The following is a 144,179-nucleotide window of genomic DNA, read 5'->3' on the forward strand; positions in this document are numbered from 1 at the left end:
TACAGTACAGCTAATATGGGAGATGTACACTGACCGGCCACCGTTCAATTGCTTGTTAACACAAATAGCTAATCAGCCAATCACATGGCAGCAACTCAATGCATTTAGGCATCTAGACGTGGTGAAGACGACTTGCTGAAGTTCAAACCGAGCATCAGAATGGGGAAGAAAGGGGATTTAAGTGACTTTGAACGTGGAACATGGTTGTTGGTGCCAGACGGGCTGGTCTGAGTATTTCAAAAACTGCTGATCTACTGGGATTTTCACGCACAACCATCTCTAGGGTTTACAGAGAATGGTCCGAAAAAGAGAAAATATCCAGTGAGCGGCAGTTGTGTGGACGAAAATGCCTTGTTGAGGTCAGAGGAGAATGGGCAGAGTGGTTCGAGATGTCAGTAACTCAAATAACCACTCGTTACAACCAAGGTATGCAGAATACCATCTCTGAACGCACAACACGTCGAACCTTGAAGCAGATGGGCTACAGCAGCAGAAGACCACACCAGGTGCCACTCCTGTCAGCTGAGAACAGGAAACTGAGGCTACAATTCGCACAGGCTCACCAAAATTGGACAATAGAAGATTGGAAAAAACGTTGCCTGGTCTGATGAGTCTCGATTTCAGCTGCGACATTCAGATGGTAGGGTCAGAATTTGGCGTAAACAACGTGAAAGCATGGATCCATCCTGCCTTGTATCAACGGTTCAGCTGGTGGTGGTGGTGTAATGGTGTGGGGGATATTTTCTTGGCACACTTTGGGCCCCTTAGTACCAATTGAGCATTGTTTAAACGCCACCCCTGTTGAATCTATGCTACGAAGAATTAAGGCAGTTCTGAAGGCAAAAGGGGGTCCAACCCGGTACTAGCAAGGTGTACCTAATAAAGTGGCCGGTGAGTGTATGTCTGTTACATTTGTGCAACAGTCTGATAACTTTTGATTCAATCAGTGCACATGACAACATTCAGCACAATGACAAACTTTGCTGATAAGATTGTTTCAACATTTGTGTTTAATTCCCAAACATCACATGATGGAAAAGAGCATGATCAAAGACACATGGAATGTAATTTCATACACAGCATGAAAACATGAACAAGATAAGAATGACACAGTACCAGAATGAAATGCACACACCTGTTATTTGTCTTTAGAATAACCCTACGGCCTTTAAACCTACACACTAACACTAATATTCTCAACATGTCTGTTCCCCTGTGGGTGAACTGAGTCTGTTGTACCAAATGTAAGTGTCACCATTTTAAATATCTGTCACCATATTTAAACAATTGGCGGCTGGGTCCTGTCACTGCTATCTCATTACAAATTAGTTTTTATAGCAGACAGAGCAACATGGCAACACATTAAATCAATACCACAAAATATGTAGTTACAAACACTGGACATCTTTTGTTCCCATTTGTGGTTTCACACATTAAACACACCACAGTTCAGACATTTCCAGATGTTTGCTGGAATCCAGTATTACATTAGAAACTTCAGTAAAACATTTAAAAAGGAGCATTACAAGTCATCGACAAGGCAGTTTCTAGCTTGCACTGTAACAAAACCCAACTGCAGCAAGAAAAATCATGAGAAATAATATTAAATGCTAATAAATATCCAAGTGTTAAGAGGCTTTGCGTACAAAGGCGTTCCCCGTATTGTGTTGTTCAGGGCTACTTCGTTACCATTATCTCAGCTGCGGAAACAAGAGATGGAACATTACAGTAAACGTTTAGCAGAGTTTTGGCGTAGCAGCAAAGTTCTTTGTGCGCTCAGCACCTTGATGCAGTACTCACAGTTATATAGGCTATGGCACTGTCTGACCCCACTGCTCCATACTGTGCAGAGCTGCTTTCCGAACCTTGCTAGAAAATCGAAGATTTAGGCAACTCATTCTTATATTCTGACATACAAAAATATATTAAAAAAAAATGTAAAAACACACCTTTTTGGTTCATAAAGTGCAAACTCTCACACTGTGTATACACCATTAGCAACCACCAATCACCTGATTCAGTCACACCAGCAAAGCTTTACATCAGCACATAATTGTGTTTGGAAATAGTTCTGCAATTATAGAAATGATAGGTACGCCAGCAAATCATCTAATTTGGTCTGAATGAAATAATTGGTTGTGTTTCTCACAGTCCTGTGAGGAACAAGGACTTTTTTCTTTTTAGACAACTTTATTAATCAATGGTTATCGGAATATGAAGAGGATTTCAACAAATAAGATATAAAGTGTTTCAGAAGGTATAATATTTTATGAATCTAAAACTACAGATTATGAGGCTGGTATTCATCATTGCTGGTATGCTGGTGCTTTCAAAAGACGGATGATCTGACTGAAATCATGTAAAGTGTTCTTCATCTGGAAGTTAGATTGTCTTGACATAAGGAAAGGCTGAGGAAAAGGTGAGTCAGCAACCAGGTCATTTGGTTTCTGAACAGACTGAAGAAAAGAAAATGCTACTTGCTGGAAAAACTAAAATCATTCTCCAAATTCTTAAACACAAATCCAGACTTAAGTATTTGGACAGTTACATATTTTTGTTGTTCAGCCTTTGTGCTTCAGGACATTCAGAATCAAAATGTGAATAATGAATAGGTCTGTGTGCTCGTATTCAAACAAATGCATTAAATCTCTGTGTCCAAATCCTATAGTCTGAATTGTAACTGTAACTTTCCTGGGATAATAATTATCTCATATGAACCTTACTTCAGTTTTACTCTTAATGATGACAGAGGAGACGATGGGAAATGAGGAGAATGAACCACAGAAAAACTCTGAAAGAAACAACAGAGGCAACTTATGAGTCTCCAGAGAAAAGAAAAGTACCAGATATGGTCATCCATTTGAGAGTTCAAGCCTTTGTTCTGGCTTAGGGTTGATTGCAGCCACCAGAGAGCAAAGTTACCTTTCCTCCCATCCCCACATGAGCAGTCTTTCCAAGACAGGAACACCCAAAGCCAGAGAGGACAGTCTTCCCAGTCTACTCTACATCTGAGACATCATTGTCAGAGAGGACGTTGCTGCCTTTTACCCGGATGTACTGGACGTCGCGACTGCCGCTGTGTGAGGAGGCTCCACAGGAGCAGAGCGGACCGGTGAATAGGTTCTCGATGTCCTCCAGCTGCCGGCCCTGGGTCTCCGGGAGGCAGCCCTGGACGAAGAGGAGCCCCAGCACCACCAGGCCTGCGTACAGAAAGAATGCCCCTGGAGGAGAGATTCAAAAGCACATGTTTACTGTTCTGAGCAATGGTTGCCATAGTGAAAATAAAACAGTTTGATATTTGTATGCGTTTAAAAAACAACAAATAAAGATAAAAGTGGTAGAAATACAATGGCTTCAAAAAGGTATTTAGACAGTTTAATCTCAGCTACTCTTAACTCTTAAGTGCAATTGTTTTTATGCTTCCATGATAAATTAAAGGGGAGGGCATTAGTGAGCTCAGAGAAAAGGTCAAGTGTTGTTTGTTTGCATAGAGATGGCCACAGTATACGTCACAGCCTTCCTCCCACACAGTGTCAAAAGGTTAAAAGACGGAGGCTTCAAAGATCAACGGGTGGTGAGTGTGCTTGTGTTATCTGGCTTTAAAATCGTTTGCAATGACGTTTAATGATGTAATATAATGAAATTCATTCACTTTAAAGTCAGGTTTATGTGACAACATACTGTTTGGGGTGCTAACTAAACTTGAAAATGCAGACTTGATCTCATGTCACCATGGTAAATCATAAATGAAAAAGTCAATGGCAGCATTCTAGGCAGCTTGTTTACCAGCGACTGCACAATAGAAGGAGATTAAGGGCACTTTATTACCACCCCTTGTTTTCACCCCTGTCCCATTGTTTGTTTTGTTTGTTTGTCAGCAGGATTAACTAAATCTACTTAAAAAGATTAAACATTAAATTTTGTCGTGGATCTGAACAAATGGACACATAGAGGAATGTTTTTTTTTTGGTGAGGTCATTTTTTTTACATTTTTACAGATTTCCAAGAGAATAATTCATAGATCCTACTAAAAAAGATCAAGCACATTTAGGGAACTGATATCTATGAGTGTGTCCGATTTGTTGCAGCTTGATTAAATATAAGGAGAACACACTCCAGTTTTTAACCTGCTGTGTTTTCTATGGGTGAACCAATATGTGGGCTTGTGAAGATTCTAGTCCTTCTCAGAAATAATCTAAACTTGTAAACAGTTGAAGTTCATCTCACGTCCCCTGCCACTGTTGCTATAAACAAGATGGTGTTTACAGTGACCACGCCTGGTTACATAAGGAGTTAAAATAAAATACTATATTTTAGGCTCAGGCTGAAGCAAAATCTCCCTCTGAAGTTGCAGGAAGTTCTTCACAGACAACCTATACTTACATTTCTACTTTTAAAAACATAGATATTAGATAACAGAGCTAAATAAAGGGAAAATATAAACCAGGAAAATCGTGAAACTTAATACCAAGGGTCTGTATTTATGTTGTGCTTTTCTAGATGAGCATCACTGCAATTCACACAGTGCATCTATGTGCAGCACTTTCTCTATTGTATCACTCAGGCACTGCTGGCACAGCCTTCAGGGGCAATATCCTGCCCAAGGACACAGAGGATGCAGAAAGGGGACACCTATCTATACGCTGATCACAAGGGAAAGCTGAGCTGGCAACAACTTAAAGTTGAGTTTAAATGGAAACTGGACACCGAAACCCTTTAGAGACAATATTTAAAAACAGCCAATTACTCCATGTAACTACAGACGATGATCCAACACATCCAACATCCCCTGACCTTCTGATAATCTTACCATAATAGGTTAGAAACTGAGCGACATGAAGGAAGGTCAGAGACACCAGTACGTTAAAGATCCAGTTGACCCCGGCTGAACAGGCATTCCCGGTGCTGCGGGCCCACAGTGGGTAGATCTCAGAGTTCACTGTCCAAGGCATCGGGCCCATACCTGACACACAGACACACACAGAGGAGAGAGCCTGATTTATATTCACATGGATAATATGCATTGCATGTATCGCTCTTGATATCAGCGACCTAGCAGTACATTAGGTATTTGTTGTGCTTTGTTTATTTGTGTGCAGGCAGATATTTGTGTTGTTAAAAGGGGCAGAAAACCATTTCTCCGTTTGTGAATCAGAAACCCCTTACAGACCTAGTATTAACATCCATCCTGAGTGATCCGATCACATGTGGTCACCGCTAAGTACTGGTCCTCAGTCCTCTTGAGATCTGACCACTCAGACCACATTCAGAGGTGGTCTGGAACATCTGTGGCTACGTTCTTTTCACTGTGTGAACGCAAATGTGTCCTGGGTCACATGAAGGACCACCTAGCTGACGTCCTCTGACCCGCGACAGTTAATTAAACATATATTATACATTTTGAATTATCGGTGTCCATACGTTGCTTTGTTTGTAGCCACAATAACAACACTGATCATTAAACAATTAAAATCAACATAATTTGTTGTTTGCAAACACGTGTTTATGTGCATATAGAGCAGGAAGTGTGATCTGATCACAAGTGGTAACAGGAGACACAGGCAGGACACTTTTAATACCAGGTGTGAACATACAAACTTGACATCAACTTATGATCAGATCTCCCATGATGGATGATAATACAAGGTCTGAACAGGGCCAGAGATTTGAGCTTTTTAAGTTTTAATAAAGTTGGGAAAGAATTTCAAACTTTGTCATGATGGATTATATAATGGTTTATACATTTAAAATTAAATCTACAGCTACGGCTGTGAGATGCTTGTAAGATTTGTCAAACCTGGTGCAAAGAACGCAAGGTAGAGAATGAGCCCCAACAGGACGATCCAGGAGTAGGATGTGGGACAGTAGTTGTACGCCCATACTGAGCTGTCATTTGCCCCCGTCTGGTTGGAACACCTAGATGATAAAACAAAAGCAAGAAATTCAAACCAACTTGACTCTGCAGGTTTTGCCAATTGCTGTGTCTTAATTAAATCTTAATCATCCAGCACAAGGATGTGACTCATTTAGCTTTAACTTTAAAGATGCTGAAAGTGATTTATGGGTCTATTTCATGTAGAAAACGATCCAACTGCAATAATGATATTCACTTAAATGGGATTGGGATCTCAAGTTTGTACTGTGACACTCATGTCTCCCTCTTACCTTCCCCACGCTGCATGATCTGTGGATGCTTGGTTGACAGGAATGCAGGAGGAGTTGTACACGCCGGTTCCATTTTCACGGTAACAAAATCCACAGTTGGGATCCAACATGCAGAATTCACAGAACCTGGAGGACAGAGCTGATTGTAAAACTTCTCACAGAGCCCATCACTCTGTTAACTGAGCATGAGCAAAAAATGCCATTATCAATGACTATCTGTTGAATATGTCACATTCAATATTTGCAACACTTCCTGTGCCTGTTTCACAGTAAAAGCACTCTAGAGTGACTGTTGACTGAATCCATTCATTTGTTTAAAGGGGACATATTATGAAAATTCCACTTTGTTAGTGCTTCTACAGGTTAATGTGGGTATCTGGCATGTCTACCAACCCAAAAACTCTGGGAAAAAACCACTCGCGTGTTTTGTTATGGTTCCTCTAAGTCAGAAACGTCATGCTTGAGTGACTGGAATGAGCTTCCTATGTACTGTGTCGTCACAATACAGTGGGAGTCTCCCTACATGGCCTTGTAAAAATATTTGTATTATTCAAGGAAATTTAGTTTTTATACCAGAAACCTCACATAGCAGAACCAGGCATTACACCCACAGAGGCAGGAAGAATATTGACATCACATAATAGAATACTGGTAAAATTCCAGAAGTATCTTTTTGCAGAAGTTACGCACTTTTATTTTATGTGTTTTGATCATTGGGGCAGCTTGAAAAGGTCTTTGGATATTCCCATATTTAATTGTGTTATAAAACTATTCTTTAGACTCATAAAAGTATAAAGCTGCTGTCATTGATATTATAAATTCTGACTTTTGACAGCTATTTAAAGTCTTTTTCATGAAAAAAAAAAACATCCATAAAAGAATCTTCTCATCAGCCTCCAGAGGTCAGTGTGATAGTTCACTCTTCCTAAACATCCCTTTGTAATTTTCTACATTTGCTTTCATCAGCTCCTTTGAAAGATGCCTGGCTGTGTATATGTTATGTGTGGGCACAGAAAGTAATGGTGACAGCCAGGTGAGAAATGTTCTTGTGGAGAAAAATTGACTCTTGTCCAGTATTTAAAAAGTAACATGTGCCTTCTCACATTGCCTACGTACGCTATCTGAGTGAATGAGACGATACACTAATGCATCACACAATGGACTGAAGCTACTGAAATGTAGCTGCTTGATGATTTCTTACCCATATTGTCTGCAGGTGGAGTTCTGAGCTTCAGCTGGGTGCAAGGTGACGGGCGGGGAGTTCTGGGCAGATAGCAAGAACCCAGCTGCCAACACAGTGAGACTCAGACAAGTACCTGCATTAGAGAAAATAAGTCAAGTCAAATTGTTTTATATACTGTAAGACACAGTGCTGTAAGATGAAATAAGACACAATCCAAAATCTTCAGTCTAGTCTTAAATATGTTGACAGAATAAGAACAGTAAATACATTTCTGATAATAATTATGATGTCAGCCTGTAACAAATAGAGTCACTGTAGCATTATTCAAATGACCAACCTAAAAGACTGCCCAGGGTCAGCTTCCGGCGTCCCACTCGCTCTACAAGCCAGACTCCAAGCAGTGTGAACACGAAGTTGGTAGCAGACGTTGCAGCAGCTAACCAGATCGCCTGTTTATCGTCCCGCACCCCCCCCATCTGCAGAATGGTTGCACTATAGTACCTGGATGTGGGCAGAGAGGGTCACAGAACAGTCAAACCAATTTTACAGCCAAGTGAGTTATGCATCTACAGACCTAGGTCTCTGATGGGTGTGGTTTCCAGGTCAGCACCCAGCCTCAACAACTCTGTCATTTCAAGGTTTTACATTTATACTGTTCATGTCAAGACATAGTAAAAACACACAGGCTCTTATTAATAATTTGAGCTTTTACAGTGGCGGCCCATGGTATCAGGCAGGAGGGAGATAATTACTGTGTGAGGGAGCTCAAACGAGATAAATAGACGACCTACATGACAGTGTTAATCCCAGACAGCTGCTGAAACATCTGGAGGCCACAGCCAACGAAGAGAGCCCTGCGAGTCGGACCGTGGCTAAGGATCCGCAAAATAACAAGACCTCCTAAAAACAACCAAACAAACCACCAAAAGTCTTTATGACATATTGCAAATTCAACTCCTGGAACTGTATTTGATTTTAATGTTTAGTTTTTACTTTTCTGTTTGTCAGAATTCAAGGTTAGGTGTTTTCAGAATTTGTTTTCACCTCCACCCGCCTCTTTCTCCTCTTCCTCGATGCTGCTTCTGATGGTGTTGTACTCTTCCTCAACGTCCTGGCCTCCTCTTATCTTACTCAGAGCTTGAAGAGCCTCCTGGCTCCGGCCCTTTTGGAGAAGCCATCGAGGGCTCTCTGGGAGGAAGAAGAAGCCGACGAACTGCAGCACTGCTGGAACAATGGACAGACCCAACATGTACCTGCAGAATGGGGTTTAAAAAGTTTTAAACAACAGGCTTGCTTTATAGGTTGTGTGTGACAATACACAGCATCAAATGCAGTCAATTAAAGAAGAGCGCAAGTGTGAGTGCTTGATGCAGGTACCTCATCAAGGCAAAGCATGCATGGTGAACTTTCACAGCCAAATGTGGCAATATATTAACTAGGCAACACTGTCTGTGGGTTTCTCTTAAAGCAAAATGGGGAGAGCCATGACAGACAAAACCGAAGTGAAAAGCTATGACAACGTGGAGCAAATACCTCCAGCCATCATGGCTCAGGTAGCTGAAAGCTCCATCCACCACACTGGCAATGAACTGGCCACCAGTGATGAAGAGGGAGTTGATGGTGACGAGCTGACCCCTCAGGTGTGGAGGGGAAACTTCAGCTATGTACACAGGAACTGTCATTGAAGCAATACCTGAGGCAAAGAAAAAGATCAGGTTTCATTAAGACAAGCACAGTAAGACTTCAACCTGCACACTTTGTGTCTCTAAAGTTTGGTTAATCTCAAAGTTCTTATTTGATTCTGTAACATGATGACGGTGTTAACCTCACAGTGGAACAGGAGCAGCAGGTCAGATTGGTTGAGATGAGAGATAGTTTGTGAACTTTGTATCTGCTCATGAGCATTGTGAAAGCAGGTTTAAATACTAGGGGGTGTTCCATAACTTACTTAAAAGCACTTTGTGACGCCTATTCTGAAAAGTAATTTAAACATAAAATATTTATATATAAAACTTCTCTAAAATGTGAAATATCTTTATGCCCTTCGAAACTGTCCAAAGAGCTGATGCCTAATTTTGGATTCCAAACACAGCCCATAGTGCTCTTGAAGAACACCATTGACTGCAGTGGGGGATTCTTTGAATTAAGGATTTAAAGAGTCAAACATACATGTAAAATTTCTGATTTTCAGATCAATAAGGTGCAGATTTAAGTCATTCACGTTGGCTACATAACTTTGAGCAAAGCTACATAACATTGAATATATTGTGAAAATTGTTGCTTGTTCAATCACATTGTGAACTTCAAAAAGCTCGGAAAATAATAATGCTTAACAAATTGTTATTTTTATTGTTAGAATTGGTAGTAAATTACTATTTTTGGTTTGTTTAAAGACTACTGACAGGACAGGGGCACTTCAGGGCCCAAACAGATTTCAGCAGGGGCCACTACACCCCCCAATGATTGATTCCCACAGGTAAATACTGTGTATTGACAAATTACTCCTTTTCACAATTTGCAAACACCTACTCACCTATGCCCAAACCAACAGTGATTCTGCCCACAAGCAGGACCACCTTGTCTGGGGCCAAGCTCAAGATGAGGCCGCCGATGGTGAAGATGAAACTGGACACCAGGATGCAAACCTTGCGCCCCAGCCAGCCGTTCAGGGAGCCACCGCATAGGGCGGACACTGCTGCGGCCCCCACGGTACTGGAAATCAGCAACTCCTGCCAGAGGGCGCTCAGGTTCATCTCCTTCTTCAGGAGCAGCATGGCCCCAGAAACCACCCCGGTGTCGTACCCAAAGAGGAATCCTCCCAGGGCAGAGAAGAAGGCCAACACGTAGACGAACCCCGGTGTGGATGCATGTTGGTCCAAGAGATGATCCCCACTGGTGGCTGAGTCCATAATGAGACTCCGCTCTCCATCGTTCTCTGATTTCGGCCTCCTGCTGACAACAAGGCTGCTCATGTGCTCGCGGCTGTTCCTGTCAGAGCTGCTGGACATAGAGGAAACAAGCAGGGCTCAGATCAGCAGAGGTTCATTTAGCAACAGCAGCTTCCTCTTACACCAGGATGAGGGGGCTGGGAGGTCTGCATGGATGCTGTCCTTTAATAACAGAGTTTAAAACGTCCATAACACACAGCTGAGCTGAGGGAAGGCATCCACACACAAGGTAGATCATGTGACTTTGATATTACATACCACGTTATCTTATTATAAGATAAGATAAGATAAGATAAAACGTTATTGATTCAGTATACAGAGGTCCAGCTCGACAGAGATAGCCAGTAGCTCTGTTTCTGATATCTTTAACCTGACTCCAGGAGTTTCCCGCTGAGCTCAGCGCCACTCCTCCCCCACCATGTTTACGCAACGTCCTCACCTGACTTCGGCGATCCATAAGAAAAGAAAGTTGTTTATCAACTTCTAATATAATGAACTGTACCACAACCAGTCTTATACAATGAAAGATATTACAGCTTAGTTATTTTACGGGCACTCTGTCATCTCTCAGGGACGCAGCGCCAAACTCCGGTCAACAATCTACTAATTGTCTGAGTCTTTGTTTATCCTGGGATCCTGGGAAGATAATGGATACATATATATGGTGATATAGAAATAAGGCTTTATCTCATAGTCATTGTTAGTAATTCAATATGTACTGCTTATCAAAACGTAGGTACTAGTACTAACACGCGTATTGTTATATAAAAGTGATGGTTTAGTTAAGATGTGTTTGCAGGATGTGATGGGTAATGCTGCAGCTGCTGGGAGCCGCTGAGAATACACCTCGACACATTCCGAGGTGTATTCCGTGGATTTGTGAATGAAGTCAATGTGCAGCTATGTGCAGCATGTTAAGAGGCTGAATCTGAAAAAGACAATTCAAATGAAGTCATAAAATCCGGCCCACACATTTGGCCAACGAACATGTCGTCACAGATCAGCTGACAGACACAGGGGGAATACACGCTGGCACATAAAAGAAAAGTGAGACTCACGGCAGATGCAATGAAACCCACACACACAATCCAACCCTGTTCGTAAACAGTCAACATATGTGTGTGCAGAATAAGAAGAAGTACCTGAGACGGGCTTGTGTCTGCAGCTGGAGTCCGGAACGAACAGGAAGTGAGTGGTTGTCCCAGATCACATGATACGGGGACATAAACACGCCCGCGTGTGGTGACGTGCCTCTGCCGGGTTTACCTTCTCACGTGGCACCAGGGGCCGGAAGTCTATGGAAGCCCATGTCCGCCACTGTGATGAAGACAATACGAATCCTGTATCTCATTATTATGACTTAGTATCTCATAATTATGAGTTAGATATGGATCTCATTGTTATGAGATAGTGACTGTGGGCGGGGCGCCGCAGAGCAGGGAAGCCGCGGTTGAGAGGCTGCGGTCAGGACAGCCGCCTGTCTCGCGGAAGTGAGCGACTATGCATCGATGCAGAGCCATAACATAATCGATTCATGTTTTCTGCTCCGTTCATTGTCTTAGCGATGTGCTGCCGCTACATCATTAGAACCAGCGCTGCTCCAGGATCAGAACAGACGCTCGTTAAAGGTCCGGTCGACCTGTACGTGTTGGAGTCTGTTTCCGCCTCACTTCCCCTCTGACCTGCGCTCACTTTGCACTTTAACAATAAACACCAGCACTGATCACAGGTTATTCGGACACGTACAGGACTGACGTTTACTTTGTATTTGTTTGAGTTCATGAGACACATGTTTAAACACCGTGTGCAGGCATTCCCCTGCTTCACACACAGGGCCGGCCCTGGCAATGTTGGAGCCCTAGGCGAGATTTCAGATTGCCCCCCCCTCACTCCAGAGGTTACACTCATTAGTTAATAAAAACAAGTTAACTAAAAAGAAGAATCCATTTGGTGTCTGCATTTTAATGCAATATGAACAAGGTTTGAGATATGGATATGTAAAATGTGAGGAAATTCTATACATTATTTATTTCACATGCTCTCAAATAGCCTGCCAAATTGTCATGCATCCCCAAGAACTTTTGGACTGTGTACAGATGCACACACAGGCAGACAAAAATGTATAATAAAAAAATATAAAAAGAGTCTGAAATCTGCTGGGAACAGCAGGGAAATCAAAAGTATGGGATGCATATTTAATAATTTATTATTTTTAGTGTGTTTTCTGGCCCAATTTGCTCGGGGCGAGAGGAACCATACCTGCAGATCGCTTCACGGCGCTTCCCGGTGCTACCCGGAACTTCCGGGCGCTTCACGGAACTTCGCTGCCGGTGTGAACAGCCCGATTGATTAACATGGGCGCGGAAAGGAGGTGCACAGCTTTTTGTGGTGTGTTCCCGGGGTTAGAGGATGATGGTGTGACGTTACTGCATTGGTTAACATTACATGTATCACGTCATGATAAATCAGCCTCTTGTGGCGCCCTCTCGGCATTTTGCGCCCTAGGCAACCGCCTATGTCGCCTATGCCAGGAGCCGCCCCTGTTCACACAACACCGAACAGAGTATTCAAAAGTACACATTTTGAGCACTTCATAGTATTTGTAGCAGCAGTCTGACTAGTACTCCAACAATATCAGTTTCATGAAGAACTTTTTGATGAACTCCTTCATCAAATATAGCAGAAGAAGCTCGTTCTTGTTTTGTGGAGGGGACTTTGACACAGGATTACTCAAAAACTACACAGAGTCAGTACAAAAAACAGCTCCTCTAAACCTCAGAACCGCTTCTTGCGTAAAATAAAATTGAAATAAAATATCAAATAAAAGAAGACTCCCCAAATATTATCCTAGAAGTTGTTTTATTGACATGTTTGGTAAGCTTGTTTTGCTCTTTGTTACAGGTCCTTGCCGATAGGGAAATAAAAGTGTATACAAATAAATAAATAATATAGAATCATATAAAAAAAAACTATTAATATTAACTTGTAGAAATTACAAAGGTTAATACATTTATAAATAAAGAAAAATATAGAAATATAGAAAAAAATAACCAAATAGCCCCTTGATTATATATTTTGTGTGTGTGAATATTATTGCACATGTGTATGTATAGTTATTGCACATGTTTTTGAATAGTTGTTGTACATGTGTATGTATAGTTATTGAACATGTGTATGTATAGTTATTGCACATGTTTTTGTATAGTTGTTGCACATGTGTTTGTATAGTAATTGCACATGTTTTTGTATTGTTGTTGTACATGTGTATGTATAGTTACTTCACATGTTTGTGTATAGTTGTTGTACAGTCTGTGTGATGATAAAGTTAGTAACAATCTCTCTGTGCAATAGTTTCCATACTCCCTGTGGTGGTGACTGTTTGGTGTGCTCTCTCTCTCTCTCTCTCTCTCTCTCTCTCTCTCTCTCTCTCTCTCTCTCCCCCTCTCTCAGTCATGTGACTGCGGAGGAGGGAACAGAAACTTTGTCAGTAACACAACTCTGAGGTCTGGAGGCGCCGACCAGCTTCACGTCAGATAGCCGAGCACCGCGATGTCAACGTCGGACCACAGACTGCGGGACACCCCGACACCTTCGAAGTCACCAGGGCCACTTTCGAGCTGTACCCATAGTCTGTAGAGCTGTACCCATAGTCTGTAGAGCTGTACCCATAGTCTGTAGAGCTGTACCCATAGTCTGTAGAGCTGTACCCATAGTCTGTAGAGCTGTACCCATAGTCTGTAGAGCTGTACCCATGGCTGTACCCCAGCTAATGTAATATCCCACTGCGCCATATCCGCCACCGCGAAGTCATGGTGTGAGCGCCCACTTCAGCTCGTCTCCTCCCAGCTCGGTTCGGAGGCAGCGCACTGATTCGCCGTCAATGTCCGCCAGGTCGTCCGGCGGAGGACCGAGAGCATGGTGGACCAGGAGGAGCTGCAGGAGAGGCTGAAGAAGCTCGTGGTGAGGCTGAAGAGTCCACAGGAGGACAGGCAGCTGTGCACCCTGATCCAGATCATCCAGGATCTGCTCCTCCTGGCGCACGCAGACCACGGTGAGGAAGCCCGCTCTGACGCTGATGGTGTTTCCTTTGGCCATGTTTGACTCACAGGAGCCTGTTTTTACAATTATACATCACAACAAAACATGTGTTTCTCATACCAGCCTTAACTGTACACAACACAAAATATAACAACACAACTGGGAGGAGTATTATGCACCTCTCATCGCTCATCTCCACCTCAACCGGGGAATGTATCTCTGTGCATTCTGAGGGAATATGACAACTTCTTAATTTTATACATATGATGATCTGTGCAGTCCACACACCAGTCGGAATTCTGTCCTGACTTGTCAAAACTCCCGGGTAATGTAGTCACAACATTTTTTAATAGTAAGATTCAATCTTCTTTTCTAGTTCAAGTTCAATATTCTTTTTTATTTGCCTCAATACAAGATACCTTCAATTAAGTTTGGACTTGTCAGAATGGTGTTGATGGTTTGTCAGATACCTGAAACTGGAATTAGAGATAGCAATAATTCATCATAACTGAGTTGTAGATATCTATAATGAGAAACCACACACGCATGAATGGCAAAAGTCGCTTTAATCTTACTAGTCAAGATGTGAGTACAGGTTTTGATAATTGGAGTTTTGACACATCAAAACAGAATTTAAGATGTTGTTTTTACTAGTCACAATGACTTTATAGCCATCTTGCATTAAACATATTACTAGTCTTAGTATTAGTTAGTTGGAGATAGTTTAAGATCTGTATGTTTTCTGATCAGTGTGTTTTTATCACTGTCTTCATGGAGCACTACTCATTTCTTTGCAAAGGAACAAACAGCTATACCTGCACCTTTTACTTCTTTTTATCCAATGGGTTTATAAACCAACATCTGCATTACAGCCATCTACTCTGTCTTCTTCTTCCTCTTCTTCTGATTCATGAATTATTTTTATTGCTTGACATTCTTCTTCTTCTTTGTCGCAGCAGCGGACCTGTTTGAAGACAAAGATGTCCACGTCCCTCTCATGGCAGTGCTGTCGTCCTACAGGAGCAGCAGAGGAGTGCAGCAGGTACTGCGAGGCACCAGAAACCCCACATACATTTGATTGAGCTCTTTATTTTTGCTTTGTCCGTCAGAAGTGCGTGATTCCTACACAACAAACTGGGCCATCTTCAACTTTGACTTCCATAATGGCACTTGAAGGCTTTTTTTCAATGACAAATGTGTAGAGCTGGTCCAATCAATATTTGCACCATTGATTTATTCTTCAAATTATTTTGTAAATGAATCATGTGGTTTATTGTGTCAGAAAACAGTGAAAATATGAAAAGATGTGAAAAATGTAAATTATCCTGAACCCAAAGTCCAGCATCAATATATTTCAATATTCTTCGATGTGTGAAAAGGCATTCGTCATAAAAGTTGTCAATTAATTGCCTGTTGATTGAGTCATTCATTAATTGACTTATAGTTACAGCTCTACCAATAAGCATCAGTTTTTCCTATGTTAACATGTTTCCTATGGAAACAGAAACCATTTAGCATTTTCCTTTAACTAGACTCAGAGACGTATTTAGAGGTTTACAACAGCATCACCTGCTAAGACAGTTTCAGCTCTGTGTAGCTGACCCAGCATGTTTACAGCATCTCGTGACTGCTCGGTACTGCAGCTTATCAGAGGTGAGGCTGCAGTAAAACACATAACCCAAAGTCAGATTGCGAGACTCATATGCCTGTTTAGTTATACCAGACCCATTTCAAGGATAAAATAATACGATCGTGAGTGTTCTGACGTTTTGCCTTTTTCAGGCTGAGCAGGACGCAGGACCTGCGATGTAGCTCCTCAGATACTTTGAATACTTTAAAGTCCACACTTGTAGGATTTAGTCTTAAACATATTTTTATTGTTTGCTTCACATGCAGGTCACATTGATTCAGTTGTTGCTCATATAACACTCCAGACTGCAACAACAACTCTTTGCTAGGTGTGTTTATTGCTTTTGGTTCTGCTACAAGGAAGTCAAACAAATTTTGGAAATTCCAAGAGATTGATAGATGAATATTTCCCTTTTGTCTGCGCGTGTTTTCTCTGGGTACTTCGAAATCCTCCCACATTCCAAAGACATGCAGATTGGGGTGGTTAAATCAATTGTCTGTAGGTGTGAATGGGGGCGCGGCTGGCCGTTTGTCTCTGTATCTTGGTCCTGCGATACGCTGGCGACCTGTCCAGGGTGTACCCCACTTGCCACTGAATGTCAGATGGATCGGCTCCAGCTCCCCTCCGACCCTCAAAGGATAAGAGGTTTAAAGAATTGATGAAAGAATGGATGGTGTCCTACATGAAAAATAGACACTGGCTCTTCCTCCCACATTTGCAAATCATTTGCAGGATGTAGGAAGTGCACGTCCACCAGGGGCTGGTTTGACTTTCTATCTAAGAGTTATCACTTTCACTTTGTTGAATTGTTGTTTGGCATGTTCACCTATAGCTTTAAAATGAAGGTTGCAATGGTGTAATCTCTTTGTACAGGTGGGCTGGTCGTTACTGTGTCGGCTGATTGAAGTATGCCCCGCTACGCTGGACCAGCTGACTCCACCGCTGCAGGCAGCCAATGAGTGGGAGGTACTGGGAGTGCACCAGTAAGTAAAAACATACTTGATGGGAGTTAATTCTTGTCACATCAATATCCAGTTGACACAACATTCATGTCTAAAAGAAGCTGTGTTTTTCTCACTAAGAACATATTAATGTAATTCTCAACACTGTCCAAACAAAACCACATATTGTGTCTTTGAAAAGGGTTTGATGTTATATCCAAACCAATGAAAAGACCACAAAGATGTAAGATCTCGGCAGTTTTATGAACAATATAACATTTGATATTTCAGTCATATGGATTGTAAGCATAATGGTAGAATTTCCTCTGTAGTATTTTACTGTTTTATGAGTCGGGTTTCTCTTGAATATGCATCATATCTTTGGCTGGAGTGGACATGAATACAGCAAAGTTTCACTTGTGATCATTAGTGCCAGCATGAGTTTTCAGACTCAAATGCATTCTTCCCCTCTTGAAGGTAGATTGTATATATGTTGTATACACCTCTAATCATGAACCAGATTAAATGTTCTCCTTTCAGTTTTCACTTCCTGATTATTGTAAGTCACCACCTCTGGGTTTTACTACTGTGTCAGTTTTACCTGCAATTTTTTGTGCCCAATTAGTTCCTTTATATTTGCTGTTTTTTGCGTCTTGCATGCAGACAGTAGAATGAATGAATGGTTAAGTTCCTGCCTTTGTTGATGTGTTTTTTTCAGGCAGATCCTGAAGGTGCTGTGTCACTTCAGCGCAGACTGCAGAGTGACCGTGGTGGGACTACGAGCCCTGGCGCTGCTGCTCCGCTCAGGTACACGACTACACAGGAGATATGCCACAGCACATCAGAGCGTTACTTCTACTACTGCGTTCTGTGTGACGCCACCACAAGCATTATATTATTGAAAGTAAATGTTACACCCTCTCCTGTGACCTATCCCTAATGTCCATGTTAAAGTTACTGATTTTAATGGTGATTTTACATCTGATTGGAAAGTTTATCAGCGCCATAGAAGGTTTATTTTATGATTTTATTGATGTCATCAAGCCAATACAAAAGAATATTGAGAATGAGCTTGTCATGAAGCTTTTTAGGAAGTATAAAGTGTACAAATATATATGAGATTTAAAACGTTTATTTAACCCCTAAGAACTGCAGGACACATATGTAAATGTGGCAGTATCTTTACACATGTGCCCTGTGGGGTTCCCCTCTAAAATTCCACTCCAAACAAAAAACGTTGTCCCTTTTTGTGTTATTTCACGGCAACAACTTATCATTGTTCCTTAAAAATCTTTGTGGTTATGCCCTAATCTAATGTGCGCTGCCATATATTACAATGTGTCACATGGTCTGAAAACCTCTTTGTGAAAGTACAATGTTAATGGCTGTACTGCCAAACATAGTAATCAAGCACTTCCTGCCACTGAGGAACATTCTTTTAAAGACATATTTACATAATCCCCCAAAGAAAAACTCATATGTGCAGTTGCTAAGGGATATTCAGCACAAATCGCATTGCAAACCCTAACCCTAAATCTATTTAGATTTAAAACGTCATTGAAGTTTAATGATTCTCTGCACATCCTCCGGCAAAATGTTCCCCTAACGGACAAATCTATCACTTACTGATGAAAAACATTTTGCCATCCCTAATTGTCATTTATAATGGTCAGAACACTGCCTCATTCAGTTTTGTTGTATTTTTAAGCCTGTTTTTTTCATGGCCATGTAGATATAATTGCCCTGCTGGTGCTGGAGGAGGAAGAGGATGTGTTCGGCCTGGTGGTGCAGGCGATGAAGATGTTTCCTACCATTGAAGAAGTGCAGCTCCAAGGCTGCAGAGCTCTGCAAGTCCTCCTGCAGAGAGGTGGGCAAACGCACACGCTGTTACATCTCGTATACTGTTGTACAAAGTAATATGCTCCCTCTTTGTCTGAATGTTCTCTCTCATGCATCCTGCAGCAAAGCTTGTGTATCAGAACAGACCGTGAAGCTTGTTAATGCATTTTGTGACAGTGACTCATTTCCATATTACTTATACAACCTTTCTTCTAGTAAATGAGTTCAAGTAGTAAAAAAACTAGCCTGACAATTTATAGCAGTGCCTGGAGTCCTGTGAGGCTGTAATGCTTATTACATGAAGCATACCAGTATTAGCATTTCCATTAGTGGGGGAAAATATGGAAAGTGTTTTGGGGCTTGTGCTAGGGGAATTCCATGCTGTTACATAATTAAAGAGTTTATCTATGTTTTATTATCTGTGAGTTCAAGACATGATGTCATGTTTAGCATCACATCATCAGAATTTTATTAATCCAAGGTGAAATCTTTTTATGTATCATACCCATGTGTTGTGTCTGTTTCCAGTGAGTGATGACCACCTGGTGGAGTTTGTGGAGATCCAGGACCACTTTGTGATCTTGGCAGCTCTACAGATGTTCCCTGACAGTCCCGAGCTGCTGCTGCAGGCCATGAAAGTGCTGCTCCCACTGGCTCGTCCTGGTAGGACCTGATTTCACCCAAATAATGTTCATGAAGTCTTAGAGGTTAAAAGAATAACTGGAGAACTTTGATATTTGATTAGTAAGAAGGGCAAAACGGATTTCTGACTTCTGTCATGCATTGATCTCAGGTTGATTGAGCTCTCAACATATTTAATTCAAATATAGTAAAGGTTTGGTTTGGAACCATAAGCTGCTTTCAGACATGCACTGAACTCCAGATAATCTCCAGACGTATGTGTTAATGATGTTTCTTACATGGATGCAAAAATGAAAATAAACAAGCAAACAAATATCTCAGATTGAAAATGAGGAGCGATCCACGTAGAAGACACCAACAAAGATTTCAAGAGAGTTTGTATTGATTTGATGTTAATAAAAACATGTGATCTCTGCAGTGGAATTAATACGTACCACCTCTAACCTGAGTCCTTTTGAGGTTTTTCTGTTGTTGGGAACGTGTCTGAGCCAAGAATTGCCTGCAGCGTTTGTAATAATGTGAAAGGGAAACTCTGGTGAATGTCCGGAAACAGATGTTTCGAGTTTAATTCCCTACTCATCTAAAGAATAGTGTGAGCACTTCAAAGGTTCCTAATGATCATGAAAGAAGCACATACCACATCAACTCCTCTGACAAACTTCTTCTCAGTTGTTTTGATTCAGCAACATTCATTTTAATGATCATTATGCAACAGAAGATTGTGTAAATACACTTTCTGCTACTGACAAAAAACAAATCTAATTTAAATAATGGATGAGTAAATAATCTGATAATAAAAGCAAAACTTTTCGTGGTGGAGTGTGAAGTCTGGCTTGTGTTCAGGAGAATTGTGAGAGTATTTGATGGTCATATTGGTGGGCGAGGCTGTGCGTGGTTCAGGATACCTCTCCTCTGCTGGTGGTGCTGGTGGTGGGGGGATGTAGAGGATGCTGAAGATCAGGATGTGATTGAGCAGTGGACTCTGATGAACTTGACCAGGGCTCTGGGTACAGAGACTGAAGGGGAATGGGGTGGAGAAGGGGCTGGGGTGAGTATTGTCTTTATCCCCTGGGCTCGAGCAGACACCTCACCTCACCAGTATCACTGATGCTTGGCAGATGGGTAACAATGATGGTCTTGGTAGTTTTAAATATGCGTTTCCAGTTAAAGTGCTTTCTTTTGCTCCTCAGAAAAAGTTAAAGCTAGGGTTGGTAATCCTGGAAAAACTAGCGAGAGCCGTTTACACTTTGAAATTATGTAACAAATACATCCCACCCCCTCAGATCGGCCATCTTGTAAAAGCTACGGCCCCAAAACACAAAGAACAGTATGTACAGTATGTGGTTTCAATAGCTTAATGTGATCTAACAAAAGTGTTGGGAGTATTGTCTTTATCACTTGTTTTAAAAGTGTGTCATGAATAGGGTTGCAAAATTCCGGGAATATTCAAAGTTGGAAACTTTTCATGGGAATTAACGGGAATATACGGGAAATTTTGTGGGTAATTTATACTAACTGTATTTACCTTGTCATATACAGACATAAATATAAACATTTTGTGTTGTCATAAGCTGATTTGAGCCCTGAGGAAACTTTGGGCACTTGACTATATACTTCTGCATCTTTGTGGCATTCTTAACATAGGTCTTTGCACAGTATTTGCAAATGTACACAGCCTTTCCTTCTACATTGGCTGGGGTGAAATGTCTCCACACATGAGATAGTGCACGTGGCATTGTTCTGTAGAATAAGATGAGAAAAAAGCTTGTAAAAAACACTAATGCAATGCCAGAGATATAAATAGTTAGCTAAACAATTGGAATCGTTTTTAAAATATTTTACAATTGATGGATAAATGAATAGAAATAGGCTAGATGAACAATCCTCAATCAGCATGCTAATATATTTTCCCCAGTAATATCATCAAAACTTCCCTGACTAGTCCTTGGGCTAATGCAGTAGTGTGGCCTCAATAGCCCTGCTGTAGTGTGCAGGATGCTGGGAATTATCTGTGCATGTGATGGAAGAATGCACTGCGCATGTGATGGAGAAATGCACAGTGCAGGGTTGAAATTCAACGTGCAGCGTGTGCTGCATTCCATACATCTTTAAAATAGAGTTTTGAATGATGTTTTTATTGCTCAGCGTTTAATTTGCGGTAAAAAAAAAATTTCAAAATTCCCGAGCTTAACTTCCCATGGAAAGTTTCCGGAAAGTTTCTGAAAATTTACCTGAAATTGTCCGCCCCTTTGCAACCCTAGTCATGAAACACACGTTTCATATAAACTGCCTGAAATATTATTTTCACTTACAACAATAAAACAACTACCCAACAAGATGAAGATAAAAGAAAAGAAAAGAATAAAAAAAGGCATTGCCCTATAACAAAATTTGAATCATCTGGATGGTTTCCACATGAAAAATGGAGCAATGCCATGACCTTGTTCCATTGTTTTCTACAATAATCTCAGAAGTAACATTTCTCACGTCATGGGGGGTGGGGGAATTCCAGGCTATTTCAAGACATCACTCTCATTATTTGTGATGCCCTATTTCTGACCTCTTGTTTTGTTTCCTTCTATGAGCTATTTTTAGATTTTCTAACACACTTTATCTGCAAATCAAATCCTATTAAATTACTCCTGCTATTCCCACTATGCATTTTCACATATCTATTGTGTAATACAACAGTGCAGACCAGCGTGTACTTTTATTGGAGACTAAAATTAAGTTATCTCCCCAAGCAGAAAAATTAAGATGAAAATCAGAAATGCTAAGAAGCAGAATGAATCCCACCATTTAGAGTTAATGAGCTTTTCTTCTCCAGCCAGTAACGTGGAGATGTTGATGTCGGGAGGCGCTCGGTGCTACAGCGTGATCATCGATGCCATGGACGCCTTCCCTGAGGTGGAGGAGCTGCAGGAGACGGCCTGCTGCCTCTTCAGGAAGTTTACATCAGGTCAGGTCCAGATTTTAACAGTCAACAATAATATTTCGGTAACATTTTAATAACCTGATACCTCCTCCAATATCTAATACAGATTAAAAATGCATTAGTGATCATATAATATGAAGGATAACATTGTGACATCACTAAGACAGAAAAATGACATCATATAGTGTAGTAATTCAGTTTTGTAACCAATAACATTATCTACAGCCTTTTTAAATTAACCAATCACTAGTCATCGTATAAATGATTTCATGATGACATCATTATGAAAGGGCATTATTAAAGTATAAAAAAGTTACCATTGCCTGATTGAGGTAAATACAGAGCATACAGGGAATTTATTGCCCCTCTAATGCAATTTCAAATCTAGAAAGTCACACATTAGAGGGCATACTTCCGCAAAGGAGCAACAGTCCCCTTAAATTTAAGCAAGCTTTATAGGTAAGGCCACATTATGTTTCTCAGCTACACATTGTTGGTAGTTACAGGTTACTAGCCCTATTTGTTAGCATACAGCAACTGAAAGAATCCCATATACTCGTATGAAGCCACATTTTAATCCAGATTTTTACACACACTCATCGATGGTAGCCCCAGGAATATGTTTGAATGTTTTCATCAAGATTCACACATAAAACTTTGAGAAAGCAACAAAAATGTTGAAAACCGCCCTATCTCGCAATGTTAAACCAACACCACATCCTTCCACCGGGTTCCAAGGTAATCTGTCCAGTAGATTTTAGGTGGTGCTGCTACCAATCAAACAATCCTTCCAAAAATGAACACAAATGAAAAAAAGAGGTAATGAGGTACAAATTCAATTGATGAGTAACTGTCCAAATATTAACAATCTGGACGTCACTTTATACTTGTTTGCATATTTTCGCAAGCCAGTGAATAACTCTGGAGCATCGCGTCACATGTTGACATTAGATCCTGATAACACTGTTTGTGAAATCAATGAATCCTCACTATCGGTGCGGCAGTGTTTAGATTTCACTTGTCCTGATAAGCCGACGTGTTTGCAGGCTGACGGTTGGCAAACAGAGACACTTGATTCACGGTCGACTTGTTGTGTGTGTTCCATCTTGCAGAGAGTTACTACAACATCCTGGTGCTGAACGGCGTCCAGAGGGTGTCAGTGAGAGCCTGTCAGACTTTCCCCAACAACGCCACACTGCAAGCGGCCGCTCTCTCCTGCCTGGCTGACCTCAGTGAGGACACACCCACCCCACATATTAAATATAACTTAACCTATCTATGTGTATGCAGCTGTAGTAGTGTTGGAGACACAGAATTATATTATAGTAGAAAAACAATGCATTCTCTATATGTAGTAAAAAAGAGACTTTATTGCCCTCTATAACCAAATGATATTTTGAGCCTGTTTCTACATCCCAACATTTTGTGGGTCAGTCAATGTGTACACAGCAGAAATGATGACCTACAGACCTCATATAGCCTATATTGCCTGAAATGCAGCGTAGGTACTCACTACACGTGTCTTTTCGCATCAGCTGCGACCATCGTGCAGAACAAAGCGGTGGCCGAGCAGGGTCTGGAGAAAGGAGAGGAGGAGGAGAACAGGGGTAAAGAGGAGGTAGAGGACATGGGCCTGGGCTGGATGGAGGTCTGCTGTATGGCACTGGAGCTCCACGCCGCCGAGCCGGCAGTTCAGGTCAGTCCAACTTCTTCCTGCCCACGACCGCATTATCAAATATTTAAAGAGGTATACGATATTTAATCTAACTTGTGTGACTCCCTTCCGCTGTGTCAGGAAGCTGCAAGCTGGGCCATTCACAATCTGTTACTGCACGGTGCCGGAGTGAGCCACTCAGAGGAGGACCAGGAAGAGAGGTGAAACGAGGAGATATCACACACTTTCTCTTTTTCTATATTCAACTGTTTAAAGCTGGCGTTGGCAATCCTGGAAAATCCAGCAAGAGTGGCTACAATTTGAAAAAATGCCACTGATGCATCCCACCCCCTCCCGTCAGCCCTCTCGTCAAAGCTACGTCAAACCTGACTTTACTTATTGATGGCTATTGGGACGTCAAGAGGATTTCAACAAATAAGATTAGAAGTGTTTCCGAGACAAATTACCAACCCTACGTTTAACCAAGGAGAGAATGTAATGACTGTTGTATTGTGTGTTTGTCTGCAGGACTCCTGTTCACAGACAGTTGATGGTGGCCATGCTGCTCCACTCCTCCTCTCCCAGCGTGTTTAAAGCTGCTACTAGTGCCATTGCCATGCTCATTACTCACAACAGTGAGTGTTGAACTGCACTTAATAACAGCTTGTGTGCAGGGATGTGGTGTGCTTTGCATGTTGGATAACCAGTCCACATGTTATCTCCTGCGTATTTTCAACAGCCTTTAATTAAGTAGACAATAGAGAGTGCCAGAAGGGTTTTTATTTTGCCGGAGGTAATTCAGTTTACTGTTTATAATTGGACGTTTCCTCTGAGCTTTTTTTAAAGACTCTAATGAAGACCTCACTTCTCCTATAATCCCAATGGCATCATCAGTTTATACATACACCACTGTTTAGTTGGCTTGTACAGTCAACGTCTGCTCTGGTTGCAGGTAGAATGCGTTCTCTGCTGCTGTCCAGTGGTCTCCATGTCAACCTGGTAGAGATGATGAAGAGACATTTAACCTCAGAGGAGGTTTCCATCAGCGCCTGCAAGCTGCTCAATCTGCTCTTCCAGGGAAGGTGGGTACAAATACATTATTTTCACTCTTTATTGGTTTTATGGATAGATGAGGAGAACATTTTACATCAAGATAACAAAAACAAGTTTGCTAGGGTGGTAGTGTGTTGTTTCTCTCAGATCATTCATCTTTTTACACTGAGGTATGAAAATCTGTCATAGAACAATAGGCAGGTGCCCATATGAATATCCTTCTTGTTCATGCTGGTTGGTGAAATACACTTCTTAATATGCTTTCAATGTAAGTGAAGGGGAGAAGAAAATCCCATCTTGGTTCTGAGTTCTACATGCTCAAGTTTTTGTTTGAAACAAAATGATAAAATCTTACTGAAAATACTATTTATATATTAATATAATAAAAATATTTTTAAATACTTCCACAAACTCAGTTACAGGACTCAGCTATTTTGTTAAGATGAACAAGCCGCAGCTAAAGCATGGTTTCGTTTTCTCAGAATGTACAGATACAGTAACACTGATTTGTCCTCCCTGCATCTGTAGGATAGCCAGTCTGGATGAGTTGAACATGGCCATGAGTCAGATCCTCATCACCATGAAGGTCCACAACTTCCAGCCGGAGGTTCAGCTGGAGGCTCTGCAGGCCAGCCTGGTCTTCCTCTGCCCAGGTACAACTCAAGGCCCTGTACATTTGTATTAGTATGTCTCCCCACATGTGTCTCCAGTGATCACTTTTGATCTGATCTCACTTCCCTACTCTATACCCAGATTAACACGTTGTTCTTAACTAATCTGACCATTCAGTCTGTGTGTCCATGTGAGAAGAAGGGGGGGCTGAGCTCTACCATGAAATAAGATTTTACTCATTTGGGAAAAAAAAGAAAGTCTACTTGTATGGATCAATCTAAATACTATGGAGGTGGCTATAAATAAATCGATGTATATAGGAAACACAAGTGTCAAAATACTACATCACCTGAGTATGTGGTCCTTCAATCGTGGCCCAGGACTCATTTGCGTTCACGCAGCTAAAAGAATGTGGCCACATGTGTCAGGGACCATCTCTTAATGAGGTCTGAGTGCATGACATGTGTCTTCAATGTGCCTTTGGGTGGATTCACACCTGTACTTAGGGCTGTCTACATGTGATCGCAGAGAGACGCGTGTTAACACCAGATCTGAACATCTGAATCTGTCAGTCTCTTTTCTTATTCCCTTTAGTCAACATCTAGGTGCTCGTACTGTGATGTTTATGTTTGACCCAGAGAGAAACCTCCAAATCTAATCAATGCTCCTTCCCTTCTTTCTGTTGATAAAGTTTAAGTTATTTATGTCTCTTTGTTTCTCCATGGTTGTTATTTCTGCCCATGCTCATGTTCTATGTTGACAATTGATTAAATGACTGTGTAATGTGCGATGAGTTGCTTGTAGTGATCACTACTGAGCTTTGTATTTGGTTTTATGGCACATTTGCTGTATGGTTCCGTCCTTGTCTCTAGCAGCTGCTTTTAGCAGAAAAGCTCCTCTACACAGACAAAGACCCTGTCTCGCCATTTACCTGTCTACAAGTTCCATGGTAATCTGTTGAGTAGTATTTTTTCATCCTACTATCTAACAAACATACAAACTAGAATGACACTCAGTAGAGAATATTCACTAGATGCGTACTTGTTTTGGCTCTGCACAAATTTCATCAACATCCATGACTTATTCTCAGAGAAATAAAGCCAAATGTAAATTGCCCTATCTCACAATGTTAAAGAAAACGAAAAAATCCCGATCTGCTCCAAAAGTGAAATGGTTTATTCCGTGACCCATTACACATCCATCCACCAAGTTTCACGGAAATCGGTTCAGTAGTTTTTGTGTATTCCTACTTTTCATGCAGGCATGTGCCTACATACAGTGTGAAATGTTGTGTGAATACAAATACATACATTTTTTTGGTGTGCAAATAGACAAACCTCCTATACATAAGTTGATATTCTTCATTTTAACTATAGCAGCTATTTGTTTCCGTTGTCCAGCCGTTGACTGCAAAGCTGGTTAAGTGGAGCAGCTTGTTTGTAATAAGGTTACAGTGTACTCGGCTTCTGCTCCCAGCGCTGCACTTGTAACAGTCGTAATTAGATTAGTGATCAGCAACAGATCGTTTGTGTGTACATTGTATGTTCACATGTCCCTTTGCTGTGTTTGATTTCCCAGAGAGGAGTCTACGGGAGCACGGCACCTCTGTCGCAGACCCGGACATGGCCGACGTGTCGCTGAAAGTCCTGAAGAACCAGTGTGTGGTGGAAGGAGCTCACACGCTCTACCTGGAGGTTCTGAACAGGGTACGAGCACAATGACTGCGCAAATGTTTGGTTTTTATTTCTTTTGTTCTTAAATCCTTAAATCTGGCTTGTTGTGTTATATATATGAGGACAACAATACCATAAAGACCCTAAAGATGGTAGAGGCTGAAAACAACCCAGTGTAATTTGTTTTCCACAAAAACAGAAGCAGTGCACACACATAAACAGCACATATAGTTTTCAGTCATTACACAAATTAAACAACAGTTCATCCATTCATTGTGGAAATGATACAGTAAGGCTGTCTGCAACCAGAACATTGGAGGGATGTAATTACTATATTTCTAAAAAGAATTTGCAATACTTACTGGTATGAATGAATGGTGTGCATGCTTTTTCTCCCCCCAGTGGTTGTTGGTGCCCTCAGGAATGGTCAATGCTATGCTTTCTGAAAAGGAGAGGGAAAAAAAGACGTGACATGTCAGTGGGAAATCCAAAAAGCATTCAATTAACCATATTTCAACTTTTAACCATCTTTCATGGCCATTTTGTTCTAAAATAAGGCATAAATCAGATGTGATATAAACATTTTGATGATGACTGATAGCAACACAGTTTTTTTTGTTACATTTAATCTTTATTTGACATGTTTTATGCCACCGTACTGTTGATGGTCAGTCCGGAGTACAGTACTCAGAGAGATCTCAGGGATTTTTCTATAATTTGGTACCAATGTTCAGTTTCAGATGACCCGATTAGATTTTGTCAAAGGTCAAGGTAGCTGGGACCCCACAAAGCACATTTCTTGCCTTGTGCACATGAGATCTAAGGAACACTTCAACGGAAACCTTTCAAATTTGGCACAGTTGTTCATTTAGACTTGCTGATTACTTGATTAGATTGGAGGGGTTTAAGGTCAAGTTGGCCTAACAACATGTTTTTACATCTTGAATAGGATATCTCAAGTCTGCCTTCAGGGAATTTCCCCAAATTTTGACCAGTTCTCACTTGGACTAAAAAATGAACTGATTAGATTTCAGTAGTCAAAGCTTAAAGGTCACAGTGACCTTCTATGAGCCTGGAAAGAGAAATGGAAGTGGACTGAAATTAGCTGAGGCGTACAACCACAGGGTGGTTATTCTAGGTCAAAAACCTGCCTAAGCTGTTGCTGGGCTCCATGGTAGTACATCTCAAACATAGTAACTTATGGACAGCAAATCATCTTGCATATTGTTATCCAGGAATGGAATAGCTGTTTTAAGTTTAAGGAATTCATTTTACGAATGACTGAAGGCGAGAGTCAATGTACACATAAATATCGTATAACCAAATAGTTTGTGTTACGATGTATAAGGAGTCAGTAGATCCTAAAAGTCCACCTTTCTCTCTCATTCATTTCTCTGATGATTTCAGTACAACTATCTACTGTAGGCGGGTCAGAACAATTACTTGATTTACAGTGAATGTTTGAATGACACAGTGTAGGCTGAATCTTGAACTTCAGAAATGTTTTACCATCAATTCATACAAAATGAAAAGCATGGGAGTGATGATGCATAACTTTTTTTTATTGTAATAATGCCCTTTATACCCTATTATGACAAATGATTGGTGAATCTAAATAAGCTCTAGATCATGTCTCTAATTTTATTGGTTTAAAAAAATAATGCATAATTTCGCAATGATGTACTTAATGGTGAATTCATAATGACATAATTCCGACCCATATGGACCAAAATTATTTTCCGATCTATACAAGATATTAAGGTAATGTCGGTAGTCCCATAGCAGGGGTATTCAACTAAAATTTAAAGAGGTCCAGTTAGAGAAAATTTCTTGAAGCAAAGGTCCGGAAGATCATAATGTCTAACTATTTAGTGTGATATATATTGAAGTAGCCTCGTAGTTGTATCAACATCTGCATGTACTAAATACCTGACTGTCAAATCAAATGAATTCAGTATGATTCAAAAACTTTTTGACAATATTTATTGTTACGTAACATAGAACTGAACATATATGTATGATTGCAGATATGTATAATGTTCTCTCATTAACTAAATAAAAGTAGGGCTGCATTTCAAAATAAGAGAAAATAAATAAAATGTGAAAATTGTGCATGTTCAAATAAAGGGCTTAACTTCAGAAAAATAAAATAAAGGGAGCAAAAGCTTGAATTTCCCTTTTTCTGTTTCACATCTTGACTCAAAAGTCTCAACCAATTTTACAGCTAATAAATCTCAACACATCTTAACAATTGAACAGTTTTAGAATCACTTTCTTCCCCTCTTATACCCCACTCCCCCACTTTGTTTGTCTGTTTCTCTCCCTTTCTCCGTCTCACTCCTGTTTCTCAACTTTCTCCGTCTCACTCCTGTTTCTCCACTTTCTCCCTCACCCTGTTTCTCCACTTTCTCCGTCTCACTCCTGTTTCTCCTTCTCCGTCTCACTCTGTTTCTCCACTTTCTCCCTCACTCCTGTTCCCGTCTCCCTGTTCTCCCTTTCTCCGTCTCACTCCTGTTTCTCCACTTTCTCCGTCTCCTCCTGTTTTCCACTTTCTCCGTCTCACTCCTGTTTCTCCACTTTCTCCGTCTCACTCCTGTTCTCCGTCTCACTCCTGTTTCTCCACTTCTCCATCTCCTCCTGTTTCTCCACTTTCTCCGTCTCACTCCTGTTTCTCCGTCTCCTCCTGTTTCCACTTTCTCCGTCCTCCTGTTTCTCCTTCTCCGTCTCCCTGTTTCTCCACTTTCCGTCTCAACTTCTCCGTCTCTCCTGTTTTCCATTCCGTCTCACTCCTGTTTCATCTCGTCTCCCTGTTTCTCCCTTTCTCGTCTCCTCTGTTTCCATTCTCCGTCTCACTCTGTTTCTCCGTCTCACTCCTGTTTCTCCCTTTCTCCATCTCCTCTGTTTCTCCACTTTCTCTGTCTCACTCCTGTTTCTCCGTCTCCTGTTTCCACTTTCTCCATCTCCTGTTCTCACTCTGTCTCCTCTGTTCTCGTCTCCCTGTTCCTTCTCATCTCCTCTGTTTCTTCTGTCTCACCTGTTTCTCCGCTCTCCTGTTTCCACTTCCGTCCCTGTTTCTCCACTTTCTCCGTCTCACTCTGTCTACTCGTCCTCGTTTCTCCCTCCTGTTTCTCTCTCCGTCTCCTCCTGTTTCTCCACTTTCCGTCTCACTCTGTTTTCAACTTTTCCATCTCACTCCTGTTTCTCCACTTTCTCCGTCTCACTCCTGTTTCTCCACTTTCTCCGTCTCACTCCTGTTTCTCCACTTTCTCCGTCTCACTCCTGTTTCTCTCCCTTTCTCCGTCTCACTCCTGTTTCTCCGTCTCACTCCTGTTTCTCCACTTTCTCTCCCTGTTTCTCCACTTTCTCCGTCTCCTCCTGTTTCTCCCTTTCTCCGTCTCACTCCTGTTTCTCCCTTCCTCCGTCTCACTCCTGTTTCTCCACTTCCTCCGTCTCACTCCTGTTTCTCTCCCTTTCTCCGTCTCACTCCTGTTTCTCCGTCTCACCCTGTTTCTCCACCTCTCTCACTCCTGTTTCTCCACTTTCTCCGTCTCACTCCTGTTTCTCCACTTTCTCCGTCTCACTCCTGTTTCTCCGTCTCACTCCTGTTTCTCCACTTCTCCGTCTCCTCCTGTTTCTCCACTTCCTCCGTCTCACTCCTGTTTCTCTCCCTTTCTCCGTCTCACTCCTGTTTCTCTCCCTTTCTCCGTCTCACTCCTCTGTATCTCTACCTGTATCTCTATCTTTCTTTTTCTTTCTACCGTCTTTTCATGTGTAACTTGCCTCTAACTCTCTCATCTGTCTGCACTGTAGAGTCGCAATGTTTACTGCCTGGAATGCACAGACTTGATTGGCTGAGTAGTATCACGTGGGATGGCTTAACTCGCAGGCAATTGGTCTGTGCGTTTCCTCAGCCGCTAAACCACTACCGTAAAGATTACAAAAGCTGCGCCGGTTACAAATAGAAGCGCCCCGTCAGGTTTTAAATCATAACCTTCTGTTTTGGCTGTAGGTCCGGGTCCGTACGGGACGGCTTCTGGGTCCGGACCCGGACCGCGGTCCGCCTGTTAGTGACCTCTGTCCTATAGGATGCTTGACAGATTTTTGAACAATGCATGACAACATTTTTTTACTTCTTTGTGACATAACTTACCATCTAACATCATATGAAGGAGAATAATTTTCTGATCAATAGAAGCTTTGTATTTTCTTGTAGAAATATCTTGGTTAATGTGTTTTAGAACCATTTTTTTTCACCTTTGACTGATTAGCTCTTAAAGTTAATCATCTGGAGATAACCTCACAAGTTATTTTGTACACACATGCACAAACAATACCCTGCTTCTGGCTCTATGCCTGCGTACAGGGTAACCAGTTGCCAGTGTAGTGGGCCCAGCAAATGTTAATGTCGTCCATCACTATTGCTCGGCAGTAAATCGTACAGCCTGAAGAATAGATTCTGAAAGAGATGACAACCAGGATGATATTCAGTGCTGTTTGTTTATGTGTGTGCTCAGTTCATCAGCAGCTCCAACATACAGAGGTGCGGTTTGAAGGTGCTGTCCACCCTGGCTGACTGCTCTGGTGCAGTGGACTTGCTTTGCCAGCAGGGGGCCATAGACACTGTGCTACATACACTACAGATGTTCCCACGGGAGCGAGGTGCAGTATACAATTATTAATTACATTTCAGCATCTTGTTCATCCTTGGAGATTAAGTGAATGTAGGGAATGACGAGATCTAGGGATTTGTCTCTAGGATTTGCTGAACTGATGTATTTGTGTAATAGTTGCTGGGTTATTTATTAAAGGGGACATAGCATGCCCATTTTACCACAAGTTGATATGGTTCCTTGGGGTCTTAATGAAATGTCTGTAACATACTTTGGTCAAAATACCACAAGGATCATTTAAAACAGCACCCTTTTTACCCTGTATAAAACAGCCCTCCACAGAGTGACCTGTTTTGAGTGCCTGTTCCTTTAAATGCTAATGAGCCAGCTCCCCTCCCCCTCTCCCCATGATTTTAAACGATATAAATTACATATTTTATATGATATAAATTATCAAATATGCATCCCATACTTTGTATTCCCCTTCTGTTGTTCTGGAGTTTTAATTTTCCCAATCACATAATTAAATGTCCCCTCTGCCCATCCACTACAAGCACACAAGCAGACAGACAGAGAGAGAAAGAGAGGTGGGGGGCTATGAAGACCATCATTTACCCCGAACCCCGACATTCAACGGGTACAACAACAAGCGGAGAAAGCAGAATCGCTGGCTGACCTTATATATACAGTCTATGGGGCTGACCAGCGGAGAAATGCTCTCCCGCGGGAACAGCCAGGCGCTGCGCGCTTGAGAACGGCGCTGCGCTGCTCGCAGCGCGCACTTCCGCCCGGTGTTAACCCGGCGTAACTACTGTAACCCGGCATACAGTAGTGCTGAACATCTGGAAGTCTTCCACACTGCTGGCTGTGTGGAAGACCGCTGCGAGGCAGCGCAGCGCCGCTTCCGCCGCAGCCGCCTGGCTGTTCACACGGGACGTGCATTTCTCCGCGCTGGTCAGCCCCATAGACTGTATATATAAGGTCAGCCCATGTAGGGAGACTTCCCGTGCCTTGTTACGACACAAAACCCAGGAAGCTCAATCGAGTCGCTCAAGCATGACGTTTCTGACTTAGAGGAACTATAACAAAACGCGAGTGTTTTTTCCCCAGAGTTTTTGGGTTGGTAGACATGCCAGATACCCACATTAACCTGTAGAAGCACTAACAAAGTGGAATTTGCATGCTATGTCCCCTTTAAGTAATAAGTTTGTATTGCCTTTGACTGCCAGGAGGTACAAACTGAATATACAGATGTTCAGTATCAAAACTAACTAATTGTGTCCACGCTAACTTCCTCCAGAGATACACTACTGGGGTCTGGCTCTGCTCGGCTGCCTCGTATCCAAGAAGAAGCTGTCGAGGATGATCGTGCCCGTTCTGGCCTCTGTTGTGGTCGTCTCACTCATCCAGTATAGCGGAGACTCTGAGATGCTCCTGAAGGTCAGAAATAGGACACGCATACATTTTTAGGACAGAATAGAGACTGCTACAACACATTCCTTACTCAATGTGCTGCAGTTGCTTTTTCATTCAGTTTGAACACAACAGCTTGTCAAAAGCAATTTCTTTAATCTGAAATAATGTCACAACATATACGTTAATAGTAAAGTAATGTAAACATATAAGTGGGAACGGAACGGAAAAATGTGGAGTGGAAATGTGTATATATACATGAATGAACTGAGCAAAATAACACACCCATCCTGTACAGCCCCATGGATATATACAAACCTGAAAAGATTACTCTTATTTTTACCTCTTTGAATTTTTTTTTTGTTTTCTTTTCTTTGTAATTTTTTACAATTATCATTATTATTACTATCATGATTTATTTGTTTTGTTTGTACCGACCACGCTCCTAAATACAGATGTTTTTTGTGTGTGCATGTGTGTGTCTGTGTATGGTCTGAGGATTAGAGGGGTATTGTATTTGTACAAATTGTAAAGGTTGTGAAGATTTGGGGCTATTTATATTTGAGCTCTCTGTTTGTGTCCCACAGTGTTTCCAGGTGGCGTTGAGGATGCTGGATGCTTGTTCGGGAGCGGCTGCTGAGCTGCAGAGAGAAGACTTCGACAGGCAGATCTTCCAGCAGCTCAGAGAGGAGACCCCCGACCAGAGCAACAGCCCTGTGAGTCAGACCACCAACATGAGGGGGACACTGTTTTGCATAAGAGTAAAACGTCTCCACAATTATGGATGGATCTGCTGAGAAGTTTTATACAGACCTTTTATTTTCTTATCAGAATGAATTGGAATCACTCCGATCCCCTGGAGTTTCATCTTGCTTCAAGTCAGGATTGAAAATGAATAATACAAAACATTAGATGTTATATGTTTACATAGAGAGCAATAATTTATTAAAGATTAAATAGTCTGAATAAAACACTACCATGTAAACAGTATTTAATGATTAAATAAGGTCAAACTGAGAATGAGCAATAATACGTGGAGTATTGCGACCTTGATTGCATTACATGTATAATTCCTAATCGCATTATAACATGGGAGTCCTAATCAGGCTCTACTCTGTAACATGTAAACAGGAATATGAATGAGACATTCTAATAGCAACTCATATAAACATGATTGAAAAAGGTCTATAGTTGTAATATAGATGTCCATGTAAGTGTAGTAATTGTGTACAATAGCCCCACTCTATTATTTGCATGGCCACAGACTCTCAAGGTCTTTACACACCAAGTCAGTTTTTTTCATATGCATTTAAAAATAAATCCATCATCCAATTAAAATCTTCACGCACAGAAACCTTACACACTGTGTTTTATTGTTTTGAAAATGGAGTCGAGCAGTGAGGATAATCGGTCCTGTAGTCGGTCCTGTCACTTCTTGATAAAATAAAAATAAATTGTGGGTTCCATCCAATCTTTCATCTTCTGATCAAGGAACTGCGAAATTATCCCAATTCCCGGAGTCTATTTCAGGATGTCAGAGGTCCGGTTTGATATCGCACATTAAAAAGAAGAAAACTAATTTCTGGGATACAATATATCCAGAAGAGTTCAAACAACTCTCTGGAACATCTTTGACTGGTGTGGAAAAACACAGGAATATGTTCTGTAAACAGACAAAAGTTTTGGAGTTGGTGTATAAACATCATTGACACAACTTGGGGTTGTTTATTTTTACACTTGACCTTTAATGTTGTTGAGTATTTGCTTCTCTTTTCCAAAGGCCCCAGATTTATTATAAAAATAAAAGCAAAGAAACTTAAGAAAATTAATCACGAACACAAGACACCGTCCTGATACAGCAGTGTTTTAAAAAAGCCGCTCAAAATTAGTTTCGAATCACAACTGCTCTCACGAATGAGATATATGTGTTTTTTAATGATGTACTGTGACTTCATGCGAATACCAGGAATCATAGTGATCAGCAGACAGTCTTGTTAAAACACATGCTGTTCTGTACCCACAGTCCCCACAAAAAGGAACATACAGTACAAAAAGACTGTGCAGGATGTACAGACACATTTATATACTGTTCAGATTAGGAACAGAGGCCACTTGTCTACTTCTTGCTAAGCACTTAGAATGACCACGAGGAACACTGGAAACCCTCAGCATAATTTAATAAACAGATTTGTTTAGGACAACTTTAACCTCCTTTAACCTCCTCCTCGCCCGCTCTGTCTGCCATCAGCTGCGGAAGTCAGTGTGTCTGGCCCTGTCGAAGATGTGGTGCGACTCGGAGCTACACTACAGCATGTTGGAAAAGGCCTGCAGGGATGGAGACACGATGATGGCCGAGTGTCTGATCGAGCTGGGCGCCGACGTCAACCAGAAGACGAAGACAGAGTCTCTCATCTACCAGGTCAGAGTTCACAAAGCATCACAGGCCAGATGAGGGACCTGTAGAATCCAGCAGGTCATGTGTTAACTTGACAATGTCTGTTTTGGCATAAATTGTCAAGATGTGATGTTGTTTTGACCACAAACCTGCCAAAATGCTACAGATCTGAAAAAGACAGTTTAGAGAAAATAGGAAATGTGAAAAATCTAAATTTAATTCCAATAATGTGTGAAGAGCGAGTGTGATGGAGGAAGTACTCAAACATTTTACTTAATTAAATGTACTAATACAAACCAAGGTAAAATGAAAAGTAACACTTTTGTACTTGAGTGAAAGTAAGTAAATACTTTCTTTTAAATATACTGTGCTAAAAGCATTGAAAGTAAAAGTACTTGCAGAGTGTAGCCTCAGAGTCTCAGCGGTTGCCTCCAAGTGCATTTCAGGTGTTCACCAGTGATGCTGCTGCTGCAGAAGGCGGGGTCTAATGTTGCCTGACTGCTCTGATTGCATCTATGGACCAAGTCCCCTGTTGTTATTCATTACTTGAGCATTTAACACAATACACTGTAACATGTTAGAAGAGATATTTGCTGATATATGGAGGGAAGTATTAGTTAAAAGCAATTGAAAATAAATCCACTTCAACAAAGTACAGATACGTGAAAAATGTATTCCAATACAGTACCAGGGTTTTTCATGCATAGAGAATTTTGAGGCAGCCGCCTCCTCCAAATTTCGTACCCCCTCCGCGTCCCAACAAAATTCTAGTAGAGTGGAAACCGCTTATAGTGATCATGTTTGTCTCGGGTCAAAGACTCACGCACTCACACACAAACAGTGGCATCGGACACATGTGTAAACTCACACTGGGTATAAACAACAGAATTTGTAAACTTGGCTTGATTCAGTTGGCAGTGCGCTGCACAAATGATAGAGACACAGAGAGGAGCAGTAAATTGCTGACAGAGCTGGTAAAACTGTAAAGCTGTGGCTGGGCTGTGCGCTCTCTGGCCCGGACAGTAGAGCTGTCCGTGGTCCATGGGTCCCAGTAGTTAAAGAATCAAGGTTTGATAGCATCATTGACAGATAAACGAATCAGTTGCAGCACTGCCTGCCTCTCCGTCATGGCCTGTGTGCTGTGTGTGCAGGTGTGTGAGAGAGGCGGACCTCTCGAGCTGGTGGAGCTCCTGATCAGCCGAGGTGCACACGAGCAGCACCTCCGCAGGGCTCTGGCTGTGAGTGTGAAGCTGTGTGATGGGCCCACAGTCATTCAGCTGCTGGGCCGTCTGGGTCTGGACCTCAACAACAGTGCCCTGTGCCTGGGGGGCTTCAAACTCGGTCGCATGGATCCCAACTGGCTCGGCCCCTTGTTTGCCGAAAGAGGAAGAACGCAAAGTCTCCGCTATGGTATCGGTGAGGAAGAGTTAATGCCTTTCTTTCTTTTATATTATTGTACATTCACTATCTTTGGATTTTGGACAAAATAAATTATTTAAAGGTGAAGTTGTGATGGGAATATTTCATGATTTTTACGTACAATGCTCTTGCTCTTTAAAGGTAAAGGCATGAGTTTAGCCAGGTACATTCAATCGATCCAGAGGTCCAAGAGCATCAGTGGACCTTCGAGGTCAATGGCCGACCCCTGTCTGACCTCTGGCTACATTTCTGACGAGAGTGACGACTCCATCTTCAGCTGTTTCTCCATGGACGACAGCCTGATTTTCAACGACGACATGGAAAGTGACGGTAAAGTTTAGTAGTTGTTTGCTGGAGCTGAGCCTGCAGTGTACTCCTGGGCCCTCTGTTCATACATGTGTGTGTAAATGAAAGGTACTTTTGAAATCGGTCCAGTAGATCGCCTCTGCTGCAGTGGCTGCAATCTTAAGAGTCTGGCAACATTTCACTCAATGAGAAGTCTAACTCTCAACTCTCCAGCAGCTCATTGTCCCTCCTCTGCTTTGTGCCCCACTCTCTCCCTCCTCATGCTCCTCATCCACCCTCCTGCTCAAACAAGTAGGGACAGCTATCAATGGCTCATGGACATTGTCCACATCAGAAAAAGATTCAGCCATAATAGTTTCCTTCAGTAAAAGCCAAACTCCTCTCTCCAACTCTGTCTTCCTCCAACAACCCAATTCTCATGAGAGTTGAAAGTGAAATAATGATGCCAGAAAAATTATTTGAGCCTTTTATTGTTGAACAATAGAACTTTCAGTGGACATGTCTCAGTTGGCCAATAAGATTACCTTGTAACTACTGCCGCTGTGTCACGGCTGCCAGCGGAGGCGCTGTACTGGACTGAAGTTTTTATAAGTACCATTCAGCTACACACCCACATTTATAAACATGGGCCTTGGTTGAAAAATAACCAAATTCCCTTTTAAATGAATTAAAAATTAAAGTTTGTAAATTCATATAATCCACTACGATTCCAACACAGGCAGGACACTAGATTTATATCTGGGAATCACAGCAGTGCTGTTGAGACATCAATGCAGTTCTATTACTGACTGAACATGTTGGACTTCAGACTGTAGCTCTATTGTACTGCAGCAGCTGAAGCACTAACATCCCCTCACTGTTATTTTATTTGAAATATCACTGAAGATCATATACATTATATTGTTTCCTCTGTGGTTTTTAACGCTTTGTCATTCGACTCAGCTCAATACAATGTCTGTTGTTCTTCAGAGAGTCACATTGATTCATTATGGATATTTTTGATTAGTCTCCGTTTATTCTTAGTGTAATTGTGTTACGCATTTGTTCATTTTACATTTGACCTTTTAGCTTTAAGGCACGTTCAATGTGTTCTGCATCATCTGGAGTTTTTTTTCCGTTGTGCTGCAACAAACAAGGAAATATTTTTTATATCAGTGAGCTTAGTTTAAATAAGATATACAATTTGTACAAATGTGCAGCCCTCCCTAAGTCAACAGTGGGTAACATAGATTTGTTTACCAACGTTTACATTTTACATATGATAACTTACACCTTTTGATATAGAAAAATCCTAGATCTGCCACTGTTAAACTTATAATGTTTTGTCTTGAACTAAATTGAACCTCACAACTAAAAGGAAAAATACACTTGTCACCACCACTGTCACTAATCAGTTGTTCTCCTGTGTGCTTTTCTCTCTGCAGGGAGTGATTCATTGTCGTGGGCTCTGTCTCCCAAACCACATAATAATTCAACAGAGGAGCTGAAGATGGGGTCCTTCAGTAGAAAGCAGAGGCGTCACAGACATGCCAGTGCAGAGGTAAAAGCTCTTCATCTTTATTTAGTATTTTATGCTCAGGGTGATACCATTTTCTTGTGTGCACTGCACCTGTAAAACTCAAGTATATACCCTGCAGTTCTTAGCCTAAATACAGAATTAGGAATCTCAAATGTGAGCCTGTTGTCTCACTGTTGGTTTTGCTGTCATGTGTTTTGTCTTTTTCTAGAGTGGTCAGACTGAGAGCGAACACTGTGAACCTGTACACAGGCGATATGTGAGGACTGGCTCCGCCCCAAAATGTAACAATTAAATTGAATTCAGTTAAGCTTTATTCTCATTCTTGCAGACACAGCTGCTCGATGTGTACTGTGATGTGTGTCTGTAACGTACTTCAAAGTTGTTCTGTTTGATTCAAGTCAGGGAAAATGCTTAGTCATAGTTTTCACTTTTTTTCTTCTTTAAAAACTTTGTGACGTGCATGTTTTTGGATCATTGTCAGGTGAAATTCTTCTCCACTCAAACGTCTTGAGACTGGGAGTCAGCATTTAGGTAGACAAAACGTTCGTCTGTCAGTCTTCAGCTTATCTCGGTTCGGGTCGCTCAGGTAGGGTATCCAAGACATTGCTCACCCTAGCCCCGCTTTCCAGCTCATCCTGGGGATCCCGAGGTGTTCCCAGGCCTGTAATCGCTCCACTGAGTTCTGGGTCTACCCCAAGGTCTCCTCTCGGTGAGGCATGCCCATTAAACTTCCAATAAAAGGCGCCAAGGAGGCATCCTGACTACATGCCCGAACTAACTCAACTGTCTTCTAATACAGTATACCGTATTTCTAGAGAACTTAGACGTATAAAATGAAATACTTTTAAGCGAAAAGAAGTGGAGGGTGAATCTTTTGGATATGGACGACATAATAACACATATGCGTCACTTCCTCAGCCCTGGGGTCCGCTCTGCTCAGAGAGAGGGAGAGGATCCGCCTGCTGGACCTGTCCGGGAATGAGTTGGACTCTCTGTCTTGTCTGATGGACAGCGGCTTTGTGCAGGAGCAGCTGGGGCATCTCCTCCGCCTCGACCTGAGCCACAACAGTCTGCTAGAGTTCCCTTCAGCTCTTTGCCAGGTGATGATCTGATCTTTGCTGAAACACCAGGGATCAAATGATTAAAAAAAAAAGGATATTTACGCTAAAGCTCATATTATTGTTTTTGTTTTGGCGCAGAGTTTGAACAGTTTGACTCGACTGGACCTGCAGGGCAACCAGCTCCAGTCGCTGCCGTCAGAGCTGCTGTCTCTGCCGTCGCTTGGCACGCTGAACGTCTCTCGTAACTGTGTGGGTCCCCTTCTGACCTTTGACCCTGCTGCCATCTGGCCGTCACTGCGGCAGCTAAACCTGTCTTTCAACAAAATCACTACATTTCCTCACGAGCTGGGCCGCGCCATGGATCACCTGGAGGAGCTGTTTTTAGAAGGGTAGGCTGGTTGAAAACGGAGGTGTTTGTTTTGTGGTTTGAATATTATGATGAGCAGGGAAGTGTTGGAAATGGAAGATAGTAGTTCTTTCATACTGTGAAGTGAATATATCCAATTATATTGATATAGAAAAAGTTTGACATGATGTTAATGTCATGGAATAAATTCAGGGACGCTGGAAGTCAGTCAGGGACGGGGATGCTGAGAGAAAGTTTATATAACCACATTTGTGATTTTAATATTAGGTTGAGTGATCAACAACATTTGACACCAGTTTAGAACATTTGAAATTACAACAAACAGCAAACTTGATCACCAAATTACTGTATGTCAAAGCAGCATGGTGCCATATTTGAGTAAGTTCACACGAAAAGAGAAAGTTGGAGAATTAAACTAAATGAATACAGTGTCCTTGGCAGTTGCTCAGTTTATAGCTTTAGTTATTTCACGACTCTATCATGTGTCCACTTATTAACGGCACAATGGTGAATATAATTACATTTTTCTAACTTTTCAGCAACAATATAACTGAGCTGTGCACGCCCCTGTACCTGCCGGAGCTCAAGCTGCTGGATGTGAGCAAGAACAGTGTGGAGAATATTTCTCCAGACTTTCTGACAGGCTGCCCCAAGCTGGAAACGTTCAATGCCGCTATGAACAAAATCTGTGAGTACTATTGTTGCTAGGGTTTGGTACCATTCACATTTGAACTGCTACTGGTGCTGCTACCTGTATCTGGAATTCGGTACCGGTACCCAACGGTACTTTTTACTTTTATCATTCCCACATAATGATTGACCCTTTTCCTTAATGAGTCAAATCTTTCTTCATAGCTGCGCATTCATTCATAATTCAGCTCGTCTCTCGTGCCTTCACGCACTCATACACACAAACAGTATGATCAGTCACATGTAAACTCAGACTGGGTAAAAACAACAGAATGATCATGATCAGAAATTAATGAAGTTCCAGGCGTGAGTCACATGGTCTTGCTCTCTCACTCTCACTCACTAACGTATACTCTCTCTTCTCACATATACATACTCTCCCACCCAGATGCCCTCACCGGTACCGAAATTTGGCATAGATTGATTAAACGTGAATCGGTACCCGGTAGTACCAACGTAATTAGGTTGGTTCCCTTAAAAGTACAGAGTTCAGTACCAAACCCTAGTTGTTGCATTCAGGATCTTGGTTTCAGGAGCTTTGTGACTTCCTCTTTTGCCTATTTTGTACTTTATAATATTGGTCATACAAAGTTTAATAACATATCATTGTGCAGAGCATTTTGAAAACGAGGTCAGTGCGGGTAATATTTTAACACAGTGAACACAGTGATTGTAATCATGAGTTTACTGTCCTCTCCAGGTTGCCTGTCACATCTGCCGTCCAAGATCATGACACTAAAACTAGCAAACAACAACTTCACTTATGTTTCTGAGGCTATACTTGATCTTCCAAAGTAAGTCAAGTTCACACTTACTTTTCTTGTTTCTATGATTGTGTCAGTCAGTGTGTTGTAATGCAGCGGATGTTTTTTTGCCTCTTTTAGCTTAAGGTCTGTGGACATGAGAACCAACCAAATCGCCGTTCTTCCCGGCCCGGGATTCTGGGCATCGAGCAATCTCAGAGAGCTGATGTTCAGTCAGAACTGCATCGCAGCTCTGGATCTGAACGGGCCAACCTCCAAATGGATCAGACTGGAGAAACTTCACCTGAGTGACAACAAGCTCAGTGAGGTAAAGGGCAATTTAGAGCAAAGCTTGATAAGAAATAAGATTCATATTACTGCAAATGTGATGGTTGTGTTGTTCCAGATTCCTCCACAGGTTGGCCTCCTGGAAGGCCTGACCTCCCTGGATGTGAGCCGTAACACTAACCTGCGGTTCTTCCCTGATGAGATGGGGAAACTAAGCAGACTGTGGGACCTGCCGCTGGATGGTCTTCGGCTCCAGCTGGACCTTAAACTAATTGGCAACAAGACCAAAGACATAGTCAGGTCAGGGGCTTTACAAATCTGAGGTGTTTTTTTTATACATAAACATATAAATATTAAAAGCTTTTGGCCACCACCCTATCGTCTTGAATCTCATTGGCTCAATGTACACCACAGTTTATAGTTGCTCATTGGTGAATTTATTGAAGGAGAGTGTCTCGTAACAAACTTAGAATTCAAACATAGAATTTGGTTTGGTAGTTTTTGCATAATCCTGATAACTAACAAACACCCATGAAAACATAACCTCGTTGGCGGATGTAATAAGCCTTTCCTTTCCTTTGCCCTTCACCCCAGGTTCCTGCAGCAGCGGCTGAAGAAGGCAGTGCCATACTATCGGATGAAGCTCATCGTGGTGGGGAATGCCGGCAGCGGGAAGACCACCCTGATTCAGCAGTTGATGAAGCTGAAGCGCTGCCAGTTGCACTCAAAAAGGACCACCGTTGGTATCAGGGACTGGGTCATCGGTGAACGAGACAAGAAGAAGATGGTGATGAATGTCTGGGACTTTTCAGGTTTGCCAGCATTTTGAAACCTTGATAAATTAATATGCAAAGCAGTTCGATGAAGAATAATATTAATCACAAATTGCCAAGTGGTCCAGCAGCTTAGAAACATTAACACACACATGGCACAGGGGGCAGCAGGGCCTGTTAGTGATCAGTCAGGTCGCAACTGCAGGCATGTGTGCACTGGAGTTTGCTACAAGTCATGCATATTGTAAGACACTGATGTCTCATATTTGACAGTGAAATTTCTGTATTTTATCCGGCTGCTGTGGTGTAGTTTCACTCTCTGCTTCCTTACCCAGGTGGAGAGGAGTTCAGTGGCGCTCACCCTCACTTCCTGACCTCCAGAGCTATTTACCTGGTGGTTTACAACCTCAGCAAAGGAGCTGGTCAGGTGGATGCCCTCAAACCCTGGCTCTTCAACATCAAAGCAAGTCATGAACCAAAGATTCATCCTGTCGTGATAAATATGTTCTAGTAATTAAAATGTCCTGGTCTAACTTGAGCTGAGACGCAAGTAGGTTGAGATTTAATGGGCTTTTTAAAACCCAAATTTAAATCTATTGATCCTGTTGATCAAAGTAAAACTACACCATTATAAATGATTACTACCTTAATTTACACTGTAGAAATCATTGAGGGGTGACCCTAATTTAATATGATAGAGTTAAATCACAGAGATGGTAAAATAGGAGGGAATAAGCAACAACATAGGGTTATACTAATAAGAAGTTTTACAATTTACCTATATAAAAGCCATTAAAAAAAAACATTGGATTATACCAATTAGAGGAATCAGGATGATCAAGATGTAAAGTAAAAACATATGGATACATACAGATGAAACAATGGTGTTAATGTAAATTGTGAAGAGCCCTGTGGAACACCTCTTGTTACTGATAAAAACTCATAAAAACTAAAAGCTTCCCCTTTTGACAGATTTAATTCAGGTAGTTCCTGATAAAGACTTCCTGAATCAGTTACATGGATTCAAATCAAATGCACTATTATCTAGCATCTGCAAGAGGAAGCAGTGGTCTGTAGTGAAACAGCTGGTACAGTACTGTGTTCATTTACATAATCTTTTAAATTCTATTGTTAGATGATAGAATTCTAAATCTTTTGTGTGTATGTTGAGATAACTGTAATAGCCAACAACTGCAATAGAAGAGAACCTTTAGCAGTGGTAGAGTCTAAGTGTGCGCTCCTCTTCACTTCAGGCAGCGGCTCCCCTCTCCCCGGTCATCCTGGTGGGGACACACACAGATGTGAGCGACGAGCAGCAGCTTCATGGCTGCATGACCAAGATCAGAAAGGAGTTGCTGAACCACCAGGGTTTCCCCACCATCAAGGATTATCATATGGTCTCCGTCTGCGAGGACTCGGACTCCATGGCCAAACTCCGGAAAGCCATCGCTAGAGAGGTCACCAGCTTCAAGGTAAAGGGGCGAAAACAGGAAGGTTAAATGTTTCCTTTTCCTTTGTCCAGACTTAACCTCCTGACTCACCACCTCACAGATCCAGGGCCAGCCTGTGATGGGCCAGCCGGTTCCAGACAGCTATGTTGAGCTGGAACGCCGCATTCTCCTGGAGAGGACCAGGGTTCCCCCGGAGTTCCCCGTCCTCAGGCGCCTGGAGCTGCTGCAGCTCATCCAGGAAAGCCAGCTGCAACTGGAGGAAGCTGAAATGCCCCACGCCGTCCACTTCTTGAGTGAAGCCGGTCAGTCTGGTTCTTTTAAAAAACAACGGCTGCTTTCAACGTCACACAGGCCTTAAAGCTAGGGTTGGTAATCCTGGAGAAGGTAGCAAGAGCAGGCTACACTTGCAACAGATACATCCCAACCCCTCCCATCAGCCCGCTGGTCAAAGCTATGCCCCTATAACATATAAACGTGCACTATCAACTACTAGAAGACGACCTTTCCGTGACTTGCTCACTTAGGTCAGGATGCATGCAGGCAAAATGATGGTCGTGTTTATTACAGTCCTGCAAGGGCCAAAGACACTGGCTTTTTTCGACGACTGTATTTATTGATGGCTATCTGGATGTGAGGTGTATTTCCACAAATAAGATAAAAAGTGTTTCAAAATCAAATTACCCACCCTTCCTTTAAATATCATCGAAAGAAATGCATTGATACATGTAGCAGGCAGAGAACACGATGACATAGAGATGTGTGAATGTATGAATTAAAATCTTCCTTTTGTTACGCCCGTGCAGTTACATCCTGTAATGTAATTTAATTATGCATACACAGATTGAAAGTTTGAGGTGTATTTTACACTTTAAATATAATTATTACTGTTTGGATCCACAGTAAATAAACTAAGTGGGACTTTGTCTCTCTGTCTGCAGGGGTTTTACTGCACTTTGATGATCCAGCACTTCAACTCCAAGAGCTCTACTTTATCGACCCACAGTGGCTCTGCAACATCATCTCCCAGGTAACACACACACACACACACACACACACACACACACACACACACACACACACACACACACACACACACACACACACACACACACACACACACACACACACACACACACACACAGACGTTTGTGTCTATGTTAAGGCTAACTGAATTGACTCTGCATAAACAAAGATACAAGTCTCCGTTTTGGACTCGATATTGATGCTGAATAGGAGACTGCAGCCTACAATTTTGTGTCTATTTTTATACTTATTGCCTTTTTAATATCAACATTTCCAAAATAATATCTGTTATTATTTTAAACTATGTATCAAGACATTGTTCATCAGCATACCTTACTGTAGATTTTCAGAGGATGCATGTTTTATACAAGCATGTCTATTGAGATTGATTTATATAGCATGTTAATACAACAGGAGTTGAGCCAAAGTGCTTTTACAGACATCAACAGAATAATAAAACAGAATGTGGTTTATTAAAAAGCCAGATTAAAAGGTTTGGTTTTTAAATTAGATTTAATATTGTTGTCAATAATCACTTTGGGGCCAGAGAATGTTCCAGAGCTTAGGAGGAGCAACAGTGAAAGCTCGGCCCCCTTTAGTTTTTAGACGAAAAGAGCGGATTCAAAGCAGATGTTGTAAGGAAGACCTAAGTGACACGGAAGCAGAGTATGGGATCAGGACATCAGTGAGGGGCAAGACAGCTGAGAACTTTGTAGACAAATAGTGGTGTTTAACTTAGATTCTGAATTTAACACAGAGCCAGTACAAGTGAGCCAAGGCAGGAGTTGGATGTTGCCTTTCTTTAGTGCCGGTGAGAAGTTGCTGCATTTTGGGAGAGGGTGAGTTAGACAGCCCCATGTACAGTGAGCGGGGATCATTGTTTCCAGGTCTTGATCAAAATGAAGAGGAAGTGTTAACTGATAATCATAATAATAAATACAACTGAATATCATCTGCATAAAATTGACATCAGATGTTATTCAGATGAAAACATAAATCCCTCACACTAATGCTGCTCTGCTGAACAGCTGATCCTACGGTATATTCAGAGATGCCTATTATTCATTAACCCTCACATGTAGGTACATGCCTGTTATATTTAATTTTCTGTGTTGTGTGCTCTCTGTGTAGAAACTGACATTTAAGAGTTGTGGCTTCTGGGAGCAGCCTAAAGGAACTGTTCAGCGCTCGGTGGTGGAAAAGTTCCTGATTGAGACCAAATGTTTCCCCAAGAGCCACCTGATGCAGTTCTTCAAACTGCTGGAGAAGTTCCAGATCGCGCTGCCGTTCGGAGAGGACCAGCTGCTGGTACCCAGCAAGTACGTTTAGATTCACAGCTATGGATCTCTTGTGTTTTCTATGGACCAGATTTTGTAGAAATCCAATAGTAAGTAGAAAGATAATAAATGTTTCTAACCCCTCATTCCTCTGTTTGAAGTTTGTCCAAACACAGGCCGGTCATAGAGCTACCTCACAGTGAGAACTCAGAGGTTATTGTGCGTCTTTATGAGATGCCGTACTTCCCTATGGATTACTGGTCTCGACTCATCAGCCGCCTACTGGATGTTTCTTCTTACTTGCTCTGTGGAAGAGGTAAAATACATGTATAAGAGACACAGTAACTGTTTGGTCAGAGATATAGAGATCAGTACTATTTTTTCCCCCCAAAAATGAAAGACTATCTCAAACAATTTGTTGTCCAGATAAAGTTATGCGACCCAACCGGATCTACTGGAGGAGAGGCGTTTACCTGAGCTGGTGCCCTGAGGCGTACTGCCTGGTGGAAGCTGCCTCAGAGGAGGGAAATCCCTCCAGCTTCGTCAGAATAACTGTGCCCTCTTCACGGAAAGGTAATGTTTAAAAAAAATGTTGTTAAAAGTTTTGTCACACAACAATTGAATGAAAACTGGACATTTCTCCATATATGCAAGAGATGAAAGGGGTTCTCAGGAAGGAACCATAAACTGGCAAAATTGGTTGCTATGCAGAAATGAGAACCTTTCTATTCTATGAAAACTGCTTTTAATCTTATCAGTGTGTGCAAATTAAGATTAACTGAGAATATGTAAATAGATATCCATATGCTTACTACAAATAGTGTAATGTCAGGCAAGTGTATTGATAATATTGCTATATTAGTACATTCACACAACATACAGCGATGGAAAGAAGACAATTCACTAAGAGAAAACAGAAACAGTTGAAATTGCACATAAACTGTGGAACATTGCAAATAGTTAAGGGAGAGTGGGCTGAGGTTAGTGTGTTAAACTATGTTGGCTGCTCTGCTGAGGCAGTTGAAAGGGTCCTCCAGAGAGGGCAGGGGGCAGCCAATGATTTTCCGGGCGCTGTTGATTATTCTTTCCTTCATACCGCGTAGAAATGCAGTACGTTAGCACATTCTGGATGGAGCAGCGGTAGAGGGAGACGAGCAGCTTCTCCTGCAGCTTGTTTTGATTCCTCTGCGCCGGCAGGAGCCAGTGGCCGGAGGCATTATGTTTTTTTCGTCTGTCCCTTTCCTGTGAACACGATATATCAAGAATGCCTTAAGAGAATTTCTTCAAATTAGGCACAAACATAAACTTAGACTCAAAGAGGACCTGTTTAGTGGTCAAAGGTCACTGTGACCTAACAAAGCATGTTTTTTGCCTTGTGAATGCGATATCTCCGGAACCCCTGGTGGAATTTCTTTCACATTTGGCATAAACATTCAGTTGAACTTGGATTTCATTTTGGTAGCCAAAGGTCAAGGTCACGGTGGCCTCACAAAGTTTTTTCAGTGTTTTACTTGAACATGATATTTTAAGATCAGCTTGAGGGAATGTCTTCAAATTTGGTACAAAACGTTTTGAACTCAAAGATGAACTGATTACATTAGATTTTGGTGCTTGGATGTCAAAGGTCAAGGTCACAGTGACCTCCTGTTCCTGTGAATGTGATATAATAGGACTGCTCGTAGGGAATTTCATGACATCTGGTATAATTTACTTGAACTCATTGATTAACTGATTTCGATTTCGGTGGTAAAAGGTCAAGGTCACTGTGGCCTCTTGAATGACACAGTACCTCAAGACTGCTTGAGGGAATTTCTTCAACTTTTAATCAGCTGTCACTTGGATTAAGATATTCAGATAAAGTGATTACATTTCAGTGGTCAATGGTCACACTGACAATTATGAATTCTGAAGAGGAAATAGTTGCCTGTGATGATGACGTCTGGGTTGATGTTGATGTTGCTGCTGTCAGATGTTCACCTGTGCCTCTCTGTTCCCTCCAGGCCATGTGCTGCTGGGTCAGGTGGTGGATCACATCGACTCCCTGCTGGAGGAATGGTTCCCTGGCCTGCTGAACATGGACATGCACGGCAGCGGTGAGGCTCTGCTGAAGAAGTGGGCTCTGTACAGCTTTGATGACAGACAGGAGTGGAGCAAGATCCTGCTGGAGGACCTCTTCACTTACTTTGACAATGGTACATAAATCACTCCGGAAGTTTAACACCTCTGTTGCTGGTGTAATTTCAACAAGGTCCCACATACTGTACAATTAGGTACAAAATGCAGTGACCTTGGTTTAATTTGACCTGAAATCTTTTATGTGACCTGTTTTATTATTGGTCATAGATTTTTTGCTGGTGAATCCAGAGGACCCGCGGTGCACACTGCCCATCTCTCAGATCGCCCCTGACTTAGTACTTAGTGACCAGTCTGCAGGAACCATGCTGGACACTGAAGAGCTGCATGTGGAATTGTCAAAGGAAAACCAACTGGGTAAACTCTTATTTTCTTTGTTGCTTTTGTGGGATACATTTTAAACAGTAAATCGTTTTTCATGAAGTATGACATAAATTTGGCCACAGGGGACGGTGGCTTTGGAACAGTCTATCGAGGTGTCTACAAAAATGAGGAAGTAGCCGTGAAGATATTCAACAAGCATGCGTCTGAGCTCTACATCCACAGACTCCTCAGACAGGTACCGCTGAAGTTATTCAAATAAAAAACTAAGGGGCGGCTACAGATGCTGTGTCCTCACTCAAGTGCCTTGCTTAAATAAACTCAGCATGGCACTGAGATAATATTATTAAGCAACATTGGAATAATGTTTCTGATTGATTTTTGAGTTTTTGATGCACTGTTGAGAAATTAAAGTGGTTAAGTTACTTTAATTCTTCTCATTGGTCCCTGTTTTTTTCAGGAATTGGTGGTGTTGGGCCGCCTCCGTCACCCCAGCTTGGTCGGCCTGCTGGCAGCTGGTTCTGCCTCTCAGGTCCTGGTGATGGAGTTGGCTCTGCGTGGCTCACTGGACTCCCTCTTTGAACATAAGAAGAGCAGCCTCAACCAAAAGCTCCAGCACAGGATCGCCCTGCAAGTGGCTGACGGACTCAGGTAGAAAATACGGATGATTGCATTAGGTTCCTTGTTTAGTTTTTCCTTTTCTTTTTTCTATTTTGTTATGATGATGATCTCTTCTATGTTTGGGGACTGCTTACAAGTTATTATAAGACATTATGATACAGCACAGTATCATTATGACGTAGGTTAGATGCACAGCTACTTACATCTAACATAACGATAAGTGATGTTTATGAATCTTGACATGACCATTAGAAAATATACTGTGTGTTTTGAGCTGTAATTTTAAGTCTATGAGACTGTTCTTTGATGAAATACATTAATGCAGATTTTTGTAACACATTAATTGCAAAATCGACATTCACACACTCACAGTGTTTCAAAACGGCTGGGGACGTGTGTGTGCTGCGTCGTCGCTCATAACTAGACAAACTAGATAACTTTACCAAGCTAATTTGAAAATAAATCCATCATCTGTGTGATCAGGTACCTTCACTCAGCCATGATCATCTATCGGGATCTGAAGCCCCACAACGTGCTTCTATTCAACCTGAAGACCGACTGCGACATCATCGCCAAGATCACAGACTACGGCATCGCCCAGTACTGCTGCAGTATGGGAGTGAGGAGCTCAGAAGGCACTCCAGGTCAGACCCCTCCTCAATCCCCATAGTTCATATGTCTTTATTTAGCATTGAACCTGATGATCTAAAGAGCTGCTGCTAAACTGTACTGGAACATTTAATACTCTTAATAAATTGTAAGTGTGTGTTTGCAATAGGATTTATCAGTAAAGTGAGGTCAGAGATACAGAAAGGGTTAGCACTGTACGTGAAGCTGTGATTTCCACACAGGTTTCCGAGCACCGGAGGTCGCCCGGGGTAACGTGATCTATAACCAGCAGGCTGATGTGTTCTCGTTCGGTCTGCTGCTCTACGACCTCCTGACCTGTGGCGAGCGCATCTCTGACGGCATGAAGTTCCCCAGTGAGTTCGATGAAGTGGCAGTGCAGGGGAAACTACCAGGTGAGGTTTTTTATAAACTACAGAGTCAATGTGAATTTAAGAAGACGTCTGTAAAATGAAGGGAGTGTAAGGGAAAATTCCACTGATCAATGTCTTAATACTGTTTTGACTGTTTTCTGTGCACTTAGCTGATGCAACCTCAAAGTTCCACCACCCGTTGATCTTTATTTGTGCAGCTGTGTGCAGGGTTTGATTCTTCTTTCTGTGACAGTGATACCAGACAGCAGATGTTTTCCTGTCTGCTGTCTGTTTTGTTTCCTGTTTATCACATTGTATGAAACCCATCCTTTTTAACTTCTCGTCGTTGCACTCTGAGCCATGTTGCTGGCTGTGTAACCCTCTGCAGAGCTAATAATTAAAACTCTAAGGCAACTCCGGTCTGAGAAACTCATTATTTCAAATCTCATGATAAATGTCCACGACATAAGCCTGAGCATTTAGTTTGGCCATGTTTTGGCACAAGGGATCATACAGCATTATATTATCAATCTTGCTCATATTGTACACTTTTTTGTTGAATCTGACACATGGTGATGGCATCATTATGGACAAATCACAATTAAAAAATACATATAAATTGAATAAAATCAGCTGTTCATAAAAGTGTAGGCTTTTTTGCTGCTCTTTACCTTTAATAAAACATCAGAAAACTTTCCCCTTTCTTTTTTTGTTTTTTTGTGTTTTTTTTTTAACAAATTCAGTCCTTCCCACCCATTTCCAATAAATGTCTAACAATAATTCCAGCTAGGGGAACTATTTGGGCTTTTTTTTGTTTTTTATTAAATGAAAGACCTAGTATCAACGGTACACTCAGAGAGTATTTCCTTCACTGTCTTGTACACAGATCCAGTAAAATACTACGGCTGCTCACCATGGCCGGGCTTCCAGGTGCTGATGAAGGACTGTCTGAGGCACAGTCCACAGGATCGACCCACTTCCACTCAGGTTAGAGCCTAAACGCTTTGTAATTGGTTCTGATCATATTGGGGATGTGGTGTTCACACGGAACATTGAGAAATCTGGTTATTCATTTCACCGTATACTTGGTGGATACAAGTATCCTAGTCCCTCATAATTGTGTGCTGTATGTTCAGGCGCTTGTGATGTTTAACATTACCCCGGTTACATTTAACACAGCCTAGCGGCAATTGTCTCCTATTTGGTGCCAAATGAGGCTTTGGCTTAGCTCTGTTAAATGCCAACATTGTGTTTCGGATTTGGCTTATCCACCTTATTACCAGCAATGGGAGACGAGAGCGACAGCCAATATTACACCTGTCATCCATATTGGTCGGTGTCTTGCTGTCACTTCCACTGCACAGAACCAGGACGCAGTGTATGTGACAAGTGGGGTGGGATCGTCACAGTTCAGTGACATTCAGTGACAGCGAATTGAGAGAAAATGTCCACATGATTAGGACATCCTGTTACTGGCTGTGTCAAAGTTGAACCGTTAATGAGAGCTGGGGAAAATTACGAGCACCAGTCTGCAGTGGTCAGAAACAAGAACAATATGGTGTTCATGCACCAGTATCCTGTTTGCTAACGGAGTACTCCAGCTGTAAAATCTGGTTTCACCAGGATACTGAAACCAGGATATGACGTTTACATGCTTAAACTCAAAAACAGGATTCTTCAAAAACCTGATTATAAGCGGGATAGTAGTGCGCATGTAAACACAGTGTGTAGCGGTTGCTGGCTCAGAGCAGTCGAGCTGTGCTGAATGGCTCTACAATGATAGTGGCAAGGCAGATGGAAATGCAACGATACACGTGGCGGCTTTAATTCAAGCAGGTTTCATGATTTCTGGGCAAATCCAGACACTTTTACACACTATTGGAAATCCCTCCTGTGTACTTTGATGTGTGCAGGTGTTTGACAGGCTGAAGTCAGGGGAGATGCTGTGTCTGATGAAGGAGCTGCTCGTTCCCCGTGCATTCAACGCAGAGTGCCTCACAGTGAGCGCTGGCGGCAGTGACTGTCCCTTCAGCAGCCACACAGCCTGGCTGGGAGGGGGCAGCAGCACGCAGAGGGTGGGCTCCGTCACAGCTGTGGACCTGGACACCAACACAGTCACTACTCAGGTATGGACAGCAGATCGAACATTGTGGAACAACATTTTGCCTTAGTGGAGTTTACATCTTTCAGCTAAAAAAGGTAATTTCCTTTTAATGTACCTGCCCTTCTGAACCTGAGGAAGTATACAGAATGTAAATATTTGGATATATCTGTGTTGTATTTAACATAAATCAAATTCAACTTCACTCGTGCACCAACTTTAAAGAGTTTCATTATTATGCCTCTATCATAAAAAAAAAAACATAATTCAGTGAGTCTAGCACCCATTAAAATTGATTAAGAGCCTTGTTCAATCCTGTTATTTAGAGTCTGACCCATAGTAGAACAACATATCCACACCCTCGTTTCATCCCACCTACACTACTGCAATTCATTATTAACCAGCGTAAATGAAGCAGCAGTTCCCGGCCTACATTCAACAGAATGCAACAAGGCGTCTTACAAACACATCCCTTCAGTCCTAGCCAAAGTACACTGGATACCCATCCTCTACAGAATTCAGTTCAAAATTATTTGTATCACTTTAAATCGCCACATTATCTGGCCCGGCTTTATGTATGAGCTTTTTGCACCCCTTACTCTGCTCCGAACCCCTAACCCTGACCACTGAGATCAGAGATCAAATGCTGTTGAAAGTCCCACGAAAGAGGGGGATCATGCTTTTATGGTTTTAGCTCCTACACTGTGGAACAAACTCCCCCTCAACATCAGATCAGCAGAATCAGTGCGTCACTTTAAAACTTTATAGACTAGCCTTTTTGTAGCCTTTATTTTTTCTAGTTTAAAAAAAATATTTGTATTTTATTGTTTTATTGATGTTTTATCTTTTTTTATTGCTTTGCTGAGTAGGATCTGGTTTCCAACAATTTGCTATCTTTGCAATTTTATTTTGTAACGCTCCTTGTAACTCTGGTTCTGAAAGGCAGTATAGAAATAAAGTTTAATATAGACATGTCCAGGTTTATATATTAGGCATCATAATTCATGACTAATCTGACCTGTTTCAGTTGAATAATTATCACTCTGTAATACACTCTCACATTAAATACATATGTTTTAATAGACTTGTGCAATGTTACCCAGCATGGTAACTGATAGGACGTCAGTGATTGGATCGTATGTGATTCCTGAGCGGATCATTTTCATGGAGCCATGACATTAGTGGGCAGAGCCACTGGAGAGGCTTTTAACAGACGTTCTATCACACAATGTTATTGTGATGTTACTCATTAAGACACATACCATTTTTGTTCATCTGCCAGTCAGTCTTAATGATAATAAAAATAATAATAGAAATCATTTTATTTATATAGCAAAGTTACAAAGTGCTTCAGAAATAAAAGACACACAAGTAAAATACATTTGAAAATAAAAATAATAATAATAAAAACGATCATAAAATAATAATAATAATTACAAGAATAAAAGTATTAAACCTAAGCGTATCAGAGCGTCAGATAGTGCAAACACACATCAGTACTGTCGTAAATGTTCACAGACCGATTCTCTGCCTCCTACAGGAGATCGACACCAGTCCCGTCCTGTGTCTTGTGACAGTGCAAATCCCAAACGAGGCCTGCGATTGGCTGGTGGCCGGCACCCAGTCCGGCTCCTTGGTGGTCATCAGCACTCAGGACCCGTCAGCTTGGCACCACCTGCAGAGTGTCCCAGACGCTGTCACCTCGCTCTACTTCCATGTGCACCCCTGTCGAGCGTGAGTATCTGTAAAAACACCACAGACGGATTCTGCAAGTGTGGGTGAAGGTGCTCAGTGAGGTCTGGGGTCTGATTCCTTCAAGACTAAAAAGTACACTTTGGCCTGGTGGGGGACACTTGAATAGAAGTCAGGGGATACATGGTGAAAACATTTAACAAAATAATATTTTGATTCTGCCGATCAAAGTTTTAGTAAACGAACCAGCTAAGGTATTAGAAGCAGTATTACATGTTTGAAGATGATTATGCTAAACACCCAGATCTGAATACAGTTAAATCCCCTTCACACCAAGTCTACTGATAATATGAACGCTCTCAAGCAAATGTTTATGTATATTTGTAAAAAAACAGTCTAATAATATGCAGCATTTTTAGAAGCATACATGTTACTTTTAATAAATAGATTATTAGCTTTTGTTGGGGAATGGTCAGAAATCCATAATAATTCCAGTAAAATACAATGTGACTGCTGTGACTACGGATTCCGTTGGGTATAGATCTAAAATCTGGAATGATCTGTATAATTCTGTATCTATCACAGTGTAACATGTAAGGTTATGTTGAAAAAACAATCAGCAAATAGTATTAAACTCTTTTTTTATTTCTTTTTCAGCCAAATAAAGAATTATTTGCTGGTGGGGACAGCCAATGGACTTCTCACTGTTTATGAAGACTCTGTTCTCAAGGTAAATTTTCGATATTAAATAATAGAACATGTTTTTTTTTTATCTGAAAGGATGATTTTATTTTGTCTGGCCATTGATATTCTGACATTGTGTTGAGATGTTCCTCCCACTGTGTCCTCCCATGCTGAACAACACATTATGTAAGTTTGGATATTTATTTTCTACTCCTCCTCTTCGCAGAAGGAAAACGGGCAACCGGTGAAAACTGTCTGTGTGGGGAACGTTAGCACGCCTGTCATGTGTCTGAGCCAGTCGGTGCATCCCCTGGACAGCAGAGCGGTGTGGGCTGGCTGCGGCACCACGATCCGCTCCTTCGCGGTCGACTACGATGTCTCTAAGACCATAGATACTCGACAGAGCCTTGCATTCCAGTGAGTCCATGTCACATTCGTATTCACATTCTACTGTAGCAGAAGTGAGAAGTCATTTGTTCAAATATGAAGACGGACAGAGAAACGTGTGACCTCAAACATAAATGTGGATGTTCATAACTAATGTTTCTGAGTCCTAAGGAGGTCATACATATTGAGAACTTTGACTTGTTGACCTATTTTTCTAAAGGTTCTGCATCATAATAGAATTATAAGTTAAAGGTTCAGTGTGTAGAATTGAGTGACATCTAGTGGTGAAGGTGCATGTTGCAGCTGAATACCCCTCACCTCACCCTCCCCTTCCAAACATGAAAGAGAACCTGTGGCAGCCTTCAGTTGTCATAAAAACTCAAAAGGTGTTTAGTTTGTCCAGTCTGGGCTACTGTAAAAAAAACATGGCAGCCTCAGTAAAGAGGACCTGCTCACTGTTTAAATATAAAGTATTTATTCATAAAGGCCCATTTTAGGGTAAAGAAAACAACAATTTGTACAATTTAGATACTAGTGAGAACATCACCTGGATTATTTAATATTTAAATTCTGCCAATAGATCCCTTTCATCTAAATCCTACACACTGAACCTTTAAGTGCAGCCTGAGTTAAAAGTTAAAATACTGTCTAGACTGAAACAGTAATGTGTTTAACAGTGTTGTTTTGTTAACGTGTGTGTGTGTGTGTGTGTGTGTGTGTGTGTGTGTGTGTGTGTGTGTGTGTGTGTGTGTGTGTGTGTGTGTGTGTGTGTGTGTGTGTGTGTGTGTGTGTGTGTGTGTGTGTGTGTGTGTGTGTGTGTGTGTGTGTGTGTGTGTGTGTGTGTGTGCGCTCCAGGCAGCAGCGGTCACTGGGCGGCGAGGCTTGTGTATCAAGAATGGTTGTGGATAAATACGTATACCTGAGCAAAGCTGGGTCCTCGACAGTTGAGGTTTGGGACAAGAGGAGTGAGAGGATGGTGGACTCCATCGACTGTGCTCAGATCATTAGGTATACACACACACACACACACACAAATCACGCCATTTCAACTGATTTGTGTTGTTACCATTTGCAGATAGACGCTGCTTTGAACAGAAGGTGAAAGGTGCATGCCATCACTGTCTTTCACCAGCAGCAGCACAGTGTGCTAATGAGTCCTCTCCCTGCAGACATGACTCTGGCTGCAGAGGCAAGAAGGGCAGCAAAGCAGACCTGCCCGCTGAGGCAGCCCCCTCCCGGGCCAGAGTGAAGTCCCTGCTGGTGCAGAGCGCTGCAGCTCTCTGGATCGGCACTAGAGGGGGCCACCTGCTGCTGCTGGAGCTCTCCAAACACCAGACGCTGCAGGTCATCGGCCCTCGCTGCGACTCCATCCGCTGCATAGCCTCCGCACTCATAGGTGGGTTACCTCAAGTTACCCATTTATCTCTAAACTTATATCTTTTTTATTCTGTGTCACACCAGACACAACCGTGCCTCTCGTGCAGGTCATTATGGGATGTTGCCAGGTTGTCTGTGTGGCAGACATTTGTTTTATTGTGACAGACTCCTCATAGTCACACCACAGGCACCCGTCACATACCAAATGATCTCACTGGATTTTGGTTAAGAAAGAATATTAAAGAATAGAGAACATTTTGTTGAAGGGTAAGGGGTTCATATCACACTATTAAATAATATAAATGAATATATATTATAGAAAGCAGCACTGTGGTGCAGTGGTTAACAAGAACATTCAGGTCTGAATGTGAGCGTCAGGTGTTGTTTGTCTCTATAAGTCAGCCCTGTGATAGACTGTCACCCACAAGACGAGACAAAGGATGTTTTGATCATGCAAGTCCAAGATTTATTCGTTACTCCAACAACATTCTGCGATAAGAATCTGAAATGCGGTCCTTCCTGGTTTCTTACGGAGCCCCCGAAGGGTCACATCAAAGCATACATTTTTGCGTTACCACACATAATTTAGCATTTTCTCACAATACTTTTCTTCTTCTGGTCGTTAAAACCATATGTATAAGCCTAGAGTTCACCTCAGGCCACATTCTTCTGTGAACGTGTCCCGAGCCGGAGAGAAAACTAACTGAGCCTTTCTGAGTCCAAAGCAGTTCATGTAATCTGCACGGAGGTTGTGTAACCCTCCTACACATGATTATTGCTTGATTTCCCTAATTATAGACACGTGCAGTGTTAAATATCAGACCAGCCAACGTAACCAACCCAACCCCGAATAACCTTCAAAAAACTTTGTCTGACGGGTCCTGGCTGACGGGGTCGGGTATCCACACTCTGATATGTAGCCTATTTTCACTAGTTTTTTATGGAGATGCCTCTGTTCCCCTGAAGTATTTGATCTCAGAATAAATATAAGATACAGCAAGCAGTTTGTAGTGAGGGGGAAAATGGATGAATGAAGCTGAATCGGTGAAGAAACCTGCTTTAAACAGCTGGGTGATTCTTTTGTTTCCCTTTCACACACTGACGGTTTATGTTTGTGTGCAGAATTGTGTTAAACAACCCAGCATGCTGCACAGTTTAAAGTTTTGTGTATCATGTTTATTTTCCTGTGGCCCTGATATTTTTGGACTTGTTGATGTAATCTTCACATGAAACACTGTATTTATATCAGCCTTTGTTCATGAACTGTTCCAGGTGTAATCATCTTTTTTGTCCATGTACAGCAACACTGAACTGGAAGAATGTGGTGCTGGTTTTGGGCAGAAGACACCCACAAGATAAAAGTCAGAGTGGTGAGTCTGATGGGTTCATTGTTTGTCTCACACTTTGGGAAAACAGTTGTTCCCGCCGTGTGAGTTTCTCTGTGTCGAACCTAAAAGTGCACGTTTGCCTTGGCCCTCAGACGAGGAGTCGGTGCTGATGGTGTGGAACGGCATGCTGCCGAAGGAGGTCAGAGACCTGAACAGACACTGCGAGAAGAGAGAGCTGGTCGCAGCCAAAATGAGAGAGCAGCTTCAGCACCACTGAGCCCAGAGGTTTGCATGATTTGGTTTTATTTCCTTTATAACGAGCTTAACACATTTCAGGAGCTTTCAGGAGCAGTAGCAGTGGTTGTGCCCCCACAAACACAGTCAGATGTACTTGTAGCTGCAGTCAGCGTAATAACAGAAGCAGATGTGGAGGATCAGCTGCAACAGGAGGATGACTTTCTTCTGTTTTATCTTCTTTTATAACAGTTCTATCTTTTTTTTACTTTATAGGCTGTGTTAATGCTACGAATGTGTAGCTATACAAACTTCTAGTGTATTTGCACCCCTTGCAAATTACCTGTCTTAAAGAGACAGGCCCTATTAATCAATCAGTCGATCACATTTTATCTGTATTGTCCATATTCACAAATCAGTTTGTGTCTTTGGGCTTAACAAGGTGTGGCCTCCTCTTCCCTTGACCCACATCAAGCGTGAGGAAAAACTACCCCAAAAAACAGATTGACAGGGGAACTAAAAGTGTTTTTATCTTCTTTATCTACTATTCGTGATGCTACATATTTTATGGTCCAAATTAATGCTTCCAAGCAGGTATTGAATAAAGAAAGAAATAAAGAAATTGTTGTTTCATGTTTGATTTTGCATATATTTGCTTTTCATTAATATGGATGGAGTAATGGTGGTAGTGGTGGTGGCAGCAATAAGCATTTTGTTTTTCATTATTTTCCACAGAATTGCTGGTGGAAAAGGGATCATCTCTCCTGTGGATCGTCGTGTCAGCAGTTCACATTGACGGGGAGGTTTCACCTTTATTAGCTGATTAGATTTAATTTTTTTTAAGGTTAACACTAATGAAATAATGTGTCACGTTTGACCAGATGAGGACAATCTTTGTTGTTTTCCAATGTGGACATTTTTCAAAAAGGGACACAGAGGATTTATTTTGTGGTGCACAGCCGTCATTCAGGACGACCTCCTGCTCCTTCGAAATGCAAGTTGTTCAGCTGGAGGATGAAACAGGAAATAAGCCAAAGGAAAAAAAGCCTCTTAAAGTGTATATGTGATTATTTATTCTCATGTCTATGTGACCAGTGAGCTCAATCACTCCACGTCGGACTTCTCATAGTGCTGCCTGCTTTCTACGTTTTTTATTACGTTCCCTGAAGTCACTGTGTTAATGATGGTGTCAAACAGGGCTAATTAAATGATATTTTATGAACTGTCCTGGCCCTGTGTACATGTTGTTGTCAGAGTATCATTTTCAAAAAGAACCATGGTGAATGGAGAGAGGTGGATGAAATATAATGGTTATTTATCACAGGCTTAAGTACTTCAAAACACATTTTTAGTTAATTGACTGAAACAATTATAAAATACTCCTAATTAATTCTAAAGTTACCAGTATCTTCATTCTTTGTATGTGTGGATTAATATTCTTTAATTAATGTTGTTATTTACATTTAGAGTAGAGGAATGGTGACAGACAGGTTGGGAATAACAAAAAAGAAGACCAACATCTGTGGCACGGTGTGTGGACCATTTTGATCTTTAATCTGGACAGGGAAAAAAAGACATTGCATTTGAAGCCATTTCATGGAAAAAATATTTACAAGGAGGATTTATTCCTCACAAACATTGACAACACATTAGTAAAAAACAAAGACGAGAGTTAAGGAAGTTTGAAGTACTTCTGAACCTTAAAAACATGGTGCTCTGATATCCAAACTATCAAGATAAATATATTTATAATATTTATATTATATTTACAGAATACCTTAAATATACAGCGTCCATCATGTATTCTATAAACAAATATAAATTACTTAGGCACACTTTTGTCTCAAACAATCATGGGAGTGGTTTCCAGAGGCCATCCTCTCGCTGTTTGAACTCAACTCGTGAACTCTCACCAACAAAAAGATGCTCAGTCTCGCAGTGTTAATACACTGCCGCTAATCTCAGGACTTCTAAGCCAGCAGTTAGGGGTCATAATGTACACGCCCAGTTTTTACAGCAGGACTAGACGCTGGCTTGATTAACACACCCCCCAACAGACAGGCTCGATCTAAAAAATGACCTCTCGACCCTCGGAACTGCTCCTTCGCAGACTCCTAAATGCAGATCAAGTAGGCCTGGTGGGACGTCCACGTTATTGCTTACACCGATTCCCTCCTGCAGGATCTGCACTGAGGAGGAAGCAGAGGGAGCAGGAGACGCAGAGTAGTTTGGGACGCAGCCGAGCGAATGGATCATGGGTCAGATAAGGGTGATGTTTCCTCCCACTTGTTGTAAAGTAGACAATCACATAAAGGTTCAGAGACGACAAATAGAGAGCAGCTAAGATATCTACAAAGGATATATAGTACAAGTGAAATATACATTGATGATACAGCCAACTAAACGCACGCAGAGGGGTGGGGGGGGGGAGTGGCCTGCCGGTATGGCCGCATAGGGCTTACTATTATAGTCAGTCTATAAGTCTGACTCGGGCATATCCGGTATGTCGGCCATCAAGTAACCAATACCGTAACGGCCGTTAGGTGCGGTGTCAGCGTCAGGGCTGCCGCCGCCGCTCTGCTTGCGGTAGATGCTGTTGCCGGGCATCGGCGAGGGCGCCTCGCTGGGCGACTTGCCTTGAATCAGGCTGGTGTCGTCATCCTCCCCCGGCCGGGCGGTCTCTTTGATGATGCGGCCCTTTTTGTAGGAGACGGTGGAGAGGGTGCTGGTGTTCTCATCGATGATGTTGAAGTAGCGCAGGAAAAAGACCACGGGCACGGGCATGATGGCCATCACCACCAGGGAGATGCAGACTACGATGCCCCACAAAGGGAAGATCACGTTGTGCTCTTTGGCCTGGAGGACAGACACGAGGAAAACAAGTTATACAGAAGGAAATATGGAGGACGGACAAGTGGAGTAACACACACAATGATGAGTTGACAACAAGTCATTTCCTCTCAGTGCTTCCATGACAGTGGACAGTGGCTCATTAACAAGGTTTCCCTCAACAAAAAACAGGTGGTATACCATCCAGATTGTGAAACAACCAATCTTGTAATCAATCAATATATTTACTATTAAAGATATATCTCACTTAATTGTTTATTTCTTTTTTCCATGAAGTTGATGTAATTGAAGTCTGTTCTATAGGTAGCAAACAGATGTGTGCCACTTCAGGCAATGATGCGGCACTTATGGCTTTGTGGCCAAAACAAAATGGATGTGAGCCTAAAGTTGCCCACTGGTAAAATAGCAAATGTGGGTCACTTTTGGCAAACATGCATTCACTCTAAACAAGGAGGAATATGGAATGCGAAGCTGAAGTGGCCCCATGTGGCGAATGGTGAATATGGCCAAAATAGCACAAAACAAATTCGGGCCACCTTTGGTTGACATGCTGTATTGCTATGGCTTCCTTGCGGCCCAGATCTGGCAAACGAGAGCAGCCTGCCCAAGATGTGAGGGATGTGGGCCGGATCTGGGCCTAAACAAGTTTGCTATGTGAGAATCGAAATGTTGATAAATTGCCATTGATCACTGAGTCAACAGTACAATGATTTATCAAGGACTTGCTGCCTTCCTCTGTATTTATATCACTGATATGACAACATGAATGGGTTTGGTTTTCAAGACTCTTGGTTGGACAAAGGAGGAATATGAAGATGTCACCCTGGACACTATCAAATGGTTTTGGGGATTTTATACATTTTGTATAAAATCTAACATTGCAGATTATGTCATGTATTAATCAAAGCTATTGTAATGAGAGCTATGTTGAAAGTCTGTATCTAAATCAAAATGATGCCCAATCATTCTGCAGGTGAGAGGTGTGAGCATCACTGCACATTAAGGAGAACAGGCAGGGACACTCCGTCCCATTTTATCCTTTGCTCCACTTACTGAAGCTTTAAAATGGCTCTGTGATCAAACATTGTATGTCTGAGTGGTAGACTACACATCCTGTTGACTTTCCCTGGGTTAAAGGATGCCTGAACATGTGTTTATCAGTGAGAACTTGGTCATCCCCCTGCCTTTCCATTTCAGCTAACGTCTCTTTTACTTTGAACCCTTTAATTTGCTTTCTACTTCTTCCAGTAGGAGAACCTCCACCCCCCTCCTTGATCTCTGGTCCCGGGAGAGACCGGCCGGAGATGTTGACTCACCTCTTCCTCTATCCAGGCACTGTAGCTGGGCGGCGTCATGGACAGCTGGACGAAGCTGGAGCACAGGAGCACCAGCAGCAGGATGGGCGTGATGTACTTCCACATGTAGTAATAGAAACGGTACGGCGTGAAGCCCAGCATGTCCTTCAGGTCTTCAAAGAACCTGAGAGAGCGGCGGCAGCGAAGCAGTGGGGGGTGAGATCAGAAGTTTGTGGTAAAGAATCCAAAATCGTTTCTTCTTTGTAAACCTGATGGCCTCTGTATGTTGTGTATGTTTTGCCTTCACGGCTTCATTCAAATAGATCACCTCAGGTATACAAATACAACAGATGTATTTGTGTTTTAATAATTATTTAAAAAATATTCCAAGCAAAACTACCAAAATACAAAATGCATATGTGATCATAGTCAATTTGGCTTTTTTCCCAAGACATCATCAAAATGCTGTATGAAAGTTTTTTGTTCGACACTATCTCACTTAGAAACTGCTTTTTAATTGGATTAAAGGGTAATTGTCAGTACAAAGTTAGACTCTGCACATACCTGCTTACTTTTGCATGCTACGTAATTCATACAAACTTCAGACTATATGCAGATGATGATATTGTGTACGTACTTTTCACATCCGTAAACCCAAGCGACGGCCACGTTCTCCAGAATGACCACGATGAGCAGAGGCAAAGTGGCCGAGTAGTCGTCAAACATGGCCACGAAGTAGTTCCCTGAGCGCTGAACAAACAGGAGGCCAATGGAGAAGGCCAGCGCGCAGCACCCCACTGCAGGAGAGATGCAGGTACTGCAGTTAGTTAGTGTGCACCACTCACAGATACTGTACATTACAGAGCGGGTCACTGAGTTCACATTCAGATCGGATTGTTCAAATAACAAGTATTAGAAGCACTAATAACAGCTAATACATGCATACATATAACTTGTATATCTTTTGTGGCTGGTAAAAACAGTAAGTGCGATGATATTTTATGGTTGTACCATAAATTAACTTACACCCAAACTAGGCGAGTTGCAATAAACAGAGCTAAAATGGAACATGTTTAATTAGAGCGGGAACCATTTAAAGCTGTCGGAGTCCAATGAGCAGCAGCATGGCCCACATCTGTTCACTGCACTGTGCAGCCTCAAGCCTCATTTATCAAAAACAGTTATGTTGTTGCTTATGGTAGAGATTATTTTTATTATTTTTAAATATTTGTTTGTATCTATTGCCAACGTAGAAGACAAACAAATCAGATATTTTGAGAACAAAGTCATAATGTTGAGAGATTAATGTCTTTATTTACAGGGATGAAGTCATAACAAAGTCATAATTTTGGCTATGTCTCATTTTAGAGGGGAAATATCTGAAGATCAATCTGCTGTCTGTTAAAATGAGGAATGTGGAGCATCTTTTTAGGTTACTCAACCTTTTGTCACATCAGCACCACTTTATCATAAGTATCTGGACAGAAAAGATTGTGTAAGAAACTGAGTCTATTCTGAAGAAAGAACCACACAGACGTTACCTCTTTTGTGGAGGAGGAAAACAACTGTAAGGTTTTCCTTCGTTACATCTGTGTGATTTTCAAAGAGGTTTCATAGTTTGACAACGGCGTTGGATCCAGAGGGAGTTGTGGCTGCTAAGTTCCTAAAAAAATGTTTTTTTACCTTTATTCTTGTGAAATTAAACCTTCTTTCTCATAATATAAGAGCTTTATTTTTGAAATCTCATAACATTTCTCTTCAACATGGCCCCTTATTGTGGCAATGTTTCTGTCTTAGCCTTTGATGTCACTGAAAAGTAGCATTTATGTTCCAAAATTAAGAGAAAGTCTCATTGCTGAGGGTTTGAGGCTTTGTACTGCAATCATAACATTATAATAAACTCATTTCCCCTCTCATCTTCTCTAAATGTTGGTGCTCATCTACCAGGGCAGTGCTAGAAAAGGACAGTTGATAAACTGTAATTTCTTTGTTGATGATCAACTTTACGAATATGAAAATAAGTGAATGTTTATGCGACAACCCAGGCAATTACAGCCTCCAGACATCCTGCACATGCAACGAAACACTTTTAAATGTTATGCTACTTGATTGAAAAGGCTACTTGGTCAAATTGATCAAAGTATGAAAGAAAGAAGGAACATTGTTGTTCATTATTCATCATCTCTGACCTGTGAGAAATTCCTTGCGGACTTTGAAAGTGTCAATCAACGGAGTGAGGATGCCCTCGATGGTGCCGAACATGCTGCCAAGGCCAAGGTTCACCAGCATTAGGAAGAACATGACGGACCAGAAGGGCGATGCTGGGAAGTGGGTCATGGCCTCTGTGAAGGCGATGAAGGCCAAGCCTGTGCCCTGGACGGCCTGTCAGGGTTGAAGAAGAAGAAGAAGAAGGAGAGGAAGTCAGCATCTTTACTTTACCCAAGCTAAGATCCAGGCCTTTATTTGAGGTAGGTTAATACATTATGAGTCTTTATAGCTCCTTTCAGACATGGACTGCACTCTGGAGAATCTCCAGACATTCTCCGAAGGGGCTGGATGTGCGCACGCAAATGTCAGGGTGAGAGTCTCCAGAGTTTCTCCGGCCAGCTCTCTAGTAAAAACTCTAAAGAATGTCCGAATGAGCCAATGTGAGAAAACAGCAGGAGATCCTCTGCAGGATTCACCACGAGTGAGTGAAAAAGCAAACTCAGGAAAAAGTCAGGTCAAAATTCTGCAGACATTCTCCAGAGATCATGTATGAGAACGGCTGTTCTGTATGTCTAATGAAAACTCACACATAATCATGAAAGTGATGGGTTTTATCAGCAGCTCATCATCATTGAAAGCTATGTACTGGAGTAGTGGGTGTGTCATGACTAATGTGTCATACTATAGAAATAGTCATATTTTTGGGACCACTGCTCCTGGCCAAGATACAGTCTGGTGCTTAGCTCCATGTAAAGCCACAATGCACAGAGGCAGGAAGTCCTTTAGAGTTGGAGGTGCTGGGAGAACATCTGTATAATAACATATTGAATGCAGTGCAGCAGCAACATTCAAGATTTTTATATTAATATGAACGTCTAACATCATTTATATCAGTTTTACAACATTTTACAAAACAACAGGCTTTTTGCAACTTGGCTTTTGGGCCATTAAAGAAAGATCTAACCCAGTATTACCACCACTGACATCCCTTCAGTTGGAGCCTCATGTTATCTTATTGTGCATCAGATAGGCCACACAGAAAATATTGTCAAAAAAAAAACTGAATCAAAAATGTTTGGCCTACTCTTAAAATGTTACTCTAAGAAAATAAAATGAAATGTTTTTTTAATTGATATGTCAACTTGTTTGCCTTGCAATTACACCCCTTGCCAGTAGGGGGTACCCTACTGCCGCCCCCTCAGCACCCGGTTTTTCCCCTTTAGTGTTTGTAGAGATTAAACAAATGAGCTGTAACGTGGTAATGAATGAGCTTTACCGGTGCTTTTGTGTTGTTTTCCTGTGTTGACAGTGTTTGTGTGGAGCTAATCTAAATGGCTGCCCCTGCTTCACATTTACTGGATTCTCACTTAACTCTTGGCAAGAAAACAAACAAGTATATTTAAAGAAATATTGATCATTTCCTGTCGATCAATATTTGGATGTGTTTTTCTCTGTGTTTTTGCACAAACCTTGTTGAGCTCGTCCTCGATGGTGCAGGAGTCCAGACCCAGGTTCTTGAGGCCGTCCTCATTCACCCCTTTGATGATGCTTGTCATCTGATGGTAGTCCTCCACACTCACCAGAGCACCCTTAGTGAGGTTGATGTGTTGCGGGATCAGGTCCTCGTCAATGCCGTTACCCAGCAACCCCACAATCTTAATGGTGTTCCTAAAAAACAGACAAAAGATAGTGATGATTAAGAGCCATGTCTTGGTAGGACTGGGTCGATAAGGCCAAACATGATATCAAGATAAAAGTTTTCACATGAGTTTTCAATAAATATCGGTTTTAAGACAGATTTTGGCCCCTGAGAGAAGGTTAAGGTTTAAAACTCTTCTTTATGAGCAGAGAATGATTAACACTTGAGCAGTAAATGAGCAATATATCAGTATATATTGAACTTTTATTATATTTCAATAATTGCTGATACTGTTTTATTGCCCTGCCCTATGTTTTATTCATACAATTGAAATTCAGACTTAAAAATGTTTCTCTTTCGCCGCTTACTCTCAGATCAGCTCTTAACTGGTGGACAGGAAACACGAAGGTAGGCTATAAATATCTGAACGTGACTGAGCTCATACTCACAGTGCGACACACTTGTTGTTCATGATGTTGGCTTTGAAGCCCAGCACAGCGAACACCACCAGGGTGGCCAGCACAGAGGTGAAGAAATTGATGAAAGACACCAAGACGGCATCGAAGTGGCAGTTGTTGTCCCGCTTGTTGTAGCTGGAGAAGGCGATGACGCCGCCGAAGCCGAGACCCAGGGCGAAGAAGACCTGCGTGGCCGCCTCGCGCCACACCTTGGCCTCCAGCATGATCTCCAACTGAAACAGAGCGCAGACAGATTCAGTGACACAGTCCACATTTAGCAACGTCTTTTATGGAAGTAAATCTGTCTCACCAGATTTAGAAATCTTCTCTTTTATTTTTCAATGTTAAAAAGTTTAAAGTAAGAGGTCAGCTAAGTTGCATTTTGACTTTTCGACAGACATAGCTGACCACTTCCCGTAATTAGAAACGCCAGTGTCACATGATCAATGGAGCGTACACTGATTGGTTGAATGTTTGTTCGATTCCAGCCAGAATTGATTGATATCATCGATGTTTAAATCTGAAAATGAGCTACCTTTACTTTTAAACCACAGTATTTAATATACCTATTATTATGTTTTTATTATTTTAAATAATTTTAACTTAGACACTTAAGGCACTGAGCATGATTATCACACATGTTAATAAAACTGCTGCTTAATTGAAATGAGCAGGTTGTAAATACATTTTTTTAAAATATTTTAAACATTGAATATAATTCTGAATTTGTATTATTGATAAACAAAGGGAGAAATGAGTTATTGAAAATTTGAATTGAGTTGAAAAAAAATGTAATACATAATTTCAATGCCCAAAAAAATTCTTACATTTTAAAAAAAATATTTACCATATAAGATGTGAGGTTTGTGTTTTGAGATTGAACAGAATCTGTGAAGACTCACACATATACAGTGATAACATTAACATGCGGTGCTATAGTGTGACTTTATGTCATTAAACAAACTGATGATGTAACTGTGAATACATGAACTGATTGTTGTATTTTAGAAGATTCATGAAAAAGAGTATTTAAAGTCTGGATGGGACTATGATGTCCGGATGCTTCACTGTCAGTGATGCTCATTGTGTTATTAAGGCTGGGCGGGGGGGTTGTGAGCATATGTTTTACATAGTGTAGTTCTTTGCTTTGTGTAAGTTATTACGTATTATGACTCAGACTGTGTGTGGTCTATGATTCACTTGCTTCAATACGTAAAAACCCTTCAACAATGAAGTTGAAAGTTAAAAATTGAAACAATAATAATCCTTGAGTGCACAGAATGATCTACTATAAGTTGGGACACCGTGTGTCTTGCCAAATGACAGCTGGTGTCGTGACAGTTTCCACCTGGTAGATTCTCTATTACAGAAGGTCTCACACTGCTCGCAGCACGCAGCAGGACTCTGACGTGCGCGGGAGACGGTGGCAGCACATGTTGGCTAAAATTGTAAAATATCAGCCAACGAGACTGAGCCGACACATGGGACACGACAGACACACTCTGCTGTGGACGAGCGTCTGGGGCTGGTCGCTTACAGAAAGCCTCAGTGACTCCTGTTGCCATGGTGACATGGTTTCACAGCCCAAAGTGCCATTGGCCTGATGCTGCAGAGGAGCCGGCCTATTACGCTGCAGATTGAATTTTTGAGTGCGACACCTTGAAGTCGATCCAATTTAACAGAGACTGGTTGATTAAAAAAAACTTGACCTGCAGCTGGGAATATTCAAGTAGCATTTCTACATTTCTGACACATGCTGCTCTCTCATGAAGAACATAAACGATTGATCCGTTTGTTGATTGACAGGAAATAAATTGGCAGCTGTTTTGAGATTAGTTGTATTGATGTTTCAGTCATTTCACAAGCAAACAGGACACCGATCTGCTGGTTACAGTTTTTTTTTTTTTTTTAAATGGAGATTTGAATCTTTTGGTTGTTATCTACAAGGGTTTGGACTGAGTTGCACAAAACAGTACATTTAAATATGTCAACCTGGGTTCTGGCAAAATATAATCACTACTTTCTGACATTTTATAGACAAAGGGATGGATTGATTATTTGATAATGAAACAATTTAGTTGAAGAACAACAATCAAATGGTTAAATACCACATAGAAATATTCCTCCTTAGTAAATTCCACTGACTTCCCAACAGTAGTGTTGCTCTGAATTGTATTTTAAGGGTATAGAGACACGCTGACTTGCATTACCTTGGGTGTAAACATGTGGCGAATCCCATCCACGGAGCCCTTCAGGAGCAGAGCCCGAATCAAGAAGCATATCAACACAACATATGGGAACAGGGAGCTGAAGTACATCACCTGCAAACAAACACATCATTGAATTAAAAAACACTTTCCAGTCAGCTTGTACCTCAGTAGACACTTGGCCTTGTTCAAGATGTCAAGAGAGTTACACAGTGTCTTGGAAACTAGGAGCAATGGATACACAGCGAAAACAAAGACCGTCACTTACAGCTGTATAAGGACCAAATCTGGTTTGAGTGATCACAAGATACTAAAAGTCAAACAAAGCTGCATTCAACTAAATGTTTTGTTCATAGCTATGAACTTGTTTCCAGATTATGTTTTACCTGCACAGACTTGAAGTAGGCCCAACAGCCCTATCCCACCTGCAGGCTGATTATGGAAGTTTTGCTCTTAGTTAGTTTTAAATGAGACGGGGGAAATGATGATGCCAATACATTTTCTTTAGTTTCCTATTTATATCTTGGTCTCGGATCTAGGTTTGCAGCTGAGAGATGAGTCTGGGGTATGTTTTAAAATATCTGATCTCTTTTGATCATTTTTAAAGAATGCACCATGCAAGGTGGTTAACTGATATCAGCCAGAACTGGTAGCTCCACGGTCTTTGCAAGCCCCTTTGTCTCATTATTGTGCTAATCAGACACTGGGCCCCATGTCATTTTGAGTTGAACACTACACGTTTCTAACCCGGGGCCACCGTCTGTACAGACAAGATGGCAGTTAAAGACTGAGAGCTGTAATGAGAGCCTGACTCAGGCGCTACCCTGCGACAAGTGGGTTTACAGGACTAACAGAGGGGTGTGGGCACAGACGCTGGGAGATGGTTTGGGGTTGAGTCATGCGCACAGTTGGTGATTCAGACCCACTGCGTCTCATACATGGTGGTCCATATGTAGACCTGAGGGAGGCAGCGTAGTGTCACATCTTAAAGGGAAAGGTAAACAATGCGTTTAAGTGGGATTCATTCATATATTTGAAAGTTTAACCAAACTCAGAGTCTCTAATCTGTGATCACAAAAGTTTTTCGTGCCACTCACTGTGAGGCAAGTGTCCCATGGCTTTGTTCTCTGGTTATAGACAGTTTTGAAACCTAGGGTTAGGGTTCCACTGCCAAAGGAAATCATTCTGGGGCATTTCCTGATCTGCAGTGATCACAAGTTGTTCTTTCTTTTAGTTTCAAAGAAATGCCTTAAAGCTCGATCTATTTATGACAGCACAGACACAAAAATAGTTTTCTGCTAATTGTGAAATGATGCATTCTAGGCGAGAAATCAGACATCAAGACATTCTGTCACTTAAAACCAACAGATAGACTGATTTTATGTTTTATTCAAGTTGTTTTGGGGTCTAAGCAGAGTTGAATGCTTTGCAGATGATAAATCCCTCAATATAAAGTAAAATGTAACAATTTGAAAACATTTCTTCACTCAGTGTTTGTCCTTTTCTCAGCTGCAACTCTTTCCTGAGCACAGAGCTCGAGTTTATAAGAACACTATCCCAGTCAAGTCAAACAGGCTGCTATTCTCTGTGATAAGCAGATATACTGTATCTGCTCCTTCATGATGTCAGTTTCATGTTCTGTCATGTTTTGAAACATAATGTGTCATGTTAGAAAGCATTTCTCTTGCAAAGGTCATATTCTGAGAACTGCTATCACTGTGTTATCATTAACAGTTAGATTTCCCCCTGAGAACAGAAATTCACACGCAATCGTTCTTCATACACAAAGAGCCAGTAATCTGCAGACTGCTTCACATCCAAAAGACCAACGTTCAATGCGTCTCAACATTATTTTACCAAATCTAGGACAAGCCTGCGCTCTCCCTCACCATAAGTTGTAAAAAAAAAAAACTCCCTCTTCTTTGGGCCACACTCTTGACAATCAAACAAAGCCAAAAAGAGCGCGTATAACCATGGCAACCAAAACAGTCTGATCCCTTTCACGCCCACCCACACACACAAATGGGACAGCAATGCAGATCGCGGTTAGGGATATTCCTTGGAAAAGGCTTTTGTGTGAACATGGGTGGAGGGGACATTATTATTCTTTTGTACCACGAGGCCTCGACTGAACTTCAAAGACACTTGAATCTGGCCCCTTCAGGGGAAAGTTCATGCCCATTTCTATTCTGGCCAACTCGAGAGGCCATCCAGACACACCAGGTAGTTGGAGGACGACCATCGAGCTCCAACTGTACAATTCACCAGTAGCTTGGGTTTCTTTTTTCATAAACCACAAAATAAACGTATGTTCTCGCTTTAACAAATCATTTTGTTTTCACAATGGCAATGGAAGTTCTCATTAGTTCTAATACGACTCCTCTGACAGAGTGGCAGTGGTGATTGTGAGTGTAAAGGTGATTGTGGTTATCAGTGACATGTCTTGCCAGGAAGCAGGATGTGGCAGACAATGGAAATGAGACTGTGGAGCTCTGTGAATCAGTTGAGCCACAGGCTGAGATTAAAGCTGCGTTTCTGCTGCTCACATCTATCTTGTTTTGTCTGAGACTGTTGTGGTAAATGAGCTGCAGAAGGCCAACGTGACAGCCGAGTTAACCACACCATCTCAAGAAACTACAGTTACAGTCTCTAGAGGGTTCTATATTGTTATTTTCCACAAAGCAGAATCTTTTCACCTAAACTATTTTCAACACATTTGTTTAAAAACCTGAAGACCATATTGTTAAAGCTGTAAAAACTAATTTTCCCAATTAACGGTCAAAAAAGATGATTCTAGTTTATTGCTGTTTTCTTGCTCCGTCTTGTTTTGTAAATTTTATATAATAACGTTTATTCAACCTAAAGGTAGAAAAACACACGGCAGTGTATTGCAGCCACCATGACAAATCATTTTGCTTGGTCTTAAGTTACAAACAAGAAGGTCTCTCGATTGAGAGCCTTCCTTGTCACAGTATTGTACAAAATACAATAACATTGAAGACATGGTGGAACGTTTTCTCATTTGGATATTTATTATAATAACAACATATCCATTTATCATTTGTTAAGGAGGAGAAATGCTACTTGATAAGATGTGATATGAAGATATGTTGGTTTTCATGTGATATATTGATATAACAAAAGATTTTCTTGCAGAAGCTGAGTCAGTTGTATTTATCCCATAATAGGGAGAAATGATCCTGTTTTACCATGAAGTTAATAATTAATAACTTTTTTTCGACACCAAGGTAGCAATACACTGAGCGGCAGACAACAAAAACCATCACCAACCTAACATTACATTAGCTAAAACCATTGCCAACCTAAATTTCAACAGCCAGAGAGCAACATGAGCATCCCATAAGTCCATGTTTCCAGGTCGTTGTTAAATGTCAGTTCAATATGCTCTCCTTCTGAGAACTCCAGTTTGGTCTCCACCAAGTTGTCTATCTAGTTACAGACAGGTTGCACCCAATAGGTTTTTCAGAGCCTTTGTGTTGGAAACAGTTCCCTACAGATGCAGCTGAGACTAAATCATACACTTAATGTGCTGTAAAACCAAAATAATGAGCTATAAGAGGCTAAAAACCCCAATCGAGCTGCGGGATGTTAATTCTCCATGATTTTGGCTCCATTACAAAGACTTGTTTCATTGGGTTAAGCTCTTTCAGGCTCATGGATGAACTTCATCAAGACCTTTTTCTTTTGGAGAGGGGAAAAAAACGTAATTCGCAGAAATACACCGGATTAATATTGACCCCACTCTTTGTCGTAGCCAAGCCGATGCCCAACGTAAGATGTGGGGATAATATCAAAATCAAATAACTTCTGCATCAAAGATTACTCTGGGAACGTTTAAGAGCGCAACCATTTCTCCAATTAGCCCAGCTTGACTGTGACCTTGGCTAATGCTTGTCATATGATCCGAGAAAGTGTGGAATGATAAAGATCACCGGTAGAAAGAGAAGAGCAGCAGCGCGAGTTTGCAAGCAAACGCCAACCTTTAGCCAGTGGGCTAATCCTTCCGGATGCTAGTCACGCTACTGTCAGCTTCGCTACACTACACTGAAGTAAGCTGAGCCAGAATCCCACACAGGATCACATGAGCTCCCAGGATCATATCAGAGACTGTATCATTAGACAAGCCAAGTCAAGTCACATTACAGTAGTCACCCAGCAGTGTGTTAATACCAGGCGCCCATTCTGTTTGCCCTTTAAAGGCCTCTACTTTAAAGTGAGCTCATTATGTGAGAGGATTTTTCAAAACACTTGGCAAGAAATGGCCATTTGTTTCTGTCACTTTAAAGAGTCCAAGAGTTACATCTAAGCGGCTATCAAGGCCAAGCTGGCCAAGCCATCACAGGGCAGCTGTACAGCTAACTAACCATCAAAAAGATCTTTTCTGGCTACAGAATCTACTGAGGAAATGAAAAACGCTAACAGAAATCAAATTTGTGCCTACCTTCCCAGAAGACTGGATTCCCTTGATCATGGCAAGGCAAACCATGGACCACGCAATCAGCAGGCACACCGTCATCTTCCAGTTGAGGCCTCCTCCCTCAGAGATGCTGTCGGAGATGTTCAGGGCCTGACGGTACCAATAATAGGTGGTGGCCGAGCTCTTCTCACACTCCGGCACCACATCTGCGGACAGAAATGTAAAGAGTTGCTGTGGACCTCTTTATTGAAATTAGCCGCTCTTATAAGCTCTGTGTTTTACAGTTCAAACATGACAGGGAGTTAGAAGCTAGAGTAACAATGAATAGCTCAGTGGTTTCTTTGTTATGTGTCTCACATGTACTGGTCTTGTTCTTGATGAGTGGACACTCATGCCATGGCAGAGGTTGCTGGAAGGACTGGGAGAAGTAGAAGAGGCTCCAGCTGATGATGACATTGTAGTAGAGAGCCACAAAGAAGCAAACCTACAGGCAACAGAGCAGAGTTGACTTCAGACACACTGAATCAAAAACAGGATTCTTTACTTTAATCATATCACCTTCTTACACAGTAACAAACATGATGTTCTGTTGGAGTCCCCTTTGATAATAAAGAACAGTTTCTTCCATTTTTCACATGAAGGACCAATGTACATTATCCTTATGGTTTCCCCATTTGAGATGACACACAGTACATTATTTGTTCCAAAAAATCTGTCTTGAAAGCTAGGGTTGGTAATCCTGGATAAGAAGGCTGCACTGAAAATATGCAACTGCTACATCCCACACCATCCAATCAGCCCTCTCGTCAAAGCGACGCCCCCAAAACACATGAACGTGCACTGACTGACAACTGCTAGAAGTCAGATTCAGATTCCTTTTAATGGTCATTTTCATATAGGTTTATCAAAACAAAATAGCATTTTGCATGAAAAACACATGGCAGATTAAAGAGATATTACAGAGCAACACAATAATAACAAATTAATACATAAATAACTGCAAAAGAATAATAACTAAATAGCAGTGCTCAACAGCTAAGCCTCTTTCGACTTTTCTGTGACTCGCTTGCTAACTTCTGATTATCTTCTCTGGTTCAGTGGTGTATGTCTCTCCAGCTGAAGACTCCGGTCATGTGCAGTAAGAGCACATGCAGGGTGCGTGCAGGCTGGCAGGTAGGTGACAGGCAGGTACGTCAGCCAATCAATTATTTCATTCAGTACAAATTTAATGATTGGTCGTGTTCATTTCAGTCATGTGAGGGCCACAGACACAGACCACTTTATTGATGGATTTCAATACAAAGATAATTAGTGTTTCAGAAACAACTTACCAACTCTACCTTTAAGCAATAAAACTAATAAACAGTGTCAAGACTCACCACACAGCTGGCAAAGCCGATGCCCCCCAGCCGAGGACTGATGTAGTTCCACACCCCAATGCTGCCCCTGCGGATACGCTGGCCTACGGCGAGCTCCAGGAAGAACAGCGGGATGCCAATCAATATCAGCAGGATAAGATAGGGCACCAGGTACGCTCCTGCCAGTCCAAAAAAATACAGACAGCAAGTTAGACAGAAGATACACAAGGAGAGGAAACTGGAACTGTGAGGTGACACCACTTTCAGTTCCTGAAACCAGCCCTGAAGCACATGGGCACAACATACACATTTTGTAACTGGTCTTTACCTCTGCATCTGCGGCACGCTGTATACAAATTCACAATCACGGTGTATCACAGTTTTTACAGGAACCCAGACTGGACAAACTAAACACCGTTTGAGTTTTTATGACAACTGAAGGCTAACACAGGTTCTCTTTCATGTTTGGAAGGGGAAGGTGAGGTGAAAGGTAATCAGCTGCAACATGACACTTCACCACTAGATGTCACTAGATTCTACACACTGAACCTTTAAAACATGTCTCCACCATAAAATCTAATGATTTTTATTGTGGGGACTTACTTTGTGTCCCCATAAGGAAGTCAAGTCCACATAATGCAACCATATAAACAGATTTACATCCCCACAACATGAGTAATATTTGGACACACACATACCTCTATCTCAGGGAGGACACTGGCATAATGTATCCCCTAGCTCCTTACTCTAACCTTAACCATTACAACTAAATACCTTACCTTAATCCAAACCAAACCCTAACCTTAAATTCAAGTCTTAACCTCCAAACAGCTCTTTGACGGCTTGTCCTCACTTTCCCAAATGTCCTCGCTGCATTTCGTTTTTACTCACAATGGTCTTCACAAAGACATAAGTAAGTACACAGACATAAGTACACACACACACACAAATTACTATACACACGACTGCTGAGCTGCAACTGTGTGTTTCCACCTAATGCGTCCCACCACGGTGTGTGGTGCAATCAAATAATCCAGGAAACCAGCAACGATGCAGAAGTCTGAAATTACCTAAATGACTGTGGGATTACTTTGGGCAACATTACACAGACGACGTTGCGCTCTAGAATTAAGGTTTCAGGGTGGATGACTAACATTAGGACAGGCTGTAATGAGTGTGATGTAATGAAGTACAGAGGGGGCACGTTTCTCATGACAGGCAGAGTACTCATGAGCCGTACGACTGTGCACATGACCTTCTGAACCTCAACCTTTGTTTTCGAGGAAATGGCCGGTGGTTATATGTGTTCAGTGGCAGTTATTGAATTTATGTGCCTTTTAATTTCCTGTTGCATATGTGTTGATGCAAAGAATATTGCAGCGAGGAGGTTTTTCTTTTCTTCGCATGAATTTTGGTTTCATGAAACCAAAATTTGGTTTCACAGAAACCTTTGAGCCATTTCTATATCATACATCATATTTCTAGGCCAACAAGATCTGACTTTTTTTCCCCTTTCTCAACCACAACATCAAACAATACCATAGGTGAGTCAACGAAGTGCAGTGTGAGTCACTGCTGACAACATTCACACTTCCATCATGGGTGTATTGTTTTTTCATCCCTGTTTCAACAGAGTATATTGTTTCATCTGGCCGGACGCTCATTCAGATCCTTTCCTGAGTCCTGCTGCTGTCCCTCCCAGCTTTGCTTTAGGTGGGAGTGGTCACAGGCAGGAAGTAAATATGTGTGTGTGTCTATCTTTTGTTTCCAGTGTGTGTGTGTGTTTGTGTTTGTACAGTATACTCACTGTATTCTAATATTAAAATGTCTAATTCTGGTTCACTGAGTAGAGGGAGGCTTCAACATCAGTCAGACTCAAACCCCCCTCTGGTCTCCATTGTCTTTTAAAACTGTCGACAGCGTCTCTTTCTCTCTCACACACACCAACACACACACTTACAGGCACACGCACACAAACCTTGACAACACTTTGATAAGCCTGATGAGAGCACATCTATCTTTTCTTAAAATAGTTTCCTGCAGTCCTCTTCACTTATACTGTGAAGGTGAAATAGCTTGTTTGTCCAGTCAGGCAACTTGTGCAGTGAAAAGAAGAGTGTATGATTTGCATGCATGTTGTATAAGTAATGAGATGAGATGATTCATATCAAAACTACCTTGAAAAACCCTAACCCTAACCCATCTTCAACAGTTATATCCTTTTAATCTTTGATATTCATTCATTTATTTACTTATTTAATTAGTTACTTACTTATTTACTTTGAATTGTTTCTGAATTGTTTTCACTTTAATCGCCTACTTTTTATGTCTCTGTTCTATTATCTTTATTATTTTATCTTTCTTTGTTTACCTGCGTTCAACATTTTCCGCATTTCCAATTTAGGAGATTTACGATAGCATTTCCTCAGTCCCTGTTAATATTGTTTGTGCATGATTGTCGGTATGTTTTGATTCTGTAGAGCACTTTGTGTAACATTGTTTCTATCAAAATTAGTGTACAAATAAAGTGTCATTAATTACTTTTGATTCTAAATCTGTATAAACATAGAAAAAACACTACAAAATATTTGACAGCTTGAATCTTGTGCTACAGCTTGTTACTGTTTTGTGTTCAGGTTGTTCTGGTCAATACTTCAGCATATTATTAACAAAGCAGTTCAAAAGTAATTAATGAGGTAATTAATGGAGAACATAATCAGCAGACTAATCAATACAATCTTTTTTTAAAGGCACTGTTGTAGGCCCCGAGGACAAAGGGCCCCTCTGTTCTCATCACACTGCCATAAAAGGAAACACTAAGGAGGTGAGAGACGATGACATGCAAACACATGTACTGTACACAGCACATGAGGCATACAGGTTCCTGCTGTGTGTGGATAATGCAACTAAACATATACAAAATCCAGTCTTACATACAAACACACACACGCACACAGACCTGCCCAAGCCCCAGATCTGACATTTTAATCTAATTACAGTTGAACACAGCAGGGGGACCAGAGCTGTTTAAAACAGACCTGAAACATGACAGGGTCGAAAGAGAGTTGATTTGAACTGAACACATACACACACACATGGAAGATACTAACAGATGGATCTTATGCAAATCATGTACAAGAACACACTTGTAAGAACATTATTCACTGTATGGATACACACACACACACACACACACACACACACACACACACACATACCACAGACCCCGGTCCACTGAATGTCTCAACCACCCCCCACTCTTTAATTTGGAATGGCATGGAGTCTTTTATACTGATATTTTAATTTCAATGGGTCTTAGTATTACAGCCCGTTGTGAAACTGTATCTGATAACTAAAATGACTTGTATCGACAGCTTCTATCTTGTCTGGCCAGCGTCTGTGAGACAGTTTCATTTAATCAGCTTTCTCAAGGCATTCAATGGCTTTACCTAATCTCCAGGTGAGAAGTGCAACACATTATTATTGTCCTGGAACACACACACACACACACACATACATACTTTTTGGCAGTTTGTTCTTTACATTGGAAAATGTTTCAACCGGTCATTCAACGTCTATTTGTCTATTTTAGGGACTTTGGGAGTTTCTGAGTCACGTGCAGCCAAACTCTATCAGCAGTTCTTTTAATATTAAAAAGATGTTTGGACAGGACCTCAGTGTAATAATAAAAACTGCATGGTCTTTTTGTCAAGTGGGGCCCTAAATATCATTCTGATAATATTCAGACTGATTCCAAAAAACAAAGAGTAAAGCTGAAATTCTGGTTACTTAGTGTAGGTGGCCAGTTCCAGGTAGATCACAGTCATGTGGTTTCTTGAGTCAACATTTGATCTCTGTAATAACATATGAAACATAAAGATGTGCCAACACTTTTGGGTGTCTACAGCCTCAAGAACTGGCAGCTAAGTCATCTCTTTTTTTTTCAGAGTTACATTAAGGCTCCGACCCACAAGTCGTTGACATGCAACCATTTTTGATGTGATACTGTAAACTTGGATCTGATAAATCCTCCTCAGTTGCATGTCAGCACAGTGAAATACTCACAGGTTTACTACACATTCATTCTGATTTCGTAACCGAAGTCTATCCTTCTGCTGTAATCTCTTTTACACAACCACAACTGGAATTTTATGAATCACTAGACTACGAAAATTGTCTTTCTGATGGGGCAAGAAACTTAAACAGTCAGTGTCAAGAACACTAAAGCAAACTGTCGTTATTACCCAAACAGTTCATTCTGAGTATGGTTGTGTACATGCACAGTTTCTGTCTTAACTACTGTGTGGCGGTAATATTTAACAGTTTAAAATTATGGACAAGATTATGATACTAACACATGGAGTTGTGCAAAACTGTGACACAAATACAAACTTGATGATTCAAATGTTTCTGTTCCTTGCAAATGTCTTAGTTTTTAGTAAGTTGATGTTACCCATCAATATTGGAAGAGTTCTAATGCTCATTGTGTTAATGTTTTGACTGGGACTCACCCCCTCCGTTCTTCTGACACAGGTAGGGGAACCTCCAGACGTTGCCCAGGCCTACAGAGAAGCCGACCTGGGCCAGGATATACTGGAGCTTGCTGTTCCAGGCTGGACGCTCCTCCTCCTCGCCGTCCGAGCCCCCTTCCTCCACGTCGCACTCTTTCCCTTCCCCGTCATGGTTGTTGACGATCAGCGAGCTCTTCTTGAAGGAATCGTCGCAGGCGTCCTCGTTGGAAAGCAGGTCCTTGACAGACTCTGTGACATCGTCGTCAAGCTCTCTCTTGACGGCCTTGCTGTTTTTGGGCATTTGACAAAGCAATCAAGGCGAAGGGTGGAAAGTCTTTTCAGTCAGTGGGCTGGAAGGGCAGGGCCGGCGTCTGTGAAACGTCACTATTTCAACTTGGTCTCTGCACAGCTACAAGTTTGATGGAGTTTGGGTTCAAGGGCCCGTGGGGTTTAAGACAGTTCGTAGAGGTTGATTGATAAAGTGCTTCAGTTCTTCATTATCACCAAAGGTCTGTGGCGGGAAAGAGGAAACTGCAGTAAGTAACAGGAACATAAAAAGTGAAAACTGTGGTTACAGCCCTGGCCGTAACACTTTAGAGTCTAGTCATCAGTGTGGTTGAGTGAGTTTTGTGACTCTACTTTCAGCCTTTAATTGCCCTCCCAAGTTGCTGACTGACCGGTTTCTGGCAAATGAAGACAAGGATAAATTAAACCTGTACACACCAACCTAATTATAAAAATATTTCAGTCTAATTTCAATCATATCTTTTTTCTGCAGTCATTAAATCTGAACTTTTCCCCTCCCTACTTCTCCCAGGCCAGAGTGTTTGAGTCCATACAATTATGTGCACATGCAAATCACATGGTCTGGTCGGGGCAGCAGAATCAATGAATGGGGATCATTTTATTGTAAGTTAATGTTCTGAAGGAGGAAAGAAAGAGGCTCTGGAACATTAGCCTGGGGGACGGTGACTGGGGCGGTGACAGGTCGAGGTGTGGAGACTATCACGTTTCCAGCCTGCTGAATAATTGAAGGCAGGAGGCCATTTGCATACGAACCCAAACACTGTTTCCCCACAGCCGTGAGGGATGGGGACACCCTTCATATGTGAGAGGATGACGACTTTAAAACAAAAGAAATACCAATAGGAGCAGACATGCATGCATCTTCCATAAGGGATAATGTTCGGAGTGATCCCAGTAGTCTGCAGTTGTCAGGGATGGGGAAACCTCTAAGGATGTCAATAAAAAAAAATAATAATAATAATAACACGAGCAGACATGTGGCACTTGTCTCTATAGTCTTCGGGGGAATCATAGTGATGCGCGGCTGTCAGGGATGGGGAAACATTTAATATATAAAAGGATTTCAATTAAATACAAATTTGACAGGTGCCACTTGTCTCCTAAATGATTGTCTTCCACAGCTCTGAGTGATGGACAAACCCTTCATACATGGCCGGATGTCAACTTTCAATAATAAAAATAATATTATTATTACTATCTCTTCGGGACAATGTCCAGGGGTTTGTTTTAGTGTGGATAATAATAATATGCAAATCCCTTACGACATTTGATTTCAGCATGAAAACATTCAAGGGTGTGGACACTATATATCCAGACTGAGGTGGGATGAAGTGCGCATCATCATCTCTCTCTCTCTTTGGGATTTCATCACCCTCACAAGGCGTGTTGGTACAAATCTATACGTTTGAATTTTTTTTCCTGAGAAACGCATCAATGTTCCGAGGTTGCAGAAACAAGGGTTGCCGCGGATTAGTGGATTAATAGGTCCCCTTCACTGGTAGATTAGCCTGGTTTGTGGGAGGCAGAGGCCGTCGTTTCCTAATCCAGTGAAGGCAACACAGCCGTGATGCTGAGTAACCTTCACCGCACTCATCGTGGAGCCTGGAGTCAGACACGGCCTCGCGATCACTGAGCGGACATTCAGGGTGTGAGGCTGATGGAGGCGCACAAAGGCAAACGCGCTTCACCATTTTCTCCCGGCCGCACATGACTCAGGGAGGATGAGTCCAAATAGACGGGCCGGTTTTTAGAAACAATGCGGATGGACACAAACAAAGAGATAAATTCACAGCGATGCCATGTGGCACGAGCCGCTCCCCGAGGAAGGCGCGTTAATGAGAGTCCACCCTCCCGCCCCGTCTTCACGACATCTGTGTGAGGTGTTTCATCATTCACGGGCCATGCAGCCACATCCTGCGCACTGGTACCCCGCTCAGCCTCTCTCACACACACACACACACACACACACACACACACACACACACACACACACACACACACACACACACACACACACACACACAGACACACAGCCATGCCTTTGCCGTGCGCCCTCGGTAGGATGCTGTGGAGGGAACTCACCCGTGTGGATGAAACAGTCGTCCTCTTCCGAAATGACTCGTCTCAAGGAATGAAATTGTGAGAGCACATGCATGGGGCAGGCATTATCACTTGCTTCTCTGTGGACCAGTCCCGCCGGTGTGTGCAGCTACAGCCTCAGACTGCCTAAATATGTGCCGCGCACTCACAGGGGGGGGGGGGCGCACCGCCTCTGACGCGCGGACACCACACCCGATGGTCACGTTTAATCCACGCCATATGTCACCGAGGGGAAATCCGATGTCTCCACTAGAAGGCATTACATGTTATAAGTATTGACAATCAAAGATTTATTTGAAAATCTGCGCATTGTTTTCCTGTAACCACCCATTTCCAGCCTACTTGGTACATTCCACTACGACCAGGAAGGGGACTGGCTCATGGATGAATGCAATGTGCCTCTGTTTATAAACGCTCATTTCCCCACTGGATATGTATAGATTTCGACATCATGCCTGTTAATTACCCCGCTGTGTCCTCATAACCCAACACACACAGTATCCAGGAGTCCAACCTGACGAAAACACTGCTTCTGATGAAGGTCGGCTCTCTGCGCGTCATCCACCCGAACCCCCCCAAACATTTACATATATCCTGCAGCAGACAGAGAAGTCTTTTCTAATTCAGTGGAGGAACAATACAATTCACATTGACTCTACACTTTATCTGAAACGTGTTTAGATAATGAAAAGACTGGTGTCAGGGATGATTTTAAAAGAATATGAGGAAGAGGCTGCATTTTCTAGATTATTCAAGAAATGTGTAATTTCAAAAGACTTTAAAAAGATTGGAACAATTTAATACTTTGGACAATGCATCATACGTGCTTACATGAACACACAGAAAGTAGAGCATATCGCATAACAATGTAACAATGCAACAACAACAACAACAATGATAAAAACAATAATAATACTATGTTCCCTGTTCACCACCACATAATGAGAAAACAGGTAAGTAACGGGCTACATACAAGTGATAATGGGACACATGGTTGGTGTCTGCAATCATGTGCAACCCCAAAAGACTGATATAACGTTTGTCTATACATTTTATATGGTCTGTATGTCTAATTTAACTATTTGATAAATCTACGAGCTAATTTATAAGATTTGGCCTCATCATGGTCACATTCTGTATTCGAGACAAGACAATATTTTCTTAATCAAATTTAAATAATACAAAGATGAGGTTTTACATCCTATTTAGTTGTTCAGGTGTAGTGTTATGTGTTTGCCTCAGTTAATGGAAAGATTTTTAAAGACATAGGCCTAATCAGATGATACAAAGCCAAAATCACGTTGCACAATGGTGATACATTTGTGCTACACAAGTATTGCACTTAAGTAAAGTTTTAAGTATTTTACTTTAATTGTGTGTTTCCACTTATGCCACATTCTACTTATTTCTAAGTACAATTATTTAACTTTTTTATTTGTTATTATTTACTCTGCTAGTTACAGTTTCAGTGACAACAAACACAAACAGTATGAATTAAACAACCTGACAGCAAAGTAGATAACATGAGCTCCACCTCGAGCAGAAGAATGCTACTTACACAGAAATGCTACGCTACAGGATTCACTTGCATAATAATAATTAGACAGCACTAAAGGAAGGCATTTTCTGGACAATAAGTACTCTTACTTTTGATATTTAAAAAATTATAAATAAATAATACAATTACTATAGCGTACCAAAGACATTGTTGGTGCTTGTTGAATTATGATGATGATACTATGATGTTCCATGAAACGAATAAAACTGCTATTTTCATGTGAGACACAAAGGTATATGTTCCTCCAAATACTGCATATGACAGTACTACAAACCGGGCCATCATAAGGGGTTTCTTCAATGTTAAGTTGTATACAGAGAGTCTTTGGTGTAGTTGAGTTTAGGTAGTAATAAGTATGGTCAAGTCACAGCAATACTGTTGGAGAATGAGAGAGTATCTCTCATTGTCTCTATCTTAAGAAAACTAAAGGATAACATATAAGTGCACTCATCCGCCTCACTATCATTGCCGATTCTGGGTCAAAGTTCAAACTGAGAAATGTCGTTGGCTTTTCCCATAAAATGGGAGAAATGGATTAGTTTGACTGCAAACAGCAAAGACGCACTTCTCTCACTTTAAATCTAATAATAGTTTGGGCATAAAGACTGTTAGACATCAGTTTCTACCCCCACTTGGTTCCCATGCTTTGTTCATGTTTATTTTCCTTTTCTTTAATAAAATATCTTTAAATATCTTTAAATACCAGTACAAAATGTACTGGTATTTGTTCTGAACGATACTTCAGACACACAGGTCCTAATTTGTCAAAATGAAGTGGAAACGGTAGGATGCCATTTTAGAGGAATCACATTTAAGGTGATGTAACTGTTGCCTTGTTTTGATTTTTAAAAAATATCCGAGGAGGAGAGAACTGAATACCCTGTTTTATCTTATTCTCTCTCAAAGCTGTGCTCGATTTTTCTGTGTAATTCACCGCGACTGAATTCATGCAACTGTAAATTGGACAGGAGAGGCAAGCACCACCCACGCTCATGTCCTGAGTTGCCCCCGTGCCTTGTATGATATCCACCCACTGTGTGTCTGAGGAGCACCAAAGACCTGACCACACACACTCACAGTATTCGTCAGTAGGTCTTTGTCAGGCACAAATGTGTGTGTGAGAGTGTGTATTGGATGCTCACACAAATCCGATTACTTCCAGTTCATCGTGAGTTCCACTGCTCTTCAAAGCTCTCCCCTGATGAAGGATGTATCTCAGGCGCTGTGTTGTATAGCCTGTTGTCCTCGTTCTACAAATTGCCCAGGATGTTGCCTGCTCTCTTAGAGAGACTTGCAGAATGAACAAACTTATTGATTACTGCTAATAGCCTCCATCTTAGCAGCAGGGCAGCACATGAGAGCAGTGAAAGTAACCAAAGCTCATGCCGTCTATCAGCTCATATATATATATATATTATATTTTTTGACTGATGACAGTGTAGTTTATATAGAGATTATTGAGGTAACTGCCAGTACAAAACCCACTCGCTAACATCTGTCTTTTGCCTCCGAAGTGAATGGATACATGCTGAATTCACTCCTTGGTCAAACAATTGTGCAGTTAACAAGGTGAAAGAGCGCCTCAATTTTCTGTGCATTTCTGACATTGATCATGAGGCACCGGGGGAAAAAACTGAAAGGCAAACTTCTCTACTGGCAATGGAAGAGGAGTCAATCATCTTTTTTTAGCTGGTTTACCTGTGTTTAAAAAACGGTGTATACCCACTAATTTTGGTGTAGCGTAATAGGAAAGGTAAATGGTCCGTATTTATATAGAGCTTTTCTAGTCTTGATGCAATTTTGGGGTTCAGTATCTTGCTGGCCCAAGGACACTTCGGCAATGCGGAATTGGGAAGACTAGAATCCAGGGTTGCCAGATGGAAAATGTTTTGCAAAGTATTGCACCTGAAGCTTAAATTTATCATAAATCGAAAATAAATTATCGTACACGATCAGGGTAGGGATGAGATTCTCAATACTGTCATTTCAAAGCTGTGTCAAAGTGCAGTTGATTTGAAACAGTGCTCCGAAATGTGGCCCAAAACGTATATATATATCAGTGCATCCCACCGTAGGTAGGAACTATGGGTATATGCCGCACATTCATCACCACAAGCAAAACATAGACGTAATCCAAATTTTACAACTGATAATACTAAGATTCACAACATGATTTAAATTATCGTGCATCAAGGAAATTTTGGCATTATTGATGATACATTGTACAGAAGGCAAAATTATCGTACGAATACAATAATTATCATACATCTGGCAACACTGCTGGGATCAATCTGCCATAGAAGATGGATAGAAGATGACCGTTTTGCCACCTCAGCAGCAGCAGGCCCCCGAGGAGAGGAGTAGTGATAACACAATCACCATCTGTTCAAAGAGTAGTAGCGTGGTTTGGTGTAAAAAGCTATAAAAATGTGGTTGTTAATTTTAGCCTGGCCATAGCTAACATCATCCACCGTGGTCAGCACCCAGGTTGGAGTGTGTCAGTGTTGTGAATTTCTGCACATACAAGTTGAGAGTCTAAGGGCCCAAAACACCATGACATTGCGCCCAAGCACAGCATTTCTCTGTGCTAAATGCTAACATCAGCATGCTAATATGCAGAATAGGTTTAGCAGGTATAGGTTTTAATATTTCACCATTTTAGTACAGCATGCTCACCTTTGCTAATTGCAACTGAACATGCATTTCGGGTTAAAGTCAACAGTTTCACCCAAGTCATTAGGATTCATCCTCTGACGACTATGATTGCAATAAAATTCAAACCAAGCTATTGAAGTGTTTTAGTCTGGACCAAAGATGTTTACTTTTTATAATTCACCACATATGACCATTTTGTCTTGAAAGGCGAATACTATTTTTGAAAGAAGTTCGCCCTTCTGTAGCTTCATCTTTGACAGAGAAGAAAGTGTATTTCAGTGAAAACAAAACATCGTGGTTTCATGTGGCGAGGAAATGGTAAGTGAAAGGTGATGCTTGTCTGAGGCTTCGGCAGCACACGTTTAAAAAGCCAGTTGGCTGTCCTCTGTGTATTCTCACAAGATGCAGTGGGTAAGTTACAGAGTACACAGCGCTGTGGCAGCTGAGCAACAAGGCTGACAAGCCACCAGGAACAGATGCAGTGGATGTGTGGTATTATGTATGATGGTGATTGTGAGTGATTCTAGGTTTTGGCGGTTCGGAATTTTGTCAATTCCTAAAGAGGAGTGCAGCCAGTGGCTTTGGCTAATGTGGTAGTTGTGGCTATTGGTGATTATGAAGATTTCTCAGTGTCAGAGGCTTCGGAGGCAGACAAGTGCTCAACCTATGGAGCCAAAGAAGAACAAATATGTCTTTGGTGAGTATATGTCTGGTTCCCTGTCGTCACAGGCCTGGGCTCTGACCATGAACCCCATGAAACAAGTCCACAGCCACTTTAGTGGCTCTGTGAGGCCACAATTAATCAGGAATTATTTTTTACCATTGTCCAAATCTTATTTTATTTGTCTTAAAATGATGATTACTATGTAAAGCATGTGGCTTACATAAACCAATTATTTATGTCAAGAACATTTATTTTGACTAAATTGCCTTCAGTACAACACACACAAGAAGACAACAACAAACAAAAATCATGTTTATTGACATGAATGAAGATATAAACTTTAAAAGTAACATAATATTTATTTATTTTAATTTTATTGATAAACATTTTAATTTAATCTTCTTTTCATTTACTTCAACTTCATACAAAAGGTTTAATCTGTCAATTGATTATGATTAAATCTGTATATGATTGACATCAAATACCATTTAATTTGATTCCAGAAAATCACTGAAATAATCTTTGTGTAATCTGCAAGATAAAGTGTTTCTGCTACAGTACTGCAGACAAGAAGTTAAGAAGTCTTTCATGATAAGAACAGCATCGTGTCCTCTAATGTCTGATCAGTGCTGAAAGCTGGCAGAGAGAGAAGCCTCTGGTAAACTGAAACCTCTTATTGAGCCATTGAGAGTGCTTAGAGCAAAAGAGGGAAACAAAATCAACCCTGTCTCCTCAGAAACGATGCACCTGCATGTCAGTATCTCAGCTGAACTAAAAACATGCACATGACAATATGTATATCCAGCTTCTCATGGAAATCAATCATTCTAACTAAAGAAACATTAGAGTTGAACAACTAAACAGATGACCGCACAAAAAGATCATTAGCACTAGTGTGGTAAGTTGGATCTTATATGCTATCATTATTCCATATTGTTTGCAATAGTGGTTATCAATCTCTCCTTAATAGCTGGCCTCATATTCAATCTCTTCTTTATTGTGATCTTAGCATCTGTTTAACCAACAAAATGGCAATTACATTCACTAACATTCTCCTATTTTATTGTTCTGAAGGCCACAATCTTACAGATTTGATAAGAGCTATTGTCATATCTCGACAAGCACCTATGAATTACGTGTCAGGGACATTCCCTGAAGTGAGTTGATGTGTATTTGTGTTTATCATTGTCTTTATATCAGCTTGGCATTCAAGGATTCGGTGAAGTCATTGTGTGGCTGTAAGTAGGATTGGGTTCATGAGGCAGACTGACTGCATAGCTGACGTATGTTTGTGCTAGTTCACTTCACACCTCAAGGACAAAGAGGAAAATAATAAAGAAACCAATCTCCAAAAGGTCAAGTGGGGTCAACCCACAGAACACTTGATGGACGAGGCTGCGGGGCACACCCATAGAGCAGACCTTAATGCTATCTTCATGTAGAAGCATGTACCACCAGACCGACGCAATACATCAAAATACAGTGGATGACTGTAAATTGTAAAATCTGTACTAACCGCCTTGACTACAATGGCCTGCATACTACATGATAGAATACAGATTTTTTGATTGATTGATTGACTGATGCACAATTACATAGAGTGGCTAAGCGGGTGGGTTCTTAAAGTTGAGATAGTTGATAAATAATTCAGTCATTCAATCATTATGTATTGATGTCATAGTCTGAAACCCCTTTACAATCTTGGCTCTCTTTAATGTTCATCACTACATCACAAGTTCAAGTAAACACATGATTAAGTGAAACATGACAAAAACAAATGCTTCTGTGTGCATGTTCCATCTCATACAATAAAGCAATAACAAGCTCTGACCTATTCAATTCAAGTTGATGTCAATTGTTTGAACAAACAGGGGCATTATGGGTCATAATTACAATGACAAAAGAAAAATCTGAGGCAGATGTGGAAAAATGTATTTAAAAAAAAAGTAGCCCACTTTTGCATTATTACAAGTGCATGTGTGGTGAACGGCAAGCAAGTGATACAGACGTGAATACTTGACTCCTCCAGTGAGGGGATCTGTTAAGGTTTGGGTCCTCTTGTCTCCTTGGAGGGAACCGTCATTGCAAATCTGTAGTTATTCAAAGTCCTTACCTTTATTGGATGTTGGATGAGACGTGTCCTGATGCGAGGGGTTCACAGCGCAGCATAAGGGCTCACTGAATGGTTTGATTGGTATGAAAATGATGTGAATCACATTGGACGTGAGTCACAGGCACCGCAATAATAAGACACTTCATGACGTCTTATCTTTCTTGTTCTGCTTTGTTAGACCCTATTTTCAATGTTTTTCAAGGTGATAAACCTTTTTACACCACAGCTGTCTCAGGTGGAGGCTGTGCATCAGTCTTCTGGGTGACAACTCAGTGGATTCACTGTGGTAAATAAACCCAATATATAGTGTAGGCGTTAATTAAGAGAAAGCCTCATGACAAGTCTATATTTTCTGCCCTTATTTTGTGGAACATAAACTCGATTGAATTCATTATCCATATGAATTAATCAGTCGTAAAAATGTGTGTTTATTAAAAAAATTGCACAAATTTCTGAACTTGTTTTCAAATAGGAATAACACAAGTGATTTTAATAATGAACTGTTGAGTACTTGGTGTTCCCCCGTTCTTGTTTTGATTTTGTGATGGTAAACACGGAGCCGTTCACAGATGGTGGATTGACCTGTTGAATTCTTCATGAGCTGTCCCTGAGTTTGCTAACACAATGCCATCCGGACGTCACGGGTTTACCCCTCCCACACCTGTGGAAAGTTAAGCCGTATTGGTTTTCACTATGTCACTGAAATGAAAGCCCTCAGCCAATGGGAATCCCCCACAGCTGACATGAATGAACAAGTCAGTGACTTGATGCTGATACTGATTCTTCCCCCCTCAGCTCCTCAGACACAACTGCATTAGAAACAAGTCTTGCAGCTGTGAGAATAATATTATCATGTTTAATGATTATAGTATTGAGATGGAAAAGAAAAGTTACAAGTTAAAGCTACACCAATAAATATTTTTATACAAACAATCAAATGTCTCTGTAATCTGTATAAAACAGGTAAATATCAGTGGTATAGCTGTCCTTAAATCGGTTCATAAATGTATCTTTAAACTCTTTTTTTTTTTTAACTGGCTACCCAACACTAAACCACAGATGCAAAACAAGTAAACAACTACTAAGTCGAGAAGATTGGCAAACAGAAAGTAAAAATGCTAAAAAGCCAGACATGGAGTCGGCCAAATCAGAGCTTAAAAGATAATTTCATATTGAATATTGAATATTGAAGTTAAGTTCATCAGGTGTCCAGAAACTACATATCATTTTATAATAATAATAATAATTCGGGCAATAATTCTGCCCATCTATGAAATCAAAAATAAATATATACAATTAACTAACGCTGAACATAAACACATGAGATTGAGTTTTTATTCTGTGAAAGTGAATGTAGAAATAAAGAGATTTTCTCTCATTTACCGTCACCTCTGACTTTTGTCAGCATTTGAACCAGATAAATGTTTGATACTTTTGTAATAAGCATCAGTAAATTAACTGTGAAAGTCATGAATCATTGTCAATACAAATAAATGGTGTAGATGCAATGTGTTACGTCAGGAGGAGAATTTGAGACAGTCATCTCAGTCAACAGAGATACTTAAATGTTTTTAGATGCCTTTAATTGATCTGATGTTTACACTCACTGGGGTAAAGTGCAAAATGTTTGTTAAATTCAATTAATTGTACAAATATGAACTTGAACACAATATGTGTGTTGTTTCTAACTGATTACCATGAGTCGACTGATTATACAACTCTAACAAGTCATTCATTTGTAAGAAATTGTATTTAGTTACTTTTGCTACCAGTATTAAGTGAAGCAGGACGTTTACAGTCAAGCAAGTGAAACTGTAGAAGATGAACTTTCAACCAAAAACCTTTTTGTGTAACAAAGCCAGTATTCTAACAAATAAAAAGATAACATCCTGCAACTGTTATCCAATCATATCACGGTATTTATATTTAGATAAACTATTTATAACATCATAATTACACACTAAACTCTTAAACTAACAAAGAGTTTGTGCTATTGTCTTGAAAAGCTCTTTTTTTCACCCAGGGGAAGCTGAGTGTGTATCATGTACTGTCTGGGAGCCGCTTCAAAAAACAGAGAGGCCTGTGTGCTGTGCACATGACGTTCACTGTGACAGCCTTGATGCAGTTTGGTGTGAGAGCGCGAGGCCATGAGAAGTGCTGATGGCTCGAGTTTGTATCGGCGAAGTACTGAATTTATCACTGAATGGTGATAAATGCTATCTGCTCCCACAGTGTTGTGTCTCGTCCAAGTGTTCTGGTGTGTATATGTGGGTCACTCTAGGATGGTTTTTACTCTCAGGTGTTTGGTGGCCTCTGTTTCCAAGCTGTCCACTTTCTTTTGTCGAGCAGCTGGCCACAGTAATCTCCTGCCACCTCACGTAACACGCAGAATGTGCAGCTGTTGGTACGAGTCCCGACCCGGGCCGTGTTCTGGTGCCCTCGTCTTACAGCTGTATCCATTCTACTGCTAACCCTTATCATTCTGTGAGCTGTTTTTTTATTTTTATCTTTGCACCCATGACATTATCATTAGTACACATCTAAGGACCAGCTATGTTTTAACAGTAAGTTATACAACAATGTGGCCAGAACTGTTGAGGTCTTTTCCTCAGATCTCCTCTTGATTAAAGGTGCCCTGTGGAGTTTTCATATGAACAAACAAAACATATGCTTACATTCATTGTTACGCACCAAAATGCATTGTGTGTATCCTTGAGGTCGAACAACAGGGACATGTTGAACCTATTGAACACATTTCCTTCCTCATAAAACTTTTGCAAAGCCCATTTTTCTTACATGTTTGAAACCTACGTTGTTTAGATTCATGTTTACCAGCGAGCGGTCCTCTTCCATTGTGAGACCTATAGTCAGCGATGGACTCCAGCCTCCTGCAACTCCGCACAGAAAAAATTGTTTAAGATAAAGAAGATTAACCACAGCACAGCCTCCTCTCTGCTCTCACTATGAATGTGACACAAAGCCAAGAACAAGTCATGAGACCCACAGAGCACATCACAGCACTAACACCAGACCTGGGCCAAGTGCTCTCTTTATGCTTTGTTTCAACCCGGCATCATGGGAGTGGGTCTTACCACGCACAGGGCGGCACACTATAATCAAATATTATATAACAATATACGTGCTGACAATGTCAGTGAATTGGATCTAGCTGAAACTGAACTGAATTTTGTCAAATCACATGACTGCACTAAAGACTTACATTCTCGATTCTCTGATATTGACTAAAACCCCTCTGATACAACGTATGATTTTTTTTTGTTGATATAATAATGCATTAGATATCAAGTTAAAAAAACAAGCACCTCACAACACTAATATCGTATTTGAATAGTGAAACACACATACCTATTACTTTTGGTCCACCACATGTTACTGCAATTGACACATGGTTTTTAATGTCTGCAATATTTCAGATTAAATAGTTCCTCTTACCATGTTATTATATATATTATATTATATAATGGTAAGGCATGGCCAAAACAGAGCTTGAAATAGAATTAATATTGAAGTTACATTTATCAGGTGGCCAGAAAGATGACTACAAATAATTTGATAATAATAATTCTGCCCCCATAAATCTATCAAATGAAAAATGAAAATACAGACAGCCAATGCTGACCATTAATACATTAGCCTGTTTGTTTATTCTGCCCAGCATAATGGAAGAAGAAGCAACATATCTGCAGTTGTATATGAGGACAGAGGTAACTGGACCTAACATGGGCAAATCAAGGGACAGCAGAGAGTGTCCTTTACAGTTGTGTGCATTCACTGAGAGCCATTCTGCCTCCACACAGTGAGTCTCTGTACATAGACTGTGGCTGTGCACAGAACACCCCGTTTAACTTGAGACATCATTTGTACATTTACAGTGTTCATGTTCTCCGTGAAGAGAACAAAAGAGCTCACATTTCTATTTGCCCCTGGCTATCAATGTTACTATTGATAACCCTGTGGGGAAATAGCTGTATTCGGCATGTGACTATTTGCAAAGAGTATGTGTGCAGCTGGTTGGATTTAACCTTGAAAAGATTTTATAAACCAAAAAGGTGTCTAAATTATGAATAAAAACATTTGGTAACGTGCTTCTCTCCCTCACTGAACATTCCCAGCCCCCAGCTCTTCGAATTCTGATTGCAGTAATCCCACAGTCATTTGAAGCAGATTTAGATGTACTAAGGTCACATCGGCAGCGTAATGATAACTTTGAAAGGCAATCCAAATCTGTGTCCAAGTCCAACTGATTCAGCAGTGTTGTCATCCCCCGGGAGGAGAGGTAATCTCAGGTCGGAGGCTGCTGACAATGAACTAGGTGAACTCCCCCAATTTGAGACAATGCTGCAAATGTGTAACTGTAACTTTTAGCTCAAGAATGCAACCTTACTGTGACCAGGCTTACAGCAACACTCGTGCAGGATTAGCTTGCTTTAAAAATGTCCCCCCTCACATGCACTTAATATGTTTAAACTACGATCAGTTCACATACAAGCCGCCTTACTCGCAGAAGCCTATAATCTGGCTCAGGGCATTGAGAAGACTCATCCACATTACAGCTCTGGTATATGGAATGTCAGCTGGAGTTCATGCATGGAAAGCATATTATTCCAGGATTGAACATTCACTTTAGGTTTCTGTGATTACTTCCAACGACTAAATACAACAACTGGATTAAACCAGGTCTACACGAGATACACGTGTATGTGTTGCAGCCCAAAAGCGAAATTCACCAGTTAATTGAATGCATCATTAATAAATCAATGCCTTTCAACCTGTACATTCAGAATGTGCAGTGAGAGAAGAATGAAGGGCAGTTGGGGTGGTGGTAATTTTTCCCTTCAATCCCTTCTTTCGTCAAAGCCCCCAGATGGAAATGATAGGCTTGATACGCCCAGTGGCTGCCAAGATAATGGCTACAGACGAGTAACAGAAAACCCTTGACAGTGTAAACACACGGCCACTATCTAAACCACCACTGCTTTAGGGCCGGGGCCGCCATTGACCGGCGTAATCTGCTGTATAAATCTGCACCATGGCCCTGTCTGGCTGCTGTCTGGGTTCCGTGCACTTGGACAAAAGCGACGGACACCTTGCCCACTGACAAAGGGCCTGGCCCTAATCGGAGCAGACAAGGCTTGCTGATGGAGCCTTTTTGAGCAATTGAACTTGGTCAATGAATCTTAGAGGACCTAATGAAACATAAGGGACAGGCAGTTTGACTCCAACAACGAGGGCAGCACCAAACTGTCCTGTTTTTGCTCATCAGCCTCAGCACTGAAGTTGTGCTTTGACCCACAATGACCTTTATAAGAGCAGGTCTGTAATGAACCTGGGAAGATCCTGATGGTGTTGAACTTTTTAGGCCACATAAGTGTTGTAGATGTGATGCTTTTTCTTTGTTATTGTGGAATTCAGTTTTGGCCTTTGATGGAAAAATGAGTCTGATCTGGCGCCATTGTGTTGTTTTGTTATTGTCGTGGAACATCACGAGAATGGAGAACAGGCCTCAGAGTGTCTCCAGACCAAACAGTTTGGGATGGAGGACATGCTGTGTCTCTTTGAAACTGAGGAAGGAGACTGGGTTCCTTTTAGAAAAGCCCTCGGGAATGTGTATGGGAAAACCTGTGTGGGCCACTGGAATCTCCTCAAAGGGACAGAGTACAGAACGAGTGCACAGCCCTCACCATGGGAGAGAGATACCGGTCTTTGTGATCAGAAATGCCATGAAAAAAGTGTACATTGTTCACAGCCCCACACGTTTTGTGTTCTTCTGGTCCTGTGACTCACCTACAGGGTCTCAGGCTCACTGACCTCCTATGGCTGCCCAGAATGCCCACACCAGTCAGTGACCTTACATTTTGTTTTCACAAAGAAAATGATGCATCCAAACTGCTCTGCTTTTCTGTAACTCTGGTAGGAGATTATATGATATGATATGATATGATATGATATGATATGATATTATATTATATTATATTATATTATATTATATTATATTACATTACATTACATTATATTACATTGTTATGATGAATGAAATGATTGAAACAAGGACAGTTTCTTTCCCATGCAGGGCCACCAATTCATAATGTTGATAGAGTATTTAGGATTTATTTATTTATTATATAGTTTTTTTGGTCAATTTTTTTCAATAAATGTGCACAGTTTTTCAGCAGTGACATCTTTAATTTCGTTGTGTAGAATGACAATACAGACTTCCTCTTCTAAAACTCGACACGTCGCTACAATGCCACTTTTCCTTTTGCACGGTTTGTCCCTTGCGGTGTCACGTAGTTCATGGTGTCGTTTCCACGGAGACCGAAGTATCATCTCAAATCGTGGCAGCGGCAGCTCGTAGGGGCACTTCCGGTGGCCACAGAACCTGCCACTGATCTGTAAAGGCAGTTGCCCTGATTTGAGGCAGCTGTCTGCTACCACACTGTCTGAGACCAACCACCGCTGTTTGTGACTTATTCAGGGAGATTCGGACCAGTTTGGGAACGTTTACTTACTTGTTATTGTTCCCGAGGCATGGCTGGTCGAGACGCTGCGTACAGTTATGGTGTCATCCCTTCACATCTGTTTTATTCTTTTCTACTTTCTGTGCTCGTATGTGCTGTATTTTAATACGGCCGAATTCCCAAATAAATATGTTCTCTACTAAATATCCGTATATATTGGTTTTCATCTGAAAATATGTTTTAGGGGTTTAGTTCAGCTTTAATAGGATTTATTAAGCATTTTATGGGTCCATGCCATGTTAATTCTTTTATTTTTGTCTACTGATCATTTATAAGATGTGCCTGCGCCACACTTCTGACTCCTAACAGCAACACAGAACAAATAGCATTATAATATTTTTGTCAAAGCCAAAGAAATCCAGTCTCCATGGAAAAAGAAGTTGACTAGTCAGCACATAATGTAGATGAGCACTTGGGCTACCTGCACTAGGTTTCCCTAAAGATGAAGGAGAACAAGGTAAAGATGTTCCTTTATTCTCTTATGTATTGTGTCCTCGTATTGCTTAGTAATTGTGAGTTTTGAACTGCATTTAAAAATTAAGTGATATTACTGTTGGATACTTGTAGACTATATTACATGTTATTTTGAGGACATCATTATTACTTTGCACTGTAACAATGTGCAACAAGTGACAAGTGGACACTTCACTGCATTACCATCTGTACATTCCGGTATTTCCATATGTATATTTACGTAGCCTATTGTGCATATCTTTATCTGATTCAATATCTGGTGTTTTTCTGCAGATGTGCAAATCAGAATGTATTGTAAGTTTTCATTTATTTGCAAAATTAGTAGAAAATGTCTCTCCTTGACTTGTCTTTGGTCCAGCAGCTTTAGGTCTCGCGGTAGATACAATTTCAAGGTGTGTTAGCCTATAGTGTTTATATTACAAATACTAAGTCAGTTGTACTTTCCGATCCACAGAACAGCCTCAGGGCAAATCACATCAAGACTGACAATGTGATGTAACCAGTTTGTGATGCCTACAGGAATGGTGTGTCCTTCTGTGTAAAGACCTTTATCCAGGCATCATTTATAGATGTTGATAGAGTTGAGCTGTTGTTAAAACGATGTCCAACAATCTGGTACACACGAATGTGGTAGGACTTGGCAGTGATGTCAATGGAACATGATGCTTAATGACTGAAAGTGGAACACTGCTTTCTTTTCAATGAGTTACATAAAAAGACTTAAATTTGCTATGACTTTACTCCTCTGTCTGAAATGAAGATGGTGAGAAGCTGTTACTAATGTATCATTAGCCAATTAATGTTCGTGCCTTGTGAACTTCATAGATTTTTAAATATTAAAGTCACTTTAACCCAGTCCTTACTACAATACCCTGCTATCTTTGACACATGTAAAACCTGCTGTTTGTGTTGGTTATTGCAGCTCTGGAGCCCTTTTTAAGGTTCCATTATTAAAATTTACCATCACTGACACAACAGGTCATTACAATAGACAATGCTGTAATTAAATGCTTTAATTTAGTTATTATGATCTGCACTTACAAAAATTACAACAAAAAAAAAAGGTGATTATTTACACATTTTGAATGTCTATCTGTCATCCAAAGCAAAACAAAATATTTTTCAAGTTGTACTTGGTAACCTTGGTGTAGATGTACTTGAAATTCTGTATCAATATTGCTGTTCATGGAATCATTGTCAGTCAACTGAATACATATAAATACTGAAGACATGAGAATAAAACTTGGTTAGAAAGTAGTAGGTCAGTAGCTGTTTGTTGTGTACAGCTTTGTTTGTCCTTTGTCTAGTATATGCACTGATGCTTTTAAACCATAGAAGTTCATAACTCATAAAAAATATATTAAAGTTGAAGGAGACGATAAGGTAACAATAAGTCTATTTGAAATGTTCTTATGGGTGTCTATGAGATCCCGTCATAAAGAAAACATTTGGGCCAAAGTCAACTTATGATAGTATGATAATATGCAATTGGAAAGTCAAATTTTGTGAGTCTCTCTTTGCTGTCTTGTAACACAAAAAATTTAACCAGATGCCAAACAGTGTGGCATCAGAGGCAGCTGCCTCCAAACAGTGTGCTTTTACATATCAGTGGCAGGTTCTGTTGACACCGGAAGTGCCTCTACGAGCTACCGCTGCCACGATTTGAGCTTTCCCCTCACTGCCAGAGACCTCGATCCTCATACTAACAAATGTTGAATTAGCTGTAGCGGGTTGAACAACACACTATTGAGAACACGTGTCGGTCACAGGGGTTTACAGGCGATGTTAGCAACGCGAGTGAAGTTTGCGGCGACTGACTGAGACCAACTGAGTGTACCAGTGGAGTGTACCAGTGGAGTGTACCAGTGGAGTGTACCAGTGGAGTGTAACAGTGGAGTGTACCAGTGGAGTGTACCGTCGTCATGGCGGATGCTGATGAGCTGTGTGAAACAATCATGCGGGAGCTACACGACGTGGTCATTTCTGAAAGTGGCGATGTTGACGAGGAGCTGGAGGAACTCACCTTCCAACAGGACACGGTGAGTGTGTGAGTCCTGAGCGCTGAAATAAGTTTGTGTTAACTTGAACCGGACAGGTGCAGGTGTCAACAGGCTAGCTGGAAACTGCTTTTGTGAGTCAAGCCAGTGGATGGTGGCGTTTTTGCGTATTCATATTATGTGAGTTTTATGCATCAAGGTGTGTTTATGTAAACAGACAAAAACAATAAACACACAACACGAAAATATGAATACCAATACTATATCAGACTGACACTATCAACACCTTATCAACAGGCCCAAGTACGTGTTTAGGTAACAACATAAATATACCAACAAACACACAAAATAAATAACAAAGTGTTTTTCAATTAGTTTTGTTAAATATAAGTTTAATTCAAGCCCCTAGCCTAAATAAACTTTCCCCATCGATCCTGATGTTTTGGAAGTTTATCATTTCTTTCTGCAACACGTCCTTCCAAAAATAAAGTAATGTCTGATAAACATTCTGAATCAATAAATATTCAAAGAATCTACATCCTTTACTTTCAAAATAAAATATGTCCAAGTCTTTGTGTGTTCTGGCTGCCAGTCGAACTTCACCCGAGGACAATGCTGTAAAAGATGATGGTGGAGTCATCAGGTGTTTCGGCCTTTTAATCGCAATAACGTTAAAAGCAAAGCAGTTGGTACGCTGAGGTAAATCTGTCTGGATACTGGCTTGTATGGCAGTACCATGAAAGCCATGTGGCCCGCTGATGGTATTCTAAAATATAGTATAAGTATATGGGTCAATGATGTATAAGGATTTTCAACAGGCCAATTTTAAAACAAATACAAACATTAAACATAAACCGTTGTTTCTGAAATATTAGAAAAAAATACTCTAATTGCATAGAGATATTTTCCAAATAATACAAAAATAAATTACTTTATGTAGAGAAATCATTAATTGAATATAAAAAAGCCCCAAAACTCACAATCTAGGACATATATCTATCATGTAAAACACTCTGCAATGGTCGCACCACATTTGGTCGCACCACATGATGTTTTCTAGTTCAGTCAAAATTTACAGCCACAGAATTGGCCACCTAAAGAAAACAAACTAGGTCAGCACAAAAGGTCACTATGAAATTTATAATCAAAATATACATTTTTTGAAATAACAAAAAATTCATAGTTTTTGTGAGGTCATACCACATGATATCCAAATGTGGCAACTACATACCAGCTCATTCCAAGTCACATTCCAAATTTGAGAGAGAGTTACAAACCTGTTGCTGCTTCCATGGGTCCTTGGCAAAATGGTTTATGATGCAACTTCCTGTCTTTGAATGGATTTCAGCATCAAAGTCCCAAATTGGTCCTTTCTTGATGGTCGCACCACATGATATTTCATAAAATGGACATCATCGGACAAAGTTTGTTTGTATACTATGATGGAAATATAAATGCAAATGCTTTGCAATTTTGTACAGGATTACAAAAGACTTTGGAAATCATGCCAAATATGGCAGAAAATAAATTTGAATAGATTTTGAGTAATTTCAAAGAAGTATTCACAACAGCAGTCATGGCCGGACGGTCGCACCACATGATATTATGACACTTTAAAAAACAGAAACATTGAAATAACTAATGGTTTTGGAAATTTAAAGTGTGTACATATACGGGAGAGGTACTACATATATATGGTATTTCTTTATGTATTTAAACCTTTTTTTAACAGAAGAAAATGCAGTCGGACAGAAAATATAGTCAATGACCCATATATGAATTTGTTTCTGTGATGAGACCAATGTAACTTTAAAATGAATTTTTGTGAATAGGTCTCCGATGATATTCCACCATCTCTGCTCAGTTACTTTGAAACTTCAAAAAGCAGAGCAGCGAGAAGTGAGAAGTTCATTCTTGAGGAACTTGAAGGTATGGACTCTTGTCAAATAGCCAGAGCATGTTACATCCTTCTGTAAGATCATCTTTCCTCTGTTCAAAAGGGGCGTTAAAGCTTCTGCATTGAGATAATTGTTGTTAAAAAGAGAGAGAGAGAGAAGTATCTACAACAAATAAGACTTCCAATGATCCCATCAAAAGGACGTAGATTGTCTCCGTTGTGGTTTAAAACATCTGCCTTTACTTTGAACTATATCCCAGACTTCACTGCGTCACGTCACACTGAGGACATGAAGAAATTGCCCAATGAACTTGATAAGGACATGATGAAGAAGCAGGTAAATGCCTTGTTTCAAGTCTCTTACTGTTTGACCCATCAAAACTACAATAGGCCCACACAAGCTGATGAAATGCATGTTTTTGTTTTTCTGAAACAGGTCACTTTTGACACAGAAAATGAGTCCATCTCTTCTGCTGAGACAGAAGCACTTTTTTCTCACAATCTGTCAGTGTGTCCTGACAGTGAAGGTACAGTGCATGTTTTTCGAGAATGAAGTAAAAATGTATGAATGGTGATAAAAGCAATCTTTAGAATATATTTTTTAATGTACATATTTCCCAGTTAAAAGCACCATCATTGTGATAAACACTTACTGAAGTTAGTTGTAATGAAAGTAAACGTGACTCAAAAAGAACATTATTGTTTTGATGCTTAATACAGTGTTGGAGTGTAGGTACTTATGAAAAAGTAACCATACTAAAAAATTGTTAAGCAAATGTAAACCCAATGAAATATAATATTACCATGTCGTTTATATTGCAGTTATGTGCGATATAACTTTCTGCATTACAAACACCTCTGGTAATACTACTGTTCCCCACAAGAGGTCCCTGTTGTCCTATTTTTTGTTCCAATCTATGACTATTGTAGTAAAGAAATTATGAAGATGTACATAATCCCACCTTTTCAACACTTGTTTATCCAGTTTTTTTGAGGTACTTACTGTCACTGCATAGTTTGACATGGATGGAAGCACAGAGAGCTGGGAAAAGAAACTTTCTCTTACTTTTCACTCTTCACAGATGAGGCTGAAACAGATGAATATGTGGGGCCTGGACTGGGGACCATTCAGAGCTCAGAGAAAGAGGAACAGATAAAGAATAGCACAGAATCCCATAGAGAACACAGAGAGAAAAGACACTGTGAGGAGATGAAGACAGAAGAGAAGAGGAGACAGAGACACAGAGACTTCCAGGAGGAGCTGAAGAAGATCATGGAGGCAGAGAAGGTGAATCATTTGTGACTCCCTCTACTCAACATACTAAGTTGTCAAAATAATTCTTAATATGGCAGATATCTTAAGTATTACAAATGAGCAAATTTGTGATCCCCCATTTAGTCATGATTTGTTTTATATATGACCGACTGGAAAAGGGAAATACAAACCTAATAAACATGTCTAATACTAAATTAATTTATTAAGGAAAGCTGCATATATATATATATATATATATATGTGATGTTTCTTTTTTGTATTATTGCTTTTATCTAGCTTCATCAGAGAGAACTGGAGTTGATGAAGAAGAGAGCTCAGGAAAAACTGGAAGAGGAGTTTCTTCTTAAGCAGGTATGTCCGAATTTTCCTAGGCAGGGACTTAGTGTAGGTGTAGTTAATTATTCACTGAGATAAAGCCAGGGTTGGTAATCCTGGAAAAGTTATACACATGAACACACGAACGTGCACTGACTGACAACTGCCAGAAGCCGTCTTTTCTGTGACTCGCTCGCTAACTTCTGACTATTGTCTCTACTTCAGCGATGTATTTCTCTTTCATCTGGACCAAATGAAATGATTGGTCATGTTTATCACAGTCATGTGAGGGCCACAGATGCCAGCTTTTTATAATGATTTTTTTATTGATGGTTATCGGGACATGAAGAGGATTTCAACAAATAAGATAAAGGTGTTTCAGAAACGACTTACCAACCCTACCTTTAAGTAAAAAAATCTTCATTTTGTGTAGTCATTATCATTCCTCTACAGCTATATAAAATAATAGGGTTTGGGTTGTTTAGAATGTTTCCAATTTTCATGTGGGTTGTTTTATATGCTCACAATACAAAGTTTTGATTAGTTTATTGAGAAATGAATTAGAAATTGAATGAGACTTGCTTTGTTTTTTCTTGTATTTTCACCAATCAGGAGCTGATCTGCAACTTACAAAAACAAGTGGAGGAGGAGAAGAAGATGAGAGAGGAGGAGCAGAAGAGGTTCAAGGAAGAGGGTGAGAAGAAAAGGAAGGAGGAAGAAGAAAAGAGGAGAAGAGAGGATGAGGACAGGAGGAAAAAGGAAGACGAGATAATTAAGAGGGAGCGCAAAAGGATGGAGGAACAGATGAGGAGAAAGAAAGAGGAAAAGAGAAAAATGGAAGAAATTAAACTTAAAGAAGAGATCAGAAGAAAGAGAGAAGAGGAGCAGAGGAAAACGGAGGAAGAGGAAAAGAGGAGATTTCAAGAGGAGGAAAAGGGGAAAAAAGAAGAGGAGCAAAAGATGATACAGGAAGACATGAGAAAGAAGGAGGAAGAGAGAAAAATAAACGAAACAAGACTTAAGGAAGAGGGGAAGATGAGACAGATAGAGGAAGAGGAGAGAGAAAGGAAGGAAAATGAGGAGAAAATAAAGGAGAGGGATAAGAGTAGGAAAAGTGAGGAGGAAACAAAGGCAATGGATAAAATGATGGCAAAGAAGATGGAGGAAGACAAAAGGAGAAAAAATGAAGAAGAAATGGTAAAGGAGTGGCAAAAGAAAGAAAAGCAAGACAGTAAAAACAGTAATGAGGATAATAAGAAAAGAGAGGAAGAGAGAAAGATCGCTAAGGAACTTGAGGTGAGGACAAAGACTGAGGAGGTGAGGAAAAAGGTGGAAGAGAGAAGAATTGAAGAGAAAGGAAAGAATATGGAGGAAGAGATGATGATGGCTAAGCAGATGAATAAGAAGGAAGGGGAAGATAAAGATATTGAAGAAATGCAACTCAAGGAAGATGGAGAAAAGAGAAAGAAGGAACATAATATGGAATTTAGTGATAAAAAGAAGGAAGAAGTGAAAACAACTGAAGAGGACAAGAGGCCATGGCAGGAGCAAGAAATGAGGACACAGAAAGAAGAAGAAGAGCACAATAGCATGGAAAAAGAAATAAGAGTCAAGAAAGAGATGGAACAGAATAGAGACAAAAGAAAGATGGAACCTGAGGTAAAAACAAAGGATGATGTGAGAAGAAATAAAGCAGACAAATGGCGGATTAAGGAAGATGTGAGAAAAGACAAGGAAGAAGAAATGCAAATGGAAGAAAGAGGACTCAAAGGAGAAGAGGAAACGAACAACTTTGGAGTGCAGGACGCCGAAAAGGAAGAGAGGCTGAAGCTGCAAGAGAAGAAAAGAGATAAGGATGGACTGAAAAGTCAAAACAAGACAAAGAATATCAAACCGACCTCCTCATGCACCGTCTCTTTACAAAGCGAGTGCACAGTCGGTGCCTCCAGCTCTGAAAATGTACAACAACTTGACCCAAACAAGAATATTCTCTATACCTCCACATCTCAAACTATGAAACAACAAGATGCAGATGTATCGCCTCGCAGCTCTTCCTGCCCTTTACCTGTGTGTCTTCCGGAGCACACAGAGCAGAAGAGACTGTCATGGATGAGAGACTGCATCCCGTGGTCCAGACTGTCTCTGCAGAACAAGAGCAAGCAAAAAGTGCATGTCCGAAGTCGCAGGGGACTGCGCAGGGCCTCCGAGGCCTGTAGTCTGCCACCTGTCTGTCCACAAACTCTGCTCCAGTCCCCAGGCTGCAGATCCCTGCAAGAGGTAACCTTTGTACAAATGTTCAGCCATGATGCAGATGCTAGTTATTTAACCTCTGCCAAGGCCCAACATTCCCCATAAGGAACCACTTTTAGATTCACTAGATTTTTACACCAAATTGCACACACTCATAGATATCAGTCCCCTAAACATGCCTGATCTGTTTCATCAAAAGGAGGAGGACGAGAGGCAGTGGCAGAGTTGTGAATTATTCTCTGAGAAATCAACGTAATTGTTGAAAAACACCCTTTCTCATACTGTTAAAGAAAGTAAACAAAAAAAAAAACTGCCCACCCCTCATGGAAATCAGTTCAGTAGTTTTTGTATAATCCTGCTTTATGATAGAGAGTGCTTTGTTTTAGCAGTATCACTTTCCTGGTGGTCTGTATTTGGTATAACACAATACAAAGTATTGTATTATACAAAATATTGTATCATACAAATCTAATACAAAGACGTATTCTTGGGCCATGTCATATGTTCCAAATTAACCCCTGAAACCTGATGCAACCTCTGCCTCTCTTTTAGGTTACCACGGTGACCCTGGAGGACTTGCCTGGCTGCAGCTTCGTCACTCTCGCTCAGTGTCCTCAACTTCAATCCCTCACCCTCAGACGCTGTGGCCTCAAATCCCTGGAAGGCATCAACCAGTTACCACAGCTGCGCTACATCGATGTGCAGGTGAACGTTGAACCAGTATGTGATGAGTTACTGGTGCCATTGTTCATGTTGTTCATACTGAATTGGTTTTGTCTCAGGGGAATGACATCTCATTTGTGGATTGTGAAAACATGGCGAGTTTGCAAGTTCTTCGCCTCGGACACAACAAGTTAACATCCATCCATGGGTTGAGTGGAGCTGAAAACCTGAATGTTCTGGACCTCTCGCACAACTCCATCACCCGCATTGGTGAGAACTTTAAAATCCATTAGCTGTCCTATGAAACATCAACTTTGATGCTTTGGAAATGAAGTACAGATAAATGTTCAACAGATTAAGTGATAATATTTGATCGTGTCACAGATGAGGTCTTCAAGTCTTTGTAGTCTTGTCCTTGGACTGTGAATGTGCAGTAGCAGCCAAGACGAAGCCTTCTTGTGGGGTCTGCAATATTCCACAAGAGGGCAGCCTTGTTCTCCTTTTCCGTCCTGGACCTCATTCACTTCAATCTGTATTGAAATGTGATTCATTACTAAACTCAACCTGGGGCGTGGGGCTAAAGTCAGAAATATATATTGGCCAGGCAAGAGGTTAGATGCATTGAATGGTACTTTCAGCTACTGTAACATTTTCCTCTGACTCACCCCTAAACTTGTACATGCAGATAAGGGCAAGGACTCTCATCTCAGGATAGATTTTTAACATGCTTATGATTTGCTTACTGTTCATACGCAGATTTTTCCCTTATAAGAAGCTCCTCTCTTGTTGTTTCTTTCCCAGCTGGTCTGGAGTCTATAAGGAGACTGCAGAGTTTGTCACTGGATCACAACCAGCTGATCAGCACCAAAGGGCTGAGGGACACGTACACCCTCCTTCACCTGGACTGCTCCCACAATCACCTGGCCGGCGCGGAGGGTGTGGAGAACTGCGCTCTGCTCCAGACCCTGGACCTAAGATCCAACAGCCTCACTGAGGTAACAGCAGCTGAGCAGTGGAGCTGATGTCACTGTTCAGTTCAGTGGTGCAATTTTAGACTAGACCTGTATGGAAGGTGATTCAGTTGTTTGAGGGAGGTGCAGGACTGAAGAGGTCTTATTGAATTAAACTTGCATGAGTATGTTTTCATCATGTGGGGATGTAAATCATTTGTATGGATGGATGGATTTCACATGGAAACTCAGGGATAATCGTTTACTTTTATAGTTTTTGCTTTTTCATTTTTTATCATGATGCAGAAAATTAGATCATTATAATACTTTATATATTAATATATATAATCACAAACCCCAGATGTAATTTTAGAGAGGGTTAGTGTGTATGTGATTAGTCAGAATGATGAAAAAAAATATTACATATACATCTGAGCTGATTCATTGAAATGAGCAACACACGAGGAAGCCAGTTTTAGGGCTCACATCATCACCTTGAATCTATCTTAGTTGAACAACTTATTTTGACAAAACGACATGTTGCATGACATTTCTTATTCTTCTTTTTCTCACTTGTTGAAAAATAAGAAAAACCAAATCTAAAATTCAAATAAATGTAAAAATCTTTAATGTAACCTGATTTTAAGACCTCCCTGCCACCCTGTACAGCACGAGGGCTTTAAATGAATGGATGACCTTATAGATAAAGGAAGAATACAATGCAACAAACCCAAAGTTTATTCATTTGAAAATGGCAATGCACATTATTACCATGCGTATCTAATTCCAACATGTAAATGTGCCAGATTTAGCCGTGCAGACTAGTTTTCATCTGCAGTTCTTGGCAATTCATGTTCAAAATCATACAAATAACTAACAGGGTCAATGTTTTGTGTAATTCTGTACAAAACATGGTGATGGGACACATAAAACATATATTTCCACATAAGATGTACAGAACAGAACACTGTTTCTATCGGTGGACAGCACACATTTACAAATTATTAAAGGTGACTATAAACTTGTAAGTCTCAGAAATGTCCAAATGAAGCATACTTGTATATTATATAATTCATTCAGGTTTCAATTCAACAAAAGAGAGATGGGCTCGGCACCAGCACATGCCACTGACATCTTGAAGACAGTAATGGCTGTTGTATGTGTTACTGAAGCTTTATGGAGAGTAACTCTCCAGTAATTGCTGGATAAGGCAAAGTCAACAGAAATTAAATATTATAATATTATATGAAATTTAATATAAAAACAAATTTTCATCAATAAGAAAATGTGTACATCCTCACTGAGTACACACTGAGGCACCCCTTGGTCTTTGACAAATTTCACTTGTGGCCCGAGACGAGATGATGACTGTAAACACAGCAGGACTAAAACAACTGACAGTGATGGACGGGGTCTTTCAGTCGCCTCCCGACCAGCAGCAGTGTAGAAACTTAGTCCAACTCCTCAGTGTTACTTGTGCTGACTGACTTTTTCCACCCCGTCTGTCCATCAGCCCCCCAGTCTGAACAACCACATCCTCCTCAGAGAGCTGCATCTAGATGACAACAGCATCTCGTCGCTGCAGGGCCTCGCTGTCTGCTGGCTTCCCCTCATGCACCACCTCTCAGCAGCTGAAAACAGGTTCATTATCAGCAAAGCTTTATTATTATCACCAGTCTTACTCCATATCTGTCTTTGCCTGAGGTCTGTTGTGTGTCGGAAATACCAAAGAGAAAATGACAGATATTACAACACTTTTGGATTATCTTTAAATGAAGTAATTTGATATAAAAATTAAAACTCGTTAGTTTTTCGGTGACTTGAGCATCATTGAATGTAAATTTAAATATATCTGTGTTTTGCAGCAACATGAATTCTGCGTCTAAGGCTCACAATATGTCTCTGTCTTTCTTAGAATTACCCTCCTGCCCTCCTTGTCTGATTTTGTGTCCCTTACAAATTTGGATCTTCGCTTCAACTGCATGTCAGGTAACATGTTGTCTTGTTTAAACAGATTACAGAAATCTCATTTCCTCTTCTCAAAGCCGACTCCTACTGTGTATGTAATGTAGACAAATCAAAACCTGTGTTGTTTCATTTTCTTTATTTCTTTAGGTGATGATATAAAAATGTTAATTTTTTTTAATTTGCTGCCTTGTATGAAGCCCTTTGTCTTTTTTGGTTTTGAAAATTGCTCTATAAATTAAGATTATAATTATCGTAAAATGCAATTGTTTTCAGTGCGGTAGCTTTTTTCTGTATGTTCCCAGACCTTCTCCATATTTCTCTTCCTTACAGCCACTCAGCCAAAGATTGATTTCATCTTATATAATAAGTTACGATATGGTTCAACTGTAAATTTAGATGTACCAGACGTTCAGGCATAAACCCTTGTGGTTCCACCATTTTATATTATGCTGCTGCCTTCATGTTGGCTCTGTGCTGGCTGTCAAGCTACAGTACAGTATATGACTCCTCGGAAATAAGATGCATAGGTCTCTATAACACGTCTCCATCTGTATAACCAGCTGAGACGATGGTGAAAGTGAGGAATAGACTGAAAAATAGACACCGCATAGCAAATGTGTTTTTCTACGTCTCTCTCAGAACTGCAGAATGTGTGTGAAGGTGTGGAAGGATGTCTCTTCCTGCAAGAGGTCCACCTCAGCGGGAATCCTCTTCAGCAAGAGATTGGCTGGAGGTAAGGAGATATCTGGATGGAGGAGTGAGAGCATATTTCATAGGCTACTGTTTCCCTGCAACTAAATATGTTCTGCTTTTAAGGCTCATCAGGCAGAACTGTTGTATTAAGCTGATTTTAGTGCACGCAGTAATATTCTGGACGGCTGTTCACATCTGACTTTAGTATGTGTGTCCCCGTTGTACCTGCCTCACAGTTTCTAATCAAGATAGTATAATAAGAAATTTCCGACGGTCTTTCTGGAAATTCTCTGGAAAAAGGTTTCAGCTTCTTTCGGCTCTGAAATATTACTCGCCGTGATGGATGTTCAAAGGAACATACCAGTGAAAATCCAGTATTTCTCTTATCAAAAATACGGTCTGTTGGCTCCGATAGTCTAAACATTCCAGCAGAACACAGGCCTTCCTCTCCACTTCCCAGGATTAGCGCTGTGATCCGCGCCTGCTATTAGATTACTGCGATGTGCCACCGACATCTGTGTGTACGTACGTCATGCTAAGTGCTTGTAATTCCCAAAATATTGATACAACAGAAAAATCAATTATCTTTACTGTGTCGATTTGCTCACTCACTTACAACACCCAAATATTTTTCCTGTGTGAAGACAATTGCAGTGAATTACATGAAAAATATGCAGTGATCACTCATATTCTGTATTCTTTTGTCAACCTGTCATGAGCAATGATCTCAGCTGTTGCAGGTTTGCAAAGTTATTTGGCTCCGCAAAGCTACTCACGCCCATATAATATCAGGCAAATATACAAAATATGAAAAACTATACTTTTCTTGTCTCACTGAAAAGCCCTTAATGTTGCAGGTTTAGAAAATTATTTCTGGGTTGTTTTTCCTAATGTTTCTCTGGCTGTTGTATGGTGTATATAGTAAAATTCATCATCCATTATTTATTTTTTTATCTGCAACTTCATAACATAGAAGAGTTTAATTTCAATGGCACATGTAAACCATTACTGTACAACTGGCCATGTGTATAAATGATAGTTTTAACATAAAATCTATGTTTTTTTATTTGTAAATGTCTGTGTTTTAGTAGTTTATGTTCTTTAAAAAAATTAAAAAAAACCCAAGGACACTGGTTACTTGTGGTAATTTTTCCATCTTAAGCCTCAACTGAAACATTACCTTAATATTTGATTGAACTTTTCTTAACCTCCAGTGCCAGCGCTGGAATTAACCCTCTGTATTTCCACACTCATGCCCCAGCCCTTTCATCCTGAGCCAGTGATAACACCAGCTAAATTAGAGCACCAAACGGCAAAGCGTTAAGAATTCCACTCCCTGTAGGCTGCTCCTGATCCCGAAGAAAACACTGGGCCTGATTAATCAGGGTCACTTTAAGAGCCCGTGTTTTTGAGGAAGTCTTCACTAAATGAAATACGGACTTGTGCTCATACGGACTAGAAGCGGGGGATGAAGGAATGTGAGCCAAGAACAGTTTTCCCCCAGAAAGGAGTGAAGGAGGATGACATTTGATCAATTTAGAAAAGACTCAGGTTGACCGACTACAGTTAACGTAGACGTAGCTGTACGGAGAGAAAGAGATGCACATCTAAATTGTTAGTTTCATGTATTTGATAAATACACAGTCTTGATAAATTCACATTTACGATACCCCAACAGGAAAAGATTCTTCATGAAAATGATTGACTCGTGTAAGCGATGTCTTTATAAAACCACAACTCCACCCCCTGATTTGTCTGATATGAATGATTCACTGTAACTATCAACAACCCATGACATCTAATTATTTTGTACATAGGTCTACTCTGCATTCTTCCATGTGTGTCTAAGTGGCGTCCAGCCCTGAATTGAATTACAATCTGCACCTCAATGAGCTCATGTAACTATCTGAAGGTCCCATTTGGGTTTGGAGCTTCATTTCATTTGAGGACAGCCAGCTATAGACAACATGCCTGAAGGGTTGGAATCTTATCCCGATCTGTGTCAAAGAGGCCAAGTGGGCCACATGAAAACTGTATCCCCCTGACAATACACACATCCCGTCTTCCGTGGTGATGTCTTCGACTCAGGGTGGCGCTAGGGTTGGGGAAACTCTGCATGCTGTTTGTGCAGAGCATGAACTGCTTTAAAATCCTCCACAGGGATCTGGAGAAAGGGATCACAACTCCTAAATGAATCAGAATCATTTCACTGAGTTAATGCTTTAGTCTTCATCTTTATTAGTTTACTACCAATGGCTATAGTACATGAAGTGCATGAAGTGGAGGGGACAGTTGATAATTATTGGAAAATGAAGCTTTGTTTTTCAGACAACCCAAAGAGATCTACTCTTAAAAATCGATTAAAGCCATACATTGGTAAAACATGTAGATATATATGTAATGTGATACAATATGAAATAGTTTTCACAAAAACACACGAGCTGGTGAAATGAAAAGCCCGCCCTCAACACATGTTTTCTTCTTCTTTGGTGGCATTAGCAGCAGGATTTAAGAGCATGCATCGCCCTTGGAATCAGTTTTGAGATTCCCAGTTAATCATCATTTTTTTGTTATATTGACTTCATCGCCTGAAAGCTTGGATTTTTTTGGTGTGTTTTATTGTTGGCTGTCCCTAGTGTCCTGTAGATTTCCCAGCTCCACATTTTCCCACTGAACACAAACCACATTTGGCGTGTGCTCTGCTGGTGGATGCTCGGAGTCTGTTTCTCTGGCAGATAGTTGAGATTCTTCTGCTTGTACATCCTTAGCCTCGGGCAGCAGTTACCTCTCCCCCAGACTCATAAGCCGTTCAGGGCTTCTCTCCAGTTTGAAGGCTAATACTACCTAACATATTCCATTTGGTTGGGGGGCTTTATCCAAAATAGCTGTGTAACAACCCTTTTAGACACAACAGTATAAAGTTAACAATGAAGTTAAATTGTCTCAAATGGCTTAAGATTATAATGCCGGATCACAGTGTGCATCATTTTTACCAGTGAATAAAGTTCAACAAATTCACCAAATCACAGTAAACACATTAGCCTGGTTAGTCCAGAGGACAAAATGTACAATGCAGTCAGCAAACAGAACAGCTTGTATGATGAGTGGCCTCAGTGGGACCCACAACTGTTTTCTCAAACTCTCTACCTGTCAGGATAAATGGAGAATGGCTGCTCCAACCCTCATGTGTTGGAACAACTTTCTAGCCAATGAGCTATACACCAATAAAGATGGGGTTTCAATAAGACAATCATCATGCAACAAGATGGGGATTTGAATAGTTGTGTTAGTGATTAAATTAACATCTTGAAATATAAAACAGATCATAATTCATGAAGACCTTTCACCACAAGTCTGAATCCTCTTAAGATGTTTGTGAGTCCATATTGACCAAAAAGTCAAATCATGCTGTTTCCCCTGTGGCACAAGCCTGAGGGGGAAATCTTCACCTCTTATTCCTGAAGCTCTCTCACTTTAACATCTCCACTGCATCTGAAATTTCAGCCTGTTTTTGATTTTAGTTTTTTTATTATTTAAAAAGTCTGAATGTTAATGTGACAGCAGAAAAGGTCTTAGATGACAGATTTAAACACATTACCAAGCTTAGTCTGTCAATGTCTCCATTTTCAAATTAATGTGGTCAGTGCTGCAGTCAATATGTTGATAGTTGATATTATGGTTTTATTTTTCACTTTAATACATATTTGGCTAAATGAACCAGATAATTGTTTTATGTTGGTTAAATGCAAATAAGTATTGGTACTGAATCATAACTAAAGCACTAATGCCATTCAAACACTGCTTTAATGGGAAACTTAATTCAGTTTGCTCTCTTTTTCAGATCCACGCTGCAGAAAGCCGTGGCTGGCCTGAGAGCCATTGATGGCGAGGAGACAGACTCCTTTCTGTCAGCCCCTGCTGCTCAACAGCTCAGCCTGGCCTCAGGCAGCTTCCTAACGCTTTGTCAGGCTCAGCTTAAGCAGATTCGTGATTTACAGCAGCAGCACAGCAGGGAGCTCAGGTAAGAGAGAAATCACTGACTGCTTGTGTCGAAGTGCTGTCAGGGAGTGTAGTGTGGAGAACAGTGGTCAGTGAAAGTGGTTGGTGTGTGTGTGTGTGTGGAGGAGCCCCCAAAAAATAACTGTTAATCCTTTTAGAGCTGTCTTATGGACCCATAGAGGAAAGAATGGTTGGTGATACTTATTGTTAACTTAGATTTTATTTCGATGAATTCTAGATTTTAAAAATGTTAAAGACCACAGACAGATTTAACCGATTTTGAATCTTATAATCTTCAGAGCGCACACACTAGATGATTTGGACACAACATCAGACCACACACTTGCCGTCATTAGGATACGATTTCACAGAGGTGATTCCAGAGACATATATTTTGCAGTGCGAACTGGAGGTGAGTTGGAAATGTATTGCTGTTTTTAGTTGCAGCTGTACGAGTACGCAACATGTGGTTGGTGATGCTCACTCTCGTTGGCTATTGTGGGTTTCTGTCAGAGCCGATAATCATAAATATCAAACATGCGATCGGGGAGCCTACGAATCAATCGGTGGCATTAAGATTATTTTGTAAACCCCTCACACTTCAGGATTATTGGGGCTGCTAAGAAATACTCAACTTAGATTTTTCTCCACAGAAATAATTGTATTTATATGACGTTGTATTACATGCTGATCCCCCCGTCTGTCAGGCACACATGAAGCAGTCAGGAATGTTAGCCATCCTCTTGTTATGTCTGATGGATAGGGCGTAGTGAGCCTAAAGACAACGTCCATCTATTTTCACAAGTCCTTCAATGTCACTGGCCTCCACACACATTGGTCCTATGCAAGACGGACCACCAACACTTGAAACAGTGGTCAACTTTCTGCGTATCTTCATGACCTTCCAAATTACACAACACAAAAGATGAAACGTGGCGGCGGCTATCCGTACGGGTCACACCAAGGACTCCTATGGCTTGGGGGGTTAGCATGGCGCTCCCTTGGCTTCACCCCTCACTGTGTGCCCTCTTCCCCTCTGGCCTCTGGACAATGAGCCTTTCTGGGGGCTTCCCAAGGACCAACACAGCCATTTAACCCCTGGCCTGACCTCGTGTCAGACTGAGGTTTAGTGGAGGTGAGAGGCGAGCCACACGCCAGACCACTGGTGACTGTAAGGTATAGGGGTATGGTTTCACAACTTGTCTTTACAAGGTGTAAGTTAGAGTCTGAATTCAATTTTCTTCACAAAGTTCCTCTATTTTGGACAGATCATTTACGTTTAAGGTATTTAACTGAGCAATTAAAATCTCTTTACCCTCACTTCAAGCATCTTGTTGGAAAACAAGTGTCTCAACCACAGCACATCCATAAAACAAATATGTGTGTTTGTGCGTGTTCTCGAGTGATCATGTATGACAGAGAAATCCTTAGAAAGTTTTTTTCCTTTATTTTTTTCTCCTAACTTAATTCTGTTATCTCCTTGAATTCATCACCTTGCCACAGAACGGTGTAAAATAGTTTTAGAAACAAGCAGAGGGTTAATGTCGTACAACAGAATGAGCCTATAATGTTTTCTAGAGTCATTGGCTTTAAAGTCAGTATTCATGCAAGACACTGCAATAGATACATACATAGAATACATAACAGATATAACATGTTAGAAGAAGCCATTGGCAGTTATACAATCTCTCGTCTCTGGCGTGAGCGTGGAAGGATAAACACCCCCATGCTTCACCTCTACCAACTCTACCTCAGTTATCTTACTTTACTTTGCATAATAAAGGGAACTCTACGTCTGACATTGCCAATGGATGTTAACATTGCACATAATCTGAGAGCTGCAATAAGCTGTAATTCACTTCCTGTGGATACTGGACCGAGTCAAGGCTGCAATTTTGTACATTTTATCGAAACACAATGCTCATATGTACATTGAAAGAGTCACTAGTTGTGTAAAATGTTCAAAGTCTCCAAATGAGCTTGTCTTAGTCCTTAAAATGTCCTGAAATGTAACTGAAAAACACAGATTTTGCAAACTACACACAAGCAGTAGATACACGATCCTGTTTTTTGCGGCAGGTTTAACAATCTAAATGTTCCCCTGATCTCTTATACCACTGTTATACATGCTTGTGGTGACCCTGGAGTGAACCAGCAGGTAGAGGGAGGAGGGGTCACTTGTGTCAAAATCCTTTTGGACCCCCCCGACTCCTCTCTCTCTCATCCCACTGAGGACGAAGAGCTAGGTCTTTGTAGAGAAGAAGCTGGACTACCTAAGGCTACTGGCCTTCCAGACTGGCTGAGTATTGAAGCGTCTCTGGCCCCTCGGGGTTGAGGATTGGGCGCGGACGGGGGGGAGCAGATCCAAGCATTGCTAATAGATTCATTAAGTTTCCATTGAGGTGGCTTTGTAGTCAGTTTATCCCCTCAATGAAAGAGACATTATATGGTATTAGGGCACACACAGTGCAGGGAGGCTGCTCACACACACACACACACACACACACACACACACACACACACACAGTGCACTTACCTCAACTAGCCTATCTTCTGGACCTCACATTTATTACAGAGAGTCAACAGCTTCCATTCAGTTTATTCGAATGATTTACCTTTACATTTTTTTAAATACATCTTGATAAGAGTGTAGTAAGCAAATATACTGATGTTGTCTCGTGTGCAGTTTCTTTATTGTAGCTTAGATTTGGAAATTTGATGACCACCCAAAACACAATACAGTTTTGCCACTCACACACACATTAATGCAGTGCATTTATGTTCAGCCCTTTTGCTCAAGGACACTTCACACAGTGTCCTTGAGACTAGAGGAGATGGGGATCAAACCACCTTATGGTCAGTGGATGAACTGATCTATGTCCTGAGCCATAGACACAGACAAATGAAAGCTTTTAGATTGGAAAACTTGCATTAATATGTATTAATATGTTCTTTGACTGCAGAGTCAGGAATCTCATATTTCTCATAAAAGAGTCTCTGTCAAGTCAACATGAGTAAGCATGACTGTGATTGATATAGACTGTAGCTAAGATAGGTTGTAATTCAATTTTCTTTAGGTGGGTCATTACCTCCACTTGTGCTGCAGCGGCTGCAGATATCCTAAACAGAATGAACATCCCTTCCTAAAACATCATGTTTTTGTGTGTTCACAGTAATGCCTCAGCTCCCCTGGATGCTGTGAAAAGATCCTGTCGACACTTCACTGAGACTCTGAAACTTGCTGTGGACCAGAGGTTGGCTCATGAATACGGCGACACCGTTGTGTCTGCAGGCCAAACAATGCTGGAGGAAACACTGGACATGGACAGTGCTGCTCCTAAAAAGCTCGCTGAGCACTCAGAAATTGGGTCCACTGAAAAAGCTCCACCAGTCATTCCAAACAGGAACAACACCAACTGGACATTAGAGGAGAAGTTGTCCTTCAGTCATCTAGGCCTTCACTCCTTGGCAACGATGGAAACAACCACTTCCTCTCAACTTAAAGTGGCTCCTGTGTCCAACCATCCAGACCTGGACTCCAAAAAGTAAATCACCAATTGTCATCAGCCTCATTGTGAACCTCAAAGCAGAGGTGGTGTACATCCACCCTATCCAACGCAATGCTTTTAGAAACTACTCAATGAGTTGAGCTTGTTTGTATTGACAGTGTCCACATTATTCCTGGATACATAATTGTAGACTGATTGAAAACAAACACCCCCTTTTTAAAAACTATAATACTTTTCATAGCAGCTGAGCATTTTATTAGTTTCTGCTGGGGAGCATTTGTCATCATTGAAGCCTCCTCTATTTGATTTACGGCAGAAGATGTTGAACATTCTCTTCATTTTAACACGCAGCTTCATCATTAACACTGCGCTATCTTTGGGAGGACAATAGATCTTTGATATGAAGGGTGGCTCTGGACAGGCTTAAACCCTCCTGCGCTCCAGATGTCTGCTCATGGATAAATTTATGTTTTGAGAGGTGCGATGACATCATATATATATCCCTCACTTTGTCTGTGCGTGTGTGTGTGTATGTGTCCATTGTGGAGCAGCACAGCAGCAGTCGTGATTCAGCAGCGGTGGAGGAAGTACAGACAGAAATGTGGGAACATCAGCAGCCCCCCCACAGCTGAGAAGGGAGGTGAAAGAGGAGGAGATGGAGGAACGCCAGAGTCAGGACCTTCTGATGTTGACAGAAGCGTTGTTGGCCAAGATTATGCAGCAACTATCATCCAGGTAAAGCTGTTGGAATTCTGTCAAATATATGGACGTTTTTGTCATCTGATTTACAGAAGGATAAATCCAGTTGAAGTATATTTAAAACGTTATAAGTTTTTACTTTCCACACACCTGTAGCTTAAACTGTGAGAATATTTAATTCAATTCAATTCATCAGGTCAATATTTTCATTGTATATGCATTATATTTCTCACTGTACCTGTAAGTAAAAAATTAAATTTAAAAAAAGTCAATATTCGCTAACCAAACTGCTGGTCAGAATGGACAATAGATAATTTGCCAATGTGTAAATTAAAACCTCACCATCTACAGCCACACTTTTGTGGCAGAAGGTTAAAGTCACTTTCACACCGTGGAGATCTGAAAATTTCCACTTTCACCCTCAAACATCCATCTTCAGGCCTCATACGTGCTATGGAGGGTTTGTTCGACTAATCCTCTGCACAGGCGTGAGCTGCCGTTCTAAAAAACATGCTACTCAACACTTAGCACAAATCCCCTCTCAACACAAAAAAGTGTTTGATGAGTCCTTCAGGGCTCTCCAAGGTAGAAGGGGAGGTGGCTGGTGCAGTAGAGAAGTGTGTATGCATGTTGGGGTTGTGATTAATCAGATTCCAAAGAAGTGTGGTGGTAAGAGTTCTAGGATTCCTGCTCGGTGCAGCTTGAAGTGAAGTGTGCCCCCCCCCCAGCCCATTGGGAATTGGAGGATTTAGAGGCACACTGAAACTCCATTTGTCTCGGAACAGCCCGGAGTCACGCAGAGTTCAGACAGCAGAGCGCTCGGCAATTAAAAGAGGGGTTAACATGTTTTATCTCCCTAATGGGATAACACACAATATTTACGTTTGCTCCGTGATTCATGGAGACGTTTCAGCTTTTTCTTTCTTTGGGTACCTCCAGGCATTCTGGAGGGGCTTCGCTCTGAGGAGGAGGCTTGAAACTGCTCTGGCTGCTGTCACATGCCCCGACAGCGGAGAGGACGAAGCCTTTGAGGAGGTAGACGTGGATGGATTTGTCTTTGATGAGGTATGCACACAGGTTCATGTGCTAGTCACTTTCGTGGTTCAGTAATCCCCCAACCGTTGCCCCAACAGACACACAGACCTGCATACAAAGATACCTAAAAATATACTCTCCCTCTCAATACATACACAAACAAGCACATATGAAGATTTGTAAAGATACATGCATAGACACATAAACACCTTTGCATACATTACATATTGAAAGAAATATAAACACTTACAAGACATAAACCTGCAGACATGCAAATGTGGACACAAAAACATCATAATACCAATAAATACATCACATACAAAATACACAACCATAAACGCCTTCCACTATTATATATTTTACACCATATATAGAGAACAGCATGTTATATATTATATATAATATTACATGTTTGATTCTGAAGGCACTTGTTCACCAGTTGCTGGCTAGAAATAGAGTGTAAATAATATTGCTACTAATATGTAGAAAAAATCTTTATGTTTTCACAAAGGCAGCACTGGAGAAGCACTGGACATTGCCACTTTCTGAAGAATCATCTTTCAGACATCAGCATGGTTCAGAGCAGCCACTTTCTCTGAAGGTGAACTAACTGTCTCTAATGTTTTTAAAGTTTGGTGGAGTGGTATTGTTGGCAGTGTGGCATGGGAATTTTGGGATTTACCAGCCCCATGTGTGATATCAGTGGACGATCTTTTTTCCTCACCCGGCCCCTTTCTCATCTAACTTCACTTCCAGAATTTGTCTCACTCTCCCTGATTGTTCTCTAAATGTATTCTCTTGAAAAACAAGATTATTTCCTGGAGGGCCGACGGTTGCTCAGCACCAGCAGATGTCATTTTTCACACGACGGGCTGTCATGTTTTTTTTTTTCCTCCTCGCTTTACCTCTTGTTGGATCTTTTCTTTGGAGCAGGCTCAGCGCTGTACATCATGGTAGCTGGTTTAGGCCCGCTGATGTGGTGCAGCTGCTGTCATGGCCAGTTTCAATGCGTTGACAGTGAGGTACACATCAAAGAAGGGGATGAACAATTTAGCGCTTGGAGAAAGAGAAAATGGGACCTAAAGAGTAATTAAGTTAGTTAGTTTGACTAACATATGAGCGTTCCGTGAGTGTGTAAACCTGCCTTGGTTAAAATTGTCAGCAAAATACCTGAAATGAAAACATCCTTTTCGAGCGGCAGCATGGCAGCTTTACACACCTCAGATCAGGATTCACTTTCACTCAGACAGGCAGATGCAAAGTTCCCTATGTTAAAAATACAAATTTAAATATAGAACTGTTTTTATATGATTATTACACTTTTTGAAACTAATATTTAGATTGGCTGCTGTACACACTTTTTTTTCTAAAAAGCAAGATGTTAAGGAAACTATGATTAAGGGACTACAGATGTGAATTAGCTTGAAGCTCTAATATGTTATGGTTCATCAACTGGTTACATTTATGTTTTCAACTGTCTAATCTCCCTTTCAAATAAATTAAAGAAACAAACGATAATGGTACTCAATAGAGCGCATATCTCCGCCAAGGCCCAACAGCCTTATGAAACCACATGTAAATTCACGATATCCAGATTTTTATTTGGACCTGCACCAAATTTCACAGACTCATAAATATCAATCCCCTAAACATGTCCGATGATTAAAGAAAGTGGGAAAGAAATCTGGATCCACCCCCAGATGCTCACCAAAATTGAATGGGTTCCTCCCTGACCTGGTGTGTTAATTCATTCAGTAGTTGTTGTGTAATCCTGCTAACTAACAAACAAACACACATGAAAACACAACTTCCTTGGCAGAGGTAATACATATCGAAAATCGACTCAAAAAAAGTAACAAGAGCTGTGACTAGTTGCTGACAGTGATTGGTGTGTGTTTCTGCCTCCTGGGCCCTTTCCTGAACCCTCACAGTACACACTCCCACCAACACCTTCATGGAGGCCAAAGCAGGCCTGGGTGGCAGGAGAACAAGTGGACTCCACAGGGATGGAAGTTTCACCAGAGAGTTCTATCAGGTAAGTGAATTATTGTTGATTATTCACTGTCATTGACTAGTAAGAACTAAAACTTGATCTCTATTTCGCACTGTTTTTATACAATTTCTACTATATTTGAAGCAGAGAAAGAGTGTTTATTGGTACGCCATTATTGATTTCCCAACAATGCTGTGTGAGTCGGAGTCTGCACATAGTAGAGACCCAAAATACCAAAAAATATATTTTTGCAAGTCGCATTAAGCTCCTGGACAAACTGTAGGTGTTACCTGTATTCCGTATGTTGTCACTTTTGCTTTACCTGACCTCAATATGATGCACTGACTTTGTAATGTCATTTGCATTGAACCTAAAGCAAATTACTAAGAACAACATTTGATTCAAGATTGTTTACTCTAATTCCTCAGTATTTGCTCTAGTGCCACAGTGCAGGTGACATACAGGTACATGTATTACTGATTAATGAACAATCAATGCTCAAAAACATAGTAAGAAAAAGGAAGAGCATGAACAGATTCCGGTCCTTAGCTGAAGAGACATTTTTGCAACCAGGTGATTATTTTTATAAAATTAGATATACATTGATTTCAAGAAAATCTGGATGATTTATGTCGAAATTGTATCCATCTTCCACAATATTGTCCACAACTTAGTATATGTAGCATTTAAACCTCAGTAAGTTGGTAAAGACTGTTGTTGTAAAAATGCTTGTTTATCAATAGAATACTGATACTATTACCACTATTTTCACATATATGATAAATAAATAAAATATGTGTGGTGATATTTGAAAATGAATGAATTAGTAAACGTCTATGTTATCTTTTAAAGACAATTATCTCTTTGTTTTCAGAAGCAAATCTCCTGCTTCGACTGCAGCGCTCAGTGGTCTCTCTGCAAGATCAGAAAAGATTGTGCAAGAATGGTAAATCACCTACATGGTGTCCTAATGATTAGAGTGTGTGTGTGTGTGTGTTTGTGTGTGTGCATGCGTGTGCATTGTAATTCCACTGAATGGGATTATCTGTGTAATTTCTGTCCACTTTGTCTCCAAGGGGGTTCCACGACAGCAACACAGCTCTTCTGATGCTCAAGAGAGCTCAGAAGATGAGGTCCAAGAAGCAACAGCAGAATAAATATAGAGGTGAGTGTGTGTGTAGAAATGTCTCTGTTGTTTGTGTAATATTTCTGGTTTTGATACTTTTTTGTTAGCAAAACACGATATGGCACATTTAGAAATTTGAATATTATGAAGGCAGATCAGAAGCTCCTTTCTGTCAGTCTCCCCAATCCTAACCTTTAATCACCAAATATCCCCATCACACACAATATATTCCATATTGTGCTGCTGTTATGACATAAATCCATTTTCTAAAAGAAAAAAAGAAAAGTCCACACTAATTTTTGCCTCTTGTCCGTATCATTCTTTTTCCTTCAACTGTGCTTCAACAGCAGCGAACCTTTCCACCTCATGTATGTTAATGAGCCATAACAGACAGCAGAAGCCAGGGCCTGTCGCCTCTTATTGGGCCTTATTTGAGAGGCTGCAGAGGAAATAACGATTGCCAAGAAACCTCTTGACAATTCATCCCATGATGACTTTCACTCATTGTAGTGGTTGAGTGCAGCTGCAATGAAAGGTGACCTCACCTCTGCTCTGCTCCAAGAAACAGTAGTCCTGCCATGGTTATCATGCCATGGTCGTGTAGACGGCGGCTGCGCTTTGATCACAATTGCGAATGCATGATTCCAATAGCAGGGCTCTTGTCATCTTGCTCCACCGACACACAGGTCTATGTCAGCTGTAACTCTTAATGGCGTCTGCCTCAGTGGAACCAGAGCGCTGTTCTAATATTTTCCGAATGTTAGGTCCTGGTTTTCTGCTTCTGGTTTTAGGCCTGCCTTGTCCTTCTTTGACCCTCCTTTTCTCTCTCTCTCTCTCTCCTAGATCCCTCTGTCTGCCTTGCATTGTTCAGAAACTGCAAATACCAGCAGGCTCCAGTGGAGGCACGAAACAGGCCTGCCCCACACAACAGAAATCATGTGAAAGGTAGGATTCAGGACATGCTACACATTTGGTAACCGTTTAGCGACACCGATAAATACCGCTTTTATTGAACCATCTGTAGAGATTCGAGCCGCATTTCACAAATCATGCAACATGCAAAGTGCAAGTGGCAATAGATAATTTCCTGACTACTAACTTTGACATGTTGAACTAATCAAAGCACACAACATACTTGTTCTCCAAGCAGAAGAATGTGAGGGCCCAGCAGGACTATGAGTAAAGGATCATTTCATTTCTCTTTGAAGTTTTGGAAATGTCTTCATTGGTCATAATAACACTATATTCACCATAGATGGTGAGATCTGTGAAGACCGCAGCCTTTTGTCTCAATGATCTGACATTCCTCGTCTTTAGTGAGCCCTCTCTTTAAACAGTTGGACTGTCACTTTTTATTGTGTGTGCTGGACGTTGTGTTCAGAGCTTTTTATTAACAGCCTATGGTGAAGAGTGAAGTTGGAAAACTTTGTGTTCTGTATTTTCATCTGCAATGAAAGTTTATAGTCAAAGTTTTTCATAAAATGAAACTGAACTTGTTTTATTACTGTTCACGTTTTATACATAACATGTCGCCTATTTCAGAGGCCTGTTAAGCAATCGACACAATCTTCAGAAGCAAGTTCACAACTTTTCAAAATAAGTAATAATCCCACAGTTTGACCCAGTTGCTGTTGTGGTTTATCAGAGGACGTAGAAGACATTTTCAACCTGGTCCACAGACTGAAGGCACACTGCCCAACCCCGACTTAATGCAGAGCACTGGTCGCCTGTGTATTAAATTGTATTGATATTGAACGTATCACATGTCCAAACCTCAATAATTTGACACTGCATTTCCTCTTTAAGAACACACTTGTGTGAAGTGTGAAGCTGATATGATGAACAGTGGCAATGACAGACAGACAGACATGGTGCTTTGGGTACAACCAGCTACCAACTGATTTTAATTTATGATGATTTGTTTCCTGAAGACTTTCTTCCTATTGTTATGGAATCAGAGGCTTCAAAAGAGTCTATAGGTCGACTGTAATGTGAAGTACACTGATGGAAACGGGTCTCTCCATCTCTTTCTGCTGTTGCCTCCCGTCCTGAGTGCAGAGATGTTTTGGAGTTGTGACATCCACAGTCAGTTAAAAAGGGAGGGGAAGAGCTTTAGGCAATGCAGCAGGGAAGACGGGGGAAGTTGCTTTTTTATCAGGAGGGCCTGTCGCCATCTTTCCTCTGCACCCCACCCAACACTATACCATCAGGATCAGGGCCTCACATCCAGAGAGCATGACGCCCGCGGTCATCCAGCAGTCAGAGGGGCGCTGCAACAACAGTGTTTGCCAACAGGCAGTGAAGTGACTGGTCTATCGCTGGGCCAAGTCCCACGCTGCCATAAGCATGAAATACTCCCCGATTAGCTTAGGATAAATAGAGTATGTTTATTTGTCACTTCATTTCATTTTACAGTTTAAAAAGAAATATAACAAATTGTACCTTCAACTCTGGGATAATTTTCAGTCCACTTAGGTCATTTGTTTGTGGAATAGTTGCGAAGTTGTCCTCTTGTTTCTCTCAAAGCTGATTCATCGCTGTGCAGCTTAAGATCAAGAAAATGCTCCATGTTTTTGAAGAGACTGATAACTTTTTATTGTTTTCAGATGTCAGTACATGTCTAAAGTTACACCATAAACCAATAATTTGGTCGATTGTAGTGGATTTTTTCCCGTTTGGAATTTTTCAGCAGATAATTTGAGTATGACTAGGGCAGAGTACTTATGTTATCAAGTGTTTATTTTGACCTGCAGGTGTATTATGTCAACTCTCCAACACTGGGTCTCCTGACACTGGAACCATGTATGAATGAGCACAACACAGCCATCGATAAGCTCTCAGCCAGCTGGCGGTTCAGGATCGGCTCCATCCAATTCACCTATTGAGTTACAACAATATTCCCAGTTCTGTTTCTTTTCAGTATCCTTATCTCTCCCCTCCACTGTTGCCTTGATAATTCATCAAACAGGACTGTTGTTCTAAAGGAATGAAGCGAAGCAGCTACATTAACTGATAAAGTAACGGGGGTCCGGACGTTACCCTTCCTTCTGCTAAATACTCCTTGTCCTCAGCCGGTTTTCTGATCCAAAGCTGAAAAACGTTAACTAGCTTTGTTCTAGAGGAGAGGACTCTTGCTGCCTTTTAACAGAGTATCCTAAAGGCGGTGTCAACAGTGGCATCGGCGTTGTTGTGTCGGAAACTGGCTCTCGGTGCGGTGGTCCTGTGTAAATGGGCCCAGGCCAGCCTCCCCTCTCGCTTCCCTGGTCCTGACCTGTGGAAAGCACCCCCTCCTCCGGATCCATCCCCAGTGCCCGGGGCCTAGCCAGCCCAGCCCGGCCCAGCCAGCGCTCCCCGACAGGGGCTAACATTTCAGGCTTTGAGTCAAGCCCCTTCTGGAGGTGATTAGCCTCAAACCCATGACAGATTCTTTCCAAGATATCCGATGCGGCGTGTTTATTTTATCCGGGCTCTTTGTGTGGATGTGCTGGACATGAGTAACCCACTTGAAATGGGTATCGGCTTACATACCCAGAGAGAGAGAGACAGAGAGGGAGAGAGTGGAGCAGAGCCGCAAGACATTTTCTTTTAAAGGCAAAAAAAAGAAAGAAGAGAAATGCACTTCCCTTTTTCTAGATGATTTGTATTGTCAAGTGTCTGGGTAGTGCAGATGCTGAAGATGTTGTATGATTCAAAGCACTCCTCCTTGTTTCTCTTCTTACTTTCTACCAGCTCCTTCCACTCACCCCCCCAGACACACACACACACACACACACACATGCATCCTTGTCTTACTACATTCATTGGGAACTTTCATTGATGTAATGCGTTTCCTTCCCTACCTAACCTAACCTTAACAACTGAATGCCTAACTTAAACCCTCAAACCAAGTCTTACCCCGCGAACAGCATTTAAACTTAAAGGGTCCCCTCAAAGCTGTCAGTCTCCACAAGTATACCCCACAAATATAGTAAAACAAGGCCACACACACACACACACACACACACACACACACACACACACACACACACACACACACACACACACACACACACACACACACACACACACACACACACACACACACACACACACACTGCTCCAACCTTCCTCTTCCATCCAAACTGAGATCAGGCTCCACCAAACATCCGTCCTCATGTCAGAGGGACACGAGAGTATATATTTTTATTTCAGCCTGGAACCTCTACCTCCCGAGCACTTAACTCGATTTCACACTTCAATTCCTCTACAAAGCTCGACTGAAACACAATCATCTTGTTTATCATCCATCATCCAAAATAACTTAGTGTCAGACTATTTACCACCATTCATATGCGTTCAATTTCACCCCCGTAATCTCCGCGCTTACTTTTATCTCAGGCTGGAGCTCTCTTCTCATCGTATATGTTTGAGGTGCACTGGCACACTCGGGGAAGAAACTCGCTGAGCCAATGTTGTGCTGAGGTGCAGCAGTCTGAGTCACTCACAGAGACAGACGTCCAACTGAAAACACTGAGTTAGTCAAGTTTCAGACACGCTCTGATTCTTCTTCCACTTTGCAAGGTCCATGAAGACAGGATTTTGTGCCATGTTTTCCATCAAAATGGCTTTCAAACCAAAAGCAAAGAATGTAAGGGGCTGAGACATAGATTGTTTTTCTTAGTAAATCTAAAGTTTCACAGTATCTAGAGCAGGATGGGTACAAGTAAGTCTTTATTAGAAAAAGTGTTGATTCTGTCAGTTTTAACAATTAACATCTGAACAGTTTTTTTCACGGATATATTAGAAAGGATTTTACGTAGTGTTTTATTTTGGTAGCTTTAACAAATTAGAAGCTTAGCCTATTTGGAAGAAAAATGTAATTAATGGTAAATGCCTCTTTATTCAACTTTTGTTGTTATCTGGCTGTTTGTACATCAGTTTATAGTAGTATTTCTATAATAGTCATCTAACAGCGTATGAGGAGGATTTCAGGACAAAAAAATCTGACAATCCTCTCTACAGTGACAAGCCAGGTGTGGGCTGGTCAGACAGTAGGCAGCACTACACAGGAAGTGTTATCTCAAGCTTCACACAACAACCTCAGTCACTTGTTGTTTGCACAACTGTGAATGCTTCAGAGAGACGAGAGATTATGTGCGGTTGTGTTAAATTGTCTGTTTTTTTTATTATTCTGATTCACATACAAATGAAGTGGTTTAGATAATCTTTTTTACAACCTAATGACTGTTTACTCATTGTTTTACCATAATCTCCATGAACAAGTTTCTACTTAAACCAATCACATCTGAGCAGGCTTTGGTTGCCTGCTGTTAAACAGTTAGACTGTGAGGAGCAAAATGAACACATTGACCGAAATGCATCAGCTTTCGACTTATTTATCTAACTAATTTATCTCCATTTGAGACAGATGATTCAAACTTCTCTGGATGCTCGCTCACTACAACACAAGCTCATCAGCTCATTCAGGGCCCCATTTCATTTCTTAATAGAGATCACTGGCCCTGGTCCTGACTCTGTGTTGTTTGTCTCTGCAGTGGCGTTGGAGGGGAGGAGGCTCCAAAGTCCCAGCTCTGTGTATCACCTCTGGTTTGCTGCGGGGCCAAAGCCTCCACCCTCCTCCTCTCCAACTCTCTGATATTAAGTCAGAGTTCTCCCCACCTCAGTGGAGATGAGATCGCTTAATGTGCTTAAGAGCCCCTCTTAACAGGCGTGACTCCTACAGGCCCCCTTCTGATGTCCTGGAGGAGAACTAGAGGGGGATTCAGGAGGTTGGAGGGGGTCAGGAGGTTTTTTTTTCCCGTGGAGGGTTCAGAGGGGAAAACAAGAAGAGAGTCTCTTTATGCCAGTGGATTGCAACATAAATGCAAACTTTTTTTAATTTTTTTCATTGAGCTTGTGTATATTTGTGTACACAGTCCACACAGTGTAATTGTGTGATACATGCAGGGATTTCAAACTACTATCAGCCTTGATAGCAAATTTAGATAATCAGCATAAGTTCTTATTTAAAAACACAATTCTCTGAGTGTTTTTTCTTCTGAATCACCTATCCCTCGTCTCTCTGTGTATTATCAGCTTTGGGAAGTGCAAGTAGCCATTTCCTGGCCTTTGCTGCCCCGAGGGGGACGCATCTATCACTTGACGTTTTTAGTGGCGCTTCTCAATTAACCCATGAAAACTGTATAGCTTTCGCCTTCTTTTTTTTACAGATCAGCAGAAGCAAGTCAGTGGCTTAAGTAAATGCATCATTAGTTCCAGCATTGGGCTGTCAAAAGTCATTATCAGTGTACACCAACCACAGCAGCATTACTGTCTCAGCAACATAAATGTTTACTTTGAAATATGACCTTATTATGGGATTCCGGCATAACTCGTCAATCAGCTAGATGCCTGTCTGATTTCTGTCTTTAACAAACTGTTGGGCTGTTGCTTGGGTTCCGTTTTTACACAGAACCACAAGACCCAACAAATATTGATACAGAACTCATTTCATCTCTCAGCAACTTTAAATGATCCAGTATTATACAGTCCTCCAAACAAGTACACCACATTACCCCAAAACATACTGGGAGGTTTGACCACTGTTGTGTGCCAGGACTGGGAGCTCTGACCGGCTGTAATTACAGTGTAACAAGTGTTGCTGAAGATCAGGCCCACGAGCTGTTTATTTGTTGAGCTCGTACTTCACACAAGTCCTTCACTGCGGTATTGATTACGCTCCCTGTCATTTAGAAAGGTGCCACCTTCACCCCAGTTTTTACAGATTAAGCATCATGTTCATTCTTTGCCACAATTGTCAACAAGAATGTTACTTAACTGACACGAAAAAAGTTGGAGGGGGAAGAAAATTGCCTTTGACATTTATTTGATGTTTTCTGTCGAGTGCAGTGTGCAGAGCAAAGCTGGACCTGGAGCAGGCGGAGCAGACGGAGCAAGTGACGCAGGAACGAGCTCAGCAGTGGCTGCACACCCAGTCAGACAGGGACTCAGAGAGGTGAGCTGCTCAATGTAGGTCATACAGTGAGGGGGCATGTGAACGACATACATTTCTTTAAAAGGTAACATGACCAAATTGTGTTTTCTTCTTTTGGATCGAGCCATGCACGTAGCTTTGGATTAATCTGTGATTTGGAGCAAGGTCAATGGATTATCCAGTATAATCTAATCCAGCAACAAGAAATCTCAAAGATGTGAGATATCTCAGAAATCCAAAACATTGCCATGGCTTGATACCAGTGGGGGTAGTTAGATTTTTATTTCTGTAATTGATCTTTTAATGAGCTTCCATCATTGTTAAACTACAAAGATGATTTGGATTTCTCAGCAATATAGTTCAGATACCTCTTTAAAAAAAAAAAACTTCTCCCTCACTTAATAATCCAGAGGTCATGACAATGCATAGTGTTCTTTTTTTTTTTTCATCACACTATAAGTTAAATATTGGGCCGTGATTGGCTACCAGACAAGTTGTGATGTACACAAAACAACATAAAACATTGAAGTCTTAAACTTACATGAGTCTTCACAGTGAAGGTCAAACATCCAAGTGAGGTGTTTTTTAAGAGCTGGGTGGGTTTTATTTTGCTTTTTTTCCCCATAAAATTATAAGATTTATCTAATTTGTCTCAATTTATTAAGCAATAAACTGCCTTTTAGTAAAATCACATTATCTGTGTTGTACTGATTTTTTTTTCTTTAAATGTCCAGGGGCAAATTGTCGAAATATTAAATAGATAATGACACTTGAGTATAATCACTGTGTATTGAATCAGACTAACTTTTTGTCTCTGAGGCACTGAGCCATGAGGCATGTGCTGCCCACTGCCCTAAGATAATCATTAACATTATCATTCATGAATTCACTGTTTCTAAACCTCTGCCAAGGATGTTACATTTTCTTTTTTCTCCCCCAACATTATGATTTCATCTTGATGAAAAAAAATCAGGCATAGTTTAGGGATATTTATGAGTGAGTGTAATTTGGTGCAGATCCAAATTAAAATCTGGATCTAGTGAATTTAAATGTGTCTTCATTAGGGGGCCTTGGAAGAGATATGCACTCTACTGAGCTCCACTCTAGTTGAATGGTATTCTGATGCCTAGACTTTAAGATGGGGGAACCTATTTCTAAATGCACCTAGAACTAATAGCCCTGAACACATTTTGTGCCCTATTCTCAGTGAACATTTCCTACCAGAGATCAGCTCAGTTGTTCTGAATGGAGGCAGAGTGCAGCTAGTGGTGAGTACATACCCCCCCCCCGTGCTTTGAATCTTTATTTGAATAATTTCTGTGTAGGGGGGGCAGTTGCATGTGAAGGTATGCAGTATTTACTTTTGCCAGTCACAGTCATCAAACGCGTTGTAGGTTCCCTCTCCTGGAGCCTGTCTCATCAGCTTCGATTTAAAGGAGGAAATGTGGGGAGGGGGGTGAGTCGGAGGTTTAGCTCCACAGTGACACTTTCAATTGGATCAACTGGCTGCAATTTCTTTATTTCACTCGCAGAAATCCCAGTGTCACTGTGGAGCAGTTTGTCTGAACCCGAGAACGATACTGATGCTCGTAAGGTCTTTGAAGTCAGAAACCGCAGGTCTCCCTGTGCCGTTATACAGCACTTTGAGTTATGATCACTGGCAAGAGGAGCCGCCCCCTTCCTCCTGTTTCTTAGATATGTTCAAACTGCAGAGCCGCTGCCTGTTGAATGTTTTTCAAAATACTGGACTGCTTGCGTGAGACGTGTCATTTTGGGCCTCTTTAATGTGTGTGTGTGTGTGTGTTTCTGTGTCTCTGCGTGTTGTGTGCGCAGGCTGACCCAGCACACGCTGAACGTCTACATCACGCCAGTGGATTGTGGGCCAGCAGCAGTTTAGTTTCCCAACCCTGCAAAGAGAGAAATTATCCTTGCAGCAACTCTTTGGGTCATGCAAGTAAGTCTTGTGAATTTCACAGCCATTTTCTACCAGAGATCAATGTGTTACTGGCAATTTTACACCAAACATTGAACAGAATCCAAAGAACACATATGTATTTTCCTAGAATGTAAAATGAAAGTCAGGACAATCATGCCTTCATAGTAAATTACTTCTGTCACTTGAACATTCTTGTACAAATAGAAAGGATAATAGAGACATTTTATGTTATTTAAGGGGCTTCAGGTCAGGTTTTATAGATTTTTCAAGAAATTATGAATTGTTTTTAAACATACATACATGCATATATATATATATATATATATATATATATAGTATCCAATGCATACTGTGTATTGACAAATGGACAAATACAAATGTTTGCAAATGTGGAAATCTTTTGTACTACAAAGAGTAACATAAAACATTATTTCTTTCTAAGCCAACTCTAAAGGAAAACAACTGTACCTAGTTCATTCACATTTATAAATGTATCGGCATATATTTAAAATAGAAATACTGTGTGTATATAATATGTGTCTATATATATGTCATCAGCTAGTTGTTGGTAAAGCAAATGCACAATTTCTAGTTATTGCTACATAAAAAGGTGGAGATGCACCAAAGTTAAACTTTCTGAGCAGTTTCATGCTCAAACTTCCACAACATAAGAGAAGCATACATGTGCGTATGCAGTACATTTACATGTGTGTACAGATGTTTCAGTGTTTGCACACTTGCACAGGCAGGTCTCAGGTCACACAGACCTGAGTGCACATAGCCAGGGATAAAGACGGCTGCTTATTCAGCCTAGACTGAGTCCACTGGTCGGCTGCTGTGGGACGGGAGGGAGGAGGGCGGGGGTGCAACAAGGTCGGGCCGGGGACAGAGTGCCGTGAATTTCTCTTCTGACAGGAAACGGGCAGGAAGAAAAAAAAAATCCGTCCTTTCAGTGAAGAATGACTGGCCCTTCTGTCAGGAGACGCAGTGCTCAGGAGTTTGAGTGACAAAGATGCTACTGACGGGCTGACAGCAGATGATCACATTAAACAAGCCCAGGAATCCGAGTGAAGGGGGAGCCCTGTCCCACGCTAACGAAGCCAAATTGGATTCCGATGATAATTTCCAAAATGATATCCACGAGGTGGAAGCTTGAGCGAACGTCGGCGTGCTACGCAGACAGACTGTTGTTCTCCTCAGGAGCTCAGCGCTGGAGAGAGAAAGCCGTTTGTCTGCACCGATAAAAACACCAATTGCATAGGGCAAATTGAAATATGAATGTATGTGTAAGGCCGGAGCATTTTTCAAAAAGCCAATTAGATATTTCATAAACATGGAAAGGACATCTAATGGTCAATGTGGTGCTCCAGTTCAAATCCCAGGAACTTAATTTAATTAACTTGGGTTAAATCAGGAAAACAGGAGTGGGTGCATCTTTATACACAGCCTGTATGAGACAGTAAAAGAGTGTTTATCATAAAGTTGTCTATTCTTTGCCTTGGAAGGGACACACACATCAAAGTGCAGCTTTAAAGTTGGAGGGTTCACTTCATTTGCCATAGCAGTAAAGACTTCATAAATACTCTATAACCTGTTGCAATGCGATACTCACCACTTGCTGGGACGGTGCCATAAAATGCGTTTCCAGGCTCACAAAATATTTTCATTATGTGTGCAGAGGAAACCACTTAAGTTGCATATCTGCTCCCTCGATTCTGTGCAACGCTCAATGATAATAGGAGTAAAATGATCGAAAACAATTTGTTTGGTCACAGCGGTTGATTCAAACGTGTGGCCATTTCTTTATCTCCGTACGTTTAATAACATGGCTGCAGAGCTCGCAGTAAAATTAGCAACATGTGCATCGGGGGTTTGGGGTTCTGTTTCTGATTTAGAACAGATAATTGGACAAAAGTCTTTAATAAACTAAATTCAGCCTCCACAGCTGGAGTGAAATTTCTGAAAATAAACACGGAGGACTGTGGTGGGTTATCTTGGAACTATATTACGCAAACTACGAGAGGGGAAAAGCACAGCGTCACACCATGGAACGTGAGTAAAATCAAAAACTAGAGAGCTGCGATTAGGTCTGACTCATGAGTGGAGGGATATTCTATACAGTGTGCCAGCTGTGCAGATATTTAGAGCCGGGTCAGTACCTGCGAAGCGTTCCGGGCCCCCCCCCCCCGCCTCCCCCAGAGCTCTCCCCACTGTTTGGCTCCCTGTGTGGTTTGGCCGTGGAGACTGCGGGCCTGGGCTCTACACGTGGAATGCATCATGCCCGGTAGAAGCACCGCCTTTGTTCTGTGTGTTTGAAAAGCTTTGTACTGATCCCCAGGTGAAATGGAAGGGGCTGTGATACATCGCACCAGTGCCCCGGGGAGCCGGCGCACACAAACACAAAACCTATCTGCTCACGCTTAAGTCTTTACTGTCCGCTGAGCCAGAGACCACAGGCACACACTTTATCTACCAACTAAAGCTACAGTTGTGTCCTGGAGGAAGACGTTTCTGTAGTATAGTAATCACATGACCGAATGATAAGTCATTTCATTAAAATCTCAGTCCGGCTGTTTGTTTTTAACTTTTAGATTTTACTAACCAAACTTCTTTCCTTTCACTGCTTGAGGTCAAATGTATGTCGTATCGCCAGCGCCCTTTATCATTCTGTTCTTGGAATTTTAGACTTGAAGCGGACTCATGGTTTCCCAGGAGAAAGTAAGAATTTCTTGAATTCTATTAGCTCCTCCTTGTAAGTTGGTTCTAGGAAGAAATCCTCAGGTGTTCAAAAATGTTACACTACCATTCTGACAAACAGAAGTTACCAGAGAAACTTATTTTATTTTATTAAATATTAAAAGTGCAGTGCCAGATTTCTATTTGAAGTCTGATTGATTGATTTCACACCGCTCCTTGTACATGTGAAATATTGATGTGTCCCACTTCGATATTTGTGTCTATAGGAAAAGAGGTTCTATCTCCGCAGCGCGTCCAGTCTGCTCCAACAAGAAGGGAACGCATCTCCCTCCGAGACAATCCGGTCCAGCTGAGCGGCGGCTGGGGAGGAGGGAAGAAAAGGGACAAAGTGTACAAGTAGAACACCAACTCCACGACGACGACATCTCTTTTTGTTCCTGCCCTGACACGGCACCATTTAAAGTAGATACAACTATAACTCCCATACAGCTACGATGTGCACATATGTAGATGTGCATCTTGTACATCTAGCAGCATTTTCAAAATCTAAATCTATGTGCATCAGAATTGCTCAGGGGCCGTGCTGCCTTTGATACAGATTTGATGTCTTAAGTTATTAAATAAATCTTTGTTCGGACTTTATTAGGAGCGTCAAATGGTTATTTCTTTCTTCCATGAAGACAAATTTCTTTAGTTTGATGTATAATGTTATTTTATCACCTGTGCTGAATCCCCTCTGCAGCTGTTCTTTTTTAACTCAGCTGAAAACATGGGCTCCCTCTCCTGGAAATTAATTAAGACCAATGGGAGCCAGAACAGCCCAAATATCCTCAGGCCCTTTTCTTACGGTGATTCTGCTCAAGTATCAGGACCTGAATGTGACTGCAGCCAACCGGCACCAAAACACATGGAGCAAAGTCACAAACCTTCAGCAAATGACACGCTCCATATGCAAATGATGGCAGGAAATAAGAACCAGGACGTGAAGTACCTGTGGATTCCTGTTTCTGAACATGCCGAGCTGTTGTTTCTGCACTGATATTCTCTCTCGACGGTAAATATAGTTTGTAACCATGGGAAGAGATGTGCCTTTTCTACTTCTTCTCCTCTCCCTTAAGAGTAAACTTTAATAAAGGCCAGAAAATCTGTGCAATTTCTCCTTTCTGCGGATATGTTTAGCTCCTGCTTACCAACAGCGGCCATGAAATTACTGCTTTTATGAGCCAAACACAAACATTGGTGTTGGAATTACAAGTCTGTTTTCTTTATTTTCAACCGTTGATTATAACGACCTTTTCTGTGTGTTTGAATTAAGGCGTCCGTTCACAAACACTGCCCCACCGGAGGTGGTGAACCTCAGGCTCAGAGGTTCCTCGCTGGTCGGCTGCCTAGAAATGATAACTTAATTAATGTCAAAACAAATAGTCTGAGCTGCGGAGTGGCTCCCTGGCAGGAAATGCATATCTCTCCAGCATGTCTCTCTATTTATTTTCCTTCTATCTTTCACTTACACATGTCTGGAGGGTGTGTTATGACTGTACTCGAGCTGATGGGGATTTGTGTCTCGGAGAGTGGCGTATGCCAGAGATGTGGTGGTCTCTCCCACTTGGAGGCTGTTGTGAAACCCAAGAGGACGGTCCTCCCTCAGGGGGAGACTGATTCGTCAGGCCCCGCGGGGGACAGCGAGCGAGTGGGGGTGTCTGTCATCAGACTGTCACTATACAGCTGTACAATGTACAACTGGAAAATTCGGATTGTTTTTGCATATAAAACATGATCAGACAGGTGACATTAAAACACATCTTGTCACAAGGTTCAGATCTACCAGACTCCGACTCCTCATCTACGACTACTGCTTCTGAAATGATATTGTTAAACATCAACGTCATCCACCAGCCATCATTAAAGTTGTTTACTTTTGGATTATGGGTAAATTATATGTAACCTAAGACATCCAAAATGCGTTGCCTGGTGAAACGAGTGCTGCACCACACATTTAGATAAGATGAAGAATGTTCCTCTCAGCTCAGACTGCGCTGCCAGCCTGACCTCAAGTCAGCTAACGTTGTCAAATGGAGTCTGGCAGAGAGAGGTTTTGTATCCACATCGCTCCGTGTGATGTCTTCAAATGCATTAAAGGACTTTAACAGTGTCTTTGCAAGTTTCATCTTTATGTGTTCTATAGACTTCTGTACACTTCACCTGAACAGTTTGGAATGGATAATGTACGGTTTTATTTTTTGGGACATTTGTTTTTGTAGACAAGTATGAGTTTCAATTCAGTTCAATGTGTTTGAAAATGAATCAGCAGACTCATGAGACTTGCTTGAGTTGTGTAATAAATCACAGTGAATGTGGTGTTAATGTTTGTCAACGTTATATATTATCATTACATTACAACAATAATGTAGCTATGGAAAAATGAACACAGGCATGTTTCAATGATGTGATAATTCTTTTTTATATCCTGTGTAAATTAATGGAAACTGAGCTACCTGGGGGAAAAAACTACATTCCTCAAACACAAAGCAACATGTCTTGCATGAAATATATATTTTTTATTAATATGTATACATTTTTTGCCTTAAATGGACTAAAAATGGGAAAAATATATTTTAGGTTTGAAGGATTTCCTCTCGTTCACACTTATGTGCAAAAAATACATATAGTACTATATATAATAAACACACTGCAGAGCGTGTGTGCAGGCAGCCTGACTTATTAAAGGAAATGTGGTTGTGGTAGTGAAGCTGGTTTGAAGGTCTAGTGCTGGTGTATTTATCATTCAAGTGACGAGTAAATCATAAAAAGACTTACAAAGTTATTAGGTTTGGAATATGGAAGTATTGTGTATAGTTTCAGCACTGTAAATATCCAAGGACCTAACTCATAGACAAGTGACTGAAGAGGTGCTGTTTGCTTATTTATTTCTGCCTTGTGACACAATTAAACAATCATTTTATCCAAAGTAAAGAAAAGGGAAATTGATACAAACTCAGGAATGTTTAAGTTCCCCTGAAAAATTTTAACCAATTGATAAATAAATTTAGAATAAACTCAAACAAGCAGAAACAGTAATGCACGGGATTCTGGTAAAAGTTGAAGCTTCCCTGAATGAAAACTGCTGGATCTGATTTTTATTATATTTGACAGAGGTGAAGGTAAAAAAAATCTCTCGTGAGACAATATACAGAGGACATTTATGTACACACATATTTAATACATTATACATACATGATATAATCATCTAATTAAAATGTACATTATCAATTGTAAATTTAAACACACACACCTTATTGATCTCTAACTTTTTCATAATACAGTCATATATATTTTTATTCATTTAAAATAATTTATCAGTGGCATGATTTATTTTTAGCTTCTTGTGTCAGGAGCAAAAATATCTCCAGGTTTGTCTAATTGTCTTTTTTTAAATGATAATCCTTTTCTTTTTGTAACTGGACTCAATAAACATGATATAATAGATTGTTTGTGCTTCAGCAGCTTGTGACAGTTGCTCGCTGTTCTTCTTTGTGTAGACATGCTTCTTTCTTTAGATTGAATAAATATTAAAATCCACTTAAAGAGGCTTTTAGATGTTTTTAGTGGTGATGATTTTATTGTATTTAAAATTGCTTAAATATGCAAATAGATCATGTGTGCGTGTCTTGATTGTTGCTAGGTGCTCTGTTGATGTTGTTCCTGTAAAACCTTTTTAAACTGTTGAAGTGGTTATATGTCAAAAATCTTCAACCTCACGTTGTATTTTAATCAAAATGTTGCTTTAGTCTGAAGTCTGGATTAATTTATCTGGTTCCATAATCCTGATGATCAGTAAAGTGCAACTCAGGAATGTCCAACTCCATTGAAAAATAACAAAGGACAAACAAACAATCTCTGAAAGCCCAAACTGCAGCTTTCACTTTTTTTTTGATATTTTGATATACAGCTTCCTGAGCCTAATGTTCTGCAGATTCAGATGACATTCACGACCTCCTCAAAATGTTGTGCTTTGGGGGAATATAAACTCTGGCCGATTTTGTGTTTCATAGCCCAACTTTGAAGACATTTTGATGGATTAAATTAGACCCTGTAGGGCTTCAGGCATCATGATGTCATGCTCTTGCCTTCTGAAGTGGCACATTTTGGCCTCTCGGGCCCTGGTTTGGTCGTGTTGGACTCTGTTCAGTCACATTAAGACTGAGATGAATGATAATTAGTTCAGTTCAATCATATTTATTTTGACCACGATGAGTGCTACACATACACAATGTAGTAACAAACTGGCAGTGGATGTTTTTTCATTAGAAATGGATCTGTAGGTCTTTCCAGGTGGCTCACATGACATTTTGGCTGCAGCACTGAAAGACTCCAGGGCCTGGAGGTGACCGATCCCTCCAACTCTACAAACCGGTGCAGCATCTACTGTGGCAGGAGTCTCCAGCCAGACTTCCAGCAGACCACAGTGAACTTTTCACATTTTCTCCTCAGCGTGAGCCGGTGCGCGAGGTCATCTTAGAAGCCCAATAGGACACCCTCCCCCCTGCTACTTAAGAGCACCTCTATTTATTTTGATATTTTCTCCCGTGGCACTGTGCAGCCCCAGGTAACTGCCACTGACCCCAGAGCGAACCAAAGCAACGCATGGTGTGCATGGCAGGTGGTGTGGCCCAGGGTGGAGATGTGGAGGTGGGAGATGGGCTTTGGTTAGCGGTAACATAATTCCACCAATAAGAAGAAATAGAAGAAGCCCACTTCCTGTCCTTTTTTAGAAGAAAAACCTCCCTGTTGAGTCCGGTCTGCTCCGGGGAGTCTGCATGGGTTCAATGAAACTCAACTTCCCTGCACCAGAGGAATGTTTGCTCTTTACTCGAAAAGCAAGAAAAGGTCAACACGTCTTCTACAGGACCCATGAATGTCAAATATGAAATCCTAGTATCTTCGAGTATTTCCCATTTTAAAGAATAAAGCGACAGAGTTCAGGAAGATGAACCGGGGCTTTTATTGACCAACAGGCAGAGCGTGGTTTTTACTTTATGTTTAAGTTTGTCCTCGTTTAAAAAGAAAATCATGTCTGGTTCTCTTTGAAAAAACATATCGAGGATTTTGCAAACATTTGACTCAAAACGTTAATTTCATATAAAGCATAATAATCTGCAGATGGTGGCTGACATGAGAGCAAGTATCGAACTGCGCCGACGTTAGATTTTCATTCAATCATTCACTTTTTTAATCTAGCGCAATTTAACCCAGCAGTAAGTAATACATAGTTAGCGACACACTGAACATTACAGCGAAAATAACGTGTAAAACTGTATTTAAAATATGTATTTTTCTTTTTAACATTGTCAGGAATTAATAATCCCGTTATTTAATTCGGAATGAAGCGTGGAACCGTTAATATCGATTAAATTGTATATTTAGTTATTAAGTTAGAATTGGTGTCATTTCTACAATTTCTTTAAAAAAATGAAAATAAAATTGTGCAGCCATATTTTTTATTTAAGCTTGTATGTAGATACTGTGAAGGGATTAGTTTTTACGCACTTGTGCTTTTAATTAATAAAAAAACTAAATTCATTTTCCGTCCTTTTTTTCTATTAAAAGTTAAAATATATTTTATTTTCTAGAAGAAATATAAATGGTAAAAATAGTGACATGACGCCTTTGGGCGTTCGAAGTACAAAGTTGAGCAAATCACTCAGATTCAGAAAACAGTCTCAACGTAGATATAACATATTAATCATTAAAGTAAAATGTGACTTTGCGCCTAACTTTACGTGCATTTTAGAACATATTGCTGTTCACTTATTTTGAAAGCACCCAGGTTAAATAGTCTTTAATGGACGTGTGTGTGTGCGGAGAGCAGCGACCTTTACTTCAGACACAGGGATGGAATGGACAGGTTTCCTCAGTCTCAGGTCGAAGCTGGAGATAAATGATGGGCTCATTTTGGATGTGTAAACATGTTGTACATTATAGTCACTTGTGATTGTTTCCTCTCAGAGTCGTTGTGGGTCTAGATTCACTTCAAACTTGTATCTGGTTTGGATTGGGGTCGTGGGAGGAGTTGGCTGCTGGTTCACATCCACAGAGGAGGAGGAGGAGGAGGACAGGGTTCTCCTTTAAGACTCTCATTCTCTTCGGGGCTATAAAAACGTTCTGCCTTCAACACACAGCAAATCAACTCCATTGGCAAATTATTGCATCACAAAGCACCGCTCCGCTAATAGTCGCGCGATTAGAGTGTCTTCTTTAATGGTGACATCAGATTCGAGCAGAGTGGATCCCGGTTGAGATGATGGAGTACATGGAGGATAAGTTTGCCTTGAAAAGTCAAGCGATGAAGGCCAGCGATTACTACATGGACCAAGTCATGGAGAGCCTGGACAGCGCGCAGTACTTCACCAAGTCCTCCACGAAGTGCGCGCAGGCCTTCGGGCTCCAGAGCGGCGACCACCGCTCCTCGCCCTGCGGAGACCAAAACGGTGCGTAACAACTTTGTGTCGTGTGACTCTGGCTTTGTGTGCATCATCCCTGTGCTTTTAGAGGATCTGCATCCGTACCAGAGCGAGAAAATAGAAGTCGCATTTCAGGACATTTATCATGCAGTGATATTATCTTTCTTTTCTTTATATATTGTTTTGTCCAAAACCTTTCAAATGCGTAATTTAAATTCAGATATACTCATTAGATGTCATTATTCTTGAAATTATTTTATGTTTTTGTCATTTTTAATAATTAAAATTAATTTTAAAAATAATTTCCTACATTTTTATACATGATTATAAAAGGAAATACACTTACAATAATGAAAATGGACCTAAAGTGTATTGGGGGAGGGATATAAACTAATTCGTGCAGTCCACACTTTATTTACTCTGATACTTGAATCATTGTTTTGCGCTAAACTGCAGTTAACATGTGCTGAAATAAAATATGAGAAATATGTATGACTTATTTGTCACCTGATCTCTCCAGCCAATTACGGTGTGCCAAAAACGGACGAGGACACTTTGCACTCGGACCTCGGCAGGTCCATGGACAGTTGTTGCACCCTGCGCGCGTCCCCGGTGACCAGCGGGCAGGAGAAGACGGACTTGGACGACATGGCGGACAAGTGCGACAGTAACGTGTCCAGCAGCAAGAAGAGGAGACACCGGACCACGTTCACCAGCGCGCAGCTGGAGGAGCTGGAGAAGGTGTTCCAGAAAACGCACTATCCAGACGTGTACGTGAGGGAACAGCTGGCCATGAGGACGGAGTTAACGGAGGCCAGAGTGCAGGTACAATCCATCAGCGGGCTCAGTATTTTTCTTTCAGTCTCACTGTTGGACACGACAAAGCGCGAGATAAGGAAAAGAAGGTTTAAGACGATAAAACAGGAATGAGGAGCAGTGCGTAAAAATATAAATCCCTCAGTGTAGCTGATATGAAAACACCTCATCATATTTTATTAGATAAAACACATTTTTAGATTAAACACACACTTGATTTTTATTTGCATCATTACAGAAATATTTATTTTCCATTTATTGCCACAGCACTTATTTTTCAACACATTATTTAACATGTTTTTGTTTTTTTTCGAGAAATATACCATGTATTTTATGCAGGAAAGTCACACTATTTAAAATGACATTGTTTCATTTTATTTTCCATTTCCCCTCCCTGCCTCCTACCAGGTGTGGTTTCAGAACAGAAGAGCGAAGTGGAGGAAGAGGGAGCGCTACGGGCAGATCCAACAGGCCAAAACGCACTTCGCAGCCACCTACGATTTATCCGTCTTACCGAGGACCGACAGCTACACACAGGCGAGTTTGACCCCACGTTTCTGCAGGAGTTCAACTTTTTACAGCCTGTGTAAAAAAAAAAAAAAATCTACATCTGATGGAGTTTAAAGCCATTCATCAAAAGCATATATACAGTGCGCATGCAGCCGACGGGACGCCGCTGGTGCGTAATGCGCACAGCGGCCTGCAGTGATCTTTCCCCTCTAAGCTACCCCCCCCCCTGTGTGAGTCACAACAAATTGCACAAAGCAGCCAAACTGTCACTGCAGCGCAATTAATCACTTATTATGAAACGTATCTTCAGAAAAGAGCCGGGACGCTGATTAGAGAGGCTGCGAGGTGTCATGGCGGAATGAATGGCCTAATATCACATTTCATGTTGGCTGAACATTCATCTTGCACTTTGGACAAAGGTCATGTACAAGATGAGGTGAGAGGAGACACAGAGTGTCAGTTCGTCCTCCGGGTCTATCACAGACTGAGATTAGGCCTCCGTGGTGTTGTCAAGCCCCGTGCTGATTTCTTTTTTTTTCCCGGATGGAAATATGCAGACAGCCTCTTCTCACAGCAGTGCGTGTTCATATTTTAAGCTTAAAGAAGTTTGTGAGTTGATAAAAGCAGAATCATAAATTGAAATGCACAGGATGTTGGAGTCTGTGCTACGGCCTGGTCCAAGAGCAGGTCAAAGAATCTGCTGGACTGTCTCATTGTCCTCACACATGTTTCTGATAGATGGCCCTGGATACCAGCCGTGCCCTGTCCTGCAGCTGATCCAGATTACTGTCACTGAATGCACCCTAAGAGTAACTGAGTGGGGGAGTGGGTGTTTTTGTGTGTCCCCCTAACTCAGCGGGCATGGATCGCATTCTTGTGAGTTTGAAAGAGTCTGTTTTTTCTTTTGTTTACTATAAGGGTTTTGGCCATTGTTGTTGCTCTGGGTAGAGATTGAAGTTGATCAATGGCACATGTTGTCAGGAAGGCACACAGTTAGGAAACGTTCCACCGGCCCAAGCTGCTTCTCATGCTACAGCCACATTTCTGAGCTGGAGTCAGTTTATCTCACTGTCAAAAGAAAACTCTTCATCCAGCCACAATTGGCTTGTGGTCTTTTCTGTAAACTAAGGTGTTGTCCTACGTTGCACAATAGCCGGTTGGTTCAGCCTATATCCCTTTGCATGTTCTGTATTCTCTGAACATGCTGCATTTTTTTACATATTCATTATGATAAAGAACTCTTTAGCTGCAGGATTCAGTGGTTTAAATTGGACCAAATGCAGTTAAAGGACTAATTCATTCCCATGCTTCTCACATGCTACTAACTGTACTTACATGGGCTTGTCTTCTCAGTTTGATTGAAATCTTGGCGTTTGAGGGAATGAGGTCATTTATTATGTGACCGAGCCATCAGTGTATTTTACCTTATAGACGGACATGCTGTTCTGTGGAGACGCTCCTGCCATGTGGTGTTTACTGTGTGCTGGCCAGATGGGTTTATGTCTGCTCTCTGTACTCACTGTCCTGTCTGCTCTCTGCATGAGCCTCCAACGAGGAATATGAGAAATGTATGACATTCCTCTGGATTCATTTAAATCCACGTGCATGTAAACATAATAACCATTAACTCAATATGAACAAAACATATTTCCTCACTGACCTCTATATTAGTAGACTCATAAATACAGTTGTGCTTTCATTTGTATTCGAAGGTCTCGGCCTCCATGTGGCGCTCGCAGCATTAAAAACATATGACATTAAAGATAATTTAACAGCAACATTTATATTTTAATTCCAGAAGAAGTGTCACTGTCTCACAACATATTCCACATATTTGTCAGAAGTTTTCATTGGGACTATTTCTTCTGGAACCGGACACTGTTTATGGAACGACTCATATCTCGAAACCTGGGCAAATAAAACCAAAACTTAGTGAAAGCCCACGCAGACACCACTAGAGTTTAGAAAATATGCTGTGGGTGGAACAACCTATTTACATTTCCAAGACATTTGCCGTTTTTTTTCTTCTGTTGATTAAGCATTTTACAAAATATTCCTGTATTTTAACAGATTCATGCTGGAACTACATTGAATAACCAGAGCAGTATAATGTAAATGTTATGTTAATTCTTTTACTCCATTTGTGTCGTTTGTAGCCCCTTTAAAATGCGATACATTGCAATAGAGACGAATAATTTGATTTATTTAGTTTTTTTATTTTCAGCGCACTATGCAGAACTTAAATGTTCTTATTACTACATCTATATTGTGTGACTAGCATCTGTTTACAGGGTTTTCCAGAGCTTTTGACTGTATTTCATGATCTTCAGCAGCCATTGTTGGAGTGTGTGTTAGATCCCCATGCTATGAGACTCATTCTGCTCCGTATCTAACACCCAACAGATCTCCAACAACCTGTGGCCGAACCCGGCCTCCGGCGGCTCCGTGGTCTCCTCCTGCGTGCTGCCCCGAGGCTCCCCGCCCTGCGTAACTTCCTACTCACACTCCCCCCGCTCGGCCGCTGGCGCCGCCGACCATGGCTACATGGGTTTTCCCAATCAGCAGAACCAGTTCGGCCACGTCTCCCTCAACAACTTCTTCAGTGCAGACTCTCTCCTCACGCCGGCCACCAACGGCCACCACACCTTCGAGACCAAGCCAGAGTTCGAGAGGCGCTCGTCCAGCATCGCTGTGCTTCGCATGAAGGCCAAGGAGCACACGGCTAACATCTCCTGGGCCATGTGATTGTGGGTTTCTGTGCCTGGAGAGGTTTTTGAAAATGCTCAAAGAGTCTGAAATCATATCAAAAAGCTCAGTGACTCACAAATCTCACAACTCACCGATCCTTTGTCATCTAAAGATTAGATGTCACTGCGAGTGATATGGCCAATTTAACAACCATACTGCCCTACTATTTAGATCTGCATCATATATAAGGCATAACCAAAATGTATCCGTTGAATCAAGAAATAGACCCAAAACAGGGCCTGGATCCAGAGCTTAAGTGGAAAATGCTTTATCTGCATATTCTTAAAGCTGCAGGAAACAATCTCAAGATAGGAATCTATGCAGCCATAATGTTATATGACAGATAATCAGCTGCGTTTCTGGTGTGATGCAGATCTGCAGTGCGACTCACTGGTATTATTCTTAAAATACCAAATCAAGTTTCCAGTCTAGACCTTCATGTAGCTTAACTAAAGTAAGACATCCATATCCTTCAGACTTTCAGGGTGATGCTCTTTCAGTGTTTTACAGCCCTGTGCAAAAACCCGTTGTACTCTCTGGTCCGACCAGACGGTCAATGAACCATGGTGATGTGAGGAGGTGAGAGCTGTGAAGAAAAAGCTTTCTCTGTTGTTGTTTTTTAAAGAGGAGGGTCAGCAGTGCTTCCTCTTTATTCAGACAGAAAGGAGTGAAAGGCAGGTGAAGACAGAGAAAACTCAAGGCTCCAGTGGGATTCACTCCCATCATGGGTAAACGTGGATCCAGAGCAAGGGGGCCTAAACCACTACCTGATTTCTAAAGCACTGTGAAGAGGTTTCTTTCCCTGCGCCTTTCACCTTTCTCCCCCTCGCTCCAGCTCAGGACTGAGGATGAGACAGACTGACTTGACGTACTAACGTGTCTGTGTGCTTTGCAGCAAAGCTCTGTAATCTCTGTCGTCTGCCTCTGTGCTGTATCACAGGTACAAGACGCAGGCAGCGGAGGCAGATTTTAATATAGTGTTTTGTGTTATAAATTTATCTGGTGAATGCATAATAAATGAATGTCAATGAATCCAGTATGACTGCACTTTTCTTGAAGTTTACATTAAAGGGTAAGGCCGGTGAGATTCCATTTAGTTCCTTAGTGTCAACAAATCAACAATAGCAATGCTAACATGGACACCAATATTTGGATATTGACCTGATTAAGCCAATAGTCAGAATAAGACACTGCCACGTAAACAGCATTTCCTGATTACCATAACCTGAATAAGGTCATACTTGGAAAAAGCAATAATGGAATGAAGACATGTGGAGTTGTCGCATTATGTCGAAATTTATATGTCGTAATCACATTATAACGTCCTATTGGAGTGTAAACAACTAGAAGGAATGTTGACGTGAGTCATAATCACACTACGCTCTTTAACACATAAACAGGAATCTCAATGGAAAATTCTATCGGCAGCTCATATAAACTTCATAATCAAAATGATGACTTACTCTAACTAAGGTCAATAATTGGAATATTATTGTCCATTTAAACGTGGTCAATGGATTTATCCTTCTTACGAGCCTGATGCAGCTTCCTTCAATGAACCACGCCCAAAATCAATCCACAACATCAGTGACTCACTTCTTTAACTCAGGGAGACATTTTTCTTTGTTTCGATCAATAGTTAATTAGTTTATTAGTTAATTTCTTATTCTTCTCCTTCCATTTACTTTTCTTACTGTCAGTAAATCCCATGAATCAACCAAAATAAACATGCTCACTGGTCTTTCAATTGTTTGACCTGTCTACATTGTCATCAGCTCTAACCCGCTGG

The 144,179-nt window shown here is 41.1% G+C and overlaps 5 protein-coding genes across 10 annotated transcripts; 3 read left to right on the forward strand and 2 right to left on the reverse strand.

Annotated features, from left to right (window-relative positions):
- Nucleotides 1–992: 992 nt before the first annotated feature.
- Nucleotides 993–11,519, reverse strand: LOC118110081 (proton myo-inositol cotransporter). Of its 4 annotated transcripts, XM_047340016.1 has the most exons (13): nucleotides 11,439–11,518; nucleotides 9,882–10,348; nucleotides 8,882–9,041; nucleotides 8,393–8,601; nucleotides 8,140–8,248; nucleotides 7,686–7,849; nucleotides 7,367–7,481; nucleotides 6,166–6,291; nucleotides 5,798–5,916; nucleotides 4,811–4,963; nucleotides 3,049–3,221; nucleotides 1,801–1,869; nucleotides 993–1,700 (listed from the first exon to the last, which is right to left on the reverse strand). In XM_047340016.1, the coding sequence occupies exons 2-13, from the start codon at nucleotides 10,318–10,320 to the stop codon at nucleotides 1,692–1,694; spliced, it is 1,845 nt and encodes a 614-aa protein (XP_047195972.1). In that variant the 5' UTR covers nucleotides 10,321–10,348; nucleotides 11,439–11,518; the 3' UTR covers nucleotides 993–1,691. The 4 variants fall into 4 exon arrangements, with proteins under 4 accessions (XP_047195972.1, XP_047195971.1, XP_047195970.1 ...); XM_047340015.1 differs by having other exon boundaries at nucleotides 993–1,869; nucleotides 9,882–10,345; nucleotides 11,439–11,519; XM_047340014.1 differs by having other exon boundaries at nucleotides 993–1,869.
- Nucleotides 11,520–13,762: 2,243 nt separating this feature from the next.
- Nucleotides 13,763–59,728, forward strand: lrrk2 (leucine-rich repeat kinase 2). Of its 2 annotated transcripts, none has more exons than XM_035156401.2 (52): nucleotides 13,763–14,347; nucleotides 15,291–15,376; nucleotides 16,838–16,947; nucleotides 17,624–17,712; nucleotides 18,638–18,772; nucleotides 19,273–19,407; nucleotides 22,214–22,345; nucleotides 23,434–23,553; nucleotides 23,857–24,017; nucleotides 24,117–24,196; nucleotides 24,504–24,610; nucleotides 24,928–25,057; nucleotides 25,557–25,681; nucleotides 27,219–27,346; nucleotides 31,828–31,972; nucleotides 33,224–33,363; nucleotides 33,924–34,052; nucleotides 35,585–35,755; nucleotides 36,883–37,147; nucleotides 37,292–37,480; nucleotides 38,881–38,996; nucleotides 39,184–39,256; nucleotides 39,894–40,075; nucleotides 40,175–40,425; nucleotides 40,943–41,091; nucleotides 41,794–41,887; nucleotides 41,978–42,164; nucleotides 42,243–42,424; nucleotides 42,719–42,936; nucleotides 43,233–43,360; nucleotides 44,151–44,369; nucleotides 44,449–44,650; nucleotides 45,287–45,375; nucleotides 46,503–46,690; nucleotides 46,810–46,964; nucleotides 47,075–47,221; nucleotides 48,649–48,840; nucleotides 48,992–49,138; nucleotides 49,228–49,340; nucleotides 49,563–49,753; nucleotides 50,207–50,367; nucleotides 50,575–50,745; nucleotides 51,590–51,690; nucleotides 52,617–52,829; nucleotides 54,345–54,538; nucleotides 55,154–55,226; nucleotides 55,407–55,597; nucleotides 56,423–56,575; nucleotides 56,737–56,963; nucleotides 58,246–58,314; nucleotides 58,425–58,557; nucleotides 59,242–59,728. In XM_035156401.2, the coding sequence occupies exons 1-51, from the start codon at nucleotides 14,212–14,214 to the stop codon at nucleotides 58,547–58,549; spliced, it is 7,614 nt and encodes a 2,537-aa protein (XP_035012292.1). In that variant the 5' UTR covers nucleotides 13,763–14,211; the 3' UTR covers nucleotides 58,550–58,557; nucleotides 59,242–59,728. The 2 variants fall into 2 exon arrangements, with proteins under 2 accessions (XP_035012292.1, XP_035012293.1); XM_035156402.2 differs by having other exon boundaries at nucleotides 15,294–15,376.
- Nucleotides 59,729–60,027: 299 nt separating this feature from the next.
- Nucleotides 60,028–81,992, reverse strand: slc6a15 (solute carrier family 6 member 15). Its single transcript, XM_035156403.2, has 12 exons — nucleotides 81,859–81,992; nucleotides 79,471–79,981; nucleotides 74,981–75,138; nucleotides 73,959–74,085; nucleotides 73,626–73,807; nucleotides 69,167–69,277; nucleotides 66,948–67,189; nucleotides 66,329–66,527; nucleotides 64,841–65,033; nucleotides 63,289–63,448; nucleotides 62,673–62,835; nucleotides 60,028–61,362 (listed from the first exon to the last, which is right to left on the reverse strand). The coding sequence occupies exons 2-12, from the start codon at nucleotides 79,769–79,771 to the stop codon at nucleotides 60,982–60,984; spliced, it is 2,217 nt and encodes a 738-aa protein (XP_035012294.1). The 5' UTR covers nucleotides 79,772–79,981; nucleotides 81,859–81,992; the 3' UTR covers nucleotides 60,028–60,981.
- A 15,549-nt stretch (nucleotides 81,993–97,541) lies between these two features.
- Nucleotides 97,542–132,497, forward strand: lrriq1 (leucine-rich repeats and IQ motif containing 1). Of its 2 annotated transcripts, none has more exons than XM_035155797.2 (26): nucleotides 97,542–97,918; nucleotides 99,709–99,805; nucleotides 100,034–100,110; nucleotides 100,210–100,300; nucleotides 100,856–101,061; nucleotides 101,326–101,400; nucleotides 101,977–103,641; nucleotides 104,167–104,319; nucleotides 104,397–104,547; nucleotides 105,079–105,272; nucleotides 106,741–106,868; nucleotides 107,143–107,216; nucleotides 107,835–107,928; nucleotides 111,730–111,909; nucleotides 115,061–115,432; nucleotides 115,948–116,131; nucleotides 117,035–117,160; nucleotides 117,642–117,731; nucleotides 119,032–119,165; nucleotides 119,998–120,069; nucleotides 120,200–120,288; nucleotides 121,093–121,194; nucleotides 127,138–127,243; nucleotides 128,430–128,490; nucleotides 129,056–129,176; nucleotides 132,122–132,497. In XM_035155797.2, exons 1-26 carry the CDS (start codon nucleotides 97,802–97,804, stop codon nucleotides 132,253–132,255), a joined length of 4,893 nt encoding a protein of 1,630 aa, XP_035011688.2. In that variant the 5' UTR covers nucleotides 97,542–97,801; the 3' UTR covers nucleotides 132,256–132,497. The 2 variants fall into 2 exon arrangements, with proteins under 2 accessions (XP_035011688.2, XP_035011691.2); XM_035155800.2 differs by having other exon boundaries at nucleotides 119,062–119,165.
- Nucleotides 132,498–138,059: 5,562 nt separating this feature from the next.
- alx1 (ALX homeobox 1) lies at nucleotides 138,060–143,422 on the forward strand. The gene is made up of 4 exons (XM_035157311.2): nucleotides 138,060–138,343; nucleotides 138,837–139,141; nucleotides 139,541–139,669; nucleotides 142,046–143,422. The coding sequence occupies exons 1-4, from the start codon at nucleotides 138,154–138,156 to the stop codon at nucleotides 142,385–142,387; spliced, it is 966 nt and encodes a 321-aa protein (XP_035013202.1). The 5' UTR covers nucleotides 138,060–138,153; the 3' UTR covers nucleotides 142,388–143,422.
- Nucleotides 143,423–144,179: the final 757 nt, after the last annotated feature.

Source organism: Hippoglossus stenolepis, chromosome 5 (genome assembly GCF_022539355.2).
Source record: "Hippoglossus stenolepis isolate QCI-W04-F060 chromosome 5, HSTE1.2, whole genome shotgun sequence".
NCBI classification, from domain to species: domain Eukaryota; kingdom Metazoa; phylum Chordata; class Actinopteri; order Pleuronectiformes; family Pleuronectidae; genus Hippoglossus; species Hippoglossus stenolepis.

Coding starts and splice junctions, on each gene's coding strand:
- lrriq1 (XM_035155797.2), top strand. CDS start 97,802: ATGGCGGATGCTGATGAGCTGTGTGAAACAATCATGCGGGAGCTACAC. Junction 100,111..100,209: donor AGGACATGATGAAGAAGCAG/GTAAATGCCTTG, acceptor TTTCTGAAACAG/GTCACTTTTGACACAGAAAA. Junction 104,320..104,396: donor TGCGCTACATCGATGTGCAG/GTGAACGTTGAA, acceptor GTTTTGTCTCAG/GGGAATGACATCTCATTTGT.
- lrrk2 (XM_035156401.2), top strand. CDS start 14,212: ATGGTGGACCAGGAGGAGCTGCAGGAGAGGCTGAAGAAGCTCGTGGTG. Junction 47,222..48,648: donor TGTGCCCTCTTCACGGAAAG/GTAATGTTTAAA, acceptor TGTTCCCTCCAG/GCCATGTGCTGCTGGGTCAG. Junction 49,139..49,227: donor GTCAAAGGAAAACCAACTGG/GTAAACTCTTAT, acceptor ATTTGGCCACAG/GGGACGGTGGCTTTGGAACA.
- LOC118110081 (XM_047340015.1), bottom strand. CDS start 10,320: ATGAGCAGCCTTGTTGTCAGCAGGAGGCCGAAATCAGAGAACGATGGA. Junction 3,222..4,810: donor TCAGTTTCTAACCTATTATG/GTAAGATTATCA, acceptor TCTCTCCTCCAG/GGGCATTCTTTCTGTACGCA. Junction 1,870..3,048: donor GCGACGTCCAGTACATCCGG/GTAAAAGGCAGC, acceptor TCGATTTTCTAG/CAAGGTTCGGAAAGCAGCTC.
- alx1 (XM_035157311.2), top strand. CDS start 138,154: ATGATGGAGTACATGGAGGATAAGTTTGCCTTGAAAAGTCAAGCGATG. Junction 138,344..138,836: donor GCCCTGCGGAGACCAAAACG/GTGCGTAACAAC, acceptor TGATCTCTCCAG/CCAATTACGGTGTGCCAAAA. Junction 139,142..139,540: donor TAACGGAGGCCAGAGTGCAG/GTACAATCCATC, acceptor GCCTCCTACCAG/GTGTGGTTTCAGAACAGAAG.
- slc6a15 (XM_035156403.2), bottom strand. CDS start 79,771: ATGCCCAAAAACAGCAAGGCCGTCAAGAGAGAGCTTGACGACGATGTC. Junction 73,808..73,958: donor CAAGAACAAGACCAGTACAT/GTGAGACACATA, acceptor TTCTGTCCGCAG/ATGTGGTGCCGGAGTGTGAG. Junction 63,449..64,840: donor CCGCAAGGAATTTCTCACAG/GTCAGAGATGAT, acceptor TCTCTCCTGCAG/TGGGGTGCTGCGCGCTGGCC.